The sequence below is a fragment of the Cricetulus griseus genome, chromosome 5 (assembly GCF_003668045.3).
Source record: "Cricetulus griseus strain 17A/GY chromosome 5, alternate assembly CriGri-PICRH-1.0, whole genome shotgun sequence".
In the NCBI taxonomy this organism is placed as follows: domain Eukaryota; kingdom Metazoa; phylum Chordata; class Mammalia; order Rodentia; family Cricetidae; genus Cricetulus; species Cricetulus griseus.
Window position 1 is genome coordinate 117,470,233 of NC_048598.1, and position 144,179 is coordinate 117,614,411.

Genomic DNA, 144,179 nt, shown 5'->3' on the forward strand with positions numbered 1-144,179 from the left:
ACTGGTAGAGGCTGAGCTCCTGGAAGTCTCGAAGGACATAATTTGGTCAGTGATTTGCATCTCACATTAAGTGGTTATGAAAGGCTGCGGGCAGGGATGGTGTGTGCAGGCACCGCTCATGCGCTTCGAAGCTCTTGAGCTTTCCCATCTGTGAGATTTCTGGACGGGGACTCTGGTGAATGAGGACAATCTCATGATCACATTTCCAAGTGTGTTCCAAAGCTGAGCGTTTGCCATCCCCATTGCGGCCCCTTCAGACCTGCTCTTCTCATCTTAGGAAGTGGGAATTCCATTCTTCCAGTTCCTGGGGCCCAAGCCCCCAGCCCATCTTTGACTCCCCTCTTTCCCCCACGTGATCCTTCTTGCTCAGCTATAGCTCTTATTTTACATCCCGGTCTTCCCACCTAGATGCCTTTTTGCCAGCTTATGAGTCTTGTTGCCCCTGTTGCTGTCCTCCTCTTTGTTTACCACTTAGAGACTCAGAATAAAAGTCACTCCTGGACCTTGCTCTCTAAAGACACCTCCCCCCCAAACTGCCCACTCTTCCTCCAACCCCATCCTCCTCTGCACGTATTATCATCTACCTGTTGCAGCCTCACTGGCCTCAGCACTGTCTGAGTCCCTGCTTGTGACTTTTGCTCTTACTGCCCCGTTTCCCTGGTACCCTCTGCCCCATATCCCTGCAAGACTGGCTCCCTGACTCCACGCCACACAGGTCTTTATACAGTATATGTCACCTTCCCATAAAATTACATAAAATTACAACTCATTCCCCAAAACATTTCTATTCACTTTCTTTTCCTTAATGATTTTCATTATGTAACACTCTCTATGCTATGCTTAACCTTTATTGATTGTCTATCTCTTCCAGTAAAATATAAGTAACCGTATGCAACCATTTTTGCTCATTGCCTGTTTCTGTGTTCCTGGCTCTGGAACAGTGCCTAAAACATATTCAGTTATGATATTCAGTTATAATTGTTCAGAAAATGTATGTTGTCCTGGGCCAGCACCGACATGATAGTTCTAGAGACTGAAAAAAGAGCCTGTCTGTGTCCCCCTTTCACTGGGCTTGTATCAGACTAATGTTCCCACTGAGAAGAAATAAGAATGCTGTATAAAATGCAAAACTTCAGGGCTTTGGAGATCTGCCAAAACAGATGAACACTGATGAGGGGCGAGGCTTGAAAACACCTCAAGCTTCCTGTTAGAAGCTTTGAAGAGCTATATCCAGAGTAAGGGATGTAATTTGTGTTGTCTTCAGCCACTAAATCTGTGGCAATTTGTTCCAGTGTTAACAAGAACCAAATACAGACATCATTAAGAAAATGAAAATTCAAGCCACAGACTGAGGAGAAATCAATCTCTCTCTCTCTCTCTCTCTCTCTCTCTCTCTCTCTCTCTCTCTCTCTCTGTGTGTGTGTGTGTGTGTGTGTGTGTATCAAGAATATATAAAGAAATCTTACAACCCAATAAGACAAACAATGTATCTGAAAATACACAAAAGACATGAACCGTGAAAGAAGATAAACAAATGACCCACGCGGACACAAATGAAGTGTGTTATCAATCATCAGGAAGACGCTAATTAAAGTCATGAAATACTATCCCTTGCCGCTAGAGTGGCTCACATTGAAAATATGGCCACCACTAAGTACTGATGACTGTCGAACACTGGAACTTGCATCCATTGTTGGGGCTACAGAGTGATCAGCCATCTTGGAAATTGTTGATCTAGTAAGTTAACACACACTTAGTACTGTGTAACTCCACAGTTCTTTTATTCACAGGAGAGAAACAAAAGCACACATTGGGCAAAGCCCTGTATATAAGCATTCGTAGTGACTTTGTTTTAGCTAAAAACCAGAAACCATCCCCAGTGCACACTAACTGCAGAGTGAATGGTGAAGCAAGTAAATTGTGACACACACCACTGAACAATAAAAAGGAATGAGTTACAGGCGCACACACAAGATGGATGAAGCTCCAAAACATGATGCTGAATGGATTAAGTCAAGCTCAGAAAGAGCGTGCTCTGAGTCTGCATTTTATGAAATTCCAGGAGAAGCATGGCTGAGCCAGAATGTCACAAGGCAGAGCGGTGGATGTTGGAACCAGGAGTGGAGCGGGCAGAGGGCAGGAAGGGGCGTTTTCAGGGTGATGGAATATTCCACTTCTGGATTGTGTTAGAGGAGCAAGCCCTTTTCTACGAAGAGCCAAACGGTAGCTATTTTAGGCATGGAGGACCATATGACATCAGTCACTAGTACCCAGCGCTGCCACTGTGGCATGGGAGCAACCATAAGCAACTGGCACACCAATGGCCAACGGCTGAGTTTAACCCAAGGACCGGAGTTTGCTAAACCTGGCTTACAGTCATTCAGCTGGACTCTTAGGATGGGTGTGCTTTTTTATATATAAATTAAACTTTAAATAAAGTTGATGAAAGAATACAGATTTAAAGTAACAGATAGTACTTTTAAGGTTTTTTTCTCCCCTAAATTTATGTATGGAAAAAATAAACAAAGAACAGCCAGAGTGCAATGAATGAGTCTCATCCCCTTTGGCTCAAACAGTTTTTATTGGACTATTTAATTTGTTGCTGATTTTTAGGACTTTTCTATATGTTCTAGATATAATACATTTGCGAATGTATAGTATGCTGATAATTTTCCTTTTTTGTTCTTTTTCTTTCCCTTTCTCTAGACACACACACACACAAAAAAAAAAAAAAAATGTATATAACAGGTTGTTGCTATGTAGCTCTGGCTGGCCTGGAATCTGGAATCTGAAATTCACAATCCTCAGCTTCCCAGGGCCCAGAAGGGTTTTTGTTTGTTTGTTTGTTTGTTTTTTGTTTTTTTAAGCCATTATCATTGTCTATGGTACTTTTAAAAATGATGATAAAATGAAGAAGATAGCTATGTGTATTGGTCACTTTTTTCCTGCTATGATAAAATAACTGACCAAAGGCAACTTAAGGAAGAGTTTCTGTAGGTTTATGGTTCCAGGGGGACCAGATGACCATAATGGCAGGGGGCTGTGGCATCAGACGCCTAGAGCAGGAAGCAGAAAGATCACATTTTTTTTTTTTTTTTTTAATTCCCAAGACAGGGTTTCTCTGTGTATCTCTGTAGACCAAGCTGGCCTCAAACCCAGAGAGATCCCTCTGCCTCTGCCACCCGAGTGCTGGGATTAAAGGCGTGCGCCACCACCGCCCAGTGAGAGAGCACATCTTAGGGACACAGGAAGCAGCCAGTGAAGTGGATGTGGGCCAGGCTATAACCCTTGGAGCACACCCCCAGAGACATACTTCCTCCAGCAAGGCCACACCTCCTACAGACTCCATGACCACACCAAGCACAGCCCACCCGAGGACAATGTGCTCATACACCTGAGCCTTTGGGGACACTTCTCATTCAGGCCACTACACCATGGTTCTTGAGGCCCAGTGCTGTGCTGGAAGCCTACCCGTACCTGTCACTCGGTGCCAGCACCCTGTGAGACAAGGGTTCTTACTCTGTTCCTAGCTTTACAGAGGAGCCCTCGGTGACTCTGAGAGAGTAAGTCTCCTGGGGTCAGTGTCAGTGAGGGGTGGAGCAGATTTACATCTGGAAGTTCCAGACTGGAATCCTTCCCTTTCCTAAAAAACAAAACAAAGCAACAACAAAAAAGCCACTATGGTTCCTTGCATTGGGTCCCACGGTCTCCTCCTGTCCTGATCTCACCTTGCATCCATCCTCTTTACTCTAATTGACATTTGCTAGACACCCACTGTGTGTTTGGCTCTGGGCTAGGTAACTTCTGTATGGGATTTCATCTCTTCTCTTAGTGAGGAAGACACACATCCATGTACATACGTGCGCACGCTTGTGCACACACGACACACCACACACACTTCTCAGTGGAAGTTCCCATGGTGGCTAGGTCAGAGTGTGCCCACCACCAAGCACTGCTGAAGGCAGGTGCAGCAAGGGGAGCCCCCAGGCCCTCCCACAGCTATAGCTCAGGCCTCTGAATCAGAGGCTCCTCGTTCTCTCAGCTTACCTGCTCAGCTGCTCTTGGAGGGGCTGCAAACGTCCATCTTGGGTGGATGCTCTGACCCTTTCCCCAGCCTCTCCATAGTGTTCAATCTGGCATAAAGAATCCCAGGATGTACGGCACAGGACCCATCCTTCACCATGGGAAAGTGGCGCTGCTATTTTTAGGTAACCCACTTGCTCTGCCATCCCACCGACTGTGCTCAGGCAGGGCTGCTCTGAGCAAGCAGGTTTTCGGGACACTGTTTCGTTCCCAGCTACTCTGGTGAATGGCATCCTTGGCATCAGCATCCCCGGAGCTCACACCTGGGCCTGGCTTCTAAAGTTCAGAGGTCATGGGATGGCACCATATACCCATCTCCAACTGCTGAAAGCAGCCCTTCCAGAATGTGGCCTCCACTCATTCTGTGTAGAGACAGAACCTGGACACACACACAGGGGTAATGACAGCTCTCAAGTGCTGTCACCTTTCCTTAGCATTCATCATTAGATATTTAGATACCCAGTATCAATGAGGCATTAGGTGGCAACATTAAATACCAAGAAGACATTTAGAAGCAGGCTGGACAAGATCAAGAGGTCTTACAAGTCAGTCATAGTGGTGCACGTACACTTTTAATCCCAGCACTCGGGAGGCAGAGACAGGAAGACCTGTGAATTTGAAGCCAGCCTGGTCTATAAAGTGAGTTCCAAGACAGTCAGGGCTACACAGAGAAACCCTGTGGTGTGTGTGTGTGTGTGTGTGTGTGTGTGTGTGTGTGTGTGTGTGTGTGTGTGTTTGTGTGTGTGTGTGTGTGTGTGTGTGTGTGTATGTGTGTAGTTCTTGTTTTTACTCTGATCTCGAAAACATCCATGGGACAGTCATTACCCAGAATCCTGGTGCAATGTAAGAGCAGGGGACACAAAACTATGACACACAGTTCTTGGCCGTAAGTGATGCATGACATTGCTTGGACCATAAGGGACCCTTATAACTGAAAGAAGGGTATTGCCAGAAAGAATTCTATGGGTAAGAAAAAAAAAAAAACACTAGATTAGGACTCCCTAAAAGGGATGCTTACCCTGGACAATGGTCACTCAGTGGCCTCTGTCCACAAAGAAAGCACAGAGAGGGAAGGGTGGAAAGTGAGAGAAGCAATGATGGAGACCCATTGCACACCACACCAGCTCAGTCACCTGCCGGGCCTCCCACCAAGACGGCATATAGGAGACCAACATCACCTGGCTGGATGAAGATGGCATGATGCTGTCAGCAGAAAGCCACGATACACCAGTTTCCTCTGTTGGGCCCTGAAGACAACAGTGTTGGTGAGCACACGCTATAGAACAGGGCTGGGCTTAGGCAGACCTTGGATTCAAAAGTCAAGATTTTTCTTGGCTGTGTAATCACAGGCAAGTCAATCAACCCTTCTGAGACCCAGTTTCTTTATCTATAAAAAAATGGCTAAACTGCTTTACCCATAGTTGGGAAAACAGGTGAGACCAACAGACACCAGTTTCCTGACCTTTCACATACTTGAGAGAACGAATGAACAAAGTGCTTCAGAAGATGGTTCCTCTTAAAACAAGGATTTCACTTTATTGTAAGTGTGCATGGCATGGGAGCATGTGGAGGCCAGAGGACAACTTGCCGGAGTTGGTTCTCTCCTGTCACGTGCGTCTGGGGGATCCAGCTCTGGTTATCAGGTTTGATGGCAAGCACCTTCACCTGCTGAGCCATCTTGCCAGCCCAGGAGGAGACAGTTCTCAACAGATGATCAGCACTGAATAAACCTGCTATTGTTATTAGCATCATCCAGATCCTAACCCCCATCAACACCTGTCCTCTCCAGTGATGGAGATTTGTGGAGAATGGCGAGGCACACTCAGGACAGCAGAACTCAGCCAGCTCCATCAGTCAGCACCGCACCCTGCCCCCTCCTCCTGGTGCCTTGGACCCATTTCTCTGTCGTCCCAGGCAACCAGTTTCTGAAAGGCATCAAGAAGACCCTGCTCTGCTCCTCTAGCTCTGCCTCAGCTCCTCTCCCCTCCTCCCCTTTTATTTTGGTCCAGGAGCATGTCCCCAGCATGTCAACAGCAGTGGGAAGTAACCTAATTAGTAGCTATTTGATAGACTGCCCACCCTCGAGTCCCACCGGCAATTCAGCAGCCTTTCTCTGCAGACAGGAAAATATTTCCTTGCTAATTAATCTGAGCACAGGGACTTGCGTTTGGGCCGAGGCAGGGAAACCCACCTCCAGGAGCCTCGCTCAATTGCATCTGTTTCTTCTCCAGCAATCATTTCCTTTCCGGCAGACTCCCCTTGCTTCAGCACAGCCTCCCCAGCTTGTCTGACTGTATTAAGGCTGGGCACCCCGGGAGCTCTCTGTGTACCCCACAGTTCCTCTTAGGAAGAGACCCTCTCACCTTATTTAGTGCTGATAGTCCTTTAGCACCCAGCACGGCTCCGGGGTGGGGAAATTCAGCTCCTCAGCTTGTGGTGGATGCCATGCAATGACTTCCCTGCTCTAGGCCCGATGGGGACAGCACGCATCTCATCCAGTGCCCCTTGCCCCTGAACAAAGTACTCGAAACAAATGCAGGGCTCTCTGCCATGCTTTAAATAAGGTTCAGGGTCTGTCCCTGGGCCCTGCCCTGGTGCTCTGTAGATGCACCCAGATGCGTGCAGAGGATTCCTGGGAAGGGGCAACTGTACACACTATTCCACAGCCATTTCCTCCTAAGGTCAGGTTTTCAGATTTAATTTTTTAACTTATTATTATTTTGTGCTTATGAGTGTTTTGTCTGCATGTATGGATGTATGCCACAAGAGGGCATTGTATCCCCCTGGAACTGGAGTTAGAGACAGTTGTGAGTCAGAGTGCTAGGACCCCAACTCAGGTCCCATGCTAGACCGGCAAGTGCTCTTAACTGCTGAGCTCTCTCCAGCACCAGATTTTTTCTTTTTTTTTTTTAATTGAGAGGTGAGGTGACTTTGAAACGAAATCACTACATAAGGGCAGAGAGTTAACATTCTTTCCTCATCATGTTCTTGTCTCTCCTTAGACTAGTACCAGAAACTCCCCCCACCCCCAATCAGAGCCACCCCAACACAGAAGAGCCCCTTCTCCCTGTCACTGACCTTACCATCCTCACAGAATGCTTCCCATCGGATCCACTCACTCTGGGGTAGTGGGCTCCTTGAGACCTGCCTCTAGGCCAAGCAAGTCTCCCTGGTCCATAATGGCCCCCTCAGGGCTGGAGGACCTTGTCAACCACTGAAGTATACTCCAGGGCTGCCATACTGCCCGGAAATGATAAGAGCTGACCCAGATTCACCCGTGTGCTCTTTAAATGGTGGGACCCTGCTCCTCAGGACATAAGGAGGGCACCAATGTGTTGTCAGGGTCTCGTTCCCTCTATTCTTCCCGTCAACTCCTCAGAGGGAGACTGTGGAACTTCAGAGCTTAGCAGAGGGGCTAAGTGAGTGACCCACTTGCTGTGGAAATGTATGATCCTGAGTTCAGATCCTCAGAACCCAGCAAAGCTAAGCATGGTGGACACTTCTATCATGCCACGCTTCTATAGTGGAAGGTAGAGTCCCCAGAAGCTCATGGGCCAGCTAGCCTGACATATGACGTGGAGAACAAGAGACCCTGACTAGGAAGGACAAGCTGAAAGATGAGGACCGACACCCCAGGATTCCTGTGACCTCCATCAGTGTGCTGTGGCATCTGTACATTCTCACCACACACACACACACACACACACACACACACACACACACACACACACACACACTTTGTTCCTTCCTCTGTCCTTCTGCCATATAAGAGCACACAACAAAGGCATCCATAGGAAGCCCACCATGCTGTCACCCTGAACTCCATCCTTGAATCTATGAGCAACAGACACTTCTGTCTACACTCCCAGCCTATTGCAATGCTCTGGCAGCCTGAGCTAATAAACTGGGGTTCTTCCAGGAGTCTGACTCCACTGTGGGTGTCATGGCTCACTCACTCCTTTAGATGTCCTACTGTTGTCACATTCTCCTGCCACGTGCTTTCCAAAGTCACTCTCCCTCTCCACCTTCACCTTAAGCCTCTTTCTTCTGATGATCCTCATCTGTCTTGTACTCTTAAACTGACCTCACTGACCCCCAATTCATCCAACAACACAGAGACCCTCTCTCTGTCAAGTGTCACTTCCAGTGCCAGGTCCTACACCTGCACACTGTCCCCAGAGACAGGTCCCCTGCCCTGAATTTACCCTGCTCCATCGCCAGCATAGAAGAGAAGGCCAAACACACAGAGAAGAGAAAGGAGAATGACAGAAATTGAGGTGCAGAAGCGAGGGGCGATGGCGGGCTCCAGGGGGCTATAAATTCCCCTCTAATTCCAAATAATTCCGATTACACGGATGAGTAGTTTTCAATCAGGAAGATAATCTCAGAGATAGATGGCGGGATAATTGTTCGTAGCGCCGACGTAAATATTGTGTCATTTCTATTAATCTCTGCGAATCGGCTGTCAGAGGTGCCACTCATTCATCACAACAAATTAAAAATAAAATTTTAAGAGAGAAAGTCATGCCTGGGGGTGGGGCAGAAGAGGCTGTGGGTGCTTCTCGGGAGCTGTGAATAAGAAGGAGAGGTGTCACCAGCAAGCTGTTACCCGAAATAAATTCAGCTTACCGATTTAATGTATTTATTTATGAAAGCAAAGGGGAATGAGGGCTGTAGATCTCTATTAACGTCCCCATGGGTGTGTGCACACGTGTGGGCATGTTCGTGCACATGCTCCCGTGCAGAATAACCTCAAGCACAGATGGCAAAGGCTGCACTGGTGCCACACGCCTATGAAACCAGCTTCAGGCCCATGTGGATCTAGATCAGTCACCCCAGACCCTGGTGACAGGGAGCAGGTCAGAACAGTAAGACCCTTGTAGCAGGGCTTGGTTGGCTACCAACAGAAGTCACGGCTGGCTCACTGGGACGTGTCTGAGATGAGCTGGAGGTGGTCTACCATGCTGTGGCCTTGCAGGTTCCACAGACACCATGGAGTTGAGGGGCAGAGTCAAGTCTCTTCAGAGATGCCTGTAGCTACGCAGCATGTGTGCCCAGGGTCTATAATGCCAGCATTCCAGAAACTACAGTTGAAGATTGAGAGTTTGAGGCCAGCATGTCTATGTAGCAAACACCTATACATCTGGAGAGGGAGGGGAGAGAGAGACAGAGACAGACAGACAGACAGACAGACAGACAGACAGACAGACAGAGAGAATACAAACTAGCACTTAGTGGTTGGTATAAAAGCTTACTCTTCTGTGTCTTGCTTCAGTCCCCTGGGGCAAGATTCATGCCCAGTCTCCAGTCCCTATATCCCAAGCCATTTCCCAGAATCCTTTCTTCCACCCAGTGCCGTAGAAGGGCCCATAGAGGCAGGTGCAACATATTTTCTAGCCACACAATGGGCAACCATGTCCATTTGCTCTCTTTACACAGTGATTTGTACATGTGCTCCTCCTCCAGGAATAAGTTGTATTCCTTTCAGTGGACACTTGAACCCTTGGCTTCCACTGTGGCTCTCAAGAAGAACAGAAGCTGAGGAGGAGTAACTGTTGTCTCTGGCACTCCAGAGACTACATTTCCCAGGCTCCCTTGCAGCTAGGCCAGAGCTGCCAGTGAATTCAGCTGGCACACTCTCCATCCACTCCAGTCTCATCTTCTAGGAGGGAGAGAAAAATTCAGTTGTACCCATTTTCCTGCTGGAAAAAAAATCCATCATGTACACATTTTTGTTACCCATTCCTCTGTTGTTGGACATCTAGCTTAGGCCCATAAGTCAGCTGTTATGAGTAGTTACAGCTGCTTTTTATAGCATACTTCGGTTAAAGCCAAGGACATTCTCCAAAGATAGGTAGGAAATGGGGTAAAAGCCACACAGCCAAGCACACTGCTCTTGGGCAGTCCCTCCTTGACCCTGAGGTGCACTGTGCAACAGCTAGAGGAACTATCCAACCGTAAATGCTCCCCATAGTCTTCCTTGAGAATTACTTTTAGAAATGCAAATGTTTATGAGTTGGCTGGGAAAGGCTCAGGGGTTATTTTCCTTAGTAGGAATTCGTAATGCAGATATTATATTGTGTTTCCATTAAGCGCGATACATACGCCTTGACAGTGGGCCAGGTGAGAAATGGGATTAACATTCTCTTAGCAAAATGAAGCTGCTAACCATTTCTCTGCTTGAATAGAAGGGCAATTTTGAGGGCTCTGGTCTATGGAATTGTGTCAAGCAGGGCCAAGGCATTCCATAACCACTGGTGAAATCTTCCATAGCTGGTACTAGAAGGGTAAAGGTCAAAAGACAAGATATAATCAGAATCTAAGGTGATGGCTTGCCTCAAAAGAATGAGTTCAATTCCCAGCACCTACTGGGGGGACGGGGGGTTGGGGGGGGGGGGTTGGGGGTAATCCCAGTCAGAGCTGGGAAACAGAAACGGGAGGATCCCGGAGCTTACTCATCAAGCAGCTTCCATGAGAGACCTTGTCTTCATGGAGGTGGACTGCCTTCCTGAAAATGACACCTGACATTGTCCTCTGGCCTCCACACACATGGGCACACGTGCGCACCTGCACACGTACCACACACACACACACACACACACACACACACACACACACACACACTTAAAAAAATGATTCATCGGTCTATCAAGTCAGCCATTCCCTAGTTTCCATCTGAAGATTTCTTTTCCTTCTCTTTCTATCAGTGTGAGTGAAGTGTGCCTGACCTATGCTTCCCCCGGACATGTGACCCATCGTTGACCAATCAGTACCCCGCATTCCTTAGACTGGAGTAACAGGTTCAATGGGAATAAAACAGGACTTTGGTGAACAACTGGAAAGAACTGTTTCCCCTAGAGTTAGGCTCTTGGCCCTAAGCCTAGGGATGCTCACCCACCGGGAGCACTTTCCTGGGAATTAAGTCCCCCACAGGGTTAGAACAGGAAGAAGAGGGAGCAACTTAGTGAGATCCTATCCCCAAATAACAACAACAAAAATACAAATACAAAAAGAGCTGCAGTGCAGAAGGGGGTACAGTATAGAAGGGGGTACAGTGCAGAAGAGGATATGGTAAGAAGGGGGTACAGAACAGAAGGGGATATGGTGCAGAAGGGGTACAGTGCGGAAGGTCCATGCCTTTGACTTTCATGCTAAATGTCAGTTTCTCAGTGGGGTTTTCCGAGCCCTCACTTCAGCTAAACTGGGTACCCTCCAACCGTTACTTCCCAGCACAACACAGACCCCAGTGGTCACTGTCCATTCACCTGGAACCTTTGAGCTCCTGTCACTCACAACTTAGGCCCTGGATCTCACCCCAGTGGAGAACAGGCACTGTTTCCCCCGCCACTTTCAACAAGCACGCGTCACACCACAAAGCAGGTCTGAGTGTTTAGCACATGTTGGCGATTGAACAAAATCAGTAAAAACAATTCCCAATTTCCAAATTTCTTCTCCCTCAGGCCTCAGGATCCAGACTGCACTACAGCCCAGTGGGGTGCTATGTTTCCACACAAAGGTTGGTTCACAGAGAGCCACTGAAATGACACTCTCAGGACTTTATTCTTGGTTGGGATCCAGCAATCAACTGGCATCTAACAAAAGCATGATTTTTCATTCAAATAATTTGTTTCTGTCGGTGGTGTATGTCCATATCAGAGTCTTTCTCCTTTAAGAAAAACTCAACAAATCATTCCCGACATCTTTAATGGAGATTAAATTAAATTAATATGATCAGCTTTTATTGTTATGCAGTTCACATTTTCAGCATTTGTTTTAAAAGTAGTTCAAATTCTGTAAAAACTCAGGGTCGTTGAAATGGTCTAGAGTTTCAGGGTTGATTTCCATATTAACTTAAGCTATAAGCATTATTAGGTAGTAAATCTCCACCACATATGTATTCTGAAACCAAAGGTCCATTTGGGATTACCAGTGGATATGGATTTCCACACGAAAGTAGCACTCAATTAATGTGGGCCAATATAAAATCGCTGTATTTTTGCTAGTTACTTTTTTTTTTTTTTTAACAAAGGTCAGCTTTTGAAGTTCCATGTACCTTGTTAATTAGCAGTTTCCCTTCCTTAAAACCGTCCCTGGTGACTCGCTTCTTTGTGGACGCTTTTTCTAACCCTCTTCAAGAAGTGCAAAGTCAGACACAACTCCTAACCTGCCTGTTCCACCAGTGCTCACCTTGGGATACCTGCTCCAAATCCAGTCTACTGGAGAACAGAAAAAGAAATAGGCTCACCTCTGCCCACCAGGGTCTTTGCTCAAGCTCAGCAGCACCATCCAGCCACACTTCTCAAGGCGGTGTCACAGGAACTTAGGTGCAGAGACAGGGAGAGATAGATTCTAGGGGACCAACTCGGTAAGAGGCATCCCTGGGGCTTCTCCCTGCAGAATGGAGAAAAGATGCCCCCCCCCGCCCCCCAGGATGGAAAGCCGGTCAAGGCCTTGGTTCTAGATCTCTGTGAGTAGCAGGAAGGCTGTGGAGGCTTTTGAAGTCAGATTAACAGATCCAATAAGCATCTGTTATATATGCTACTGTCTCTGTACCTTCTCAGAAGCCTCTATTTCTACTGGTTAGTCATTTTGTTTGCTTAGTCAACCTAACATAATCTAGGGTCATTTGAGAAGAGGGAACCTCAATTGAGGAAAATGCCTCCATTAAATTGGCCTGCAGGCCAGTCTATGGGGGCATTTTCTTGATTAATAATTAATGTGGGAGATCCCAGGCCACTGTGGATGGTGCCACTCCTGGGCAGGTGGGCCTGGGGTATATAAGAATTGAAAGTGAACAAACCATGGAGAGCAAGCCAGTAAGCATTCCTCCATGGTCTGTGTTCCAGGTCCTACCTCCAGGTTCCTGCCCTGACATCCCTCAGTGACGGACTGTGACATGGAAGCGTGTGACACATGAACCCACTCCCCCTTTCCAAGTTAGTTTTGGTCACAGCAACCAAGAAGCAAAGTAGGACACCACTGCTGTGAGGCACAGCTGGTGCACTGCCACTGCCAAGCATACCCAGCCAACCTATACCACGGTGGCTGTCTACCTCTAGCATCTTCTCTGTCACAGATTTCCAGGTCCACTAAGCCCCCCATAGTAGGAGGGGAGTGAAATCTCTCTCCTTCTACCCTCCCACAGCCTTCCGCAAAGCAAAAAGCTGGAAGCCAGCTTGAGAAACCCTTCCACCTGGGGCACATTCACTATTATGTATCAAGCTACTGAGAAGAAAGCAGGGCTATGACATGATCCATGTGGGACTTCCCCAGGGGATCGAAGTGTGATGCATGGTAAAGCACATGGACCAATGGAACAAAAGAGCCCAGAAGAGGGAACTGCATCCCCCCCCCCAAACACCCACAGGACCACTTGTTAGACCCCCGAAAACTCAAGTATCCGGGGTCCCAGGCCAGGTTCGCGGTCACCCCAATCACCAGGCGGATTCAAGAGCTTGCTGCAAACCGCACGAGGCTTTATTGTAATTTAACGAGCTAACCCCATGTTAGCTCGGGTCTTTCACCCACCCGCCCTGGCGGATAGCTAGAAAAGACGGCTTGAAGCCGCTGAGCATAGATCTTTATAGGGCAGCGTAAAGGGAGTGTCTAGGGGTACACACAGGCTCAGGATTGGTGTGCCTCCAGGCTTGGAGGGCTTGCCCTGTGTTGATTGGTCAACTGGTTGTTATGGCCCATAGGCCCTCCCAGGGTGGTTGCTATGCTCTCTACGTCATTGCTGTGCGCTTGTCTGTAAAGCACACCCAGAGCCGTAAAGCATAGCGCCACCAGCTAACTTCTAATTGGTTCCCTGTCACGAGACAGGAATCTGACTTTCTAGTGTCTAGGGCAAGGTCATAGAAACACGTGTTCGGCCATTATGGCTGCCAAAAGGGAAGCTGATTCCTTCACACTTGGCTTACAAAACCAAGTGAGCAACAGGCAAAGGTGGATTGGGATTGAGTGATGTGGGTTGAAGACAGTATCGATAAGGAAAAAGAGAGCAAGATGACCCTACGTGTCAACCACATGTGATGTTTGGTCTTGGTTGTCAACTTGATTGGATCTGAAATTAACTAAGAGACATGCAGGGGTGGGGAGTGGGAGGAGGGCCTGTGAAGGGATTTCCACGAAGGACTGAGGCAGGAAGACACCTTCCCCTGAACAGCGGGTGGCACCTCCCAGCTATTGCCCAGTTCTGAAGGAAGAGCCTGGCTGCTTTCCCTCGATTGCCTTCACTTCCTGCTGGTGAGTGTTACTGCGCCTGCTCCCACTGCTGCCATGATTCTTTGCTGTTGTAAGAACGCAGCTTCATCAGATTTCTGATGCGAGCGGAAGACATACTGCTCCCCAAGAATCCTCCTGGCCTTCAGCGCCAACCTGGGACTGCAGAAGTATCCAGTCTTGTGGACTGAGCTGATTATGGGGTTCTCAGCCTCTCTAGAGTGCAGTCAGCCATCGCTGGGCTACCTAGCCTATATCATGCAAGCCAATCTAATGGATCTCCCTTTGTGATGTGTATTCATCTTAGGGTTCTGGTCCTCTGGAGACCCTTGAATAATACAGCATATAAAACTTCCCCAAAGCACAAGAGAGAGAGAGAGAGAGAGAGAGAGAGAGAGAGAGAGAGAGAGAGAGAGAGGGCCAGAAAGCTTAAATGAGCACTCCTAAAAGGAAGATTCTAAAAAGTCACCAGAGATGAAACTCCTACCGGGAGTTTCTAGGATCTGCATGAAAACCTGTGGTCCCCAGTGTTAGTGAGGTGCCACACAGCAGGGACCCTCTTGCACTGCTGGTGGGAGGTACAAACCAAAGCACAACCCAGGAACATACTTTGGTCCAGAAACTTCACTCCTACATTCAAGACTAAGCAATGGGAACTGAGATAGAGGTCCAGCAAGTGCAGCAATGTATTCCAGACAATTCTCAGTGTCCATCAACAATAGAATTGCATGTTCCTACGGTGGTGCACGACTCTGATATGGAAACAAATGCTTATGGTCACACGCCCATGTGCCAGAAGCTCATAGACACCAGGTGGGATGCGAGAGGCCAGATGCAGGAGGCTCTCTCTCAGAAGCCTGTAGAGTTCCCACTCAGATCTGGTCAAAACCATGAAGAGGGGTGAGAATTGAAAGAGTGGTCTCAGAGGGTTTTCTGCAGTGGTGTCTGTGTCTAGGTGGTGAAGACACTGTGCTGTGTTGGTGTGTTGGTGATTCATTGTCCTTATACAGTTCTATGTGCTGTATTCTATAATATAAAACACCGACTCACAGTCAAGCGGAAGAGACAGCAAAGTAAATGTAGGTAGTGTGGTGAAAGTTATGTCACCACGAGCCAGGCTGCCTGGCTTCCCTTGCCATCTCCAGCCCAACCCAGCCATGTGACAGCCAATCATAACTGCTTCATGGGGATGGTTAGGAAAATGAAATTAACAGGAAGGGGAATACTACTTGTATATGTGAGCAACTGATGTTTTGTTTGTTTTTGTTTTGTTTTTGCTTGCTGTCATCTGGCTAGCTGCCTATCACTGCAAGTCCCCTTCTACTATACCCCATCCACTGCCCATGGAGGGGTACAATGTCCAGGAAAGAAACAGTAGAGGCTCCTATATCTTTTCAACCTTCTCCTTACACCTGCAGCCAGCTGGTGCATCCAGGAAGAAGGAAGCCATTGGGTTGTCATTCCCTTTCTTCTCCCAGGGTCCTAGAATCGGCTCTGGCCACCTGTTCTCAACATTTTGCTCAGAATCAGGCAGATGTAATGCTGGAGGAACTCCTAAGGCTCAAGTTCTCTGAAGGCTCCATTGGCCTACACGTAATATGTTTGTTAACGGACATAAAACAATGGTGTGAATAAATGAGAAAGACAGTGGTCGGCAGTCAGGAGGAAACTTTTACTGACAACTATAGAGAGAAAGCAAGGAGCAACAGCCTCCTCCCGGTCTCTTCATGGCCCACTGTTGGCTTTTCCCTATCCTGGTCCAGCTGAAATCTACCGGAGAGGTCACACTATGATTGGCTGAGCCTCCTAGGGCTCCTATGGCAATGGGAGGGAGTCGCTATTTATCTTTGTTACTGCCGAAAGTGTCCGAGAGAAAACAGCTTCAAAGAGCCAGCCTGTTGGGATAACCTATTGATTTGTGTCACATTTCTCCCAATCCCTGTTTTATTGTTGTTCGAGACAGGGTCAGGGGAGGTCAGAAATCACTCTCTCCACTGGAGGCAACAGACTGAGGGATTCTAGGAAGAATTCTAAATTCTGTGAGGGCTGGGAAAGTAATGGAGGACCACACTGTCCTGATTCCCAATTATAGAAGGGATGGGGCTCTGAATAAAGCCTGTGGTATACCAACTTAGGGAGGAAAAGAAAAAAATTTAAGAAAGCTAGAATGAATTTTCACTTATCATCAACACCCAGGATAAATTTTAGGAGAGTTTGGAAGTTACCTTTTCCATCCTGGCCAAATCTGTTGGCTAAATATGTCTAAGTATTTGTCAACTGTTCTATGATTGGTGTCAGAGTTGACAGATCTTGCAAAGATTTTGTTGTTGCTTTTGTGTTTTTGAGACATGGTCTCATTATGTAGCCCTGGCTGGCCTGAAACTTTCTGTGTAGACCAAGCTGTCCTCAAACTCACAGAGACCCATCTGCCTCTGCCTCGCAGGATCTGAGATTAAATGCATTTACCACCATGCCTAAAAATAATTTAATTACATTTAATTATTTGGGGAGAGGCCAAGCACATGGCATGCACATATGGAGAAGTCAGAGGACAGGTTGGGAGAGACGATTCTCTCCTTCCACCATGCAGGTCCCAGGGATTGAACTTGGGTTTTCAGCTTAAGAGCACCTCTTCCCACTGAGCCACTTCAATGATGGTAGCATTTCATATTCATGAATGGCAGATCACTTTCCAGAAAATTCATCTACAGAAGACTTTGGCACATTTCAACCACATCCATCCACTGCTGTTTTTAATCAATCAAGCTTCATTGGCACACACTGATGCCCAGTCACCAATGTGCTTGGCCATTGCTATTTTACTACAATGCCAGTCAAGTGTGGTAAGAGAGATGGTTTGGACTGGACATCCTCAGATGTATGTGATCAGTTTGTTACAGAAAACAGTTGCCCACCATGCCCTACAGAGCCTTAATTTTTATATCCCTACTTTAAGGAAGATTTAATTATAAGAGCTAATAACCTGCCCAGGGTCAGATTCAAAGATGTTTCGACCTGAATACAGTCTGCTACTGTAAAAATAAATACATTTTCAAGATGGTGCTATTTCCAGAGGAGACATTATGACCACTCTTACTAACAGTCTCTAAGCATCTACACAAATTCAGCCTCTATCTGCAAGTCAGATTTGATCTAAGCACTCTCAAATCTATTTCACTAAGATAATGATCCAGTTAAGTCTTTCTTTAAACAATTATTTTATGTGTATGATTGTTTAGTCTGCATGTACATCTGTTACCCACAGAGGTGCCCACAGAGGTCAGAAGAGAGTGCCAGCTCCCCTGGGAATAGAGTTATAGATAGCTGTGAGCCATTATGTAGATAATTGGCATCAAACCCAGGTCCCCCAGAAAAGCAGCCAGTGCTCTTAACCACTAAGCCATCACTCTAGCCCAGTTAGATAGTCAGTGGATTGTTTGTTTTGTTTAAGATTGGGTCCCTCTGTGTAGCCCTGGCTGGCCTGGAACTCTTTATGTTGTCCAGGTTGGCATCAAACTCAGAGATTCTCCTACTTTTGACTGCCAAGTGCTGGGATTAAAGGTGTGCACCACCATGCCTGGCCATTTAAGGAGTTTTTGAAGTTGAATGAGATATCCTACATTTTAGAAGCCTTTTACTTCTACTGAGACTTAAGATTCAAGTTATTTGTCTCAGAGTTAACTTGATTTCATTTCAGGTTGGTGGCATTGACTGCCTCCTTGGTCTTGACCACACCGTACTAACTGGTTGAGGGAGCCAATATGAATTTTCCTATACAGAATGGTAAGTAGAAGCGTGTGTTGTGGTCCCAGGTTCATGTGCTTGAACACTCTGTCCACATTTGGTGTTGCTGGTTTGGGAGGTTATGGAAGCTTTGGGACTTGGGACATAGGCTTAGCTGGAGGATATAGGCCACTAATAGTGGCCTAGCTATGCTTCCTGATCTTCCAAGATATGGGAAGCAATGCCCCACCTTCCGGAGGCCACAGATCTGCTCTACCAGTCCTTCTAACCATGATGGTCCCTACATTCATGAGTTAAAAACTTAACTGTCAAATTTACACCTTGGTAATATTAGGAAATAAGTAGGATTGGATAAGGTCATCAGGGGGCCTCTGTAACAAAACTGGTAGCTGTGTAAGCAGAGGAAGGGCATCAAAGCAAGCTGGCTCTGCCTTACCTTACAACAGGCCCTCCACCAGGCAGAGGATGCTGCCCTGTGCTCCAGCCCCCAGATCCTGTGACTAAGCCTCTATTCTTTGAATTATTTGGTCTCCAGTATTTTTTTATGAGCACAGAAAAAGACACCAGGTTATAATCTGTAGTGGTTTAGGAACAAAACCCAAGTGCTCTGTGCCCTCTTTCTTCTTCGCGTCCTTTCCTGGTGACAGAGTTCTCCCGGGGACACTGGGTATGGCTGATACAGTATTTAGGTGGATCGGGGGTATTTAGGAAGGTGGGAATTTTTGAAATACTGAGAATGCTGTGCTTTCCATACAGTCTGCTTCTCTCTGTAAGGCAGGAGGGGAAATTCACCATGGTCAGAATTATGGACATTTCTGGATTCTAAAATTAAACAGTGACTGGGTGGGATGTGGTTGGCCAGTACAGAGGGGCTTGGGAGAGCACAACCCATTAGTGTCTCAGTAGAGAGATTTTTAAGGGTAGTTAGGGAGATGATTCCCACAAATGTGAATGCTGGATAACTCCTAGTTCTCGAGGGCTCATGTAAGACCCGGTTTCCTGGAGCCTGGTGGCTCCATGACTTTGAAACAACATGCTGTGTTACAAGTGGGTTGGCAGGAGCACAGCCCTGAGGCCTGGGGAGGAAGTGGACAGAAACAGAGGAAAGCTCTCAGAAAGAGAGAAAGAACAGCTATATTAATTTGTTGGATACTGTGGGACAAAATCCACCCAAACAAGTGATGTCTTCCCAACTCTACCAATCCTAATTTCCAAATAAGACAATTTCAGGAACAAGATGGTTCAGTAAACCTGGGACCTCAGGAGGCATCATGAACTGTGTCTGCCTTTGGAACAGGATGCTCCAGGTAAAACCAGTTCTTTCAGAGATCCAAATTTGACCCAAATTTCCAGGTCTTCTTCTCACTATTTGATCCCTTCCCTTCAGTGACTCTGGAATCCAGGGCCCCATCCATCCCCTAAGCAGCCTGACCTGGTTACATGATCTGACCGTGCCCCAGCCTTCCAGCTGTCCTGCACAGATGCCCTGGCTACAGAGTGAAGGCCAGTCCTCAGACCACCCTGTCACTATGGAGACTCCAGGAAAGCTTGGTTACAGTGACAGAGACACGAGAAGGCCCAAACACAGACAAAGCACAGAAACTGATAAACACACACACACACAGAGAGAGAAGAGAGATGAAAGAGTAAAACTACCACTGCAGAAATAACCTCAATTTACTTTGTTTCTGCAACTTCTGACCTTACTACTAAAGGGGAACAGAGGTTGGGGAAGGCAAATAAACAATAGTAAAGATGGAAAATGATGTGTCCTGACCGTCACCCCTGACGCTGTTTTCCTCCCTCTTGGGGCAGCCCTTCTGTGGGTGGTTGGGTACCCAAGGAGCAGAGCTGGTCTCAGGTGAGGCGCATCAGGAGTTAAGCTGGTATTTATTCACAGGTTAAAGAGGCAAGCTCCAGAGTGAAGGCGGGGCTGAGCACAGCTAACAAGCGGCTCTCTCAGGCAGCATTCTGGGCGATTACTCCCGAGCACCCAGCCATACCAAAATCAATAAACAATTTCAGCGCAGCCCAGGAAACTTTGCCACACTTAATAAAAGTCTCCAGCTGCGGTTATGGCTTCATTTCACCTTAACGTCTTCTTTAACTGTCCCTTCTTTTCAAGATCAATTAGAGGAACATGCAAAGAGAATAAAGAAATACACATGCACTTTCAGGGGCACATGAGCCAACAAATGCCCCCTAAACAAACAAGGTCAAAACTAGTTACCTGTATGGAACACCCCCACTCCACCCCCCAATTCATGACTCTGCTTTAAATAGACCAATGGGAAGTAAGTCTGGGGACAGGGTTGCAAGACAGGAACTGAGCATTAGGGAGAAAGACCAGCAAGAAGGTAAGGGAGCCACCCCAGTTCTTAAATGTACATAAGGAATTCTGGTGTGAAATACACCCTTATTTTCTTCATGGGTTCCCTGGGGCCTCTTCCTGTCTGCAAACCATGCATATTTAAGAATGAATAGAAAGAGAAAAATGGAAGTCTGGAGAGATAGCTCACTTGGTGAAGTACTTACCATAGAAGTACTGAGGACCTGAGTTTGGATCCCCAGCACCCATGTAAAAACCTAGTGTGGAAACAATGCCTGTAATCCCAGTAATGGGGAGGTGGAGATAAGAGGAACCCTAGGAGCCGAGCAGGGCTGGCACATGCTTTTAATCTCAGCACTCGGGAGGCAGAGGCAGGCAGATCTCTGTGAGTTCAAGTCCAGTCTGGTCTACAGAGCAAGTTCCAGGACAGGCTCCAAAGCTCCACTGAGACACCCTGTCTTGAAAAACAAAAATAAAACAAGCAAACAAAAAGAGATAGAATTCCTAGGGCTTGCTGGCCAGCAAGTTTAGCCAGTCAGCGAGCTCTAGACTCAAAGAGGGGCCAGGGTGTCTGAAAAAATAAAGCAGCAAGGGGTTGAGGAAGGCATAAGACATTGACCTGTGACCATCACACACATGTGCACACACTTGCACAAACACACATGTATGTACACCTATGCTGCACATTTTTTAAAAAAGAAAAGAGAAAGAGAAAGAGAAATGTACAAAAGTTGGTGTTAAAGTCTTCGTCAAACAGTTGAGGGATGCTGCCTGCCCTGGTCAGGTCCTCCATCCATCAGCCAGCTTGGATGGTGTGTGCCGCTGGGTGATTCGTGTGTGTACTTATCGCTTACCATAATGTTGGTTCCAGAGCAGAGACAAGCACTTGCCAGCCCTGTTAGGATGCAACAGAACTAAATTAAAACCTGCTGAATTTTCTCAAAAATGGTTAAGCTCCATTCTATACATTTGCAAGTCCATGTCTCTGCAGGGCCAAACTCTTTCCTCCCATCGTTGAAAATTACCAGGCTGTGTGAGATGAACTGCTCACAGTTCAGGACGTCAATATCACTAACTAATTCATCATCTTCCCTGGCTTCTCAGACGCTCAAGTGCATGGGTAGGAAAACCCATCTGCGAAGAGCAGAGAGATGAAGATTTCCCATGAAAACACTTCATAGAAATAAAAGGAGTCTCTGAGATGGAGAGCATTCTGTGTGAGCATAAGAATGGTGATCCTGCTCTCCTTGTGATGGAAGCATCTCAGATGTAACCAAAAACTCCAAGAGAGAATCAAGCAGCCATCTTCCCTCCAATAATAATAATAATAATAATAATAATTCTTACTCAGGAGCTTAGGCTGGCCTTAAACTCACAGCAATCCTCCTGCCTCTGCCCCCTCCATAGCACTAAGACTGCAGGTCTGCGTCACCACAGTCATCTTGCTTCATTGTGTTGTTGTTGTTTGCTTTTATTGAGACATAATATTTATAGATTTTTATGGCGGACAGTTTGATAATTTGATGTGTGTGATTATCAAATCAGTGTAATAAGGGTTCCTCCTCTTCTATATCAATCATGTTTATGTGTTGGGGACATTCTTGGTGTTCTAGTTACTATGTCACAGATTGTCATGAGCAGTGTCTATCCTGCTGTGCTGTAGGAAGCCAGGGCTCACTGCTCTCTGGTCATGTTTAGCTGCCTCTTACCCTGAGGCTCTCTTCTGTTCACACTCAGGTCCCTGCCTTCCACCGCTTGCCTGCCTAACTGATGCTGTTAGTTAGTTAGTTTCCCTGGACTTAAAAAAAAAAAAAAATGCCCAGAGTCCCAGCATCCTCTCTGCCTCAGATTCACAGTTCTGCTTCAGCCTGCCCAGGGCTGGGCCCCATGCAACGCACCTCCCACCCTCTGTCTCTGGATCCTCTCTCCAGCTCCCCACCTGCCTTCACAGTCACCTGGAGTACCATTCACCTTTCAATCCAGTTTCAGGAAAACCCAAGGCATCTGGGAGGCAGAGGACCCGAAAGCAGTAATTATGGCAAAGTCTACCTTCTCCCTGTCCACTATAGAAAGTGACTCTGTTTAAAAGTTCTGTTTGTAAGAGGTAGAAAGATAAGGCAGCTGTTGACTTTCATACCATCATGACAGTCTGGAATGCAAAAAAATAAAATAAAATACATTTTTTTTTTGGTTTGTTGGGACAGAGTTTAACAGTTCAGAGTAAAGAACAAAGCCAGGTCAACAACAGCAATAAAGCGAGCTCTCTAAGTGGGTCCAGTTTTGTTCCAAAACTAAACCCAGTATGTCAACAAGCTACTCACACAGCTGCCCAGGCTCTAGGCTTTTCCACAGGTTCTGGTGGCCCTCTATTGCTTCCTAGGTGTGACTGGTTCATGACACCTAGTTAGCACATTAGGTAGGAAATCCTAGCCCTACTGGGAGCTAACACAGAGGAAGCCACAGGTCCACTTGCCTTTCTAAAACTGTCAATAAACACATTTGTAAAAATATTCCACAAAATGGAGACAGAGCCACAGGATCTGGTGGAAAAAGACAGCTACAAAGGCATGTGTTCCTGCGCCTTCCTCGTGCCTCCATCCTGTTTAATATTTTCATGGTGAGCACAGAGGGAGAAGTTCATGGCTAATTCTGTCTTTTGATATCCGGCAGGAGCTCAGGATGTACGGCCGTCTTTATAAGCAACCTTCACCAGCTGAGAAACACTCGCTTGGAAAAAAAAAAAGTCAACTGGGAATCTGGTTAGTGTAACGCTTAGCAAATGAGGACTACGAAAGACCAGGCAGAGATTAATGCAGGCTATATTGGGAGCCTGGGAATGAAAGGCAAGTGGCCATGTGGGTGTCTGAAGACCTCCTTTACTTTGGGAAATGTTTAAGACTTGTAGGATAATACACCATCAAGTGGCAATTCAAACGGTCTCATTCACCAAATCCACAAGTGGCAAGATCTGTTCTTTGTAGGCTGCCTCGTCTCTCTATGGCTCTGAACATCATGCAGAGCTTTGAAATATATATTTGGAGTGAAGTGACCTGGCTAGAAACTGACTTCAGTTATAAATCAACTCCTGGCTCACTGATTACTTTTTTCCATTCATTTTTTTACTAGTATGTATTAATATACAAAGTATATTATTACTGTAGGTGCATATGGGGTACTTTCATTATCTCCATCTTCTCTCACCCCCCCCCCACCTCCTTTCCTGCTGGTCCCCTCTCGTCACTGAAACAGCACTCCGATTTTTATATCTTTTTTTTCTTTCTATTTAAAAAATCCAGATTACTCACGAGAGAAAATGAGACACCCATATGTCTAGCTCCAGTTTATTTTCCTTGTCACAATGACCCCCAGGCCCATCTGTTTTCCTGAAAACGACACAACTTTATGGTCCTTTATGGCTAAATGAAACTCCACTGTACAAATACTCTTCACTTCCTTTGTCCTCTCAGCCATCAATGGGCACTTGGCTCTTGTGAGTATGACTTCAGTGACTATGGCTGTTCTGACGTCTCCAGCTTAGATTCCTTTGAGTGGCATAGCTGGGTCATAAGGTAGTTGTATTTCTGGGTTTTTGAGGAAATGCCATTCTGATTTCCATAGTTACTGAATTGATTTACATGTATTCCCAAGAATACTGTATAAGCTTTCCTTTTCTTCATGTCCTTTTTTGAACATGTTATTTTTTTCCTTAGGTGATTACCTTCAAACAACTGCATATACGACACGTGAGGTGACTAGGAAGGTTTGCTGTAGAGCGAAGATGACTAGAAATATACAAAAAATGTACTGCCCTGCCTTCTCTCAACGCAGGGCACCTTTAATACCCACCATCACTGCTTCTGTGACACACATAGTAATTGGTCACCCCAGTCTAGTCTCAACCAAATGCACTCATCTATGAGTATGCCATTCTGGGTACATCTATGGTTAGCATTTTATTCTTCTGTGGGCATCTGTCCAGGTTGTGCCCTTTGAACTCACCTTTTATATCCCAGGTCCTGCAGGAAGATTTAAACAAATCTGCACTTATAGATCATGTCTTAATTAGGGTTATTATTGTTACAATGGCTGGACCCTCCCATACCAAACACTAATTAAGAAAACACCCTACAGCCAGAGATGGTACTTACTTTGGAGGCAGAGGCAGGCAGATCTCTGTGAATTCGAGACCAGCCTGGTCTACAGAGTGAGCTTCAGGGCAGGACAGTCAAGGCTACACAGAGAAACCCTGTCTCAAAAAGCCAGAAAAAGAAGAAAAGAAAAAAGAAAATACCTACAGGCTTGCCTACATCCCGATCTTATGGAAACATTGTTTTTTGTTTTGTTTTGTTTTGTTTTGTTTTTCAATTGAGGCTCGCTCCTCTCCAGTGACTCTAGCTTGTGTCAAGTTGACATAAAACTAGCCAGCACAGCTTGTTAACTTGACATACAAATACATCACAGTTAACCCACATCCTCTCCTTTCTTGGTCATCCTTAAGATCACATATTAGCTGGGCGTTGGTGGCGCACGCCTTTAATCCCAGTCCCAGTACTCGGGAGACAGAGGCAGGCAGATCTCTGTGAGTTCTAGGCCAGCCTGGTCTACAGAGAGAGTTCCAGGACAGGTGCTAAGGCAATACAGAGAAACACTGTCTCCAAAAACAAAAACAAATCACATATTGATAAAGACATCATAAAATTTTACAAACTTAAAGACTATAAAAATTCAAAAACTTAAAAACTCAATCTCGACGGGCATTGGTGGCACACATCTTTAATCCCAGCACTCGGGAGGCAGAGGCAGGTGGATCTCTGTGAGTTGGAGGCCAGCCTGGTCTACAGATCAAGTGCCAGGATAGGCTCCAAAGCTACACAGAGAAACCCTGTCTTGGAAAAAAAAAAAACAAAAAAACAAAACAAACCCTCAATCTCTTTAAAATATCCAGTCTCTTAAAATCCAGTCTTTTAAAATCTAATGTCTCTCAACTATGGGCTCCTTTAAATAAAAAACAAGTGAAGTGTTTCCTTACTTCAAGATGGAAGAATCAGGGGTATAGTCACAATGTACCAACAGTGTAAATCACCCAATTTCCAGTGTCCAGGATCTACTCACGATCTTCTGGGCTCCTCCAAAGAGCTTGGGTCACTTCTCCGACTCTGCTCTCTGCAGCACACACAGCTTGTCTTTGAGCATCAGTCGAGCTGACTCCATTTCATTACTGCTACTATGCTTGGTGGTTAGCCCATGGTGCTGGCATCTCCAAATTGCTGAGGTCTTTGCTGCAACTGGGCTGTACTTTCATCAATAGCCTCTCACAGGCTCTCTTCATGGTCACACCTTTGCATGGCCCCTCAGTCCACGGCCTTCAATTGCTACGGAGGCTGCACCTTCACCAATGGCCTCTCTTGGCCTATCACAGTGCCAAGCCTCAGTTGCCCTTCATGACCCCTTCATGCCTTCAAATTCAGTTGCCAGTGCAAGGTACAACCTTGGCTGCCTCTGGAACACAGCTTCTCAGTTGACTCTTAGGAAACACTTCCCAGAAGATTTCACCACAAAGATACTTATTGTTTCTTAATCACTGCTAATTTCTCAGTTCCAGCCAACCAGCATAAATTGTTCCAATAACACAAAGGTTTCACTCAATAGTGCTGCTTTTTTGTTACTCATGACTAACTCTTTATGCCCACCTGACTAGAACCACAGATTCTTTTTTTCCCTCCATTTTTAATTTAAATTAGAAACAAGATTGTTTTATATGTCAATCCCAGTTACCTCTCCCTCCCCTCCTCCCATGCCCCCCACTAACACCCTACCTATCCCATACCCTGAACCACAGATTCTTAATTCAAACCATGCAATAGCCCTGACAGAGTCTTTAGCTGACTCTCAAAGTTCCCTCTGAAACTTCACAGCCAGGCCTCTATCATTTGCTATTCTCTCATCACTCTTCCAAGCTCCCACAGAACAGCTCATCAAGCCAAGACTCCATGGCTTTTCTAGCCCAAAGTTCCAAAGTCCTTCTACATTCTCCTCAGAAACACATGGTCAGGTCTGCCACAGTGATGCTCCACACCCCTGGTACCAACTTCTGCCTTAAGATTACTATGACCAAAACCAAGTTGGGGAGTAAAGGGTTTATTTGGCTTACACTTCCATATGATAGTCCATAATTGAAGGGACTCAGAACAGGAACTCAAACAGTGCCTGGAGGTGGGAGCTGATGCAGAGGCCATGGAGGAATGATGCTTACAGGCTTGCTTGTCAAGGCTTATTCAGCCTGTTTTCTTATAGAACCCAGGACCACCAGCCCAGGAGTGGCACCACACCCAATCGGCTGGGCTGGCCCTCCCCATCAATCAATCACTAATTAAGAAAATGCCCTTCAGGTTTGCCTGCAGCCTAATCTTATGGGGACATTTTCTCAGTTGAGGACCCCTTCTCTCAGATGAGTCTAGCTTGTGTCAAGTTGACACAAAACCAGCCAGCACAGACCTCTGCTCCTGTTTCACTCAGTTTGAGAGAGCTTGCTGTGTCCCACTGGTAAATTGAGCGGGGCCTCCTGTTGGGCAAGAAATACCATGCATCCTTTCTTGGTTCTCAAGAGCAAAGGACAGGGACCTACAAGGGTTTCCCCTTCTCCCCTTTATGATTAAGGAGTCTGTACTAATGACTTCCTTAAACAGTGGTTCTCAACCTGTGGATTGAGACCTTTTTGAAAGATTCACAGGGGTCGCCTATCAGATACCATGCATATCAGATATTCACATTATGGTTCATATCAGTAGCAAAATTATAGTTATGAAGTAGCAATGAAAATAATTTTATGGTTGGGGGGGTCACTACAACATGAAGAACTGTATTAAAGGGTCACAGCATTAGAAAGGTTGAGAACCACTGGACTAGAAGGTTCTTAAGGACTGGAGAATTCCATGTGTATCATAAGCTTCCAAGATTGAATTTCCAGCATTCACTGGGAATGTGTCCAGGCCAGAGTCTGTTAAGCCATCTAGTGCCTGGGTAGGCTCTGGGTAGGTGGAGCACCTGCTGAATTGTCTTGCACACATTCAGAGTTCCCATCTCTTTGGAATGGGATACTTTATTGTCAGTATTCCATTGGTTTCAGTATTGGTCACTCAGCATACTCAAGAGTTGTTATTCCTATACCTCAACATAATAAAAGCAATATACAGTAAGCCAACAGCCAACATCAAATTAAATGGAGAGAAACTCAATGCAATTCCTCTAAAATCAGGGACAAGACAAGGCTATCCACTCTCTCCATACCTCTTCAATATTGTCCTTGAAGTTCTAGCTAGAGCAATAAGACAACAAAAGGAGATCAAGGGAATACAAATCGGAAAGGAAGAAGTCAAACTCTCACTATTTGCAGATGATATGATAGTCTACATAAGTGACCCGAAAAACTCTACAGCTGATAAGCACCTTCAGCAAAGTGGCAGGATACATGATTAACTCAAAAAAATCTGTAGGCCTACTATATACTGATGGCACATTTGTGGAGAAAGAAATCAGAGAAACATCACCCTTTACAATTGCCACAAACAACATAAAATACCTTGGGGTAACACTAACCAAAAAAGTGAAAGACCGTACCATAAGAATTTTGAGTCTCTAAAGAAAGAAATTAAAGAAGATACCAGAAAATGGAAAGATCTCCCATGCTCTTGGATAGGTAGGATCAACATAGTAAAAATGGCAATCTTGCCAAAAGCAATCTACAGATTCAATGCAATCCCCATCAAAATCCAAACACAATTCTTCACAGACCTTGAAAGAACAATTCTCAACTTTATATGGAGAAACAAAAGACCCATGATAGCCAAAACAACCCTGTACAATAAAGGAACTTCTGGAGGTATCACCATCCCCAACTTCAAGCTCTACTACAGAGCTATAGTCCTGAAAACAGCTTGGTATTGGCACAAAAATAGACAGGTAGACCAATGGAATAGAGATGAAAACTCTGATATTAACCCACACACCTACGAACACCTGATTTTTGACAAACAATCCAAATTTATACAATGGAACAAAGAGAACATCTTCAACAAATGGTGCTGGCATAACTGGATTCGGACTTGTAGAAGACTGCAGATAGACCCAAGCCTATTGCCATGCACAAAACTTAAGTCAAAATGGATCAAATACCTCAACATAAATCAAGCCACACTGAACCTATTAGAAGACAAAGTGGGAAATACCCTTGAATTAATTGGTACAGGAGACCGCTTCCTGCACATTACACCAGTAGCACAGACACTGAGATTAACAATTGATAAATGGGACCTCCTGAAACTGAGAAGCTTCTGTAAGGCAAAGGACACAGTCATCAAGACAAAACAGCAACCCACAGACTGGGAAAAGATATTCACCAACCCCATATCCAACAGAGAGCTGATCTCCAAAATATATAAAGAACTCAAGAAGCTAGTCTCCAAAACACCAAACAATCCAATTAAAAAGTGGGGTACAGAACTAAATAGACAATTCTCAATAGAGGAATCTAAAATGGCTGAAAGACACATAAGAAAGTGTTCAACATCCTTAGCCATCAGGGAAATGCAAATCAAAACAACTCTGAGATACCATCTTACTCCTGTCAGAATGGCCAAAATCAAAAACACCAATGACAGTTTATGCTGGAGAGGATGTGGAGAAAGAGGAACACTTCTCCACTGCTGGTGGGAGTGCCAACTTGTACAGCCAGTTTGGAAATCAGTATGGCGACTCCTCAAGAAAATGGGAATCAGTCTACCACAAGATCCAGCAATTCCACTCTTAGACATATATGGAAAAGAAGCACATTCATACAAGGACATCTGTTCAGCACTATTTGTAATAGCCAGAAACTGGAAGCAGCCTAGATGCCCCTCAACTGAAAAATGGATAGAGAAAATGTGGTACATTTACACAATGGAGTACTACTCAGTGGAAAAAAAACAATGGAATCTTGAAATTTGCAGGAAAATGGATGGAACTAGAAGAAACCATTCCAAGCAAGGTAACTCAAACACAAAAAGAAAACATGGCATGTACTCACTCATATGAGGATTTTAGACAGAGTAAAGGATTACCAGCCTACAATCCACACTGCCAGAGAAACTAGTAAACAAGGAGGACCCTAAAAGAGACATACATGGTCCCCTGGAGAAGGGGAAAGGGTCAAGATCCCCTGAGAAAATTGGGAGCATGGGAAGAGGGGGGGAGGGAGCTAGAAGAATGAGAAGGGGAGAAGAGGAGGGATGCAGAGGACATGAGGGAGCAGAAAGGTTGAGTCAGGCGAAGAATAGATGATAAAGAGAATGGAGATATCATAATAGAGGGAGACATTTTAGGTTTACAGAAAAATCAGGCACTAGGGAAATGTCTGGAGATCTACAAAGATGACACCAGCTAACAATCTAAGCAACAGAGGAGAAGCTACCTTAAATGCCCTCCCCTGATAATGAGATGGATGACTGACTTATATGCCACCCCGAAAGCAAACAGCTGGTGGTGAAAGACCCAGGGCCCCAGGATCTCAGCCCAGGACCTCGGCCACCCCAATCACCATGCAGAGGCCAAAACTTGATGCAAACAGCAAGAGGCTTTATTATAGTTGTTTAACGAGCTAACGCCATGTTAGCTCAGGCCTTTCATCTACCCGCCATGGCAGATGGCTCAAAGCGTCTGCATAAAGATCTTATAGGGCAGCGTAAGGGGAGTGTCTAGGGGTACGCACAGGCTCAGGATTGGTGTGCCTCCAGGCTTGGAGGGTTTGCCCTGTGTTGATTGGTCAACTGGTTGTTATGGCCTATAGGCCCTCCCAGGGTGGTTGCTATGCTCTGCGAGTCATTGCTGTGCATTTATCTGTAAAGCACACCCAGAGGTGTAAAGCATAGCACCACCAGCTAACTTCTGATTGGTTCCTTGCCATGAGGCAGGCACCTAACCTCCTAGTGACCAAGGCAAGCCGGGGCAAGTACGCGTTTGGCTGTTATGGCTGCCGAAATTGGGAGCTGGTCCCTTCAGTGGAAGTAGAAGCAGACACCCACAACTAATCACTAAACTGAACTGGAATCCAGTTGCAGAGGAAGAGTGAAGAGCAAAGGGATACAGACCAGGCTGGTGAAACCCACAGAAACAGCTGACCTGAACATCGGGGAACCCTTGCTCCCCAGACTGATAGCTAGGATACCAGCATGGGACTGATCCAGACACCAGGAACGTGGGTTTCAGTGAGGAAACCTCTACAGGACCTCCTGTAGTAGTTCATTACTTATCCCTAGCACAGGTGCGGACTTTGGGAGCCCATTCCACATAGAGGAATACTCCCTGAGCCAAGACACACGGGGGTGGGTCTAGGCCCTATCTCAAAGGATACAATAGACTCTGATGACACCCTATGGAAGGTCTCACCATCCAGGGGGAACAGAAAGGATATGTGATAGGTAGGGTTTTATGGGAGGGGGGCAGGGGAGGACGGGAGGGAGAGGGACCTGGGATTGTCATGTAAAACAATCTTGTTTCTAATTCAAATAAAAAAATCTGCAAAAAAATAAGAGTTGTTATTCCTCCTTTAAATGAGCATTTCCTGGTAGTTCAACTTCAAATACATTGTCAATTTGTTACGAATCCTACAGTGTTTTCTGATGTGGCTGTGTGTTTCTACTTGAAGTTCTGTTTTCCCGAGCACTTAAGTTAAAGAAGAGTATGTTTGACATGTAAATGGCAGCCATCCACACCCTTCACTATGAGAGAAACACATTCATGGACTCATTCGGCCAGTCCTGTGCAATTTCCCTGAGACCCAAAATTCCAAGCACTGGCGGCAGAACTGAACCTGTAGTTCGGGGCTGTAATTCCAATGCTAGGAAGGCAGAGACAAAAGGATCACAAGTTCAGGGTCAGCCTGCAGGACACAGTGAGCTTCAGGGTATCCTGGACTATGTGGTAAGCCTCTTTCAAAAAGGAAAAGGAAAAAGAAGTTAGGTACAGTGAGATGCTTAGCTGAAGCCATGGGTTCTGGGCCTTTCCATGAGCTTGGATGTTGGTGGTTTAATATCAGAAATTTATCATTATGTGAGAAATTATATCTTTCTGAACAGCATTAAATTTTTCCCATGAGGCCAATCAAGATCAAAGCAAATAATATATATTTTAGCAACCTCCTGTGATTAAAAAAATCACCCAAACACCATAATGTTTTCTTTTATAGAAATTCTAAAGTTTGATCCTGATTTTGTGAGACAGTTCATAGAAGATCCATGTTAATATCACACCATAACCCAAGTTCTTCTAAAGGTTCAACAAGGAAGACATGCAGGAAAAGGTGGCTTGTTGAAAACAAAAATAATTCTAAGAAAATCAATACCACATCTGAGACCTTGGCCTGGCAGCTTTTACTAGACGGCTATCCCACCAAAAATTTTATTCTCTGCTCCAAATAGCCTAATGGGGGACATTTTCCCCCAATCCTGTGCTGGAGCAGAAAAGCCTCTTTGTTCTGCCTGCTTACAGCTTGTCAAATAGCCATAGAAGGACATTGTAGCAACTTCAGGACTCAAACCAAAGGCAACTGAAATATTTCTGGAGATGAACCCATGAATGAACTAACTCTCAGATGTCAGATGGGAATAGGTGTCCCCGGCCATTCTCTCTCTCTCTCTCTCTCTCTCTCTCTCTCTCTCTCTCTCTCTCTCTCTCTAAAACAGGGCTTTTCTGTGTAGCTCTAGCTATCCTGGAATTTGTTCTGTAGACCAGGATGGCCTCAAACTCAAGAGTTCCACATGCCTTTGCCTCCCCAGCGCTAGGATTAAAGGCATGTACCACCACGCCTGGCCATTCTAGTATCTTTGGAGACCCTGGTATTGTTGGCTTGCTTGATATTCTATCATGATGCATATTCTATATATTGTATGTCATATATATTTTATACATGTTTGTGCACATGTTAGTATATGCATGCCCATATATATACACACACGTGTGTGTGTACATGCAGTTATAGATATATACATATGATGGGTATATACTTTGTATGAAGTAAGTTCTTTGAAGGAACAGGAGAATATGTAAGGATACAAGGAGAAATAAGTATCTGAAAAATCACTGGAAATAGAAATAATGAGTGTGAACATGTGCCTGGTGCATAGCCCAACAACCCATCCCCAAGTGTGTGCACACACACCAAACCAACATGATCTGTAATAACTCCAAACTGGAATAGTCTTTCAATAGGCTATCTATAGTAAGTGTGGTATATTTATGCAATATTCCAGGTCCACAGCATGGAAAAATTACTGACACATACAACAAACTAGATAAAACCCACAGATGTAATAATGAGCAAAACAGCCAGGCCAAAAAGCATGTGTATTGAGGTTCCACTTCATGAGATTCGAATAGAGCTCACCCTGACTCACATGCTTAGAAGCAGAATAATAAAGTGGTGTGCGTGTGTGTGCGTGTGCGTGTGTGTGTGTGTGTGTGTGCGTGTGCGTGCGCGTGTGTGTGTGTGTGTGTGTGTGTGTGCGTGTGCGTGTGCATGTGCGTGTGTGTGTGTGTGCGTGTGTGCGTGTGGTGTGTGTGTGCGTGTGTGCGTGTGTGTGTGTGTGTGTGTGCGTGTGTGCGTGTGTGTGTGCATGTGCGTGTGTGTGTGTGCGTGTGCGTGTGGTGTGCGTGGTGTGTGCGTGCGTGTGCGTGTGCGTGTGCGTGTGTGTGTGCGTGTGCGCGTGCGCGTGCGTGTGCGTGTGCGTGTGCGTGTGCGTGTGCGTGTGCGGTCGCCGTGCGTGCGTGTGTGCGTGGCGTGTGCGTGTGCGTGTATTGCGCGTGTGTGTGTGTGTGTGTGCGTGTGCGTGTGCGTGTGCGTGTGCGTGTGCGTGTGCGTGTGCGTGTGTGTGTATGTGTGTTCGTGTATGTGTGTTCATGCTTGCATGATTTTTTTTTAAAGAATTGGGCAAAGTAGAATTCTATAGTATTCTGTTCACTAAGACCAATGGGAGTCAATGATTTGTGTTTGCTTGTTCCAGAAAATTCTAAAGCAAATTAGCAACTGACCATGAGTCAGCTCTACCTCTACCAAGTCAGCTTGGTCCTCCTCTCTTCCCTCTACTTTGCAATACTATGCCATAAGTGGATCCATTTTAAAGGGGGGAAGAAAGAGCCTCTTTGCTTTTTTCCTGGATGGAGAGAAAGGTTCCATAGATCAAAGCCCCCACACCCCTGATACACCCTGGGAGTCCCCTCGTGTGGGCACTGCAGCCAGGCTCAGCCTCCTGCACAGAGAGTCGAGAAGTTACTGGTGACAGAAAAGCTCTCTGCAAGCTTACTGCCTGAGTTGGGATCAAAAGGAGACTGAGAGAGAAAAAAAAAAAAAAAAAAAAAAACAAAAAAAAACAAAACTCTGGTCTAGCATCTGCTGTCTTGAGAAATGGTCACCTTTGAACTCCCCACTTTGACACTAGTCAGAATCCTCACAGTATCAACAAGCCTGCTGCAGCATCCCAGATCTAAGCTCATCTCCTCACTGGCATCATGCTCCTGCCTTGGCTCTAGCCCATCCTGCTTCTACCTTACCTTGCTTGGAATCCCTGGCAAGATGAGCCAGTAGCACTCAGCCAAGAAAGCAAAAGCTCCTAGGAGCAACTGCTTCAGTTTACTGCAAACCCCAACAACATGCATATTTGGCTTCCTGTCTACCTAGCGTGGAACAGGGTTGATTGTAACATTCATTCTCAGGTTCCTAGCATGAGTGGCCCCATTTCAGTGGCAGGGCAGTCTGCCTGGAAAGGAATGGGAGAGCAGCCACCAAGCAAGGCTGCTGGGAGCAGGGTGCTCCTCCAGTCAGCAGCACCTTCTAGGAATGTTTCTAAGATGGTTCTGTCAGGACTACAGAGCCAACCTTGACCAGTCACTCCGGAGCCTCCTCACTCTATAATGGCTCTTCACTGACCCTTGAGAGCATAGCAGATGAGGGGGCTCCATGGAACATGTTCCAGAGCAGTGATGGGACTCTGTCTCACATATCCCTGAATGGCTGTGAGGAATCCATTATTCAGACACAATTTTACCACCACTCTTTCCTTCCTCTTTATAAAATGAAAACAGATTAAATGGCATTTTCTGACTATTGTTTTCAAACACTCCAATGGGAGCAGGGAGAGTGGCAGAGGAAAGACTAGAAATAGAACAGAGGTCTACCTGTGGGAGCCCTGGACCATGAAAAGTGAGGGAACTGTCCTGCATGTGGAAGAGAGAGGAAGCTTCCCGGGATTCTTGATCACAAGGTGACCACACAGAGTCAGCTCAAGGATAGATGTTTCACTTCAAAAGCTTCATGGGAACAATTTACAGCCATTCAGAGATCAGATTGGGGAAGTGGTGTACGGGGGAGCAGGGACACCACACCAAAGGCAGAAACAGCCGCAGTGTGGAAGAAGTACAGACAGATGCCCAAGATCACCTGACCAGTGTTGCCCAGTGTCTGGAGAGAGACTGCCAGGTCTATTGAGCAGACAGGTAGGTGTACACTCTGGGTAGGCTCTCAGGATGATGGATGCCTACCTTGCCAGAACTTCACCCAAGGGTCCACAGAGACACCTGAAGAGGAGATGGTTATCGAAGAGAGGATAGAGAAGCAAGTGTTGCCTGCATACTTCCTGCAGGCAGGAAGGGGGTTGACCACATTCCACCCTGGTCAGTGATGATGTAACTCATTAGACCCGAGGGTGGAGTTTAATTTTCTAGTCAATGGCTAGAATACTCATTCAGCTGAAGAAAAACAAAACAAAAAGCATCGTGCCTGACCAATTCTTAACCAGTCTCTTGTTTGCTTGTGAAATCAATCCAACATGTTTTAGCGAGAGCTACAAACCACTTCAAACTTGGCAGCTGTAGACAGTGTACTTATCTCTAATTTCTGCAGGTCAGGCGGCTGCATACAGCTTGGCTGATTTAGCAGCTTCGGGTTCTCCTGGGGCTGCAGTCTCATCCAAGGCTCAACCAAAGAAAGATCTGTTTCCAAACTACTGAACGCTGTTGGCAGAATTGATCCCTTCATTGTCTTGCTGAATCTATCCTCAGCCTACAGAGACTGCTCGCCACATGGGCTTCTCCAACATGGCCAGGTCCCTCAGCACAATTTTCCCTTTCAAAGAAGAGAGCATGTAGAGAAAGGCAGCCAGCAAAAGGACTGCTATGTAACATAATTACAGGCACGCATCTCCTCACCTTTGCCATGTTCTCTTGGTTAGAAGCACATCTAACCATGGGGACAAGGGGGAAGGGACTACACAAAGATGTGAAGAAGGGACAGAGACCCAGGGATATCTTAGAGTCTCTCTGTTGCACCAGGACACGAGGGGGGCGGGGTGAATGAGTCATGTCTTCAAGGGAAGTAGCAAGGGGGAGAGGGAGGGAGGGAGGGAGGAAAGGAGGGAGGGAGGGAGGGAGGGGACAAATTATGGGAGGGTAGATTAGGTTAAAAAATATGCTGATCTAAAAAATATTACCTATAAATTGCCAAAAATCTCAAGATGTTTACCTTTGTTTTGGGGTTAAACATGAGACCCCTGTTATTTATGAGACAATCTGGAACTCTGAGCACCAACTGGATATGACATCAAGAAATTATCTTTATTTTTAATTTCTGAAAATTTTATTTTGAAAGTTTAATCTTTATTTTCGGAAACTCACACTGAAATACTAAAGATTAAAATGTGTCCTAGAGACTTTCCTTCAAAAGGAAGTGAGGGGACTGGGAGAAGGTAGACAGCAGAGAAGCAGGATCCCTGGGGCTGATGGTGGTAGACCTGGGTGTTGCTGGGACTCATGAAGCCATGATTAACTTTTGGGGATGACCAAGTTTTTAGCAACTAAATCTCTTGTAGTCCAAGCTAGCATCCTCACTATACTGAGGATGACCTTGAACTTCTGATCCTCCTGCCTTTATTTCCCAGGTGCTTGGAATCATAGATGTGTACCACCATACTTGGGTTATTTACAGTTCTGGGGAACACGCCTGATACCTTTTCATTCTGTAAGTTGGTTATCCCAGGCATTTGTCATAGTAACACAAAGCTTACTATCCTGGGTTTTAATAGCAACTGTGACATTTGTTTTAAGGGTGTCAGAAGGCTTAAGTAACGAGTGGAGATATCAAACAAGTCATCAATAGTAGATTTTTAGAGTTAAATTGAGGGCAAATAGAATAAAGATAGCACAGGCTATTGTTTAGGACAGTTGGGATTTTTTTTTTTTTATCAGAAAAGGGGCAGCTGCTCTATACCCCTAGCTTTCTTCCATCTTTACTGTCAAATACAATCTTTTCCCATGAAATGGGTAACAAAGACATTGATAAGAGAATTAGAGCTTAGAGTTTAGAGATTATAGAAAGGACCCCCTTTCTCTAGCTATGTAATGAATTAAAGTCACTTACCTCGATGAATTACTTCCCAGGATTCTGATAACCCTTGCAAATGGGATTGCTGCTCCGTCCAGAGCAACCAGTACAGCAAGTGCCAGAAGATGAGAGTTGGGAGTTTTTATACAACACACACACACACACACACACACACACAGAGAGGAGAGAGAGAGAGAGAGAGAGAGAGAGAGAGAGAGAGAGAGAACCATATAGACAGAGACAGATGTATTCTAGACACATTCCTCTATGTAGTCACACACATTCATGTTCGTGTGGACATATGAGAGAGTAACTATGACCATAAGTAGTAAAATTCATGTGCAGGCTTGCAGTTATGGTCAGTGGGAAAGCGGTAATCACTGTGTCCACCTTATAGCTGAAGAAGCTAGATTCATCCAGTTATTCCGATGGTTCATTTCCATCGGAAATGAACACTGCACCTCTCCCCTCCCTGGAAAATAACAAATCTATGACTTCTCTGTAGAGATGTGAATGAATGCCTGTTCATCCTAGCTAGGGCACCAGCAGCAGACCAAAGAAGGATTCCACCTGAGTGTAGCTGAGTGAAATGGAAAGTTTACTGGGGATGGCTACTGGAGGGTAGAAAAGGACTAGACAGTTCACCCCAGCATGGACAATGCCTCACAAAAGCTGCCTCCCTGGAGCTCCTGCCCAACTTCTAGGCAGCTCCAGCAGTCTCTTCTCCACAGTTATTTACTTTGGGGAAGGGGGCTTGTGGATGTTGGAGCTTTCTGAGTTTCTTGACCCTCACAAGTTTCCCTTTAAGACACTCTCCTCCCTCCAGGAGGAAATAGCCACCCAACAAAAAGCAAAGGGGCTTTAAACTGGAACTGCCTTCAAACAGGTTCAAAGAATATCATCTAAAACCTTCAGCCATGTGAACAGATGTTGAAAATGGAAGGGCTATTTGTTTCCTATGTTCCTCTGGCCTGAAGGGTTAAGGACTAGGCATGGCAGAGGCTATCCCAGGGGTTGACAGAAGAGTCCTGGCATGCTTCCAAGCCAGAGGTTTTGATAACAGAGACATGAGAACTCAACCTAAAAGAACTTCACAGGCTTGTAAGTGGGAGAAGCCAAGCAGGAACTGGGTCAGAGAGGTGGAAGGAAGAGTTACCTTGAAGCAATGCCCCATGGCCTTATACTGATACCCAGCCCAGTACCCAGCCCATGAGGGAACACCAGCCTATGATTAAACTCCCAAGGTAACGTTCATGAAAGCCCCTGCTAGGCTACCAAGTTTGTGAGTTAGCTGAGCTGCTAACAGAGAGTTCAGAGAAACTGAAGTCTTGATTTTCCTGGTGCCTACAGAGAGCCTGTGCTCCCCTGGCTGTGGGCTGCAGGCCTCTGGTGGGAAGCATGTCTCAGTCAGTGCCTCTGTCAAGAGACAGATGGAAGTGGCCACATGACCTCTGGTCTCACATCCATTCCACCAAATGGAGAGACATGACAAGCCTTTTATTTTCAGGACAGAGCACCATTGATTATTCCCCGTTAATGCTTCCCCATCGATGGCGGGCAGGCACTAGAGGGAAATGGAAGGATGTGATATCCGCCCCCCTCCCAGGAAAATCAATGTGATATGGTTTGATATTTCATCCTAGGATAACCTCTCTCCAAGTTCCAACCCACAGGCCTCTGCTTCTCCCTCCACCAACTCCACCAGGCATTGTCACACCTTTTCACACTTACGAAAGGGCAGGGAGGAGGGAGGAGATGGGGACCAGGAGTGAAGCCTCTGCTTACACTCTTTCCTAGGAATTCATAGCAATCAGACCATCTACAGGCCACACACACCCTGCCTTGCTCTGCAGCTTCCGGGTCCGAGGGACCCAGTTTCCCCTGAGCAAGCCGAGCAAGCCAGTGCTTCCTGCAGATACATCCAGCAGCCAGCCAGTCTCAAAGGATGACCTTGGGAAACTGACAGACTAGAAACAGCGAGCCCCCTGGCAGAAGTTGACAGTTGCAGGTTCAGAGAGGAGAGAAGACTTGTAAGGCAGGGAGGAGACAGGAGGAAGCAGCTGCTCTCTGTACCCACATGCAGGCATCACCACCAAAAGAAACCAGAAGTTCCTCTGTCCCCCCAAAGGGGGATGCCATTCAAAACAAGACCCTTGAGAATCTTGCATGTGACAAAGGGGAAGTGCTGCTCCTTTTGGGGTCTTGGGATGAAGAGGAAGTGAACCACTTACCCTTACCTGGGAACAAAAAACCAGCCAAATCTGCCAGAACAATATGCTGGTGGTCTGAGCAGGCTTCCTGAGCACTTGTGTCTGTGCCACAATTACACGGCTTTTGGAAAGCTTCAGGGATGCCCACCACCACACAGCCTCTGTGTGTGTGTGTGTGTGTGTGTGTGTGTGTGTGTGTGTGTGTGTGTGTGTGTGTGTGTGTGTGTGTGTGTGTGTGTGTGTGTGTTTGCGGCAGGTGGGGTGGGGGTGTTGCTCCAGGAGAAGAAAGTAGGTAGTTTTATTATTTTCCTTTTTTCTCAGAGGCTGGGAATCATGGAGTGAGCCTCTCCTGAGAGGCTGGAGCAGATGACTTCCTGTAGAGCAGTGCTTCTCAACCTTCCTAATGTTATAACCCCTTAATACATGCTGTGGTGACCCCCAACCATAAAATTACTTTCATTGCTACTTCAGAATTATAATCTTGCTATTATGAATTGTAAATATGTGATATGCAGATGGTCTTTGGTGACCACTGTGAAAGAGTTGTTTGATCCCAAAGGGGTCATGACCCACAGGCTGAGAACCACTGTTAAGAGAGGTTGGCCTGTCAAGCCATGTAGGCCTCCAGAGTTGCAGACCAGAATGTCTGAATCCACTAGTCTGTCTATTGCCTGGAAGGGGAATTAACCTATGTTTACATACCGATCTGCCTGCCTGCCAGGGTGTGGCTACAGTTTGGATATGGTTTCAATTTGTTCTTGAAGTTAATTACCTTTTCAGGTAACAGGAGAGGGTGAAAGCTGGTGTTTAGAGGTAAGGCCTTAGGAGGTGATTGGGGTTAGATAAGTTCATTAAGTGGGAGCCCCCAAAGTTGAGGCTTGGTGGTTATATAAGACGACAAAACAACACATAGACACTCCCTGGCTTGCCATGACCCACAGACCCACACTAGTCAGAACTCTCCCTTCCAGGAAGCCATCATTAAATGTGCATACCAGACCTTGTACCTCTAGAACAGTGAGCTGAAACAGGTTTTCTTTGTAAAGCTAGTCCACCTTGGGCATTTCATTATAGTAATGAAAGCTGACCTATGCCACTGCCCACTGTGGCATTAATTCTCCTGGAGTTCTTACAGGTAATGCTTTCTCTAATGCATTCCTGAATGTACAGGATATCTGTGTTATGAATGTGTGTTACTTTTTAAAAATATCTTGTGTCTTAGCAAGAACATGATTCAGTCCACAAATGACCTATGAGGATGCTGCCATGAGCTACAGAATGTGAACATCCTGTGTAGCCTTGATAATGTCCCTGCATGTTCCTGAATTTATCTTTTTCAGAGAGTCAGCCTCATGCACAGGTTCTACCCCACTGCTGGCATAGTCATTTCCGCCTGAGTCTGTCCCTTCTGCTCTGTAGCTCTTTTGGCTTCATGCCCCTTCTGTCAAACTCCTTCCTCTACTCCACATGATCAGGCAGGGGACACAGGTGCTCCAAGTATCAGGTGACAACAGCTGATCCCATTTAAAGGCTTTTGTGGGAAGAGGGTTATCCCAATCAAGGCAAGATGGTGGTATGATGACTCAAAGTCAGAATCTCAGCATGTCCTCTTCCCTTTTTATACACAGCCTAAAATTATACATGGTTGGCCGGTGGTGGTAGAGGGAGCTCTTGGCCCCCAGAACGATCATTAGGAAACCAGCATGGAGCTGATCCAGACCCCATAAATGTGGGTGTCAGTGAGGAGGCCTTGGAAATCTATGGGGCCTCTTGTAGTAGATCAGTACTTATCCCTAGCATAGGAATGGACTTTGGGATCCCATTTCACATAAAGGGATACTCTCTTAGCCTAGATACACAGGGGAGGGCCTAGGCCTTATCGCAAAGGATATGACAGACTCTGAAACCCCCCCCCCCATGGAAGGCCTCACTCTCCCTGGGGAGCGGAAATGGTATTGGATAGGTAGGGTGTTGGGGGTGGGCAGGGGAGGGGAGGGAGAGGGAACGGGGATTGACTTGTAAAACAATCTTGTTTCTAATTTAAGTAAAAAAAATAAAAAAATATAAAAGTTAATTATTTTATTCTAAACAGGAAGATACCTAAAAGACTTAATTTCTATCAGTAAAGTCCAATCGATGTGATGTTTTAGTCTAATTATTACTTCTTCAAAAAAATTATACATGGTTTCATGATCTATCATGAAAGGGAATGTCAGGGTCCCTCCAGGATCCCCAAACCATAACATGGGAGAATCCCTAGTCCAGGAGGAAAGGCCCCTGTGCTGTGCTTCCTAACCAGGATTTGGGCTGCACTGTAGATGCCATCTCCAGGCTCTCAGACATGCATGCCCCCATACTCAGAACATTTTGTGTCTTTATGTTGGTTTTTGTCTTGCCTTGTTTTTATGGGAAACAATACACTTCAAGAACAAGGCACACTCCCAAGTGTGGCTGCAATAGGATAATGCTGCCCATTTGGGCTGCTGCTAAGAGGACACCTCACTGGATAATAAAGAAGAGATATTTATTTCCTCACAGTTCTGAAAGTCCGAGATTGTGGTACCTCCATCTGGTGAAGGCACACGGTGGGAGGTAAAGGAGACAGGCTCACCCTACAATCCCTTTTTATAATGGCACTATTGGTTCAGGAGGGTTAAGTCCCATGGCCTAAATAACTCCATCAGGCCCAGCCTTCAATCCATTGCACTGAGGCTTAAGTTCCCAACGAATGAATTTAATGGGCATATTCAGACCATAGTGACAACACACTCTGGAGACAAAGCCAGAATTGATACCACCTTGACTTCCAGGGACCTTTCATCTCCCTCAGTTATTTCACACTTCTCCTGGCAGGCGGGGTCCTGATTTGCAACAGAAAAGTTGTTTTCCTGTTGTGTTAGTCAGCTTTCCATACCTGTGACAAAATGCCTGAGATGAACAATGAATAAGGAAGACCTTTCCTTTTGCTACACAGGGTCAGAAGTTTCAGCCCATGGCCATGTCACATTGTCTGAGGCAGCTCAGTGTATCACAGCAGAACACAAGGAGAAGCCTAGGAAAGTAGAGACTATTAGTAGTAGCCCCGTCTCTCTCCTCTCTGCTTTGTCATCTGCTGCCTGCCATGATATACCCAACACAACGTGCCAGATTAAGATTACATCACTGGGGATTCTGTCCACTGTGTACATTCCATTTCTAAAGTTTCTGGCCATTCCCCCCGCACCCCAAATCCTTGCTCAGTTTTTCATTCATGCTTTCTCTTTCATTTTGCTTATTTTTTTTCTCCTTACTTCATTGATCTACTTTCTATTTATTTCTTCTTTGAAGTCACTGTTTTTACAAGTAGACTTGTTTAACAAGTCAACTATTTCAGTATTTTTGGATTTGGCAATTGAGTTAGTGTCTTTTGGAGGTATCATCTTGCCTTGCTTTTTTGTTTCTTGTATTGTGTGATCTCATCCAGTTTTATTTTGTTCTTAGTGAGCAGCCTATTCCTTTAGGACTCAGTCACCATTACACCTCAGAGAATTCAAACCACTAGAATTATAATGCTGAACTGAATAAATGCACTTAAAATACACAAAAGCCCACTAAGATGCTACCAATAGCCAAAGAACAGAAAATGGTAGAGATGATGGAGACTCTGCTATTTTATTACTTTATGTGTATAGGTGTTTTGCCTACATGTGTGCTTGTACACTATGTGCATGCCTGGAACCCAGGGAGACTAGAAGAGGGTCTTGGATCCTCTGAAACTGGACCTGTAAACTGTTGTAAATTCGCATGTGGGTGCTGGGAATTGAACCCAGGTCCTCTGGAAGAACAAGTGCTCTTAACTGCTGAGCTGCTAGAAAAAAAAATCTATAAACTCGAGTCTAGAAACCTTCTCTAACTTCTGTGCTTTGGTTCATACTTAGGAAGGCCTTTCCACTCCCGAGTTCTAGAATTTTACCTAAGTTAACAAAGTGCTTACTGCACAAGCACAAGGATCTCAGGTCAATCCTCAGCACCCATGTAAAATACCTAGCACTCTCCAGGCCAATGGGAAGCTGCCCCAGGAAATAATGTGGATGGCCACAGAGGAATGGCACCCGAAGTTACCTCTGGCCTCCACATACAAATATACCAATAAAACTACTCTTATTTCACACTGGACTGCATGCAGACTGTCCTGGGGTGAGAAGTGAAGAATGGCTCTGCTCATTTTCCCAGAACACCATGGAAAGGTCCCAAGCCCAATGACTCTAAAGCCACCTTTATCATAGCTTCAGCTCCCATGTGGCCTATCTCTGAACCATTCTATTCTCCATTTATAAATTACTGAATACTATAACTGTTGTACATATGTTAATGTGTAGTCTGTCTTATCATCTTTATTTATTTGTTTTTTTGAGACAGGATTTTTCTGCATAGCCCTGGCTGTCCTGAAACTCACTTTATAGATCAGGCTGGCCTTGAACTCAGAAATCCACCTGCCTTTGCCTCCTGAACTCTGAAATTAGAGGTGTGCACCACCACACCCTGGTTCCATGTGAATTTTAAAATTAGCTTATATAAATCTTTTTATTTTAAAAAAGCCTACTAGTGTGCTTCTTAGATATATAAGTAAGATTTATTCTAATTTTGTGTTTATGTATATAGGCGCATATGCATGTGAATGCCTACAGAGGCCAGAAGCAGACCCTGGGTCCCTGTAAGTTGAGCTTACAGGTGGTTATGAGCTGCATGATGCAGGTGCTGGGAACCCAACCTGGATCCTCTGGAAGAACAGGAAGTGCTCTGAAGTGCTGGGCCATCTCTCCAACCCTGAGTATCACACTGAGTTGACACATTAAACATGGGGAAGTGATGGCTTCATGATGCTGAACATTCCTGTGAAAGAACATGGACATGGTAGTCTTTTCATTTGGTCTTAGTTTCATTGAATCTTGTTTGGTCCCTCACTGTTACTTAAATTTTTCCTGCAAATAAATTTATTCCTACCCTTTTTTTTTGTTTTCTGCTATTATAAAAATTATTTTCTCTTAGGCCATGAAATTGGGTACCTTGTATATAAAGATGATCATTTTCTGAAAATTAATTTTGTAAATTATTTTGTTTGTCTTTGGTTAGTCCTCTTTTGCCTCTAGGTAAACAATCTAATCATTTCATCCAGGACTTAGAACTTTATCTTCTCTTCCCTTCTAATTTCTGTCTTTAATTTCCTTCTCATGTCTAATTGTTTTGTCTACGTCCTGTGGAACAATTTTAAATAATAGTGACGATTAGTAGACATCTTTGTCTTGTTCCTGGCTTTAATGAAATTGCTTCTGGTATTCTCAATTAAGCACGACGCTGGCTTCAGATTGAGATAAATATATTTTATCATATGAAGGAGACACCCAGCTATTCCTAGTATTAAATGATCCTTGTATCCCTGAAATAAGCTTCACTTAGTCATGGTGAATTACTCTTATCTACAGCCATCTGGCTGGACTCAGTCCTAGATCCCCTGCTCACTGCTGGTGTTCAGCAGGCTACTTTACCTCCTTAGGACTCAGTTCCCATGCCCTTTAAAAGAAGGATGGGGGGGGTTACTTGCTCATTAAGTGGCTGTGCATATCAACTGGCTCTAGGAAATCTGAGCATCTCTTCAAATGTTTAAAAGCTATTTTCACACACACACACAAAAAACAAAAAACAACAAAAAAAACAAAACAAAACAACAACAAAAACCTGAGCAGGTTATTCCCCATTTTTTTCTGTGAAGTATCTTCTGTTTTTAAAAGTTCCTCATACATTGAGTTTAGCCATAATCATTGATGTAAATTACAAACATGCATCCCAGTTATTGCATTTTTTTGTTTGCTTTTGGTATAAGTGCAGACAGGCAAAAGCTTTAGTTGTTTTCTTTAGGAGGCAAAGGTTTCCAGTTGCACCTGGATTTCAAGAGGCAGGGAGGAGGATTCATGTCTCCAATTCTTCACTCCCCTGGCATCCCCACCCTTCGCCATATGAACTTACAATCCTCTCCAACCAAGGTGGTTTGTTTTCCTGCTGGTCCAAGGTGAGGAACAAAGAGCAGGCTGACCTAGCTGACCACCCCATCATAACCCTGCCGCTGACCAACACCCCCGGGTTACTGACAGGGCCAATTTCCTTATGAAAAGGCTTATTAGAATTTTAGGACTTGCAACCACAGAAACTATTTCTGAATTATTTATCTGCCCCACTGCTTATTCATGTGATCTACAACACTGTTTGGAGTTAGACATCATGTTAATACAGAATAGGACAGAGTCTCTCTTCCAAGTCATTTTTCATTTTTCTCAGGCTGGTTGTCTTCCTTTGATCTTCCAAGTCAATCTTACCATGAACATATCTAGTTCCAAGCAAAGAACTGACAGCATGGGGGTGGGGGGGACCACAGATCTTTCTACAAAGAAGACAATCCCAGATCTGCAGAATTTTGGTAAATTATTTCGGGAGGTTTTCAATTTTACTAGTTAAGGATGTTCATGGCATTGCCTTATCAACCTTCCTATCATGGCTCCATCTGTCACTTCCTACTTTGGTTTATGGCTTTAACTTGGGAGCTCAGTCTCACATCACCTTATCTGTAGAGTGCTTTAACACCTGGATGGAAGTTTACAAGTTTTGAGGTTGCTTCTGTTAATCATCTGGAATGAAGACAGATCCAGGTCCACTGAAAATTTTAGACCACAGAAACAGTACACATTGAACAGAAACCTATGCCAAGGACAACTTGTCAAACATTTTGAAGTGAAAAATGGCATTTCTTCCACTAGGGTCAAGATGGAGAAGGGCAAACTTGTCTGTATATAGTTCAGTGGTTTATCTAGTACTTACCCCACACTGGCAGACATCATGCTTGGAGGGAGCCGGCTTTGTGGAGATCTCAGCCGAGATCCCCTTCTATGAGCATTCCGTGCCCGACCTCAGGTACTCACCTCAGTCTTCATGCCAGAAGCTCATTGGGACTTGGTGAATACTTTTAGGATGAAAGATGGCATTGTCTCTCATTGGCCTTCCATGAAAGAAACCTCTGTCTGTCTGTCCGTCTGTCCCCCCACACACAATTTTAACCAGTGTAGACTCTTTGCTTTCTATTCAATCACCCGTACACTCAGGAAGGTTTTCTTTTTACTCCAGTGGATTAATGGTAAAATTAACTCCCACAAGTAGAACAAGTCAGTAGCAGAAAATAAAATTAGCATACAAAAATCAATACCTTTTATATATAGAATTCCTAGTTACAAGATACAATGGCAGAGAAAACATCTTCCTGGCAGCAGTGCTTTGATTGATTAGGTCACATAATCATTTACCACGTGTGTCCCTTCCTATAATCCATCTGGTTTTAATCATATGTAATCCCAATTATGCATAGGCATAAGACAGTAAATACAGGATGGGTTTGCCCTTAAGTTCTCTTGAAAACTGTTTTGCCTTTAATTAACAGAAAACCGTATTCTGCACATATGTGCCATGGCGTATCTGTATAGGACAGAGGACAGACACATTGCTAGGGCTGATTCTCTTTTACCATTTGAGTCCCAGGGACAGAACTCAAAGTCATCAGGCTTGGTGACAAAATGCCTTTTACCTGCTGAACCATATCTCTTTTAAAGTTCCTAGTTGATCCAAACGCCCCCAGGGTTAAAAACCCCCACTTCAATGAAAAACAGAATTCAAAGATAGAGGAGGGGGTGTACTTCCGTGGTCAGTAGGGATCCAGGGTTAAGAAAGTGTATTTTGTTTTTTTTTTTTTTGGGGGGGGGTTCTGAACATATTAAAATGCAAAAATGTCTATGACAAGAGGCTGTATATAGCTAGCCTGAACAATGCACAAATCATGAGGGCTAAGGGCAACAAACCTTGGCAAGACAGGTACTCTCAAGAGCAAGTGTGATTGGGAGGGAGGAAGACTCTCGGCTAAGTCGGGGTAGGAGGGTAAGACTAGTTGCTGAGAGGCTGAGGTTAATAGGGTTTGGAATGGCTGCTCTGCAAAAACTGCTAACAGAAGGGGCACTGGCAGAGATACTGGGCAGTAGGAACTGTTACCATGATTCTGGGGGGTGGTATCAGTTTGTAATTAAGTCTAAAAAAAAACTTTAGGAAGTGTTTCGAATTGTTAAAGACAAAATCTTGGTATGTAGCTCAGGTCAGCCTAGTATCCTCCTGTCTCTGCCTTGTGATTCTGGGATCACTGCTATGGAACACCATAACTTTTTTTTGGGTTTTTTTGTTTGTTTGTTTGTTTGTTTGAGATGGTTTTTCTGTGTAGCCCTGGCTCTCCTAAAACTCACAGGATATATTTTATATAACATTTTATACTGATAATTGTGAAAAGTGACTGTCATTCTTGTTATATTTGAACTATGTCAAGTCACTTTCATCCTCTACTCAGCCATGAGGACAGTTTTACCCTTTCCCAGGCATTTGGGAGGGAAAACCATGGGGAACAAAGCCATTTTTTAAGAGTTTATGCAAGAAATCATACACAAAATCTGTCTTTGCCAAGGAGACAGTCTCCTTTACTGGCAAGGCTTAAGTCTGTGCTGGGCTCCCCTGTAGGGTGTGTTAGGCTTGCTGGACCTCATCCTCAGGAACTGACCCATAGGTCAGCTGTTGCTAGTCTAAGAACTGCTCTGAGCAACCCCTTTCCCTTTGCCAGAGACTACTCCACACTGTGAGAATCTTCAGTATCTCCTCACTGCCAGTCTAAGGACCAGCCTAAGGCTCTGCTTAGAGCACCCCTTCCCTTCCCTCTGCCTAAGATACTCCCCTTTGTATCTTCAGCATCAGCCTCTTCCTCATACCATACTGGAAAACTGTCGTTCCAAAGCTGCCTATTTACCAAGAGGTCTCTCCACTTCCAGGAATATATTATTCTGCCCAAATTTGATCACTACCTTAAAAACCTTACAGTCCACACTCTTTAGTGTTATTGTTCCTTTTTTTCCCACACTGCTTTTTCCAGGCATGGGCCTTTCTATTTTTGAGATCATAACACAGGAGTGAACACCCTAGCCATTTGTGTTCAGTGCCTGTAGTAGAAATGACCAGTTTTGCTCCATGGCTTTGCTTCTCTTTCTGATGGGGTAGGGAAACATCCTTACTGTTGCTAGAAGCTGTTAACTCTCCTAACCACAGCAAGGGGAAATAGGACATAGTGATAAAAGCAAAACTAGCTTTAGCAAGGGGAGAGGCCAACAAGGGTGAAATGCTTCCACTTCCCCATTGTCTAAGCTATGCCCCTAACAAGACAACAGCCATGTCTGCTAGAGCCAGCCAGTCTGCTCTCAGTTCAAACAAAGTTCCTAAGACACTGAAACAGCTTCTGCTGTTGAGGTGTATCCAAGGCACTTTGCCCAGGAAGGGGAGAGATAAAAACACATTGCTCAGAACCACAGGCAAAATAGAGCAAAGACCTTAAATGAACCATGCATCCCATAACACTTTACCTAGAGCCGAAGAATCAACTGCACCAGACATGATCATGGTGGCCTGGGAGCTCTTCCTAGTACCTAACGTTCTCAGTGGCTTCTGTGTTAACTTAGGTTAACACAGAACTTCCTAGACCACGGAAGGAAATTGTAGATAGGTGGGCAGGTATGCACACATAAATAGATGATAGACTGATAAATGATAGATATGATAGAAGATACACAGATGATAGATCTAGATGGACGGATATGCTTAGTGTCTTCCGTCCCCAAATGCAAAGCTTAATCAACCTTTTTAGGACTGATAATTAAATTACTCACTATATACATTGAACTTTACTTAAAAAAAAATCTCATTCATAAGCACCACAGATTGAGATGCTTTATTTACTTTGGGTCATCTGCTGTGACAACTGCCTTGTTTAAGAGTCAACGTCATCTAAAATCTCTCATTGCAACTGATTTCTAAAGAATTTAGAAATTCTTTAGAAATTCTTCTTCTCATCAGTTCTGACCCAAGAGCTACTCCTTTAAATGCTGCACCTGAAACATAACCTCAAACTCCTCAGCAAAGTTAACAACCTGTGAATGGATGTCATGCAAGTAGGTAATGTGATTTTTGTTCATTACAGAAAAAAATACAACAGTGAAATTAAGAGAAACATCTGTAGTCCATAGAGATATTATCAGAACCTTGAAGTCAGAACTGTGGAACTTGGCTTCATTAACTCCTGGTATCCAATGCATGCGTGCAATCAATGGTCATCTTTAAGATCTGTCTGGTCATCTTCAACACTGACAACAAAACCTCATCTCTCCTTGAAAAGCAGATCTTAATTTATAACATTATCCACTGTGTCATAAAAAAATTTTAAATGTAAGGTTTAAAATACAGCTGATACTAAAGTTAGCCCCTGAAGCTGGTTGCCACAGAAATAGCAGAATAAGTGACTGCCCTAAGCATGCATTTATACCCTAAAATGAGCATAAATTTACAACCCTGTATTAGAAAGTATTTGTGCACTTAATACTGTATTTTCTCAGGTGAGTAACTTTATTCCCATTCATTATAAGAAGGTACTACAGTTTTGGGTGATCCCTGTCCAAAGTGTTCAGAAATGTGTAAAAATGGATGACCAAGAAAGATGATAAACATCCATGAAAAAGCTTCATACACATTGGTCTCAGATTGACTAGGGATACCAACGAGAAACAACAGATTATATAACCCATGGCAGAATAGCTTGAAAGTCTATAGTTTAGGCTGACTCATGTGCCTGAGTACATATGCAAGTCTGCCTTCACCTCTGAACATTGACATGGCTTCAGAGATATTTAAAGTGTAATAAATATGTATATATAAACTACTTGAAATCCCAGGTAGAAAGAGGACAACCTAGCAATATACCACAAAGGAGAGCTACAAGAATACCTTTGCACCTAACTGTGAGGTCTCTCAAGCCGTCATCAGGATCAGCGTCTTTATGAACCAGTTTGGAAACATTTTAAGTATCATCAGTCAGGCTCTCCCTTAACTCCACCCAGACTGTTATGTGTTCCATAGGTCACTGCAGGATCTAGGTGAGAATGCAAGACACAGCCTACTTCCATCACCGAGCCATTCAACAGTGCCACATTCCCTATTGTCTGTGGAGGCAGCTGTGACTCCCTACAGGACAGTTGGTCCTTATAAGAACCAGGGTGACTGGGGGACTGAGGGACTGGGGGGCTGGGGGCCTTGGTGTTGCCCTCCCATTACTTGGTCTCTATCTGTACCTCCCTCTACCACTCTCTCATGGTCAGCTCACACGTTCTCAGCCTTCCACAGAATCTACAAAACCCAGCTTCATGTTCCCCTTTCCAAACAGACTCACACTCTGCCCACCCCACATTAATCACACTGTGTGGGAGGGACAATTACACTTTGGGAAAAGGAGGCACTAGACTACTTGGCACCTGTCTAAGGGAGAGGTGTTCTGTCCCATTCGACCAGAGCAGTGAGCATTCTGCAAAGAGCTCCTGTGTATTTCAGAGTAAAAGCACTCGGTTGACACAAAGTAAGAGCACCCTGTCAAGCAGGCCTCTGAATGACAGGTGCTCTTGATAATACTTTTGGGAAATGTGGCTTTCCCCAGCAGCTCCAGGCAGTCACATATTCCTCACTTTGACAAAGTAGCATCCAGACTTCAGGCTCAACCGTATATACAACTCTACATGCAGCTGAGCAGTCATAAACACGCCACATAGAGGCATGTCAAAAAGACATTTTTCCTTCCCAAAGCATGGCCTCAAGCAGCCATTACTGTAACAGATAACAGAGCATGAGTTCCTGTTCATCACTGGCTACTGACCTATAAAACACTAACAGTGAAGTCCCATTCAGGATACAAGCCTTAGACCAGGATCAGAAATGCTAACCAAACATTATCCACTGACTATTTTGCTGTGCACTTAAACCACCACCCGCATTTGAGTGCACCAACCTACATGCTTAGACATGCCCTGTCAGCAGAACACAGACCATGAGGATAAGGTCAAGTACAATGCAGCTGCTAGTGATTCCCCCTCAGTCGAAGTGCAGGCCAACTGGAAGTCCCAACCCATCCTGCTGGTGTCTCTTCTGAGGCCCCAAACTGAGAACTTGTTTGGTGTATCTTACTGGCACTGAGTGAATAAAGGCTCAATGGCAAGCCGTACTGCATAGACACAATTCCACCCAGGAATGTGTTTGGAATTGGCTGTGAATTTGGGACTTCATCAGTGATATTAAAAGCTCTACACAGAAGGTACGCAAAAGCTGTTACTAGTTTTCCAGGAATAAAGACACAGCTGCCAAGGAGCAACAGCTCTAGGAAGGCAGCTGGAGGTAAACAGTGGGCTAACAACAAAGTAAGGAATACAGCAGAAGATGCCTCACCCCTTTAAAGAAAACTGCTGCCCTGATACTTGACAAAAAAAGATTCCCCAAATATCATTTGTTTTCCATAAGAAAGAGCTGCTGCTGATGTGAAGAGGAGGTGGTCCTGGTGGTACGAGGACCAGGAATGCCAATTAGGACACCAAGACTGTACAATGCAGTTCCAACACTCATCAGCTACTGGGCTCTAGCTGCATCCAGAGCTCTTTTCATGTGGCATTTTGAAAAACGTGGCAGGAGCGGAGGCAGTGGCTTTCTCTGCTGCAGCGGTCCTGTCCAACCACGTGGAGTGGGGAGGCTTCTGGGATGGGGTGGCTGGCTCCAGCACATCTGGGTGCACTGTGTTTCACAACAGAAGTAAAAAGGGGAGATGAGTTAGTGAAAGAAGTTAGGATAAGAGGCACTTAGAAATACTTTTTAATCTTTATATTTCATGCCCAATTCACCTAAGAGGCTTCATAAGGTTTACTATTTTTTTCATTAAAAAAGGTGAAATTTACAAACCATTTCTCCAGGAATAAATGCACTAGAACTAATAGATATAGGAAAAACTAAAACTTTACTCATTTGCTAGGCACTGTGTGACTAAATATTGAATACTTGGGATTCCCTTCCCCACCCTACCCCAGTGTGTGTGTGTGTGTGTGTGTGTGTGTGTGTTGTGTTCCTTTTTAAAAATAAGGTTTTAAAATGTAGCCCAAGGGGCTGGAGAGATGGCTCAGAGATTAAGAGCACCAACTGCTCTTCCAGAGGTTCTGAGTTCAATTCCCAGCAACCACATGGTGACTCACAACCATCCATAATAAGATCTGGTACCCTCTTCTAGTGTGCAGATATACATGGAAGCAGAATGTTGTATACATAATAAATAAATAAATAAAATCTTTCAAAAACAAACAAACAAAAAAAACGTAGCCCAAGATGGCTTCAAACTCATGGTCTTCTTGCCTTAGCCCCTGAGTGCTGGGATTATAGGTATGTGCCATTAAACCTGCATGATCATATTTCTTAATGACAACTCATCCCCATTTTATGGATCAGGAAACTAAACTTCAGAGATCAAAAGTAGCAATTCAAGCTCAAATACTGGGCTACACATGACGCTCAATATGGTGGTGTTATGAGTAAATACAATAAGGAAAACAGAAAATAAACAGCACCAAGCATGGTGTTTTAATGAAGCTTCTTAAGACACTGTGGACTGGATAGTCAATGAGTGCAGAGCTGTGCTGTGTCCTCAGAACACTCAGTATTCTGGTCCCTGGCCAAGAGCATCCTACCATGGGGCCATTAAACACTTCCTTCACCTTCCCAAATGCTCCTCACTGTCATTCACTCTGCCAAGGATAAAAATATACTGAGATATAGTAAAATACAGCACATTTTAGATTTTTCTTTTGCATCCAGTAATTCTACCCAGTAATATAGCCTTGGTATTTTTCCAGTAGTAACTGGGTCACAAAAACAAATTCAGCAGGCCATGACCAGTACTGCTTTTGCTCAGTAGTAAACAAACAAAAACTACCTCACAGGAATAGGAAGGTACTCTTAGCCTATTTTTTCTTATATCCACAAATATACTCAAACATCAGCTTCATACTTTAAGTTAACATTAAAACAAGCTTGAAAAACATGACTCTACCATGACTTAAATATACATATACGTTTCTTACAAACAGTAGCTTTCAAATGTCTGGCATCTGAACCACAGCAGCATGGCATGTATCTGACAAGACATGCACACACTCACACACATGTACTCAGCCATTTAAGTGTAACTGAAAGCACTTCACGGAACTATCCCTATCCTTACACTACACAGTCAGAAACCTCAGTAACAGAGTCTATCCTCGAAAAACTGTTTTGTTGCTGTTGTTGTTTCTATGATGATCAATGTCCATAAAATTTACAAGTGCACTGTTCAACAGCATGAAACAGTAGCAATATGGAAAACTTTCGTCATCTCCAGTGGAAGGTCTGTGAACTGTCAGCACTGATTCCCCATCCCTTCTCCTCCAAACACAGCCACCTCTCTACCTTCTGTTTTCATTAATTTACTATTCCAGGTAGCTCATTAAAATGGAATCACCCAGTATTTGTGTTTGTCTGTGTTTGTCTGGCTCACTCACTGTGTCTTCACCTGAGGTAGCAAATTTCTGAGTGCTGAAAGCTAAGACTGAGTGACACTCAGGTGTGAAAGAACCACATTTTGTTGCTCACTTGCCTGGTCATGGACATCTGGGTTGTTCTACTGTGACCAATGTTGCTGTGCACACCAGTACAGGAAAATGTCTGTTTTAGGGGCTGGAGAGATGCATCAGCAGTTAAGAGCACTGGCTGCTTTTGCAGAGAACTTGGGTTCAATTCCCAGACCCATGTGGAAGTACACAACCTTAAGTAACTCCAGTTCCAGAGTTGGAACACCTTCTAGCTCTTGTGGGCACTGTGTGCACATGGTAGATAGACATATGTGCAAACAAAACAGCTATACACATAAAATGATAATAACTTCAATTTTTTTGAAATTTCTGCTTTAATTCTTTAGGTGATAATAACCAGGAGCAGAGCTGGCAGATCTTATGACCTTTTTATGAGAGCTGTTTTGAGAAACTGCCATGGTTTTCTATAGGATGTATAATTTTACATTCCACCAGAAATGTTCAAGGGCTCCAATCATGTCTCTGCCAAGGCTTAATATTGTCTGGTCTCTGAGACCACCACTGAATGAGCAGCAAGTAACACAAAAGAATGTCTGCACCACCCTCTCCCAGAACAGTGTTTTTCACAATGGTATAAAACAATCCAATGCAATCAAGATCACTGACCTGTGGCACAGGCCTCCTCATACAATGGGATATTGTGTGTGGTAGTCAGAAACAAAGGGATTTTGCACAACGAAACATGCATGAATCTCAGAACAGAACGGGGCGAAACTTGTAAAATATGAATTCTTTGGTGCAAGGTTCAGAAACATTAAATATCCGACAACATATTCTTTAGAGATATATCTATTTGTTAAAACTACTTTAAAAAAAAAAAACAAAGTGATGATTAAAACAAAACAAAACAAAAAAAAGTAGGAAAACTAACACCACTGAGGAGAGGGAGAAGATTTTTCTTGCTAGCTGCATTGTTTTTCTTTATACCTATTGTATCAACTATCAATATTTACCTAGGTATTAGAATAATATGGAGAACACTGTTTCAACTTTAAGATATTAATTTAGATATATTGGAGCTAGGCACTCCACGGTCAGTCCTCTCATAGTCTGATCAGTTAGTTTGGCTAACTGTGATCGTCTCCATCTACTGAAGAAAAAAAAAAAAAGAGCTTCACTGGTAATGGGTGAGAGTCACACTCATCTGTGGGTGGAGGGTAAGTAGTAAGATGCAGTTAGAGGTCACACTGGTTTAAGAAAATGGCAGCAGGAGGCTCCTTCAGATCCCATGATCTCACCACCATGTGCAGTTGTCTAGGTTTAGAATACCAGGCATCAATTCCTTCCTATTGACTAGACCTTAAGACCAATCAGACAGCTCTTGGTTATTCCCAAGATATGAGCACACTGTTGGTGATATCTTGTGGTGGTCATTGTGTATAACACCACCCCTACATCCAAGGCTAAGAGACTATCAAGAAGGCAGAGGTGGGGAGGACTGCGAGAGCTAGAAGACCAGGACATCTGCTGTTGAGATTATGTCTTCTATATAAGAGAAGGAAGCTACATTCATAAAATATCAACAATATGGCTGCGTAAATATGGCTGAACGAATGTACCAACTGACATGCCAACATGGACAGAGGAAATCAGACAAAGGCCCACCCCTAGATGAAGAACTACAGAAAAGTAACGACTGCTGAGAGAGGGATAATCGGTCTTCCCCAGGAATGAAACCCTTAAGTGATTATCCAATACCAAGTGATCAGTCCTAAAAGCTCTACATATGAGTAACTCTAAACAGACTCAATAGGTTATATGTATTTGTATGTATTCTATATGTCACTATAATAACTAAGAAAACAACACCATATAAAAAGAAAAGGAGTGCTTAAAGGTAAAGGAGGGCAACAGTGGAAGGGGAGAGTAGTATAGGATAACAGGAAATTGAAGATGATCAAAGTATATTATCCATATGTTTGGGGTATCAGTAACAACCACTAGTTTCATAAATTCTAATAAAAATGAAAAAAGAAATAAGTCTGCTCTAGTGTTAGGTGTCTTTTTAGATATTGGGAGATAGCAGTGAACAAACAGATTAAGAATTCCTATCCTTCTGAACACATGGCTGGCTTGGTGCTCATAGTAACTAATTGACAGATCACCTGTGATACAGCTTCTGAATGAATGCAAGGTTGGGAAAAGGCTTTAGGAATAGCCCAAACTATCCAGGATCTGAACAGAATCTCCAGTGGCCCCAGCTCCCCTATTCTAAAAACCAGGGTTCACCTTCAGGGGGAGTTTGAATGCCAAGATGAAGAAAATCACTTCAAGGACACTGGTTCAATGTTAAGCCCAAGCACCTTATGTTTCTTAGAGCCACTTATTCTCAAGTTTCGAAGGAAACATCCATTCTCCCCCCACCCCAATACATTCTTTAAGAGCCGAGTACAGCTAGCTCACTTTAGCAAGTGGTATAGGCTTGCTGGCAAATTCCTGTCCTGGCGTACCAGTCTTAGAAAAGGTCTGCATACTCACTCCCTAGGATCCAGGAACAGCACTGTGCACTAACCCTCTGCATTCTATAAAGCCAGGGAGGGAAAGGGAGCGGAGACAGAAACAAGAAAATACAGTGCTGTAGTTCAAGAAGGAGCTAGTTAGTGATCCTGAAAGGTTCCTCGCCCCAGCCCTTTGTACAAACAAACAAACAAACAAACAAAACAAGGGAGGCATTTGTGTCTCTTCCTTTCTTCAGCCCTCTAGCCTTACTAACATCTTTAAATTCAGTCAATTTCAACTCAAACTTTGTACGGGTGGAGGAAGGGCAGAGATTTGTAGCTGCATGCTTAAGAAAGAAGCTGAATTCATCACAGTGACAGGGAGAGTGTTGGCAGAGATCTGAGCTATTTATTCTTTTAGGAAAATCCTATAAAGAATGACACAAGGAAGCCTCTATCTGCAGTCTTGTTCATCACACTGGTGAAGAGCTGATAACAGATGTATGCAGTTGTGTGATTTAGTGCCAGGAGCTGGCCCCTGATGTGTATTAATACAGCGGCAAAGCGGGACGCGCCTCTCTTCATCACTCATTTCTATAAAAGAGGTGGAATCGGAGATGGCCCGATGGTAGGCAGAGCAAGCCCATTTGTTCTCCTGACTGATGGCGCAGGCTCAGGCTGTGTCCTTCACCTCCATGGGGCACTCAGGTTGTGAGCAGAAAAAAGGAAGTGCTCAGTGAAGCAGGGCTTAGTCAACAAGTGAGAGGAGAGGAGTGGGCTCCCTTGGGAAACACAGCTAATGTCTTCTTCAATACACTAAATACATTTCCTGCTTTGAATGGGGAATCAACTCTTCCCAATGGTTCTGTTCTCACAATGCAGTAAAGCAGGGCTGGGGCTGGGGCTCAACAGCATTTGCCTATAGACACGAGGGCCTAGGTTTGATACCCAGAACTGGGGGAAAAATTAAGAGCAAAAATAGGACCAAAAGAGAAAAAAGGAATAAAAGCTAAGAGGAAAGGTTTTGTTTTAATTCTTTAAATAGCCCAGACTGGCTAAGAACCTAAGTTCTGAAGTCTGGAAAAATCAATCCTACTGTACATACGAAGGACACCTGGGAATTTAAAGGGCAGGTCCAGAGCATCAGGGAAACATCTGACCTGACCCTGTATTTCACTAACACCTGAATTCAGAAGGTGACTGACACCTCACTTTGCTCATTATCAGTGGGATAAAACTGTGCCTATCCAGGAAAGCTGAGGCAGAGGTTAAATGAAATCCTGTACACAAAGTGCCTAGCTCAGCGTCTATGCAGATGGAAACAACTACAAAATTCACAATAATCACTGGGTCTGTGATTAGGATTGTTTAGGATGAGCCACTGATTAGCAGTCACCACAGACCGAGCAGCTCAAAGGGGTAGGTATTTCAGAGTCGTTAAAAAGCCACTCAGGGAAGGCATAATGTGTATTAACACAGCGCCAAAGTGGGTGGTACAGAATTGTCTGTTGTCTATCTTCACTCAGCTAACAACTGATCTGAAATATGTAACACGTGCATAACACAGGATAAGTAAGCTTTATCCAAGGTCCAGAAGTGCTTTGGGTCTAGATCTGTTGGTCTCACCAATTTCTCATACTCAAAGCTGAAAGGTCATGTATATGCTATTTTTCTGTGCTTGCTTCTGACTGCAACTCACCATACAAAGTCAGGCAGAGAATCCTACTTACAAGTGCATGTCAGTGCTCAAAAGCTTTGCACTTTTTTTTAAAGTTTTGTATTTCAAACCGCTTCAGATTTTTGGGATTTTAAATTAGAGATGTTCAATCTATAGTTTATCTAAGGGAAACAATTTACAATAGGCTTGATATATAATATCTTTGATAACATGTGTAATAAAATACATGTATCTTAAGCATACAGCTTGAAGACTTTAAAATACATAAACACCCATGTTACTCTGCCTGGTTTGTAATATAGAACATTTCCAGAGCCCCAGATCATTCTGCATCTTCTCTTGGTCACTCTCCCAAAGATAGCCACTATTTTAGCTTCTCCCAAATGGCATAAATTTTATGCAGAAACTAAAAAAGTTTAACCTGAAAATGTGTTCTTTTTTTGTTTTAAAGACTTTATTTATTTATTATGTATACAACATTCTGCTTCCATGTATATCTGCACGCCAGAAGAGGGCACCAGATCTTATAACGGATGGTTGTGATCCACCATGTGGTTGCTGGGAATTGAACTCAGGACCTCTGAAAGAGCAGTCAGTGCTCTTAACCTCTGAGCCATCTCTCCAGCCCCTGAAAATGTTTTTAATTAGACATCTTATGATGAGTAAAAATGGACATACTATTATACATAACCAGTGAGAATACACTGTGCTGTATAAACCAATTAAGAAAGTAAACAGAGTTAGGTGTGGTAGCACAAGCCTTTAATCCCAGCACTGCAGAGGCAGAGAGAGGCAGAGAGAAGCAGAGAGGCAGAGAGGCAGATGGATTTCTGTGTTGACAGCCTGCCTGGTCTATAGTCTACATAGTGAGTTGCAGAACAGCTAGAGCTATATACTGAGACCCTATCTCAAAATAACCAAGGGAGGGAAAGAAGGAGGGAGGGAAAGAGGGAATAAGCAGGGGCTGGAGAGATGGATCAGTGATTAAGAGGACTGGCTACTACTCTTCCAGACGACCAGGGTTCCATTTCCAGCACCCACATGATTTATAATCATTAATAGCTATAGTCCTAGGAAATTCAATACCATTTTCTAGCTTCCATGGGCACCAGGCACACCATGGTATATGGATATAGATGCAGGCAAAACACTCATATATGTAAAATAAAATTTTTTTTATTTTTATTTATATTTATTTATTTATTTATTTATTTATTTATTTATTTATTTATTCTTTGATTTTCAAGACAGGGTTTCTGTGTAGCTCTGACTGGCCTTGAACTGACGGAGACCCACCTGGCTCTGCCTCCTGAGTGCTGGGATTAAAGGTGTGCACCACCACTGCCTGGCTATAAAAATTATTTTTTAGAGCAGAAAGCAAATGAGCCCAGGTAACCATTGACCAAGCTATTATCCAGCTGGAGGTACATCAGCATGGGCCTCCCCTCCTGTCTGTGCTACAACAAAGGTTCAAATGACTGGGAATACAAAAAGCCAAGGGACAGAATGAAAAAGCAGACTCCACTGTAAGAGAGAACTGGAAAAATTACTTCTCAGCATCTCAATTTTCTTATGTAAAATAGGAATAAAGATTCCTTATCACAAAGATTCCATGGGAAGGTATATAAAACACATCATTTAGTGTTTAGTACACAACAGGTGCTCTATGAATGACAACTGTATATAATCACCTGTACTAGAGCTAGATAAAGATGCTGAGGCCACAGGTTTCCGTTTCCTCTTAATGTCACGTGAACACGGTGGTCCCCAGTGTACCTTTGCCTGCCTGCAGAAATGAAAGGAGAAAGAAGATGTTTACTTTGTAGTACTTGTTGTAAAGCACTGTACTGTCCAGATGAAATCTTTGACCCATTATAGATAAATGCTAACAAAACAGGCATCATCTTCTGCCACTAATCATTGCAGCCTCTGGACATACTCAGAATTATGCATAACCCACAATACATGGCACTCTTTACTTTTTACCAGATTTCAGGGAAACAGACATTCAAATTTCAGTAAATATGTGCTTCATTATGTGATTTTTATACAATGCTTTCACATGAAAACTCTAACTGCAACTGAGCTAAATTCACTAATGAAATACCTAGCCCGACATGATAATACATCAAAAGGGTTAATGCCCTGTGAACAGGGACATTTACATAGAATTATAGTAAGTTTAACTCTGCTGCCACTGGATAATCTGTTTAAATTTATTTTATATGTATAAGTGTTTTGTCTAAAAGAGTGTGTGTGTGTGTGTGCGCGCGCGCGCCCACACACCCTATCTGTGTCTGATGTTGATGCCTATAGAGACTGGAGAAGAGATTCAGATCCCCAGGAACTGGAGTTACAGACAATTGTGAACCACTCTGTGGGTACTGGGGATGGATTGAAGCTGGGTTCTCTTCAAAAATACCAAGTGTTCTTTACCTTTGAGCTAACTCTCTAGCCCTGATAATCTGGATTTTTTAATATGTGTTTATATCACAAGTTAAATATTTGGTTTCTGTGACTTTCAAAAATATAAATTATGTCAATTAACAAGTTCCATTGTTAGGATATTCAGCTCATTTCACAAATAATACATCTAAATACTATAACCTAGAAAAACAAAATTCTCTGGAAAACTACAAACTTAACACTGAAATAGCTGACATAGTATCATAGTTCCCCAGTCCCTGACTTCATCCTTTTCTGCAGTCTGGACAGACTGCCCCAATAAAGGTGATTGTCACTTTTACACAAAGCTTTCCTTGAACACTGCAGGGCTTATGTGCCACGAATCATTATCTGGCTGGTGAACATACATCATGCTTCCCTAATGAGGCTTAATCCCCTTGAGATTAGAAACAGGGGTCCTGAGAGCAGAGGCCATATTTACATTTCCTTCATAATTATCCAATGATCTAGCAACCTCAGCACAGGGCAAGAGATGATCCTCACTAAGTATATGGTAGCCAGAACTTAGAGGAATAAGAATTTTAAAAATCAACTGGTAGAATGAATGAACCCTGAAAAGTAGCTAAAAATAGTAAATTCTATGTTATTTATATTTTGTCACAAAAAAATAAACAGCTATAGCCCATTAAAAAAAAAAAAAAAAAAAAAAAAGCCTAGTGTGTGGAGCTGGAGAGGGAGATCAGGAGTTAAGAGCACTTGCTGTTCTTGCAAAGAATCACAGTTCCGTTCCCAGCACCTACATCAGGTGGCTCATAGCTGCTGCCTGTACTTCCATTTCCAGGGAGTCTAGTGCCCCCTTCTGACCTCCATGGACACCCACATGTGTGTGTGTACATGCGCCTGCACACACACCTGGTGTGACAGAGCACCAAAGGTACATAGCTGTCTGTCTGGATGGGCGAACACAGAAAAGGAAGGGGCACTGCAGTGTTGTGTTCCTGACCCAGAGACATGTACAGATCAGACTTTTCCACAGGTAAAAGTCCTGATCACATGCTTTCTCCTAACTCAGACATGCTCTGCCACAGGGACTTCGGGTATGCACTGGCCATCTTTTCTCTTCACTGTAAGCTTATTTAAAAACAAACAGGATAGTACTCATAAGTGACCCCAAAAATTCTATGAGGCAACTTCTACAGCAGATAAACACCTTCAGTGAAGTGGCTGGATACAAAATAAACTCAAAAAAAAAAAAAAAAAGTAGCCCTCCTATATACAATAGCCACAAATTATATGAAATACCTTGCCGTAACTCAAACCAAGCAAGTGAAAGACATGTTTGGCAAACATTTCAAGTCTTTGAAGAAAATATCAGAAGATGAAAATATCCCCCATGCAGGCTGGAGAGATGGCTCAGAGGTTAAGAGCACTGACAGCTCTTCCAGGGGTCCTGAGTTCAATTCCCAGCAATCACATGGTGGCTCACAACCACCTTGAATGAGATCTGGTGCCCTCTACTAGCATGCAGGCAGGGCACATGCAGACATTAGACTGTATACTTAATAAAGAAAATCTTAAAAAGAAAAGAAAATATCCCCCATGCTCATGGATTGGCAGGATTAACATAGAAAAAAGGCCATTTTACCAAAAGCAATCTAGATTCAACGAAATCCCCATCAAAATTCCAACACAATTTCTTACAGAACTTGAATAATAATACTCAACTTCATATGGAAAAACAAAACAAAACAGTATAGCTAAGACAATCCTGAAAAATAGAAGAACTTCTGGAGGTATCACCATCCCTGATTTCAGCTGTACTACAGAACAATAGTAATAAAATCCCGATAGTATTGGCATAAAAACAAACAGGTTGACTAATGGAACTGAATCGAAGACCCAGACAGAGATAAATCCTGGGTATAAATAAATAGATATACCTATGAACACCTGATTTTTGATAAAGAAGCCGTAAATATATAATAGGAAAAAAAAGTATCTTCAACAAATGATGCCGGCATAACTAAATGTCAGCATGTAGAAGAATGCAAATAGATCCATATCTATCACCCTGCACAAAACTCAAGTCCAAGTGGATCAAAGACCTCAACATAAAGCCAGATACAATGAACCTAATAGAAGAAAAAATGGAGCATTTTTTCTTGAATGCATTGGCACAGGAAAAAACAAAAAAACAAAAAACTTCCTAAACAGAACACCAACAGTGCAGGCACTAAGATCAATAATTAATAAATGGGACCCACATGTGCTGGGGAAAGGTTCATCCCAGCTACTCAGGAACAAAGGAGGCTATTCAGAAGTTAGGCCTGTGTGTTCACCATGTTAAAGCATCACTCTTGACTGGTATGACAAATGGTTACCGGAATCATGTACAGAGTTTTCATAAAATACACATGTCCAGCTAAGATCTTTAGTATACAGAATTGGCAAAAGTTCTATCTTGAAATGTGCTCCTAGATAATTCTGGTACTACCTGATTACTGTGATAACCTAGTCAATAACAGAGGTTTAAATACTTAGGCTAAATGCTAATTAAATAAATCTAAGTTTAAATAATAAAAATATAGTTCCCAGTATAGAAGCCAAGAATCCATGAGAGAGACTGATGCTTGCATTATCTGGCTGGGTCTCAGGACTATCTGCCCACAGGCCAGTGAGATCTCAGGGTAGGCAGGTCTTTCACAGTATGAAATGTTGGAATCTGGATTTCTCCTAGTGGTGTCATAGTCTCCTACTGTGAACTGTGGCGGCATTTGCCAAAGATGGGTTGGGGAGTGTTAGGAGCTGGGGATATGGCTCAGCTGGTAAAGTACATGCTGCATATTAATGAAGACATGAGCTTGGGTCCCCAACACTCTCATAAAGACCAGGCACAACAGCATGTACTTGTAATACCAGCACTAGGAGGTAGAGACAAGTGAATTCCTAGAGTTCACTGGAGGGTTGGTGAGACAGCTCAATGCTATCAAGCCTGATGACCTGGATTTGATCCCTAGGACCCACATGGTGAAAAGAAAGAACTCCCACAAATTGCCCTCTGACCTCAACATGAGTGCTGTGTGGCACACGTGCGCCGCCGCCCACTCCCACCCCCCCCACCCGCAACAAATAAATGCAAAAAATAAAAATAAAAAAATAAGGTGGAGAACAGCTAAGGAAGACATCAACAGTGATTTCTGGACTTAATGTTCAAACAGGTAAACACACACCCATGAACAAACATGCACACACACTATACAAACATGTACACACACACACACTCTGAAAGATGGGAAGTGGTAGCAGGGAAGGGGAATAATTATTAATAAATAATAGACTTTAAAAATATATCCCTTTATAAGCATCCAGTGAATTCTTCTCCTGTGAAGGTGAATGGTGAAGATTAACAATTAATGAAAAGAGAACTCTTTATATCCTCATGTAAACACAACATTTCTACTTTATTTTTCCTGCGGAGAATGAAGGATCAGGTGAGCTGCCCAAACTGCAGTGTTACTTAGGAAACTGGGCAGATTACTATGTCCCAGGGGCAGGAATGTACTTTTAGGGGGAAAAATACTTTGAGAGAAATGCATGCATGTTTAATAGAACCAGTGCTGGCAAAAATAATAACTCAAGTGACTGCTTCTGGTTTAGAACAAAGATATTGAAAGTCACTCAGAGGGAGCAAAAGCAGTCTTTGTCTGCCAATGGCAAGCTAATCTAAGGAATAGTTCACCTTCAAAACTACTTGTTTTTAAAAGCTATGAAAAAGTTCGTTTTTGCTGTCTGAAACAACAACAAAAAAGAGATATTTGCTATATTTTCTCCTTAGGTAACACTTGAGGGGAAAATAAATGTTAATAAGAACCAAAGGTCATACATAGCATATATTCTAATTATTCTCCTTAATTACAAATCTATTCGCTTCATTTTTTTTCAACAAAAATTTATGGGGGCTTGCCCTGTGTAACCCTATGCTTGAGGCATATAGGGTAGATCCACGGTGACTGTCCCATGAGTCTGTCCCCAGCAGCTCACAATAAGGTGGGAAACATAAACAGAGATTCATAAACAGAGAATGAATACATTGAGACAATGCATCATAATCAAGGAGCAAGTCAAGTCCTGGGTAAAAGAGGGAGAAGAGGATTACATGTGGGGAACAGAAAGACCCCTGCCTCACCTGTGATCATCTCTTCAGGGTCCTGGCATTTATTAAACACCCAGTGGAGGAAAGATCTTCCTTCACTGACCTGTACAGGTCAGTGACAAGAAGAGGGGAAATCCACTTCACAATAATGCAAGGGATAAGCTCTCAACTAGCAAGAAAAGACTCTAACAACTCCCTCATGACCTCCCCCTTAAACCTAACCTTTAGCAGCCTGTGGCAAAGGGCTCACAGCATTTAAAACTGCCTTTAAATTCTTCCTTTGGTGTGGTCAAGGCAGGATGTCAGCCACAGGAGCAGAATCACTTGGCATCCACTGGGAAGATGTGCATTACAATGGAAGGACAGACAGAAAGTGCTTTCATCACTCCACACAGGCAGTAAGATGGCAGCCATCCAAGAGCCTTCAAGAGAAGTAGAAGATTCAAGAACTGTGTGCTATACAGCAGGAGGTTCTAACAGGCTCAGACAGCCTATGGGTATATATGGACACCATTACAGCAAAACCCTTCCTCACACAGGGTTGAAACCAAGGCACTAAAGAGTTTAGTGGGGCTGCTATGTGTCACAGCAGCCCAAACAGACATAGGACTAATAAAAGGTTCCTTCCCCCAAGCCCTGGGGTAAAACCTGAGGCTGTTTATTATGGCTCCAAAGGTCAAAATTAATAGCATGAATTGAGTCTTCTTCTTGCTCTTTGAAACTCCTTGTCAAGTGGCACAGCCAGCTGGGCACACAACTCTGATATGCAGATTGTAATGCTTGTGAACAGATAAAATGAATTACAATGAGTTAGGCCCATCATATTTCAACTCTCTAATGGGCAGGAAGGTCTCTCTCTTTCTACCAAGCACTGTCCAAATGCCTCTTCTTAGAGTCAATTGAGGCCATTTAAGGCCCTCAAGAATCTATATTGCATCTCATTAGCAAATAAGTCTGGAGCCAGCTCAAAGGTCTTAAAATTGAAATCACCCCAAGGACAGGATAGGGAAGCAACCCAAAAATAATGCTGGTCGCCAAACTGCTGAATATTTACATACATTATTTCATTTCAATCCCTGCTAGTCCAGTAAAAAAAAAAAAGTTTTCCACTTTTAACATGTGGAAACAGAGGAACAAGGAGATTAAGTGTTTGTCCAGGTAAACCCAAGTTTCTGACTGGAGTCTACCATACAATAATCCCCACGCCTTTAATGCTGGTTCTCCCCAACATCACATGAGCAATGATAACAACAGGAGATACTGAGACTTTTTGTTCTCTGAGTAAAATCCATGTTTATTATAGGAATACATGCTTGGGAATCTGCCATCCTTACTCAGCTGAAAATAAGATTTCACAAATGAAAAGTTTATTTACAAGGAAACTGGCATACTTAGGAGTTGGGGAAAGATACTAGAACAGTGTTTTCCTATTTCAGAACTTAGAGAATAACTGGTAATAGAAGCATTTCCAAATCAGGGGGACCAAGAGAAAACTAAAAACTGCCTTAAAGCACTCAAATATGTCAGCCAGTAACATGTGTCAGATGTAGCAACTGGTAGTCTCTACTTGTCTTCTGAAGGTAGTATGCTAAGGATAAGATTCTTCACAGTCAATCCCATTTTAGGGAAAAATGACGACAGCTCTGTCTCATTGCAAATTTGTCTGCAATACCACTGCCTCTACCAGAACACCAACCACCCCATCTGCTGTTTGTGTAGCGGCAACTCTTAGCACTACACATTACTACTTCAACAGCAAATGCCAATGCAGGCATGCTAGCAAACAAAACTACAGCTGTATGGATTGTACCCAGGTATCAGCCAAATGTTCATGTACCGCTCCACACCAATAAAACTCTGTCTTCATTCGTCAACTATGTGCTGCATACCATGCTAGGTAACAACTCTTCTTCACCTGGAACAGCTTCTCTGGAGCTAAAGGAATCCTAGTGGTTTGTTTCAATGAAGAATGATGCTCACAATACCAAAGCATTGAACCTGTACCCATTGCACAATAGGTGCCCTGTTAAGGACCAGTCATGAAACCACCAGGACTCAGGGCAACAGTTCTTAACCCTGGTTGCCTAGCAGTCATCTCAGAAGCTCTAAAATCATGTCAACGCTTGGGCCTTTCCCCAGACCAACAACATTTGATCTGCAAAGGCCAGGCTCAGCATGGATGGTTGTTGCTGTTTTTAATCTGAGTGCATGTATGTGTTCACATATGTGCTTTTGTGTGTACATTTGGATCAGGTGCACATATATGAACATGAAGACTGGAGGCTGGTATTACGCATGTTCCTCAATTGTATTTCAACTTTTGAGATAGAGTCTGGGGTTCCCTGATTTGCTAGAGTGTCTGGCCAGCAAATTCCAGGGACCCTCTTGTCTCTGCCTCCCCAGTGCTGAAATTATAGATACATACTGAGGTGTCTAGCTTGAGAGAGAGAGAGAGAGAGAGAGAGAGAGAGAGAGAGAGAGAGAGAGAGAGAGAGAGAGAGGAGAGAGAGAGAGAGGGGAAAGAGAGAGAGAGAGAAAGAGAGAGAATATAAGTGCTAGGGATCAAACTCAGGTCCCAGTGCTTGTACAGAGTACTTTATCAATGAAGCCCTCTCCCTTAGTGCTTATGAATGCGTTTTTTTTAAGGCTTCTCCAGATGACTCTCAAATAGAGTAAAGGTTGAAAACTACCACCAAACTGAAGTATTTTTAGAGAGAACCTATAAATTCATTGAATGGTACAATAACCACAAAAGTCTCCCTTCACAAGTCGCCACCTGCCAAATGACACATTCATACAGTGTTACCTTAAATTAGGTCTCATTATTTATTTGCATATATTGAAATGCTAACCTACAGTACTTGAGGTCACTCACCATACCCCAGTGGCCTCAGCTTACTCTGAAGTCCCAAGCTGTATGTGGTTTTTGAGGTGGCCATGTTCAGATGCTGAAGTCGAGCAGAGTGCAGACAGCAGTGTCCAGCAAGGAAGTAGCTCCGCTCAGATCCCTGACAGGAGGGAACCTTCAGAGCCCAGGCATGATTATTAGACTCTTTGTGCTCTTAAAGGAGAGTAATTATAGGCATGTGAAAAAAGGGAAGCACTCCCTGAGGAACTCTTCCTCACATGCTTCCCAGGAGGCACGAGGGCCATTAAAAATTCCATGATGAAGAGGAAAAACAGCCTGGGAACAGCCAGGAGGCAATACAGCAAATTAATACAGCAGCCCTCCTCAGGGAAAGCTGTGATAAAACAGGAAACACTTCTCTCTTTGCAAAATAAAATTATACCACTAATGATAACACAGTCACCACACACGCGCACAAATCGTTCTAATGATGGGTGTAAAATTCCCAGTGCTGCCCAGATGCTTTGAACAGAATTTCTTCTTACTACAAATAAAATGGGACAAGAAAAAGATAAAATCTCCATTGGAAACACTTTGTAATGCTGTCATTCAGCTACCTCTTCTCCAGCACTCTGCTCCTTTACACCCTCTCCTTGATGCAAGGCTTCTGCTAAATGGTCCACTCTTCTTAAAAGACTCTGCATGGTTCCAAATCCCATCATACAAGTCCCCCAACTAGAGTTAGATAGGTCCTGCTCCAATGACACCTTGCTGCATGGAGACCCATCACTATAAATGGTTGAGAGCTATCCCTAAGAACTCAGTGACTCTCACTCGTATTTTCTGAAACCTGCACCAAAGACACCTGCTCTAATCATTCTACAGAACAGCACCTTTCAAATCTTCCTGTGTCCTTCATTAAGTGAAAACTGCAAGGAAGCAGAAGATACTATACATACAATGCACACACATGTGGTATAAGCCAAACAGAGTTATATAACTTAAAACAGAGAAACTTAAGGATAAGACAATAACTGTTAACTCAAACTACCCCCGCCCCGACTTCAAAGAACCTGCACCCAGCCTACTAATCTGGGACTGCTACCTAAAGACAAGACAAAGACAACTGGTAATGGCCTCTATTCTCTCTCCTTTGCTTCTAGCAAGAGCTCAAAGCAACGGTAACACAGCTGCACACACTAGAAGTTTGGCTGAGAATTTTTAATGTTTCTAAGGCCACCCACAAATGCCACCAGTCAAGAGAGGAACCATAATGACAGAGTAACAAGATGCACAAAGTATCATGAATCTAGCTCTGGGTACTGGCCACAGAAGAGTCGGGGAGAGGCTTCTAATGAAGAAGAGAGAAATGCCAATGCTATTATCCTAAGTGTAGCCCAGGTAGCAGACATGGAAGGAGGAGGATGGAGTAATCCACTCTGTATGCTGGACTTATGTGGTACTGCTCATCTGGTCTTCCCAAAGAGCACAAACAGCTACTACAAATAGTATACAAAACACAGAGGTGTTCTTCTATGGACTGAAATCTAGACCCCCGATGGGTCTGCATTAGGAACTCCATCTCTGTGTGTTACGGCTTTCAGGCGCAAGTTTTTATCATAGCTATCAGTTTCTATATCTGATTTTCTCATGAGCGCTTCAGTTCTAAACAAAAACAAAGGTCTTTGCACATAGTAGAGAGTCAGCAAATGCTGAATGAATGGATAGATGAATGATAAACAGTATGATACAGGAGTAAAGGCCTACAATGGAAGTTTGTATAAGCCCCAATTCCACATCTTGGCAACACTATTTACAATGGCCTCTCCTTTTCAAAAGACTTAAAATACTTCTTCAGCAGAAAGATCTAGCAGTAGGTTATGCAACAGGGCTCATTATCCTAACTCTTAGTAACTATGCCCAAAGAACAGCTACTTCTTTGTGCAGCTAAAGCACAAGTCTATGAGCACATTTACTTATGAGGTGACTAATAAAAAAGCATCAGAAGCTGGGTGTAGTGTAACCCCCCTTCACTCCCACCACTTCTGAGGCAGAGGCAGGCAGATCTGTGAGTTTGGGGCCAGCCTAGTCTACATAGTTCCAGGACAGTCAGAGCTACATAGCAAAAGTGAGAGCTTGTCTCAAAAAACCAAAACAAAAACCAACCAAACAAAAAGCATCAGAACCTTGGAGAAGAAATTCTTCATGCTACCAAAACTAACAAGAGTTCTTTGGTCCAGACTGTTAGCTGTTCTGTGCACAATAACACTGCTAAGAAGTGCCATCATCACACCATACCTGAATTAAGGGAATCCATAATGACAAATGTGACATATACATACAGAATGCCTAACAAGTGCCAGATGCACATGCTGAGATTTATTAGGGAATCAGACAAGGTCTCTGCACTCTAGAGAAAGACAATAGGGTAGAGGTGGAATTTTAAATAAACTAGTACACATATTCACTACAGACAATGGTAAGACCTATGGAGGAAACAGATGGTGCTGTAGATGACCCCTTATCCAGGGGTGCAAAGAGGTTTCCAGACAACAAGAATGAGAGCAAAGGTCTGCCATTTTCAAAGAAGAAAAAAGAAAATGGAGCTCCCTGGTACTGCTAGATCTTTCCGCTCAGAGAAGAGACAGGACTGTAGGAAAGGAAGTTGGCCATGTTGGCGGAAATCAGATTATGCAGGGCTTTGCAGGTCATGGCAAGGGACATTAATACTGTTCTTTGAAGATGGGCTTTTAGCCGCAGAAATAATACAAAATATGAGCCAGAAGACACGACCATGTGATCACAGGAAAAATTCCTCCACTCTTAGCCTGTTACCACATCTGTGAAACATGGACTTACTTCTAAAGGTTGTTCTAAGGATCAAATCAGATCCTGTGCACATAATACCACACAATCTCAAGTGTTATGATAAGGAACACAGCACTTTCCAAAAGAACATAATCACCGCTGGGAGCCAATTACCTGGCAGAGCAGTGTGCAGGGGAACACCTTCGATGAGAAGCATCAGCAAGAACATCCAGGGAGTAAAGAGGAGAGAGAGGATTAAACTGTGGGGATAAATCAGATTATTTCAGTATAGCTTAAATGAAAGAGACCTGATTCCAAAGAGCAGCCTACATGCTCTCTTTGACTATGTCCAACCCTTCTGCCATAAACATCAATATCATTCAATAAAGTTGTGCATGTCTAACTTTATGTCCATAATTTCCCAGCACATAGCAAACAAAACTATTCCTTGTCAAGCAAAATTTTCATGCAATAATCACTTAAATGGCCAAATACAGTATTTCTTAATGGACAGTCTGAGAACCTACACTTAGTGATTATCCACTATGTATCAGTCTTTTCCCAAGAGGACTAGCATGAAATTACCTTTTCAAGGACAACTGCACAGCACATCCCAGGACACACTATAAGCACAGTGTAAACAGAAGGTGCCTAGAGTTAGAATGCCTAATTGAATGCACCACTGAGTTGCTTACATTTAAAAGTTGCATCACCTCTGACCTTCACTAGATTCCTCTCCAGGGTGTATCACTGGCCATCCTACTAGTCTTACAACAGGGTTACTGGCAGGGCTAACTCAAATACTGCTTTTCAGGTCCTAAAGTGATTTCAGTTTCTCACTTATTGACCCTAAAAGGTGACTAAGATGGTGAGAGGGCAGTGCATCCTAGAACCAAACAGGAACTGAGGATCAAACGGGGTAGTGTGTACAAAGCACCTCACTTTATGGTTGCTAGCCTTCTTTGTACTTTCCCACAATAAACAGTCCTTTGAAAAATGGTTAACTTTATGAATTAAGACTGAAAGAACTTGAGTGGTAACTTCAAACGTACTTAAAAGAACAGAAACTTAGCTAATACACATAGCTCAGCAACTTCAGGAAAATAGTTAAAACCCATGATGCGTTGTTCCTCACTTGTACATAGCAGAAGTAGCGCAAAAGATGGCCATAAATCCTGCCTTTGCATGCTCTGAAGCAAATACAATCCACACTCTAGCTTAACAGTTCCCAAATCTCTCGCATGCGACCTTCATGACCCTTTCTTTATCTGCCAACTATATGAACTGTTCATCCAGAATTTTCTTTACACCAATTACTTACACTCAGTTTTGTCCTATTTCCACCAGGTAAGTCTGACATAGTAATTACATTTTTCTAACATACATTATAATATATAACTTCAAATACGTAATCTAAAATCATCTCATAAACACACACTGGTTTTATCTTCCACTGTTCTAATTATTGTGAAACAGCAACTTCCCAGTGAACTTTGCAAATATAAACTGTGTAACATAATAAAATGCTAAGTAGTCCCCAAAATAAACAACCAGTCAACCATGGAGCAAAAGGAAGCCTGAGAAGGTTTGCCCATCAGTCTCTATGAACTTCACAGCTCAGAACTAAGGTTAGGCAACCCTTACCTCTAAACTGAAAGAATTTCAAACATCTATAAACCTAACAACAACCACTGTGAGTTACTTTTAAATCATGGATCCTCCTCAAAGCCAAAATGTATTAAGGCATCCCTAAAGGGGAGTCAAGGAAAAGATTAAGAGAAAAAAGCTCCAAAGTCTTGATCATTTCCCCAAAAGGAGCTCAGCCTTCTGCCTCCTATGCTCAGACAGTCACAGCACAGGATTCGAATGGCAAACTAACCCAGAGACATGAGACTCACTTTACATTTTTAATCAATTGAAACAATAAGACAATGGGTTCAATGGTTAAGAGCAAATACTGCTCTTCCAGACGACTCAAGTTCAGTTCTCATCAGCATGTCAGGCAGCTCCCAAATGTCTGTATCCCCAGCTCCAGCACATATGATACCCTATGGCCTCTGCAGGCATCTGAGCTCACATGCACCTATGTACATGGACACATAAGTAAAAATAAACCTTAGGGGGGAAAAGCTAAAATAAAACCAGGCTTCCCTTGAAATGTGTTACAAATAAGAAGCTGACAACTGCAGCTGAACCTAAGGAGGGAATTGGCTACAGTTCTTTCAGATGAGCACAGAGCAGTCTTGGAACTCAGCTCTCAAAAAAGTCAAGAGTGATGGAGAGTGATCTTAGTCACCTCATGTGCACAAGCAAAAATGTGAGGAAAATCAGAAGCCAATGTTTTATTCTTTCTAAAGAAAAGGAAACTGAATGATAAAAGATGACCCCCCAAAATTATCTTACCTGCTTTCGTTCTCTTTTCCCAGCTGATGGTAAGCAGAAACTGAAGAGAGAATAACAGGAAAGAAAACAATAAAAGAAGTGATAGGAAAAGTAAGAGGGAAGACGATCACAGGTGGGATACTGAGTGAAGACAAAGAAGGAACTGGGAGCGATGCAGCTGAAGGAGAAGGACGCCAGCTGTGTGTGAACAACAGTCTCCCTGAAGTAACTGCAGTGGAGAAGGCAAAAGTGGAAAGCAGAAAACTAGACAAGGAAGAGCCAACTAAGACACAGCCTTATCTCAGCTGTGCATCGAGAAAAGGACTCAAACTCCAAAATCAGACTAGGTTTATGTATAGGACTGCTCTTGGGTACTGACCATAATGATTAAGGAATAAACTATACAATTTCTTTAGCATATACAAATGTGGGCTGCTTTTTTTTTTTTAACATACATAGTTGATATGTATGCATGTATGTGTGTGAATGGAGGAATGTAAGGTCACAGGTACACACGTGTGTGGAGGTCAGAGGTCATTGTGATGTCTTCCAAGCTCACTCTCCACTTCATTTATTGAGGCAAGGTCTCTCACTGAACCTAGAGCTCCCTGCTGGTCAGCTTGCCCTGGGATCTACTTGTCAAGGGCTGATATTACAGGCAGGCCTACCATACCACCTGCTTCTTTATGTGGGTGCTGGGGATCCAAACTCTAATCCTTATGCTTGATCCACTGAACCATCTCCCTAGTCCCAATATATATGTATTTATTCAGCAGATATTCAAATTTTAGCCATGGAAGACCCATAAGAAGACAAAGCACACAGCAAAGCCAACTGTTTAGGAAATGAAGCTGTTATGAGAAAGGCAGCTCCATTCATGATTCCTACTGCATTCACCATGGTAACAGGGACAAAAAGATTTCTCCTTAAAGAGGCCTGAAGGAGAACAGAAGCATTTGGAACAACCATTTTAAAAAAATTAAGAGAGAAAAATGCATTTAAAATATAGTCTCTTAGTGGTGGATATTAATATAACACCTAGAAACATAACAGGCAACAACAACAACAAAAAACTACTCTAGAAAGAAAAAGAAAAATCACTGTCATGATTTAAGACTTTAGCCATCTTAAAATTTTACTTTTTTATTATTGTGTATGTCATAGCATACTTGTGAGGGTCAGAGGACAACTCTATGGAGTTGGTTCTTTCCTTCTGGCTCTGGGATTAAACTCTGGTCATCAAACATGCAACAACAGGTGGCAAGCACTTTTAGCCATGAGCCATCTTGCCAGCCTGATTTTACCCATCTTAACTGTTAGCAAGCACCAATCTCTAAAATGCCCTCTTTCGGTTCTCAAGTCTAATAGAAAGATTGCTTTATAGAAACCCTCTCTACCTCCTTCTCCAAGGACCAGGCTAGGACAGCAGTAGGCACTTAGGTACTTACTCTTTCTGCCGGGGGTCACTGATGATATGGCTTATCCTCTCGGTTCCTAGACTGCTTATGCTGGTTTCCTAAAAAGATAAGAAAAAGAGTGTCATCAAACCACAGAAGCAAATATATACAATTTAAGCTGTTACCAAGCTAAATTTTTCTCTAACCATACCAAGCAATCTTAAGGTTGTATCAATCTTAAAATCCAACAGCAACTATTTTTTTTTTAATAGGAGTACATCTTAGAAGTATCATCTATTACCTAGCTATTCTCTGCTGACTTAAAAGGCTTTTAAAAAGCCGTTATAAATACTGTTTGTTGGGCTTGGGATATTTTTCTATTCTAAATTTAGTTTTGTATAAGTGTGTGTGCGCAGGTACACGTGTGTGGGCACTCATAAGTGTGTGCATGAGTAGAAGCCAGAAGACTATCTCAGGTGTCATTCTTCAGGCACTGTCCACATTTTTTGAGACAGAGTCTCTCCTGGCCTGAGCTTAGCTATCTTCCTCCTCCCCAGCGCTGGAATTACAAGCATGCCATTGCACCCGAGGTGTTTCTCCCATATTGTTCTGGGGAACAATCTCAAGTCCTCCACAAGCACTTTGCCAACTTGAGCAATAAACTCCAGCTCTGTTTATTTTTTAATTGACACATAAGTGAAATATAAAACTAATACCAAATACTGTTTCTTTTTCTTTTTAAAGATTTTATTTATTTATTATGTATACAACATTCTGCTTCCATGTATATCTGCACACCAGAAGAGGACACCATATCTCATAACGGATGGTTGTGAGCCACCATGTGGTTGCCAGGAATTGAACTCAGAACCCTTGGAAGAGCAGTCAGTGCTCTCAACCTCTGAGCCATCTCTCCAGCCCTCAAATACTGTTTCAACATGTATATAGTTGTTAGTTGTTTAGATGTATATGTAACACTTCCTAGAGTATAAAGAAGCAGAAAAACTTTTTGGAAGATTCAACACTTTTTTGGGGGGAGAAATGATTTCATTGTGTAGCTAGCTAATGCTGGCCTCAAACTCCTGCTCCAGCTTCCCGAGTGTTGAGATTAGAGGTGTATGTCACCATACTCAGGGACAGGAAGACGTTTTCAGCAGAAGAGCACACTAAGCTCCATGAACTATCTGACTGAGGCTCAACAAGTGCCACAAACACTGAATGAACATCACTGAGGATCTGCTGACTACATGTCTATGCATTAAAGAACTTATGCTAATTACACAACTAAGCAGCCAGGCTAGATCCATACAGTTCAGTGGTACACAAGGCCCTGAGACAACAAAGCACACCACAGTCACAAATCACAAAGATTATCACTGTGTTCTGTTCCTTGAACATTATTTCAAAGTAAAAGCAGAAGGCTGTATGAACTGATTCTAAAATTCAGGGCTCTCAGCCTGTCACCTCCACTGGAGAGTGGCAGAAGGCACTAGAAGGCACTCACCCTCCCCTAACGAGCACATTTACAATGACAGCTGCCACAGCAACCTGCCCAGAAACAAAAGTCACACACAAGAGGAAGTGCTAAGGCAAGGGGGCACAAGACACAGGCATGAATGTCAGTGCTCCTCAAAAACATCTGTGTCTTGGCATTTGTACTCAACTCTGTGTATGAGTTAGCCTGAAGAATAGGAAACACACTTTAACAGAACCACCAGTTCTAGAAAAATTAATTTGAGGTCAGATTCTAAACAGGGGTGGGGGTAAGCAGAGGGTTCTCTCGTTACATTCTTCATGTTTTTCATCCCTCTGGCTATGCCTCCAGTTCAGAGATACAGAATGTAGAGAGGCCAAGGGAAGAGATGGGTGAATAATGAGCTATTTGTTACAGTAGAAAAATTATTAACTTAAAATGCCGTAATATTTAAATTTACAGTTTATTACTGTGTAAATTACAAGCAGTACTTTGTGTAATTAGCAGCTCGCTGGCAGGGAGCTGTGAATGAAACTCATTATTTATGATTACAGTTTAGAAAGAGAAGAGAGGGATAAGGAGAGAAGCAGGGAGAGCAGAGCGGTGACCTCTTCTAGAAATGACAGATCTCCCTTTAAGGTGATGAAGATGAATTTAGAAGCACATCTCACCCTATTTGCTTGAGGTCGTTAGCTGCATGTCCAATAAAGCCTAGATTCCTCTCAAGCACACTGAAGAGAGCCTTCAAAATGAACTAACCCATGTCCATGGAAGCAGACAGCTCTTAATTTGTTGAGCTTAAAGAAAGGCAACAGATGGGAGGAGACCATTACTCTACCTAATCAACAGAAGGCAGAGTAAAACCTCAGTCCTCTACCCTCAAACTTCTGCCTTCCTTAACCCCACCCACACAGAAGGACTACCTCTCAAGGAGTGAGCTCCTAAAACCAACAAGGGTGTTCAGGTCCATGGTCTGTACATGGAGTAAGCCAAAAGGAACATAGTGTGATTCTTCCAATGTTCAAATGCCTCTCTAGTTAAAGAGTGGAACTGGAATTTAAAGGTAAGAAAAAAGAATCTGGCTGGAAAAATAGCTAAGTAGGTAAAGGCACTTGCTGCCAAATCTGATGACCTGAGTTCAATCCCAGGATCCCCATGATTGAAGGAAGAGAAGTGACTCCTGCAAATTGTTTTCTGAGATAAACACACACACAAATTAATTAGCCAGACCTCTTATTTCTTTCTTTCCCCCCAATGCTCCAAAGTCCAGAAAATAGGTCTCTGGGTAGACTACAATACAAAGCAGTAGCCAGATGAATGTGACCACCAACCATTCACATGACTTGGCAAACATGGTAAATGCCTGACAAACTCTTCCTCACTACCATCTTCCCTGTCCGGCTATGGAACCTTTGTCTTAGCCTATTTCTCAATCTCAAAGCTGGAATACAATTTAAATCAAGAGCTTGGCACATGCCTATAATCCTAGGATTCAGGAAGTTAGACAGAACAATTTCAAGTTGAAGGCCAGCCTAGGACACAAAGCAAGTATCAGGCCAGTCCGGATTTCATTGAGGCCCTGTCTCCAAAGGGTAAAACATAAAAATAAATTTAGTTTTAAAAGAATAAAGTTACCCTAGGTTCAAGTCTCTATTCTGCTACGTGGATGGAGGGAATACCACACATTTCTTACTTCTTTGAACCTAAGTTCTCCTTGTGGGCTAAAGCAACAGTTGGGAAGAATCAATGGCCCAGTGCCCAGCACAGGCCCTGGCAAGAAGTAGGTGTCCCTAGGGGCCAGGGAAGAGCTCCTGGACTACTACTGTGAAGCAGGCTTAGTGCTACTTTATGTGTCGGGGAGAAGGTATTGCTCATTTGGTTCTGTTTGTTGTTGTTTAGCTTTCTCCTTTTAAATCAATTCTAGGATAAAAAATCATTAGGATAAAAACACATTCCTGAATTCAGGAGTTGTAAAGAATCCAAAAGAGACTTTAAACTTGGGGCTGGAGAGATGGCTCAGCGGTTAAGAGCACTGCCTGCTCTTCAAAGGTCCAGAGTTCAATTCCCAGCAACCACATGGTGGCTCACAACCATCTGTAATGAGACTTGGTGCCCTCTTCTGGTCTGCAGGCATACACACAGACAGAATACTGTACACATAATAGATAAATACATAAATAAATCTTATCTTTCACATTTGTATCCATTCAAATCCCACATAATGTTCATTCACCCTTAACTCCCAGAATATCTCAGTTGTTTTCATTAACTCCAGAGAGTCCTGTGATGCCTTCAATTGTCAGTAGGGCACGCAAATCCCATGGGGACTACCACCTTCCCACAGCACTGGAGAAACCATGACATCTGTCACCTTCCCAGCCAGCCTTCTCCGCCCCTTCCTAAGGCACCGAGCTGCAGCTCCTGGCAACCGATTCAGACGAGCATGGTATCCTGTGGAAAGAAGGCAGCGTCAGTTACTGAACATACAAGATCCATAAGCACAGATATCCTAGCACAGTGGAGCCCTTACCCCAGCATCTCCACAAGGCTATCTGCCAAAGACTTACTGTGCCCCTATCTTTGTCCTGAGCAGTATCATCACAGGTGTGCCACTCTGAGCACCAAACATCAACAATACCAGGAAACTGGCCAAATGGTTGATTGCAACTTCCTATAAAACAGTCCTGCTCATTGTCACACATCTTAGGCAATGGCCCAGACATTCCAAAAATTGAAATGACCTTGTCACAATATGGAGCTAACTAAAAAAGAAGTCGCTGGGCGTTGGTGGGCACACGCCTTTAATCCCAGCACTCGGGAGGCAGAGGCAGGCGGATCTCTGTGAGTTCGAGGCCAGTCTGGTCTACAGAGCGAGTGCCAGGATAGGCTCCAAAGCTACACGGAGAAACCCTGTCTTGAAAAAACAAAACAAAACAAAAAAAAAAAAAAACAACAAAAAAACAAACAAACAAAAATAAAATAAAATAAAATGAAAAAGAAGTGTCACCACATTTCTGTCTCCTGTTATGGGCCCTTTCCACCCCATCCTTCTCCTTTAGAACTGACATAAAGCAAAGGAACATATATGTATTTGTGTCGAGTACACAATAATAGGATCATTAAAACAAATACATTTAAAAAGTATTTCAAAACCATTCACTTAAAAAAACCAAAAAAATCCACTTAAAAATGCCCTATTTTCTTGTTTGTGAATGTTCTTTGTAAGAGCCAATCTTTCAAGCTCCCAACGAGCATTCAGAAAGCATTGCATCAGCTTTGCAACGGCGTATGTCACTGTGCCATGACTGATGCCAGGCTTCCTAAAGTGTCCCAAGAGCCTAACGAGTCAACTTAGGGATGGGAGACCATGAGCTTTGTGATTCACCTATGACTAACTCCACAATTCAGAGAGTAATGGATGGTCAGAGACATTCAGAGACATTCGAGTGATAGAGCAGAGCACACTAAGTCTTCCCAAAGAGAACCATAAAGCCATGACCCTGACTTTGGTCTTCTCTAAACTCACCTCTTTGAGCTGGCCGGGAAGGTAAAAGGAATGTGGGATCTGACAGTTTATCCAGTCCGGAGTCCATTCTTTCTGCTTCAGTGCAGTGATCAGGAGCCCACTTGGGTAGAAGGTTATGGACAGTGAATCCGGGGACACATTCTCCTTCATAAAACCAATCACTTTGCTCATCGTCCCCTAAAGCAAACAGATCGTGTCCTGAGCTGTCATGTTAAAATCCAAATGCTAGGAAGGTTTCTTAATGCTATAGTTAGATACTGTCAAATAAACCAAAGTACAAAAGAACTGTCCAGTTCCTCTTGGTACACTAAGATGAAAACTAAGATATCAATATAGTTCCACATGAATGTTGGATTGTTTTTTTCACCACTTCAAAAGTAAAATCTAAATCTAGTCTTACAGCCCTCCAGAATTCACATGGAAAACCCGAAAATATGTTATCTCTTCCAAAACACACAATAGCTCCAACTAACAGTGAGGCAACTAATGCCTAGAAGTCAGGGTTAAGCTAGTAAATGAAGTCAGAATTTGAACCTACAACCTGACAAAGCCCAAGTGTTTCCCATAAAAACAAACTGCCTTCCTTACCATTACCCATTGTGAAGATAAATACAGTTCAAAGTCATAAATAAATGTTCTTCAATTCAAAAATTAGCTTTTATTGCTGGGGGATTTTTTACATATTTGCATTTTATCACAATAGATGAGTAAAGAATTTATGCCCACGCTTTGTTTTGGTTGGTATCTCATTGACGAGGCAGAAAATCACTTTGAACTAGAAATCCAAGCTACCAGGAAAAAAATAACCACAGAAACAACCAATAAAACTCCCTAAGCTTTTCAAGGATCTAGGACATTTGCCAGAGGCCATATTGTTCATTAATGGTTAAGGTCTCAACAAACCCATACATCCAACCTCTTGGTTTGAACTTTCAATCAGCTACCATACAACAGTTCAGTTTCTACCACTAGAGTGTATTCCTGCTAACAAGACAGGTAAGAAAAAGGCACCAAACTGCAAAAATAAATAAACCATTACAACAACATCTAAAGTTCATGAGACCTTCATCTCCCAACACACATGTACCAAGCCCCATCTGCCAAATACATGAAGCCACTACCCACGAGGATAATAATGACTCTTAAAACTGATGTTGAATCTCCAAGGAGGACAATAAAGCCTGTATTCTGCAAATAATAGCTATTACCACCAAGCACTAAAGAAGATGCTCTTTTCTGTCTTGAAAACAGAGGTTCTCATACTTCAGCAAGCATCAGATGCACTAGAAGGGCTTGTCAAAACCAGGATGTGGAGAAAGTGAGATGATGACGACACATGTCAGGTGACAAACAGATTGCTGGGCCCTATCTACCAAAGTTTCTGATTTGAACAAAACACTAGCAAGTTCTGTCATGAAGCTGAGCAGATCTGGGGAGCACCATTAGAGAGCACCACTGTGCATGCGCCTCAGCAGTCAGTGTCTCAGGTGGACTCAGGACAGACACTGGTAAACACAGCCAGTTTCTATGCACTGTGACTGTGCTCATTCCATTCTCATCCAGAGCCTTTCTCGGGACATGCACTGCACCAGGTAAACGCACCAGATCATGTTTTCTGACAATGAATTATTGCAGAATGGGAATCTGGGTTGTCACAATTCACTCATGATCCAATAATAAAAATCTTTAAAAAGGACTTGTAGTAGGGCATGGTGCCACAGTGCTCAGGAGGCAGAAGCAGGATGATCTTTGTGAGTTTGAGGACAGCCTAGTCTACATAATGAGTTCCAGGGCAGCCAGGGCTATGCAGAGAGACCCTGCCTCAAAACCAAAATAATAAACAAACAAACAAATAAGAAGAAAAGGACTGGCTGAAGTAGCAGAAACTGTGAGACTGTCAGATAAAATCCTGCCATTTTGCTTCTCTCTGCCACCCTCTCCTAGAAACAGCCTTAGCAATTTGATCCCCAGTAAACCTTTTTTCTACGCACGGAATAGTCTAGTTTGGAGGCTTACTGAACCCTTGCTTATACTTACCTGGGTTTATCAACTCAATAGGGGCTCTTGCATTACGGGCAATGTATAAGGGGCCATGCTTATAGGGCTGGAGAGATGGCTCGGTGTTAGGATCGTTCACTGTTCTCACACAGTACCTGGGTTCGGTTCCAAGCACCTACAACAGTAGCTCACAACTGTCTACAATTCTAGTTGCAGGGGATTTGATGCCTTTTCTGATCTCTTCAGGTTCATGTACCCTCATGATGCACATACATACAATCAGGCACACACATACACAAAAAATAAAATGAGTATTTTAAAATAGTAATTCCTAGCTGTGGAATGCTTCAATGGAAAGCACATAACACAAGAGGTATTTTTTTTAAAAAAAGCAGAGGTTGGAGAGATGGCTTAGAAGTTAGGAGCCTGGGGTCAGTTGCCAGCACCCACACAGGGACTCATGAGCATCCACAACTCCAGTTCCAAGGATCCAATGCCTTCTTCTGACCTATGAGGTTACCAGGCATACACATGGTACACATTACTTACATGCAGGCAAAACACTCATATACATAAATTTTAAAAACATCTAAAAACAAACAAAACCAAAAGGCAGCAGGTACAAGGAACAAAAACAAAAGGCAACAGGTGCGTGCGCGCGCGCGCGCTGGCCGCGCGCGCGCACACACACACACACACACACACACACACACACACACACACACACACACGGCTCCTTCAGGAAAAAAATACACATTTAAGTGGGATACTTGGTGACTTTTTAAGACACTTATTAAATATTCACTCAGGACATTACAGGGCTTATTCATATGACTCTGTCATAATCTTGAGGCATTTAAACTTAAATAAGGTAAAAGTTATTCCTCAGTAAAAGTAAGAACATATCAACCCTCTCCAAAAGAATTATGTACGAGACTATTACTGGTTTTAATTAAAAGAAACTTTCACAAGCTCCAGCCTTGACACTCTGACCCCATGGACTAATGATTCTCAAACTATAAGCTACTATATAAGAACTATGTAAGAACTACTATATAAGAACTTTGGGGGTTTGTAAAAACTACAGATTTCAGGGACCAACTCCAAATCTATTTGATTTCTAGCAGCTCAGAAAATCTGGAATTTTCACAGTTCCCCAAGTGGTTCTCCTATGCCTTCAGTAAGTCACTCCAGTCATTGAAATCAATCACTGAGACAAAGTCCCAAAGCTGGAATCAAGACTACTTTGCCAGGGAGCCAGAGAGCAGCAAAGTATGTACTGCTCTTCCAAAGGACCAGAGTTTGGTTTACAGCACCTTTATCAGACAGCCCACAAAGCCTGTTTAACTCCAGCTCCCAGGGAATCTAACGTCCTCTTCTGGGCTCCTGGGTGACTGCACTCACCATGCACGTACCACACTCAGACAGACACACATGTATACACATAACTTAAAATTTAAAAAGTAAGAGTCTTTTTAAAAAAGCTTCCGAATGTTTAAAAAGATTACCTTGCCGTCCTTCGTCATTGGTGAAGAGCCCCGCATCACTGCTGCTGCACACACTGCTAGTTTCGCTGGAAAAAAAAAGACACAAGAGAGCTCAGCAACTCCAATCAGAAACCATTTTCAAATGGACATCTCAATCATCTAACTTCACTTCAGCCAATCTGGTCTATAAATTTCACACAGAAGACACAGGTAAAATTTATTCATCCTTCCCTCAAAAGGTAAGAGAATTCTAAAACTCTAACACATTAAACTAGTTTCAAAATACTTAAAGTCACTGTCATAAAAGGCCACAGGAAGCAGCAACCAACAGCTTATTCTTCTTTTTCTTTCTCCTTTGGTATGACCTATGAGGACTCTGTGAGCTGTCCATTCTTTGTTACAACAGCTTACCTTTGCAGATGAGTGCAGAATCCCCCAAATGGTTTCTAAAGTTTTAAGTGGCTGGAAGAAAAACTTCAAAAATGAGTACTTTCTGACATGTAGAAATCACATAAAATTCCAATCTTAGTGTACATAAATAAAGTTTATTGAAACACAGCCATGTTCATTCATTTATGTACCACCAGGGGCTTACTATCTGCAAAGGTAAGCAGTTACAACAGAGAATGGACAGCCTACAGTCCTCAGAACTGGCTGTGAAATTACAGAGAAATTACAGAGAAAGTGTTATAAGTTCTACTCTAAGATAACTATGTTCCCATTGTCTTAATGTTAAAAGAAATTAGGAGGTGTTTTATCATAAAGTCCATAAAGACTCTTTCCATTAATTTCAAGGCACCAGCAACATTACAACATTACAACACCCTCTGATTATTTTCATATGGAATCTATTCTCTCCTTATATTCTAAATTAAAAGGATAGGCTCAAAAAATATCTGTTGATCAAAAAAGAGGATAAACATTTTTTTCCTACTGTGTCAACAGCATTTCAGGAGAATATTCTTGGAAGAACTTGGACTGAACTTATCCAAGAGTTTCCTACATGGAGTTTGTAATGACAATGATGTTATGAAACCATCATTATAACCAACATCATGTCTACAGAATACTTATTCCATAAAAGTATCATTATTCTACCAATGTGGAAATGAGTGTATTATCTGAAGACATTTTCTAATTCTGTGTATTCCCTCAGAGTAACTTGCACTGTGTAAGTACATGTTTAAAAAATCTTGTTAACTGGGTGGTGGTGGCACACGTCTTTAATCCCAGCACTTGGGAGGCAGAGGCAGGCGGATCTCAGTGACTTCAAGGTCAGCCAGGCTACACAGAGAAAACCTGTCTCAAAAACCAATAGGAAGCAAAAGAAACTTGTTAGTACAATTTGATAAGAAGGAAAAAAGTGGGAGCTGCAAATCATGCTTACACACAAGAACTAAGAAGCAAGTTGCAAGAATGAAGTCTTTGCTAGAAAGGCAAACATGTCCCTTTCAAACTAGGACCAAAGGTGTCCAGTCCTACAGCCCTCCTCACTCATTTATTTCTTGCTCAGTGATTATGATTCTTAAAAATAAATGTATTATTTTATGTGTGTGTTTTGCCTACATGTATGTGCCTGGTACCCTCAGAGATCAGAAGAGGACAGCAGGTTCTCTGGAACTGCAGCTATGGATGGTTGTAAGTCACCATGTGGGTGCTGGGAACTAAACCCTAATCCTCTTGCAAGAGAAACAAAGCGCTCTTAACTGTTGAGCCATCTCTCCAGTCCTGAGATTATGTTTGTAACAAATCACACGTATAAGATCTCTGAATAATTTAATCAACTATAAGATGTTAAATTAATATTCTATTGGAAACTAACTCCTAAGAAGCTAGAGATGTAGCTCAATGGGGAGAACGCTTGCCTAGCATATGTGAAACCCTGGGTTCAATCCCCAGCCCTGCACAGATCAGGTGCAGGTATGTACATGAACAATCTCAGCACTAGGAAGTACAGGTAGAAGCATCAGAAATTCAAAGTCATCCTCCTAGACAGTTGTGTTCAAGGCAAGTCTATATACAAGACACCCTGTCTGAAACAAACAAGAAAACAATTAGAAATAAGAGGTGAGGGAGGGAAGGAGCAGGTAGACAAATGGATAGACAGACAGGCTGGCTGGCTACATAACCCTGGCTGTCCTAAACTTACTCTGTAGACCAGGCTGTCCTGGAACTCACAGAGATCTGCCTGCCTATGCTTCCCGAGTGCTGGGTTAAAGGTGTGCACAACCATACCGGGCTAAAGCTGACACCTTTTATTAGTAACAATTTTCTTTTAGAACCTGTGTAGACAAGTCCAAGAATTCACAATATCAGGCTCTTTTGGATTTCTTCCCACCCCTAAGCCTTCATATTTTTCTACCTTTGTCAGGAGCCTTTGACTGGACAAGGAAAAAAAATCTCTGTTCCTCCTTTGTGCGCAGAGAAACTGATCCACCTCTGTAGCATCCATTCCACATGTGGCCCCCTGAAGCTCAACAGGAAGACAGAACCTAGCCTCTGAATCTTCAGATAAAAAGGAAAATGAGTCTACAAAGAGCAGATAATGCAATGAGAACCTCTTAAAGTGACAGCAGCAAATAACTCTGTGCCTCCTGTTTTGGCTCAGGAGTTGTCCTGTCCACCCCATTCTCCTGGGCTTACGAGATCCAAGCCTACCGATGGTGCATGTACAAACTCCTCTCAGACTACTCTAAAATAATGGAGAGCACTACAGTACTTTGCACATAAATCCCCCAATCCATTACTAAAGTGGGAGAATGAAACGTTCTAACAGAAGAGTGAAAAGACCCTCTCTCGGTTAGCCCAGAGCTTCAGAGTTACATGTTTACCAACACTGCAAGTACCCTCACCAAGACCAGCAAGAGTCTTCTCAAGGGCAATTTAAATGATGCACTTGATATCTCAGGGTCAAGATAACGGGGGAGAAATATGAAGAATTAGGAGTGCTTTCCAAAGGCAAATGTCTTTCAGTTAATAAGGGATAGGACACATCTGGAGGTTAGCCTTACAACAATAGGAAAATCATTCCCATTCAACAGCTGGAAAGTGTCAAAAAGATTCACAGGAGGGTAAAAAAAAAAAAAAGAGAGAGAGAAAAAAAAAAGAAAGAAAAGAAAAGAAAATAGCAGAGGTCTGAGAACAACTTGGAGAAGGTGAGTTCTCTGATTTACTTATTTTTGTATGTGTGTGTACATTTAGGTGGTGGAATTGGTTCTTGTCTTCCACCATGTGGGTCCCAGAAACTAACCTCAGGTCATTGCAGCAAGGACCCCTACACACTGAACCATATCACTGGCCCTATGGGTTTTCACCTTTCACCAAGTGTGATCCAAGGATCCAACTCAGATCACCAGGCTTAGCAGCAAGCACCTTCACCCACTGAGCCATCTAACTGACTTCTCTACAATGCTTTCAGCTTAAAAAATGTTTCCATATTTCACTGAGCAGCATGATCACCATTTTAAATGAGACACAAAATTAGAGCCTGGATTTTGGACCACCAACTGTATTATCTAATTACTATAGTATTATTGGAAAAGCAACTGAAGCACATCCAAAAGAAATAACAGAAGTGTAAAGAAAGCCACCTTAGCCAGCACCTCTAAAGATTGATCCTCCCACCAACATTCTATTAGAATTAAAAGAAGGTGATTGGCACACACACATCACTTACACTCTGTAAATAGTGCTTTGCTTTATCACACAGCCACCCAACCTACACATCTGGCCTTCCCACCAGAGCATCATTTTAATTAGAGGCTCTCTCAGTGGAGCAGATGATTAGACACAGTACCCACATCCACATAAGCATGGATCACAGCAATGAACCCAATAAACTGCCCCTCACACCTCATCTACTGCAACCTCTCAGTCAATCACTTAACAGCCCTCAGTTGTGACTCAACTGCTTTTGTCTCTAAAATGTTCTTTCCCAAATTCGGAAAATGAACTGTATGTACTTTTAGTATATTAAAGGTTTGAATTTCAAATGAGCACAAGGCCTCAATTTTAAAACTATGGTATCTTTATTCTAAAGGAAAAATCAATTGTTTGGTTTTATTTCATTTTCTCAATTTGAAATTCATGCCTATTATAGAAAGCTGAGCCAATGAAGTGAGAACCCAATCTCAGTAGAGAAAAATCTTCAGCAGGCATCCTCAACTAGGGGCAATTTTGCATCCCTCTCAGGGTCATTTAGCAACGACTTCAATCTTCTCCCTCCTATACTAGGAGGGATTGAAGCCTGGGCCTCAGCATTGACTGTACATACCACCACAGTCCTTGGAAGCATTTTTCATAATTATGGCATACAGGGTGAAGAAAGACAAAAGTAACTGAAAATCAGTGTCAGTGAGAAACCAAAGGACTAAAGTGGAGTGTGATAGAGGATGACACCCACGTCCTCCTCTGGCCTCCACACAAAGGTATGCATATCTGAGTGCACACATTCATACAACACACACACACACACACAGAGAGAGAGAGAGAGAGAGAGAGAGAGAGAGAGAGAGAGAGAGAGAGAGAGAGAGCACTGAACTACAAAGTTACCATGCACGTTTGTTGTTCCCATTTATTAGCCAACAAGCCTGTTACATATAATTTTTATACATTTAAACTAAACAAATTTATGGCTCTTCTGATTATTTTAGGTTTTCAAACTAAATAATACTGTATTTAACCAAAACTTTAAAAAATATTTTAGAATCCAGGAGAAGAAAAGGAACTGTCACTTGTACATGCATTGACCAAGGATCAATGCTCTTCCTATCTATTTTCTGTCATGCTTCTGGGTAGAAGTGGAGGTTCTGCAACTGCATGCTATCATGAACCTGTATTCCACACAATGGAACATAAGGTCACTCAGAGACAGCTCGGCGGGGCAGTGAGTTAATGTTCAGTTTCATCTAGATGGCACCATGAATGCAGCCAGCAGCCTACCCAGTTCATGTGAACAGAAAGGTTCCAGGACAATTATGTAGTTTGCTGGGTATACTAGGCTGGTGGCTGAGCTCAAAGGAGCCCACCCATCCTCTACACATTGTCTACCTATTTGTTACATTAATAACAATTCACCTTTAGGTGGGAAAGGGTTCATTTTTAAGGGGCCTACATTTCTGAAACTTTTTAAAAAAAATCTTATTTTTTTGTGTGCATGAGTGTTTTGCCTGTATGTATGTCTGTGTACTATGTACATACTAGTACCTGTAGTGGGTGCAGGATATCCTGACATGGGAGTTACAGGCGGTTGTGGACTATCATGTGAGTGCTGAAAATCAAACCTAGCTCCTCTGAAAGAGCAGCCAGTGCTTTTAACCATGGAGCCAACTCTCCAGCCCCTATTCTGAGCCTTTGTGTTGCCTTTCCATATGAAATTTTCTTTTCTATATGCAAGAAGAAAACAATGTTTATCTCCTCAAAATTCTGGCAGCAAATACACTGCCATCCTCACTCTTATCACTGAGGATGAATGCCATGGTATTTCCATCCCTTTTAGGCTCTGTCTTCATACCTGTTCCACCCAGACTGCCAATGCAGAACATAAAAACATTGCCAGGACATGTATGGGGAAAGAATTCTTTTCATTAGTTCTCCATTTTAAACTTGGGTTAATTTTTTTTTCAATCCAGGAAATTTTTTTCCCCATCAGTTGTAGCTCTTAAACCCTTCTTTTCCAGTGCCTTGGTTTCTTCACTGGGAGAATATATGCACTGACTGAGCCTCTGATCTCTTGTCCTCCAGATCTGATGGCCTCTCTCACCAGTATCTCCTTCATCTGCATTCTGGGAAGACTCTAAAGTTTTCTGTATCATCAATTTCTATCCTTTACCTTATAATTACAATTACACCTTAAATTTCCTTGTACATGTCCCTCCCAAATACTAGTTGTCTGAATAGTCACCTTCCAATTCTCTGTTTCCTATCTCAAAATGAATTCTATCTTCTTGTATCCTGGTACATATTTCCTAAAATATTCTTCTGATTTCCACTGCAATCTTCAAAGGTTTATTCTTCCTCTGAACTTTGAGAACAATGTTCCCCTTTCCCTTATTCTACAGAATGTGTCAAAAGGCCTCTTTTTTTTCTTTTAGTGAACATGTCCCAATTTATTTGTTATAGTTCTCTTTTAAATAAATGAAACTGGACATTTCCTCCGACTTCATGATCTAGTATGTTTTTAGTTATAGATCACTGTGCAAAACAGGTTTCATTACGGTGTCTTCATAACTGTATACCACATACCCAGCTCCTATTTACTTACCCTCCCCACGGCCTTTTCCTCCCAGGCTGGGCCCCTGCCTCTTCCTCTTCCCAAATGGCTGCCTCACTGCTTTCAAGTCTTTTTTTTTTTTTTTTTTTTTAATGTCTAGATTCTATACAAGAGAGAACACATGTGATACTTGTCTTTCTGAGCCTGGCTGACTTCATTTAACATTATCTCTGATACCAGCCATTTTCCTGCAAATGATATGATTTCATTATACTTAATAGCTAAATAAAATTCCATTATTTCTATAAGCAGTATTTTCTTTATCAGCTAGGCTGAGTCTGTAACTTGACTATCGTGAATAGTCACAACAAATATGGGCATATAAGTATCTCTGTCCTGTGTTGGCATGAATTCCTTCAGGTATAACCAGGAATGGCATAGCTGGATCATTAATTTTCTTAGGAGCCTCCATACTGATTTCCATTGTGGTTGCATTAATTTGTATTCCAAGACTGCATAAGTGCCCCCAACCCCATCCTTGCAAGCATTTGCTACTGTTTGATTTCATGTTGACAGCCATTCTGACTGAGGTAAAACTGAATGAATGTCAATGTAGTTTTGATTTGCATTTGCCTGACGGGTAAGGATAATGAACATTTTTCACATATTTATTGGGATTTTGTACTTCTTTTGAGAACTGTCTGCTCAAATAGTATGCCCACTTACTAACTGGGTTATTTATTTTGGTGTTAATTTTCTGAGTTCTCTGTAGACTCTGGATATTAATCAGATGAATAGCTGGCAGATTTCCTTCCATCCTGGAGGCTCTCTTTATTCTGGTAATTATTTCTTTTGTTGTGCAGCAGCTTAATTTCATGTAATCTATTTGTCAAGTTTGGGGATTATTTCCAGTTATCCAAAGGCCACTGGTTTCTATCTGTCCCCAAGTATATATGTATATGCCTCAGACCCGTTCTCCTGTGCCAGACCACACCTGACCAATACGCATGAGGAGGCCTTGACAAAATCCCCAGGGCTACCGGGGTTTTTAATTCGAACAGGTCTACTAGACTGACACTGGACCACCTACCTACCCTCACTACCTGACTCCCACCCCACCCCACCAATCTGTTAACAAACTGAGGCATAGGAAACACGACAATCTCTAAAATGCACTACAAAGAAGGATTTTTTTCTTTTTTTCTGGCCATGCAATACTAAACTGTACGCTTGAAGACTCAACTTCCCATGACTGCCTCTTAATCACAAACACAAAACAGAGAGAGATCCAGACTTTCCTATCAAAGTATACTCCAAACAGAAAACTGGAAGTTACAGGTTGGAAGTGAAGGAGGGGGCAACATTCTGCCTGAGAGGTTCCAGCCACATTTGCATTTCTGAACCCAGGGCTGCCTGAGGAGAATGCCCACAGGGTCTTCCATTTTCGGGGCATCCTGACAAGATTACATTCCTCAGTATACCAGCCTGCAGCAGAGGAAACCTTGCTGATAGGCCAACTCTCCAATCCTGGTTACTGGTAATGTGAGTGTGCAAAGGTTTCATTTTTTTCCTATTGTTTTAAGCTTTCATTGCATTCGGTTGATTGACTGATGGGGGGGTGGAAGGGTTCTTTCCTTCCACCACATGGGCCCTGGAGATCAAACTCACATGGGTCAGGCTTGATGGCAAGCAGCTTCACATATTGAGGCATCTCGCTGGCCCAAATGTCTAATTTTTTCTAAGTATTCTAGTAGGTAGTTGAAGCTGCATATTAGATGCCTTTTAAACTCACAAAATTTACGAAAGCAGATAGACTAAGAAGCACAGGACCGCATCTGTCAGGGTCCTTATAAGTGTTCCAGCTTATTTCTCTCAGCTGTATGATGATGATAACGGGCATCAGGCCCTGCTGGAATTCCTAACCGTTGTAGTAACCTAGAACTCAGGACTCAGTGAAGCAATCCACTTCATTCTCAGAGTACTGCTCTGTAATATTATATACTTACTGTTTAGCTCTGTATTTCTAGAAAATATCTTTCCAGGAAGGAGACTCTAAGAGACAGACCTTCAAATACAGTCTTATCACAAGTGCCTCCCAGTGTCTTCTGGCTGTTTCTAAGAATGCACTATCAGAACTAGACTAAGCCTATACATAAGCAGTCTGTCTGTGCTAGTCTTCAGTACCTTTTGGTGAACGCTGCCAACTGCAGAAAAGGTAAGCATGTACTTGGTCAGCATCTCTGTTTGCAGAAAAGAAAAGCAGAACATTCCAACGCTACATATAGTCTTTCCACTGCCCCAGCAACCCCTGATTAATGACCTCCACTTGCAAAGGAGACTACTTACCTTAACCATGAAATAATGAATGCTATTGATCCAACAAGCTACTGCTATAGAATGTTATTGATCACCCAATCTTTGGTTAAAATGGTCCTCATTTAGCAATTTCACTGTCACAAACACCTGGAGCAAAGCACACTCATAATTAAAGAGTTTGGGGCAGTTCAAGTGAGAGGTGATGGACAGAGATCTCAGCATCCTCCCATTTATTCTTGCTTCTGAGCTATTGTTTGTGTCAGAAGGGATATTGATTTTCTATAAAAATAAGAAAACAAGAGGCACCAAGGGGCTGCAGAAGGTCAGCTTGGGCTGGGGAAGGAGAGGACAGGTCTAGCACTCCATCTCTGTCACTTGCCTTCCAAGACAAGGGACTATTTTCTTTCCTGTGAGATCGTCCTCTAATCCATCACCTGAGGAAGGCTCCTGATGTGACTTTAGGCCATCACCCTACCACTCTGCTCATAAAAGGACTGAACCATATTCAAGAGGAGCACAATGTGCTGCTGCAGAGCAGAGAAAACCAGGCTAAGCTCCATCACTGATGAGTAAGTGATATTCAGAAAATCTGAATGAAGATTGCAAGGAAGAAATTTTACAGGATTTGTAAAATCTCAGAGTATTCAGTCCCGTAAATACACAGAAAACATTACAGTAATAATTTGAACTTACACCAAATAAATAAAACTATAATATCACACCCATTTCTAAATCCTCACAATCTTGGCTGAAACACAACTGAATGAGGAACAGAGAAGGAAAAGCAGAAACAGCAGCAACGCTTAAAATTGTTAGCAATTTTAAGTTGTGAGTAATAAGCAAATTTAAGTAAACTAGAAATAAAGCCAATTAACATATATAATCAAATCCAAAACACTACCCACAGACTAGGCTAAGGTTAATAATCAACTAATCTCAGTAATTTTACAAGGTGGGTCAAGGTCAGTAAGTCTGCACAGCTGATGGTGAGAACCTCAACATGACTGACAGGAAGTAAAGTTCAACACTGTGATCTCTGTGTGACTGAACCATGGCACAGCCAAGCAGCTTCATTAAATAATAGCCACAGGGATTCTTGAAAGGACTTCTTTTAAAACAGGAGATAGAAAAATTTTTGACATAATCAACTTGCCAACAGGGAGTAAAATACAAATTATAACTATTTTCTATTTGTAGTCTAATGTTAGCCATGTTCATAAGACATGCTTAATACCTGAGGGTGGGGTTGGGGTGAGGCTGAGTACCTGCCCCACTATGTACAAAGCTCTGAGTTCAATCCCCAACACCCCAGCAAAACAAATTACAAGCCACAAGCTTGTAATTCCAACATTAGGAAGCTGAGGCAGGAGGATTGCCAAGTTGAAGGTCATCCTGAGGTAAAGACCCTATCCTAAATAATAATATAGTAGTAATGAGTAAAAATAAGTAACAATTAAGAGCAGCTTGAAACTGGTTATTGGGTTATTGAGGAAAGTTTGGACAGACTCTGATAAGAGAATAGAAAGCTCACTTCTCGACACAATGTATATAGGGAAAAAAAATCCAAGGCATTTCTATTTGTAACTACAGATAAATGGAGACCAGTCAAGGAGTGATTTAACATTACTTTAAAATTTTGATTCTACTTATTTATTTTTAAAAAAACAGAGTATTGTATGGCCCAGGCTGGTCTCAAACTCAGTAAGTAGCTGAGACTGATCTTGAACTTCTGATCTTCCTCCTCCATTTCCCAACTGCTGGGACTACAAGAATGTCCACCATGCCTAGTGATTCAATTAGAACATTTCAAAGACTCTTTCTCAGTGCATGTCTATTACCATAACCATAAATTCACCACCTAGCTTTCCCTGATAAATAAACTGATAAATAAAAATGGAATTATTTACAGTTTGGCCAAAAATCAGGGAGAGAAAAACTCCAAGGGTCTCAACTCCCTTCCCTTTACCATCTAGGATAAAATAACCCTGGAAATATACCCGTTGTTAACTGTGAGGTAAGCTGTCCAGACCTTGTGACATCCTGCCCCAGCATGGGACTCCTGGGGAAATTTCAATTCTTTGGGGTCCATTGTTTCAATAATCTTAACAGTGGGCAGGGAGGGCACAAGAGTCTCTCTTTTTTTAAGGGGGGTGTGTGTCCAGAAGAGTACTGAATGTGTGTCTGGAATTAGAGCTGGAATTACAGGTATAAATCACCCAACGTGGGTGCTGAGAACGGACCTCAAGTCTTTTTGAGAACAAGTGCTCTTGACTGCTGAGTCCTTTATCCAGCCTCCACGAGGGTCTCCTTTTAAAATACCTCCTCCCCAGCCACAACACAGGATTGATGTCACACTGTGACTTCACCCATTATTTCTTCAGTGACAAGGACTTCGGCATCCCTATTGCCGCAAAGGGGAAGTCCACTAGGGAGAGTCAGGTCTCCTCAATGTGAAAACAAGAAGAATTTCACAAGAAATCCTGTCGACTTCAGTTTCTCCTGGATTAGAACTTGGAGCCTGACAGTCTGGAGTAGAAAGGGACAGAAGACAGAAGCACCATTGCTGGACCACAGGCCCAGTGTCAGGCTCTAGCACACACAATACCTTCAGTTTAACAAGAAATTCTGGGGAAGAAAAAGACAAAGCAACATTCAAAAGGGTCATTTTAATTCTCCATCCTCAACTGTAGGAGTCTAAGATGTAAATGCCTGATCTTACAGCTAACTTGAATACCTCAACACAAGGGTTCAATATTATAAAAGGCTACAAGTTGGCAAAGCAATTCTTTTTTGATTAAAAATAGTGTGAGTATGGAGAAGAGTACCTTTATAACCCAAAACTTCATATAAATTGGATAAATAAGTCTTAGAGAGAATCAAACTTAGAAGAAAATTACTAGAGTCAAACTGTGAGCCTGCATCAACACAGCTGAACGTGCTGGCAAAATATAAAGGTAGTGAGACAATGTTTGAAAGTCAAATTAAAATCCATTCAGAGAAGGAGGAAGCACATCTACATAGCTTGTCCTGTTACCAACACAGCCTTGCTTGGTGGACCATAGCTTTGAGGGTGAAAGCTTCAGAAGAACAAGGCCCTAAGAAAGGTTACCTGTGCTACAGCTGTAAAACATAACAGGCAGCCAAACGTGGTGAAATATGAGCTTGGAAATCAGGTTTGACTCTCCGTCTAGACACTAGGGGACTCTGGCAAATTACTCAAATTCTAAACCTAGTTTTCTCTTCTAAAAATACAAACAATGAGGTTCTATCGACAGCAGAATTGTAAGGAATAAATAATATCTAGCAGGTGTGCAGTACTGTGCCTACACAGAGTACTTAACAAACCTGCAGCACTCAACCCACCTAACAGCCACCACTGACAGCATCTGAGAGGACACAGGAAGAGGGGGAGGAACACGGCAGAGCTGCTAAACATCCTGCAGAGTGCCACAAAGAACTGCCCCAGACACCCCAGGCACCCTCATGGAGAGGTCATATCTCTACTCTAGTAATAATATGAAAGCATCGAGATGCCAAGTATCCATGTTTTCAGGGTGAGTTACCACAACTACACTGACATCTTAAACATACAGCCATCAGAGTACTTTATCATATATGATAAAGATGAAAGGGTTCAAGTTTTTATTTTCAAACGCCACTATATATGTATACAACTTAAATGTCTGCCATCAGAAACACTCAAGGACTGACTAAGATTGCTCAGTGAGTAGATGAAAGCACCTGCTGCCAAGCTGATGACCTGAGTTTGAGCACGTGCACGCTCTCTCTTTCTCCCTCCCCGACCCCTCTAAGCAGGCAGGCAGGCAGGCAGGCAGGCACTGAAGAAGCTGATGGAATGACTCGGTGGGTAAAGTGCTCACTGAGCAAGCATGGGGACTTGAATCTAGACTCCTGACACCCACATAAAAGCTAGGCACAGCAGTGCACGGCTGCAATCTTACTGAGAAAGCTGAGACAGGTGGATTCCCAGGGCCTGCTGGGCACCAAGTCAAGCCAATTGATGAGCTCTGGGTTCAGTCAGTGACAGACAATTCCCCAAAACAAGGAGAAAAGTAATAGAGAAAAACACACACCATCCACCTTGGGCCTCCACATGGACACACACATGCAGTCAATACAGTCAAATTATAACTGGCAGGAAACATAATTATAGTCCCAAAGTGTATGATGTGATTTTGTTGTTTTTGTTTTGAGACAGGGTTTCTCCATGTAACAGTCCTGTAACTTGCTCTGTAGACCAGGCTGGCCTGGAATCACAGAGATCTGCCTGCCTCTGCCTCCCCAGCACTGGAATTAAAGGTGTGTGACACTGTACCTGGCTCAAAGCCACGATTCATTCATTCTTTCTTTCCTTCCTTCCTTCCTTCCTTCCTTCCTTCCTTCCTTCCTTCCTTCCTTTTGGTTTTTTGAGAGAGGGTCTCTGTGTAACAGCCCTGGCTATCCTAGAACTTGCTCAGTAGACCAGGCTGGCCTTGAACTCCCAGAGATCTGCCTGCCTCTGCTTCCCAAGTGCTGGGAATAAAGGCATGCACCACCACTGCAATTCTTAAATAGCAAACATAGCTTGCATTTATTTAAAAACCGCTTAGACCTGGCACCTGCATGCCTTCTCTGTCACAACTGTCAACACTAGCCCTTGCTGATACCTTGGTTCTAAGTAACAGAAGCTTTGTATGAAGTGAACGGGATAAAAAAACAGCAGCAAATTACTTCTTAAGACAAATTCTTGGTTATGCATTTAAAGCACATGTTTGAGATTATTTTAGTATAAAATTATTCTATTACACACAGCCTTCTTGACAGAGTTAAACAGATTCATGAATGACACCTTGTAAACCAGAGATCAACTACCAGCTGACTACAGGAAGACTACAAAGGCAACACTAGCACAGAAGAGAGTGGAACTCATTGCACTTCAGGTATAGTTAACCAGGGAAAGCTTTGCCCTAGGAAGGGAGACCTTACCATTCTGACATGTTCTCATCAGAGCCCTGCTTCTGTTCCTCGGCTTCACACTCCATCCTTTCCTTCCTTCCTGTTTTGCTTAGGAAAGTCCTATTTTCTGCTGCTTCACACAGCCCATTGCCTGAGGAGGTCCAGGGCGTGTTCTCCTTCCAGCGGGACAAACGCTGCTTCTTGGCAGACTTGAACCTGCAGCCTCTCTCATAGCTCCAGTCGGACACTTTCAGCTTCTGCTGAAGGCTGGCAGCCACCTCTGACGTCACTCTCTTCACCTTCCGGCGGCGCCTGAGCGGTCGGCAAGGTGCATTTTCCGTGAAGGAGTCAGATTCATGCCAAGAATGTTGCTTACTCCTAATGATGGCACTGAGAGCTGGGTGCCGTTTGGTCACCATTGTGTCATCAGAGTCACTGAAATTGGTTAGCGGAGCCACTTCTCGGCAGTCCTTGGTGGCCTCATCCAGACTTGACTCTGAGGCTTCGCTGAAGCAGCAGGCATGCTCAGCCAGGTGAGAGAAGTCAGACCTTCGCTTTCGGCCTCTGCGCTTCCGAAGCTGCCGCCTCTGCTGCCTGGGGCTCAGGGCCATCTCCTCCCACAGCTCACCAAGCTTATTCTGCTCAGATGTCTGCTCCAAGGCTGAGGCTAAGTCATGTACCAGCTCATCCATGAGGCCACATCTGCCAAAAAAAAAAAAGGAAAGAAAAAAAAAAAAAAAAAAGGAAGAAGAAGAAGAAAAGCTTGAACAGATAGACCAACCTGCTGATTTCCAATAATTTTATTGAGCACATAATGGCATTGTGGCTCCCAGCCTGGCTACAGAAAATAGACTCCTTTTATTCAGCTGCACTTACCACTCTGTTTCTAACATCCATGCACCCTTAAGTCACAAATATAAGGTGTCTGACCCTTGTCAAATACCTGAAATCAACATATTCAATGGCTCACCAAATGACAACTGGGAAATTAGCAAAAACAAACCTTCCTCTTTTCTACAATTAAATGTGTCCCTGGACTGCTTGCTCATGAGAAAGTGTCTCCCTAGAAAGGAACAGCACACCACAATTTCAACTCTATGGTAGAGGAAGGGAGCACCGGACAAGGTCCAGTCACAATAGAGGGCTAGCCAGTGGTGTGGGATACCTGCTAAAAATGCTTGTGGTAGGGAGGAGATCTGAGTGGCAGCTATTGGGAAGGCTTTTCAGTATTCATAGTCAGAGAATCTGTGGTTACCCAAGTGGGTACTCAGAATGAGGGGAAAAAAGAAAGCCCACATCTGGCACTACCAGGTACCAAATGCCACCTGGACGTTACTAGACACAGACTACTGTAGAATATGACAGTCGTTTACTATAATTATTATTGTAGTATAGGACTTTGAGACTACTCATCCCAATTATGTGCTTTAGTGCCAACAGCACTAAAGCAGGACACGAATGAAACTTAAATGGATATGCAGGATAAGCGTCTCCAAAATTTCTGGCTAGCAGAAGAAACCCTTTCAAGGTATGAGTAGCAGAGGCAATTTTTGAATTTTCCTTTTCAAAAGAATGTCTAATACCATCTGTACAACACCTAAACTTTGTATACTAAAATAGCACTTTCTCCCCAGCTCTAGGTAATCGAAAAGTACATCTCACCCATAATTAGCGCTTAAAGCTGAGCTCAGGCCAACTTCCCTTCATGCAATTTACATTTTGCAAAGGGCTTTCTAAAGATTGTTCTCACGGGGAGGGGGAGGTGTCCCTATGTCAACAAATCCAAAGGCAGGAAAAGTATTCTGGATTATGTGTCACAGCCGTGAGAGCAATGGGGCCACCTAGCTCCAAAAACTACCACCCAAACAAACTTCCTCGGAATGTCAAAAGCCTTACACATAAAAAGACCATTTCCCTTTAGCAACAGGTAGCAGTTTCAAATGCCAGGACTGGGGTTTGGAAGACAACTGTCCGTAAGCCTAAAGCAGATAAACAAGAGAGAACAGCAAATCTAGTCTCTAACAAAGAACTACAGCTTTGACACTCAGGCAGAACTGCAGAAACTTTAACGTGGGACAAGTGTACCAAAAAGTGTCCTCAGATGCTGGCGCGGAACCCTAGCGTCTCAAAGGGGACAGAGAGAGAACCCTGGTACACACCCACACCTCCAGTCTCTCTCTCTCGGGAGCATACCCTGGATACCCTGGTCTGAGTCACTCACGGGACGCTGGTGGGCCGCAAAGCAGCGAGCCAGTCTTCCGATCACTGACGAGAGGAGGGGAGGCAAGAGACAACTTCTCATCTGGATTCACCCGAGACAGGGGGTCAGTTGTCTAGGGCTGTCTCAAATCTCGTCCTAGTGACGATGCGGGGGAGGGAGGGTGTCACGGCACCGCCACCGCGGTGAGAAAAGCCGCCTTTCCGAGGACTCCCCACCACGCTCAGCCAGTCCTCAAGGGCCAGGGAGACCCCTGCTCGGGACACCAAGCCTGAGCTCTCGCTGTCGCAGAGGCCGCCCGACCCTCAGCGCCCAGGCTGGGGAGACGCGTCTAGAGCAACAAGGCCCCGCCACCCTCGGTCACACGCCGCAGCCCCGCAGTGTCCCGGGCCACCCCGCCGCAACCCGGAGCCCGGAACCCGGAGCCCGGAACCCGGAGCCCGCCCGGCGTGGGCCCAGCCTTACAGACATCCTTCCCCTCACCGGCTGCCGCAGCCGCTCGCACCCGGCGCCGCCTTCGGGGCCGAAGCTCCTAGCCCGGGTTTCCCTCTCTGACCTCATTTCCGGTCTGGGCCGGAGAGGTGGGGCTGCAACGCTAAGGGAGGGGCGGGCTATAAGGGAGGACACACGCCCGCCCTGCACTTCCGCCCTACGGTGCGCCCACTTCCGCTTCGCGGTGGGCGGGCCACCGGAAAACTAGGAAGTGGGGCTGGAGGCAAAGAAGGACAGTGTGGGTTAGTTTGGGGCGAGAAGCCCGTTAGGCCTGAGGCAAGACCTCTCTCCCTTAGGGTTGCTGACGTTAAGGGAAGTGGGTCACCTGCCTTCGCATTAAGTTACTCAAGATATATGAAAATGTAGGTGGCTTGAGCAGAAAAGCAAGTCATACTGCTTTATAGCTCAAAGCATAAAAGAAATATTAATAATCCCAATTCTAAGTGAATGAAAACGGCAGTAAGTGGAGAAGAGATAAATTCCCTGTGGAAGACATACGCTCTCCTGAAGCATAACCCGCTTCTCCTCGAGCTGTACATAGCAGCTTCCTTCTGAATAATGGGGTACTGAAAGGGACCTAAAAAGGAGTCACTTTATGGTGAAGAACCTAGCGAGCATTACCCTGGCTAGGATCACAATTAACATCAACAATTATGTTGATAGCACGACACTGATGTATAATGTAAATGACACTTGATGGTGCTTTCCTTCCAAAGCCCATAACCCCAGTCTAATCTCAAGAAAGAAAGGAAGGAAGGGAGAGGAGAGAGAGAGGAAATCGGTGAAAGCAAAAGTATTGGCCCAAGACCAAGCTCTCAGCACAGAGGAGATTCATTTGCCCCTGGGAGACAGAGAGCCAGGAATAAGAGACAAAGCAAGGAGATAGAGGATGAGGGAGATGGGGAAGGGGACAGGGATATTTGTCCTGGAGGGAAAAAGGACTGTCTCTGGATAGAGAGGAGACAGATGTGGCCCATAGGCAAATGGTGGTTTGTAAAAGTAAAACGGGAAGCCCCGTGTTTAATTTTAATTGGGCATATTAATTAGCTGAGCCAGAGGGGCTTTTGATTGCTGGACTTCAATACTTTGACAGCTGGATCTTGGTACTCAGTCTAAAGAGGTGGAAGTAGGCAAATAAGGGAATAGACCTTGGGGGCTAGCTTTAGGAATGTAATCTAAGGATTTTTTAGCAAGGCAGAGGGAATGGGGGAGAAGGGCAAGGCCTTCCAGAGCCATGCTTGCCACGCTCCAGCTGGCCAGAGTTCTTTCAATCAGACCAGCTATGGTTGAAAACTAGCCGGCAGAATGCCTCAGCAGAATTCCTCAAAACTGTTAAGGACATCAAAGATAAGAAACTGCCAAAGTTTAGAAGAGACTAAAGTGAAACACGACATCTACTAAATGCCATGTTTTATACTGGAAGGATACTGGAATAGAAAAAAAAAAGTATTATATGAAAAATAAATCTCGATAAAGGATAGATTTTAGGTAACAATAATAACGTAGTAAAAGTTGATTGATTACCTGGGTGTTCTAGTTTTATGTAAGCTTGACACAAGCTCAGGTCATATGAGATAGGGAAGGGGGAACCTCAATTAGGAAAACGCCTCCAGGGGGTTGGAGAGATGGCTCAGAGGTTAAGAGCACTCACTGCTCTTCCAGAGGTCCTGAGTTCAATTCCCAGCAACCACATGGTGGCTCACAACCATCCATTGTGAGATCTGGTGCCCTCTTCTTTCTGGTGTGCAGATATACATGGAAGCAGAATGTTGTATACATAGTAAATAAATAAAATCTATAAAAAGAAAAAGACCTGGCTATGGCCAAGCCTGTAGGGCATTTTCTTAATTAGTGATTGAGGGGGAGGATCCAGCCAATTGTGAGTGGTACCATCCCTGGGCAGGTAGCGCTGGGTTCTATGAGAAAGCAGGCTGCCATGAGGAGTAAGTCAGTAAGCAGCACCCACCCCACCCCACCCATGGCCTCTGCTCCTGTCTCCAGGTTTCTGACCTGTAAAGTTCCTGTCCTGATTTCCTTCAGTGATGAATAGTGCTGTGGAAGTGTAGGCCAAATAAAACCTTTCCTCCCCAAGTTGATTTGGTCAGGGTGTTTTGTCATAGAAATGGAAACTTTAGCTAAGACATTGGATATGGTGGAACATGCCTATTTGCCCAGCACTTGGAAGGTCAAGGAAGAAGAATTGCCAGTTTGGGGCCATTCTGAACTACATAGCAAGTTCCAGCCAGCATAGCAAGACCTGTGTAAAAAAATGTATTAATTATGATAAATGTACTATATAAGATGTAGACAAAGGAAACTGTAGCATCTTCATTATTTTTCTATAACCTAAAATTATTCCAAAATTAAAAGGTTTTTAAAAGCCGGGTGGTGGTTGCGCACACCTTTGATCCCAGCACTCGGGAGGCAGAGGCAGGCAGATCTCTGTGAGGCCAGCCTGGTCTAAAGAGTGAGTTTCATGACAGGCTCCAAATCTACAGAGAAATCCTGTCTCAACCCCACCGCCAAAAAGAGTCTTCTAAGACTTATTTTAAGGAAAAATTGAAATAAACTTTTTAAAATGTTAAATATGTAAGTTAATTTCTGCAGCATTCATTGAAGAAGACAGACAATGCTACTGCCTAAAAATAGAAGTACATGACAGGGATTTGTTAATGAAATCCTGGTACATCGATGAAACAGAATTCCTTGCAGCCTCTCAGAATTGAAATCATGACACTGGGTTACACTCAGTGGTACAGCATGTGCTTAGCAGGCACAAGGCCCTCAGTTCCATCCAAGCAATATAAATAAAAATTGATGTTGCAGGAGATTATTTGATGTCATGAAAAATTACTGAATTAAGCCAGGCATGGTGATGAATGCCTTTAATCCCAGCGCTGGGGAGTCAGAGGTAGGCAGATCTCTGTGCATTCGAGGCCAGCCCAGTCTGCATCAAAAATTCCAGGATTGTCAGAACTACGTAAAAAGAACCAAACTCAAAAACAAAGTTACTGATTTATGATTATATATATATATATATATATATATATATATATATGCATATTATGGTATTACATTTCAATAAAAAATGACCCTTAAAAAGGCAGAATTTGACTTTTCATATATAAAATAAATCAGTACTACAATTACATAAAAATAGGACCAGAATGTTATACTATATAACATTCCAAATGCTGGGTGCCATAGCACAGACTTTTAATCCCAGTATTCATTACACAGAGGCAGGCAGATCTCTGTGAGTTTGATATCAGCCTGGTCTACATAGAAAGTTCCTATGTAGACTAGCCAAGGCTACAAGGTGAAACCCTGTCTCAAAAAAAAAAATAGTTTTGTATAAATACCTGTATATCTCCAGTCTGTTGCTTTGTGGCTTTCCAGAACTGTCTGTCTGTAAACTGCTTGTGTAAAGAATTAGGAGAATGTGAGCTGGAGAAATGGCTGTGTGGTTAAAATCTTGCTGCACAAGTATGAGTTCAGATCTTTAGTCTTCACATAGTGGCCTGTTCTTGTATTTTCAATGCAAATTACAAGTATCTCAGGACTTGCTTAACAGCTGAAGTCACCCTCTGTACATACACACACATACACACACAGACATACAGACACACAGACACACACACAGACATACACACACACACACACACACACACACACACACACACACACACACACAAGATTGCCCACCAAGAGTTAGGGGAGATGACAAAGATAACAAATTTGGAGCCAGAGTGACACAGAGACTGATTAGCAAGAGAAGTCAAAAAAAGAAATGGGCCGGTGTGAAAATGGTTCATTCTGTTTTGGACTTGATGAATTTGTGGCTCTCACAGGGCAGGAGATATGGAAATATTCACCAGGTATGCACAGCCATCAGATCTCTGTTCTGCTCAAGTGAAAATCCTCTCCCACGGGTCTCATCTGTTCCTGAAGTGTCAGTTTCCTCCATCTACACTGAAAGCTCCCAAATGTCTTAAATTCAGCTTTAGTGTCTGCTTTCTGCTAGATGCTGTGTGTACACACTCCACCAGCACCTATAATTGAAGATGTCAAAATATAGTTTCTCCCATAGTTCCTATCAAATCTGTCCTTCTTTGGGGAAATGTCACTGCCACCAAGGCCCAAGGTCCAAAGCCTCTAAGTATTTCCAGTTCTTGCTTCTTCTTCCTCCTTCCTTTTCCTTCTATGTAGCCTGTTATTCAGTTAAAGCTGAGCCTCAGGTTGCCATTCTTACAGTGTTCTGCCATCCCAGTCATCCTTTTTGTTTGTTCTCTGCCATTGACAGGTAGTCACTCTGCTGAATGACACAACCGCCTTACTGGTCCTAGCACTTGTCACCCCTCCAGAAAAGCCATCTTTTGCTTGCACCACAGTGAACTTCCTAAAACATAATTTGGATCATGTCACTTCATCCATGGTCTACTGCCTCCTGGGTCATGCTTGAGCACGGCAAACCACTTGCGGCTTCCAGAACACCCTGGGGATTTGGGGGTGATTTAAAGGCTCAGAGCCAAAGTCACCTCCATGAGGACTTCTCCTTGCTTGCCCCCTTCTCTGCCCAACTCTCAGCATTTCCCAGAATCTTTATTACAGGGCTTTCTTCATTCAACTTCAAATTAGAGGCAATTATGAGCAAGTTCGCCTCCTGCAATTAAATCACTCAGCAAGCAAATATTTAGTGAGCCCCTTCATCCTCCCTGGCTCCTGGCTAAGCCCTGGAGATGTAAACAAAACAAAGCCTACTCCACCTCCTTTTTCATCATACTGGTGAGGCTCAGAGCTGTGTACACCATGCAGGTGCTTGATAGATTCATAAATCAAATAAGTATTTATTTACTAAATGCTAAACCAGGAAATTAGAAGCACTTGCCACAACCCTAAGAGAAATTGTTAATGAAAACTCCATCTTTGTGAAAAGATGGAAGCCATGAGCAGAGATTCAGGATGAAAGAGCTAAGGAGGATGCTCATTTGCTACAGTTGTTGTCTAGCACGAATGAAGTCCCAGATCCCATCTCTAGAACCGCACCAAACTGGTGTAGCAGCACATGACTGAAGCCCCCAGGCTCAGGAGGTAGAGGCAGGAGGATTAGAAGTTCACAGTCATCCTTGGCTACATAGAAGCAAGCCTGGGATATTTGAGACTCTGTCTGTAGGAAGAGAAGAAAGAGAAGACCAAGTGGAGAGAGAAGGGGAACAGAAGTAGGGAGGAGGAAGGGGGAGAAGAGAGCAGAGACTGTCTCGCTGCCTCCCCAGCCTAGTCACAGTCACAGCTCTCGGCTGTGTCTGCATGCAGCTGGCTCTGTAAACATTGGACGACTGAATGCTTCATCCTTTCTTTGCCACCATTCTTTTTTCTTTTCCCACATTTCCAGCTCAGATCTCTAAACTAATCCCAGACACCCACGAAATTTTCCAGAAGTTTATTGTTATTCTCGTTTGCAGCAACCAAAGAGGGCAAGAGTGTCAGTGTTTACTTAGAAAACAAGTGATTCCCAGCAATGCATCCTCCTCCCCTGCCCTCAAAACTTCCATATCCTCTCTCTGTACATGAAACCTCCCTGGAGGCAGGGACTTAGAGACAGAGGGCGTTGATCAGTTCTTGGCAGCAGTGATGACGGACGCACAACTGCCTTAAAGCATGCTAAGAGAGGTCTGTGTTGCGGTCCAAGATGACAGGCATTCACCAAATCCTCCTACGACACAGCACTCATTATATCTCCCTCTCTTCAACTCTGTTGGATTTTGTGGTTTTGTTAAAGTAGTATTTACTAATGGCTTCCAATAGGCAGGCATCATATGAAGGCTTTGAAGTTATTATTTTCTTCAACCCTCTTGTGTAGCTATTTGAAACATCCCCTCTCTGCAAAAGAAAGGGGGCTCCTTAATACTCAGGAAGTAGAGGAAACTTGTAAGGTTAAGGAAGTAGACAAACTTTACAAGTGTCAGCAAGAGTCAGGAGGCTCCTTCCTGAGCTTATGTAAGCAATGATATAAATGCTAGAGAGAAGAGACTTCCCCCAATGACATGAAAGACCTTCAAGGACTTTTAAGAATACAGATTTGCCTATGCAGGCATAGGTTTTTAAATTTTTATTTGTTTGTTTGTTTGTTTGTTTGTTTTGACAAAGCTGCTGCCTTTGAGTCATCCATGTTCCAGTAAGTAGCCATAATACTCACTGGTTCACTAAGCTGGACTTGGGTGGGATCATTTCTTTGGTCTGTCATCTGTGCCCTATCTGAAGTAAACAGACATAGACATTTGTCCACACCTCCCCAAGTGGAAAAGTATTCCCACCATACCTCTCAATAACCATTTGATATCAGTGGTTTTCCATTTCCTATGGACACGGTAATGAGTCACCACATATTGAATGGCTTAAATACCAGTTTATGTCCTTACATTTCTGTATGAAGTTGGATTCAGGCCCTTTAGACTGAACTTCAAGCATATGATAAACTATGTCCCATTCTAGAGGCTCTGAAGAAGAGTTCATATCCTAAACTTCAACATTGTCACACCTAGCCCATGAGGCACCATGAGGAAGGAGAGAGACAACACTTACAGTGTAAAGATTTTAATTCACCACATAAGCAGGTCACTGATCCATCAGGGCTGCAGGACAAGGACTCTGCAGCCTTGTTTCACCTGACAGCCCCGAGCAGGGCAGAAGTGGAGTTTGTAAGCATAAAAATCACAAACATTTGTTGCCAAGTTACAGTTACAATATTCACCAATCAGAAATCAAAGATTAGGGACTTTTCTTGTGTGTTCCATCATTATCATACAATGCAAGCCTTTTTGGTCCAACCAATCATATTCATTTGTTTTTTCTGTGGTTAGGAACAGCCATAATGTTTCTAGAGAACTAAAGATACATAACAACTATTTCTATGGTGTAAGGAGAATGTTGGTCAGCCATTGGAAAGTTCTCAGCTCCCCCAGGGCCTATGAACCTGAACTTTATTTCACAATACAGGTAAAATGGAGTCTGAAGTCAAAATGGCAATGCTCAGGCCAAGGTGCTTTTCGCCTGCTCCCTTCAATCACCGTCTAAAGGCCACCTACCATCTTTGACCAACTTCAAGGGCAAGGACATAGAAACACTTTGGCCTGTGTTCTGTCATACTTTTTTGTTTGGTTGGTTTTTTTTTGTTTTTTCGATACAGGGTTTCTCTGTGGCTTTGGAGCCTATCCTGGAACTAGCTCTTGCAAAAGCAGTGATTCTTTTATTGCAGTTGTTTAATGAGCTAACCCCAAGTTATCTCGGGCCTTTCATCCATCCACCATGGCAGATGGCTAGGAAAAGACTGTGGAGAAGCCACCAGATAGAGATCTTATAGGGCAGCTTAAGGGGAGTGTCTAGGGGTACGAACAGGCTCAGGATTGGTGTGCCTCCAGTCTTGGAGGACTTGCCCTGTGTTGATTGGTCAACTGGTTGTTATGGCCCATAGGCCCTCCCAGGGTGGTTGCTATGCTCTGCACATCATTGCTGTGTACTTGTCTGTGTACCCAGAGCCATAAAGCATAGCACCACCAGCTAACTTCTGATTGGTTCCTTGCCACAAGGCAGACATCTGACCTCCTAGTGACCAAGGCAAGGTCAGGCAAGCACGTGTTATGCTGTTATGGCTGCCGAAATGGGGAGCTGGTCCCTTCAATGTTACTACAGCCAGCTCAAGGTCCTTAACTTTGATGACATTAGTAAAAAAAATTCCTTCTGTCACAGATTCTTCCTAATACACTGTTTGATATAGATGTTACAGATGAAAAACAAAACAAAAAAAACTAGATCTATGAAGAAGCTAAATTTGCCTGAATCCAGACAGCTGGCTAATGATGGAGCCAGGATAGAAATCTAGATCCATCTGATTCCCCAAGGTTATATAAACTACATTCATGTATTCCTACTCCACCCTCCTCATCACAGCTGCTCTCAAGAACAACTGTGGTTCCCTTCAAAAAAGCTCCCTTCCTTAATATCAATGGCATTCCCTCATGTTGCTTAGCTAATGCTGTTGTGATAAATACCGGGCAGTTTACCCAATGCAAATTTGTTTTCTCCATTTCTAGAGACCAGAAATCACAGGATTCATTTCCATGGAGGCCTTTCTTCCTGTTTGCTTGTTACTGTTTTTGCTTTCAGTGGTACTAAGCATCACGAGTTGGCAAGCAAGCTGCCTCTGAGCTAAGTCCTGAGTTCAGACAGCCCTCCTTAGCTTGAAAACGGCTATCTTCTGCTGCCTCTTCAGGAGGGCATCCTTCTGGGCGTGTACTCTCCTGGTGTCTGTGTGTGCCAGTTTCTTTTTTACCAAGTCACCAGTAAAATTGAATTAAGGTCCATCCTCACAGCTTCATCCGAAGTTAGTCACTTCTTTAAGGGCCTATTTCCCCCAAGCACAGTTACATTCTGAGGTATTTGAGGGATCCAATGCATCCCATAATATTTGAAGAGCCCATGTGCTCAAAGATTGACGGTTTTCACCATTTTCAGAGGTTTGCCAGTCCCAGTCTCTATGAGATTGTTTCAATATTGGGTACACAACTCAACAACTAGTAATGGGGTGTGAGGGTCATAGGAGCTCATAGAAGCTGAAGCGGCAATCACAGAGCCTGCATGGGTCTACACCATGTCCTCTGAATACAAGCTGTGGTTGTTTAGCGTGGAGTTTTTATGGGACTCCCAACGGTGGGATTGGGGGCATCTCTGACTCTTTTGCCTGCACTTGGGACCCTTTTCCTCCTACTGGGTTGCCTTGTCCAGTCTTGATACGAGGGTTTATGCCTAGTCTTTTTTTTTTTTTTTTTTTTTTTTTTTTTTAAGATTTTGTTCATTTATTGTGTATACAGCATTCTGCTTCCATGTATATCTGCACACCAGAAGAGGGCACCAGATCTCATAATGGATGGTTGTGAGCCACCATGTGTTTGCTGGGAATTGAACTCAGGATCTCTGGAAGAGCAGTCAGTGCTCTTAACTTTTGGGCCATCTCTCCAGCCCCGATGCTTAGTCTTATTGCATCTTGTTATGCTGTGCTTGGTTGATATCCTTGGGAGGTCTGATCTTTTCTAAAGGGAAATGAGGAGCAGTGGGTCTGGGGGAAGAGGGGAGGTGGGAGGTGAGAACCGGGAGGAGCGGAGGGAGGGAGGCTGCAGTTGGGATGTATTGTATGAGAGAAGAGTGAAGAAAAAGAAAAAAGAAAAGAACACAGTAGGAGAACATCTCCCCTCTTTTCTCTGGGAATTCAACTGAGTTTGACATCTGGAAATGCCATAGCATCTTGCCAACCTCGAGGGAAGCAGAATAGAGGGACAACCTAGATCTCTCTTGAGATCCCTGAACACTGTATCAACCAACTGACAGATCCTTTCCAGAATTTTCAGTTCTGTCACATACTAACAGTCCTATTTAAGCAACTCTGAGTTGTCAGTTTCTGTTACTTGCAGCCCAAGGTCCCTAGCTTTCCTACCTGCTCGTCATTCAGGCCGTTCTCTCATATCTACCACTATCCTCTTTCTTACCCATCCTAAGGACTGAAAAACAATGCTGCCACTTACTTGGACAAAACCCACAACCACTCTCCTCATGTTCCTCTCTCAATGTCTTTACAGAAATGGCAGTAAAATGTATACCTGCCTTTCTACTCTTGGAGACATACAAGTTGTTCTGCCATCAAAGCTTGGCATGGAAATAAAACCCTGAAGCTCTGTTCAGAAGTACTCTGTCACTCTGCTGGAGTCATCTGGGAAGGTAATGAGGAGCTAAAGAACCAAGCACAGATGATTCAACTTTGTTTGCTGGGCTTGTTCTCAAACAGCCCAAAACCAGACATAAGAGCAGAAAGCAGGCATCCTCAGAGGTATGGGCCAGGCTGTTTAAGATGGAGCTCAGTGGGTGCTTGGACAAAGTGATGAAAGGCTAGCTCGACGTGGCTTTTTAGATGGGCCAGAAGGGGATGAGGGGAGACTAGCATTCAAGGAGCTCTAGTGTGTCAAGAACTGCCTCAGAAATACATGGACTAAGTTAGACGATTAAAAACCACAGTCACTCATCACTTAGCAGCAAGGATGTGTTCTGAGAAATGGGTCCTGAATCAGTTTCATCCAGTGCAAATATTGTAGAGCATGCTTACACAAACCTGGCCAGTGTAGTGCAATCACTTGTGGTGGCCTCCTTACACAATCGAGATATGTAGTAAACACGAGCTATAGGAAGCTGCTGCTGGTGTAACACTAAACACTGTTTTACAACAACCTGTTCTTATAAGAGTAAAAAACATGTGCTCTAAGACAACAAGAAGAGGTAATGCATAGCTGGGTGGTGGTGGAGCACATCATATATATATATATATGTATATAATTTAAAATAAATTTATTTAACTTTATTTTATGTGCATTGGTATAAAGGTGTCAGATCCCTTGGAACTGGAGTTACAGACAGTTGTGAGCTGCAATGTGGATGCTGGGAATTGAACCCTGGTCCTTTGGAAGAGCAGCCAGCGCTCCCAATCGCTGAGCCATCTCTCCAGCTCCGTGGAGTGCATCTTTAATCCCAACACTTGAGAGGCAGAGGCAGGTGGATCTCTGTGAGCTTGAGGCCAGCCTGGTCTACAAAGTGAGTTCCAGGACAAGCTGGGCTATCATACAGAGACACCCTGTCTTGAGGTGATTCATATCATTATCAAGTATTACTATATATAATTATTTGACTATTTTATATTTATTATATGTTTGAGTGTGTGTGTTTATGTGTGTGTGCAGCTACATGTGTATAAGTGTGCATGGAGAGGCCAGAGGACAACTTTGCATGTCATCTTCAGAAACACTGGCCACTTCTTTGAGACACTGTCTGTTATTGGCCCAGAGCTCACCAATTGCGGGCTACTGTTATGAATTGTAATTTAAATACCTGATATGTAGGATATCTGATATGTGACCCTGTGGAAGGGCCATTTGATCTCCAAAAGGGCCTTGAAATCCACAAATCTAAATGATCCTTACACAAATATGGAACCTGGGAGTTAGAGCTTCAACATACTAATTTGGGGGGGACAGGAAAGACACTCTAGCCCATTACAGTTAGATTTAGACTTTGTTAGCTTACTATGTATATTTCCACTTTTATATGTTCAGTGGTTGCTTTAAGATTAAAATACACATGCTAACTTAGCCTGCCTTCAAGTAATATCCCTCTTGGTGCTTAGTGTAAGAAGCTTGTCACAGTATCCCAACACTCCCCGCTGTGATGGAGGCATTATGATTTGGAAATGAAATGCCCCTACAGGCTCCTGAGTTAAAAGTCTGTTCCCAGCTGGTAATGTGATTTTGAGAGGTTCTGCAAACTCTAAGAGGTAGGACTTTGGGGGAGGATGCAGGTCACTACAGATGGGCTCTGACGATATCTTGTCTCTGGTGCCCTCATCCTCTGTTTCCTGTTCAGCCAAAGGTAAACATCTGTCACATGCTCCCACCACCATGGCATCCTGTGTCATCACAGGCCCAGAAATAACAGAGCTGACCATGATGGATAAAACCTACTGAAACCATGAGCCAAAATAAATGATCTGCCCCTTAAGTTATTCTGTCAGCTTCCTAAAAGTAACCAGCACAGGGAATAACTAGAGAAAAACAAGAGGAGTTATTTAAAATCAGTTTGACATGGCCTAGAGCCTACATAAATGACAATTTAACAGAACAGAGAAGGGACTAGAGAGATGGCTGTGTGGTTAAGAGCACTGGCTGCTCTTGCAGAGGACCCAGGTTCAATTCCCAGTATCCACATGGTGGCAGGTCACAGCCATCTGTAACTCTAGTCCCAGGGGGTTCAATGGCCCCTTCTGACCTCCTTGGGCACCTCATGCATGTGATGCACAGACATGCCTATGGGCAGAACACCCATGTAAAGTTAAATTAAATTTTAGAAAAAGAAACAGGGAACTTTGTGTTTATGGGCCGACATGTGGCAGTACCATAAGAGCTTAAAGAATATAATCAAATGGTGACAAACATCAGTAACTCAACAAGAGCTATTTGTCCAGCTTCTTCTTGTCAACCTTGTATGTCAAGGACATCCTTTTCCTTGGTATGGGGTAAGAAGCAGACCCCTCTGGAATGGGAGGAAGTCTTTGGGTCTATTTTCAGAAGAATATCAGCACATTATACATCCCATTTCAGGGAAGAAGAGGTGAGAGAACTTTGTAGCTACTATAGCTTCTGCTGCTGTTGTTCCCCCTATGGACATAGTGCCACATTTTAAGTGGCATGCCCTGGATCCATCAGTTGACAGACATTTTATTTCTTCATAAGACAGAATTCCCACAGTATATTGCTATTTTTTTGCCTTTAGTCACTCTATGTTTTTGCCAAATAATTTAAATAAAATATTTTAAAGTCACACAATTATTACCATCTTCAGTGATTTTTATTCCCTTATGTAGGTTTAAATCTGAATCTATAATGTTGTTTCTGTCTGTAATATTTTCTTGAGTATTTTCTGTTATTCTGGATTACCAGTGATGATTCGTTCAGATCTGATTTCTCTGAAAAAGTCTATATTTTCATTTCTGGAAAATGGTCTTTGATTGGTGGAGAATCCTGGGTCAATGTTTATTATTATTATTATTGGTTTTTGTTTTTGTTGTTGTTGTTGTTGTTGTTGTTTGGAGACAGGGATTCTCTGTGTAGCCCTAGCTGTCCTGGAATTCACTTTGTAGATGAAGCTGGCCTGGAACTCAGATATCCTGCCTCTGCCACCCGAGTTCTAGGACCAAAGGCATGTGCCACCACCACCCAGCTTATTTATTCTTTTTTAAAGTGTTGCTTCACTGTCTGTTGGCTTACATCATTCAAAGACTCAGTCTGCCATCCTTTCTTTGTCTGTGCATTGTGTGTCTTTGTATTCATGTGAAAGACCCCCCCCCAGGCTCAGGCCCCCAGGATCTCAGCCCAGGACTGCAGTCACCCCAATCACCAGGCAGAGTCGAAAGCTTGATGCAAACTGCAAGAGGCTTTATTGTAGTTGTTTAACGAGCTAACCCCATTAGCTCAGGCCTTCATCCACCCACCATGGTGGATGGCTAGGAAAAGGGAAGTGTAAGAGGAGTGTCTAGGGGTACGCACAGGCTCAGGATTGGTGTGCCTCCAGGCTTGGAGGGTTTGCCCTGTGTTGATTGGTCAACTGGTTGTTATGGCCCATAGGCCCTCCCAGGGTGGTTGCTATGCTCTGCGCGTCATTGCTGTGCACTTGTCCGTAAAGCACACCCAGAGCCATAATGCATAGCACCACCAGCTAACTTCTGATTGGTTCCTTGCCATGAGGCAGGCATCTGACCTCCTAGTGACCAAGACAAGGTCAGACAAGCATGTGTTTGGCTGTTATGGCTGCGGAAATGCGGAGCTGGTCCCTTCACATGTTGCTGTTAAGATTGCTTATAACTGGCTTCCAAACAGGGTGTTTTTAGATTTATGTTATGTGTATGAGTGGCTTTGCTGCACAAATATATGGACCTGGTGCCCATGAGCTCAAAAGTGGGTATTGGTGTACCAGGTTTTTTCTTTTAGGCAACCAACCTAATCCCAAAGCAAAACACAGAGACTTCTTATTAGTTTTGAATGCCCAGTCTAGCTTAGGCATGTTTCTGGCCAGCTCTTTTAACTTAACCTGTTTCTTTTTACCTACCTTTTGCCTTGGGGCTTATTCCCCTTTTTACTTCTGTATATATTACTTTCACTGTTTCTCTATGTGTGGCTGGCTGATGTCTGCCTGGCTTTTTGCCCAGGCATTTCTCCTTCTCTCTCCTTCTCTCATTCTTCTTCCTTTCCTTTTCAAGCCTAGAGTTCTCCTCCTATTTTTTCTCTCTGCCTGGCAGCCCTGCCTATCCTTTCTCTTAGCTATCCTGTCTAGCTATTGGCTGTTCAGCTCTTTATTAGACCAATCAAGTGCCTTAGTCACGCAAGGTGAAACAGATGCAGTGTATCTTTACATAATTAAACACACATCCTTACATCTTGAAACAAATATTGCAGAAACAAAACACCTTTACACAGTAATATTCTGCAGCATAAACAAATGTAACGCATCTTTGCCTAGTTAAAATAATATTCCACAACATATTGGTTCCCTGGAACTGGAGACACAGGCAATTGTGAACCACCATGTAGGCACTGGGAACTGAACCAGGTCCTTATTCTCTGCAAGAGTAACAAGTGCTCTTACCTGCTGAGCCATCTCTCCAGTCTTTATCTCTGGCTTTTAAAAATCCTGATGCCTTAGTGTCATTTTTATCATGTTGCTTATCTTTGAAGTGATAGGGCTCCTTACACGTCTGGATTTTTAATTTTTATTAACTTTAGTGTCAGGAGCCATGAAAATTCCATTAGGAAATTTCCAGCGGTTCCAGTAACCGGGAGCTTGGGTCTGCATTGAATAGTGGATGCTGGCTGATTTGCTATTGAATAGCATGGCCTCCATGGAGAATGTCCCCTAGTTTGCATCTTTACAGAACTAAGCATTTGAATAGGCCTGCACCTGGGTGGAGGGCTAGGTGTGTAAGTAACTGAAGGGACCAGCTTCCCTTTTGCAGCCATAACAGCCAAACACGTGCTTGTCTGACCTTGTCCCAGACACTAGAAAGTCAGATGCCTGTCTCGTGACAAGGAGCCAATCAGAAGTTAGCTGGTGGCGCTATGCTTTACAACCCTGGGTGTGCTTTACGGACAAGCACACAGCAATGACGCACAAAGTATAGCAACCACCCTGGGAGGGCCTATGGGCCATAACAACCAGTTGACCAATCAACACAGGGCAAGCCCTCCAAGGCTGGAGGCACACCAATCGTGAGCCTGTGCATACCCCTAGACACTCCCCTTACGCTGCCCTATAAGATCTTTCGGGAGACCCTAGGAGCAGTCTTTTCTAGCCATCCGCCATGGCGGGTGGGTAAAAGACCCGAGCTAACATGGGGTTAGGTCGTTAAATTACAATAAAGCCTCGTGCAGTTTGCAGCAAGCTCTCGAATCTGCCTGGTGATTGGCGTGACTGCAAACGTGGCCTGGGACCCCGGATACTTGAGGTTTTGGGGGTCTAACATAACAAGTGAGGACACAGATAGAGTGAGGGGCAACCTGGCAGAGGGGTTGAGTGGAGGGGAGAGAAATGGCTTCAGGGTTAGGGAAGCATGGTTAGGAAACAGCCAAGAAGATGCCAAATAAAAAAGAGACTCCAATTTTGCAGCATGGAGCTGAGAGCTCTCTAAAGATGACAAGATGCCTGTGTTTGGTTTTATCGCCGTTGGGTTGCTAGGAATTTCCAAGTCCACACTCCCCCACTCAGGCTGAACCTCATGGCTACCGTGGCTTGGGGCTGAGACATGCTGGGCCATGACACTTTAGAAAACTTTTTGTTGTTGCTTTGGTTTTTTGAGGCAGGGTTTTTCTGTAGCTTTGGAGACCAGGCTGGCCTCGAACTCACAGAGATCTGCCTGTCTCTGCTTCCTAAGTGCTGGGATTAAGGGCATGCACCATCACTGCCCAGCTGACTTTAGAAAACTTTTAGTGGTGATTTTTGTTTCTCAAGACAGGGTTTCTCCAGCGGGGGTTGGTGGCGCACGCCTTTAATCCCAGCACTTGGGAGGCAGAGGCAGGTGAATCTCTGTGATTTCGAGGCCAGACTGGTCTTCAGAGCGAGTGCCAGGATAGGCTCTAAAGCTACTCAGAGAAACACTGTCTCAAAAAACCAAAAAAAAAAAAAAAAAAAAAAAAAAAAAAAAAAAAAAAAAAAAGACAGGGTTTCTCTGTGGCTTTGGAGGCTGTCCTGGAACTTGCTCTTGTAGACCAGGCTGGTCTCAAACCCACAGAGATCCACCTGCCTCTGCTTCCTGAGTACTGGGATTAAAGGTGTGCACCACCAACGCTCCACCCAACTTCTTTTATTTTGCAATGGCGTTTTAAAGTATCCATATAACTGTTCTGGTTATATGTTAAGTACAGTGGTCAGTAAATAACATGAGATAGTCCATACTTTACTACACAGTGGACTTTGTGTCGGATGCTTTTCCTGGACTGCAGGGTCAGGTAAGTATTCTGAGCATGTTTGGATAGGTTTGTTAGAACCCAGGAAAACTCAGGCCTCCAGGGTCCCAGCCCAGGACCTCGGTCACCCCAATCACCAGGCAGATTCGAAAATTTGCTGCAAACTGCATGAGGCTTTATTGTTTAATGAGCTAACCCATGTTAGCTCGGGTCTTTCACCCACCCGCCATGGCGGATGGCTAGCAAAGACAGCTTGAACTGGCTGCATAGAGATCTTGTAGGGCAGCATAAGGGGAGTGTCTAGGGGTATGCACAGGCTCACGATTGGTGTGCCTCCAGCCTTGGAGGGCTTGCCCTGTGTTGATTGGCCAACTGGTTGTTATGGCCCATAGGCCCTCCCAGGGTGGTTGCTATACTTTGTGCATCATTGCTGTGCGCTTGTCAGTAAAGCACACCCAGAGCCATAAAGCATACCACCGCCAGCTAACTTCTGATTGGTTCCTTGCCATGAGGCAGGCACCTAACCTCTAGTGACTAAGGCAAGGTCAGACAAGCACGTGTTACTGTCATGGCTGCTGAAATGGGAAGATGGTCCCTTCAGGTTAAGCTCTGGCATTTAGCAGGTTAGGGACGTTAATTGTATTTTAACTCGTATTTTCAAATTATTATGGGTTTATTGGGATGTAAGTTCACCCGAAGAAAAATCTGCACACATATTTGAAGTTATTTTAAGTTCTTCTTTTTCAATCTTTCTTTTCATTTTTTGATTTTTTTTTTGTTGGTGGAGGAGGAGATTGAAACAGGGTCTCTTTATGTAGACTTGGCTGTCTTGTAACTATGTAGACCATAGACCAGGCTGGCCTTGAACTCACAGAAATCCACCTGCCTTTGCCTTCTAAGTGCTGGAATTACATGTGTGCACTGCTTTGCCAAGTTCTTCCAATTTTTAAAAATATTTATTTTATTATTTTTGTGTGCATGTGTATGGGCCTGAAAGCATGCATGTGTTTGTCATTTGTGCAAGAGCCCACAGACTCCAGAAGAGAATGACAGATGCCCTGGAGCCAGAGTTACAAGCAGTCATGGACCAACTGATGTGATTCTGGGAACCAAACCCAGGTCCTCTGCAGGAGGAACAAGTGCTCTTAACCCCCCTCCAGCTCCTCTTTTTCTTCTCTGTCTTTCTTTTCCTTCCTCCATTCTACTCTGTGTTCTTTATTTCTTCTCCTTTCCCTTTTATTTTTGGCCTTTTATTGTAGGTAACTCATGTTGCTGTTTTCAAAGTCAGTCATCTTTTTCATCCTCAAGATCAAACAGGCTATTTATCCCATCCAATGTAGTTTTTCATCTCAGATGTTGTGTTTACACTGAAGCTAGATTTGAATCTTTTTTTCTTCTTTTTTTTTTTCTGTTACTGTTGTGGTACCTGGCACCATTTTTTTCTATCAACTTCTCAACTGCAGTTCTTCCTTAATATATTCAATGTCTCTCCTTAATGTGCTCAAGTTTTTCTTACCTTGTTAAACATATGAAATATTGTAACAGGATTTTTTTGTTTGTTTCCCTCATTTTCACAATTTCTAATTTTATTCAAGTCAACTTCCTACTAGTCTACTAATAGACCATTATTCTTGCTCACTAATTCTGTCCTTTAGCAATGTTGGGTTCTGTTTTTGTTGATTAATTTCCTTTATACTATAATCACAATTTTTATTTTCCCTAACACTGCTGGATGCTGAAAACATTTGCGTTCGTCTAATTGAGATGGGGAAAGTGGCCTTTTTTGCTAGTCCATTAACATCCCTGTTGGCCAGCTTTCACAGCTGAAGGACAGGTTGGAGATCTGGAGAGATGGCTCAGCTGTAAAGGCACCAGCTGCTCTTTCAGCACCCACATGGAGGCTCACAACTGTCTGTAACTCCAGTTCTAGAAGTTCTGATGCCCTCTTCTGACTTCTCTGGTACATACATGGTGCATAGACATACATACAGGTTAAAGACATAAAACATACACTTAATTTTTTTTTAAAGAAGGAAGAAGCTTGGATCACACACAAGCCTGACAACCTGGATTTGGATGCCCAGGACCCACATAAAAGCTGCATGCTGCAACAGAAACATCTGTAATTACAGCAGAGAGGAGAGAATCTCCAGATGCTCTCAGAGAGGCCAGCCTGGTTTGTACAGCATCAAAGAGACAGGAAGGTGAGGACCAGCACCTAAAGGTTGTCCTTTGAGCTTCACACATGTGCTGAGGTGCACATACCCTGATTCATATTCATGAGTACCCTCAAATACATTCACACATCTAACAAGCATATACGTAGTAACTTGTCTGTTTTATTGTTGTTGCCTTTTTGTTTGTTTTGGGGGAGGGGTTTCAAGACAGAGTTTCTCTGTGTAGCCCTTGACCATCCTGGAACTCACTCTAAAGACCTCAAACTCAAACAGCTGCCTGCCTTTGCCTCCCAAGTGCTGTGATTAAAGGCATTCACACACCACCTGTCTAAAAAGAAGGAAGCTTTATGTTGGCTCCCAGCTTCCTTGATTTGCTTGGCTCTGCTGTTCGAAGGGTTGAGGGGAGGCAGAGCATCATTCAAAGGGAGTATGGTGGCACCGGGCTTGTCACCTCATTGCAACCAGGAAGCAGAGAGAAAGAGAGGAAGGGGTTGGGAATAAGACAGTCACCAAGACACACCACTGAGGGCCAAGTCCGTTAACAAAAGCCCCCATCTCCTAAGTTTCCATCCTTTTCCAATGGCCCGTAAGAATGTGAGCTCATGATTGGATCAACCCATTCATGAATCCATGAAGTCAACGTCCTCATGATCCAGTCATTCTCCAAAGTCCCCTCCTCAGAACATTTCTTCACTGGGAACTAAACCTTCAACACCTGAATGAGTGTTTGGGGGTACAGGACTGCCAAAGCTGAAGGTAGACATCTCACACCCTGTGTTGCATTTAGTATCTTTTACAGCTCAGGCAGCTGTAGATAAGACATACTCTCCTCTCTCTCTCTCTGTCTCTCTTCCTCCCTCTCTCTCTCTCTCTCTCTCTCTCTCTCTCTCTCTCTGTCTCTCTTCCTCCCTCTCTCCCTCTCTCTCTCTCTGTCTCTCTGTCTCTCTCTGTCTCTGTCTCTCTGTCTCTCTCTGTCTCTGTCTCTTCCTCTCTCTCCCTCCCCCCTCTCTCCTGCTATCTGGCCATTCCCTTCTCTAGCTCATCTCCTTTTCACGATATCTGATCAAATTCAGCAGCCCAGAGCATCTGACCCTTTCAGAATTCTCCCTGAGATTCTCATCACTCACACCGGTAAGTTCATTATGTACTTCCATCTCCACATCACCGCAGGCAACAGTTCTACCAGTTATTTCACCTGACATAGGACAGGTCACTCTCTTTCCCATCCAGCATGGCAGTTCCTTCCCATCCTTTCCAGCCCTTGCCTTCCAAAGCCAATGTTCTGGTGTTCAGTTCCACTTGGGTCTGGCTTATGCCACACTGGATCTCTCAGCATCTATTTGTACATTAAGTATCTGTCATCACATTGATGCTGCTTATCATGTCACCTCAAAACATAATTTCTGGGCAGGTGATATGATTCAGTGGGTAAACATACTTGCCACTGGTCCTGGCGATCTTAATTTCATCACAGGGAGACACATGGTGGAAGTAGAGAACTGGCTTTTGCAAGTTGTTATCTGGCCTACACACACAGGCCATGACACCCCTATGCACTCACACACAAACAAACAAAAATGTAAAGGAAAATCAATGTAGTATCTTAGGAGAGGGAAATGAGTGAGAACAATGTATGATGGATGATACATTTGCATGAAGAGGTCACAATGAAACTCATTGCTTTGTGTGTGCTAATGTCTGAAAAGAAAAAAAAAAGTTTTTAAATTTAGTGACTGAGCTGTTAAGTTAGCCAAGATAGCTCTGCAGATAGAGGCACTTGCTGCCAATCCTGGAAATGTAAGTTCGATTCCTGAGACCCACAGAGTAGGAGAGAGTTGACTCCCCCAGGTGATTTCTCTGAATTCCCCTGTGTTCACTCTAGCACCCATGCCCTCTCTCTGTCTCTCTGTCTCTCTGTCTCTCTCTCTCTCTCTCTCTCTCTCTCTCTCTCTCCTCTGTTTCTCTTTTTCTCTCTCTCTCACACACACTTTCTCTCACACACATTCACACACACTCTCTCTCACACACATACACACATGCACGATAAACAAATGTAAAAACAATAGTTCTTAGTTACTCAAAACAGCATTCATTCAGCAGCTCTCACAGATCCCCATGTTTGCTGGGATGTTCTGCCCGTCTGGGCCGGTCTGATCATGGTTGGGCTTACCCAAATGTATCTACAGTTAGGTGAAGGCTGTATATTATCTTAGGATATCACTGTACAGGATGACTTGACTCTCCCTCTGTGTCTTACCACATGTCTCCAGCAAGCTGATATAGCCGCATTCTCCTGACCAGAGGCCAGCCCTTACACGTCCTTCCTACCAAAGGACTCTAAGACAGGAGGCAGACATGCTCTGCGCTTAACGCGTTTTCAAGTCCTGCTTGAATTAAGGTTGTAAGAGACACCTTGGCCAAAACAGGTAGGTCATGGAACCAAGCCGGAACTCACCAGGGAAAGGCTACAAACAGGGAGACAGTAAAGAAAATAACAACATCCAAACAAAACTCTTGGGGATAGGGTGGGTACTGAGATCAATTTCCCAACCCACAAAGTGGCCTTCAGAATGGTACTATTATAACGTCATGCCTGTTTCACAGATAGGAAAGTAAAGTATACACAAATTAAGGGCCCCTGCCAAGGTTATGTTCGGAGGCCTTGGGACTTGAGCCTGGGTAAATTGGCCTTGGAGTCCTGTAATTCAGCTTAGTGCCAAGTTACCTACTATGGATAAGCCCAAGGAAGATCCTGCTGTGGGCTCTGCTTTTCTGGCCTCTCTGAGCCTTCCACAGCCTAAGCTCAACCACTGCCTTCTGAAAACGAAGCCACAGACCTCCAGGGGTCTGGCTGCCTGTGGCCAATGGAGAATGCCCCTCTGTTTCGGCACCACAAGTACCCATGGCCACACCACACGGAGAAGCCATTTAGGGGTTAAAAGCAAGGAAGAGAGAAACAAAGGAAGGAATAAAGTCAAGAAATGTGCCATGAAGCTTCTTGCAGCGCAAAGCAGAGAAAGTCATTTCCAACTTCTTTCATCTCCAAGATGAAGCCACTAAATAAAGGGGCAAAGCGGCGAACACAAGGGCTTTTAATCTGTCTCATCTCCTTCATAATAACTGCAAATTTTCCCTGGGCCCCTGGGAGGGAGCTCTTCCCTGAGCTCGGCCTTATCTCCCCCTCCACATTGCTCGCACGCTGCCCGGGCCGTCCCGGCGAGGCCTGGGGGAGCCGGCTCTCCCCGCCACATTGTTCCGCGGCCCGGGGCTGGAGGAGGGCTGCGGGCCGTCAAAGGGAAGCGGGCTCTGCGCCTTCATTAACGCGGCCTTTCAGCCGCGCGCATATCAGAGCCAGGCCTTTTCAGAGGCGCTAATTAGCAATTTGGAGCCTTGCCCCCTCTGGAGAGGCGCCTTCAATGTAACAAGTGGGAACCGCGATGCTCCCTTTCTTCTTGCACTTAATATTTATTGTTTTCCATTTTCTCCCTCTCCTGGTCTGTCCCCTCCTCAATCGCCCCATTGTCCAGCTCACTGCCAGCAGATAAGACCTGGGGGGGGGGGTGCATCATTAATCACTCTTTTAATTCTTTGCTAATGATAACTTTCTTCTCCAACTGAGAGAAGTTAATCTTTCTTGGATGTGGAGAGAAAGGAGGGAGTCAGGCAGAGTTGGGAGGTGGGGGATTAGACACAGATGGAGACCACTAAAGGGACTCTACCCACCCATTCCTCCAACTTTCCTGGTGACCTGTAGGCTATTTACAACGAGACCCCTCAGTTTCCTGCCCCTTTCACCCAGCATCAGCCCTCATCAGCCTTTATTACAAAAACTTAACATGTTCCTCAAGATTCCTCTGATGAAGCTGTGCAGGTGGTTCAGCCATTAAGAGCACTTCCAAATTGGATTCTCAGCACCCACGTGGTGGCTCACAACCATCTTAATCCCAGTTCCCGGGACATAACGCCTTCTTCTGGCCCGCGCGCGCAGAGTGTATTTACATACATGCAAACAAAACACTCATATACATAGAATTCAAATAAATAAATCTTTATAAAAGAAAGAAGTCCGGCTGAGAGGCTACCTCCTCTGTAAAGCCAGTCTTGATCGTCCTGATTGAATTTCTACTTTCTCCCATGGCGATCCCATAGCACTTTTCATAAGGTGTGAACTCCATTCGTCTTAAAGACTGTTTATAACTCCAAGCATACAGACACCAGATCTTGGAAGTAGCCACATCCTTCACAGGACCAAGGTCTGGAGACTGTTAAGTGAACTTGTCCACAGACTCCTGACTGAGGAGACCTTTTCCACACCAAACAAACAATTAGGTAGTACTTGCCATGTTCCACATGACATTCTAAGTATTCACCAACTGTACTGGCTTGTGTATTAAATGTCTTCCAACAGTTCATGTATAGGAAGGAGGCTTGCTCCTGAGGGCCGTACTATTGACTTTTTAGAAGGCAAGGCCTAACGGGACATACTTAGATCGTTAGGGGTGGAACCTTGAAAGAATAAATCCTGATGTTCTCTCTCTCTCTCTCTCTCTCTCTCTCTCTCTCTCTCTCTCTCTCTCTCTTCCTCCTCTTCCTCCTCCTCCTCCTCTGCCTCCTCCCTCCTCTTCCTTCTCCTCCTTCTCCCCTCCATTTCCTTCTCTGTCTCCCCTTCCTGTTACCCCTCTTTTTCACTGGCTTGTAATGTGTACTCACTGAAACATACCTTCCTGTCATAATGTGCTGCCCTGTCCAGAGGTCCAAACCAATGTGGCTGAGTGACCTTGGCCTTGAACCACCACCACTTGAACCAAAATAAAACTTGGATCTCAGACAGTTCATGACAGCAATACAAAGCTGACTGACACACACCATTCCATTTATTTAATCTTTATCACAACACAAGGAAGCAGTTTTGTCCCCATGCTACCGGTGACAAAATAAAGCCACAGAGAAAGTAAGGGACTTTATGCTCTCAGAGCTGCTATGCACTGGTGCCGGGATTCGAACCCAGGTTCTTCAGCTGTAGTGTATTGATTCTTAAAGACATTTCGAGAGGATGTGAACATCACATTAGACCTCTGCCACTTTACCTGGTCAGAGACCTGGCTGGAAGGGAGTACACCAAGCATACAGGCAGGTTCAGGAGGGGTGGTGCAGATGGCAGATAGACAGTCATTCACCTAGAGACCCACACAACAGTTAGGCCAAATAAGCACTAGCAGTGGAGGCTTATCCTGGGCCCTTGGTCCATGGTCAGGACCCTGGGTAACTTGATCTCACTTCTCAACCTGGGCCACTCCCTCACTGAGGCGGCAGGAACCACTTCCCAGCAAACCCCGGGTTCTGCCAAGCAGAAGTGAGTGGCGCAGCATGCCCGGGAGAGGGAGGGAGGGCAGGAGGCCCCCTGAAAATCCCCTCCGAATTATAAACATATCCTCTTTAAGTACATTTCTAAGGATAACATTTGTATTACTCTGTCCTGTGCCTGCAGATAGGGCCTGCTTATCGCCCGCATCTCCCTTCCTTTCTCTGCACTCTGCTGGGAGCGGTCCCTATCTGAGGCCACGCTGGCAATCCGCTTCTTGGCAATTGTTTCGATCGAGGGGAAAAATTAATTTCTGCCTATCGTTAATTGAGAGAATTGTGTGGAGGGCGAGGGAAAGGGAGGGGGAAGAGAGGAAGGAAGGAGGTGGAGGGGAGCAATCGTGTTATTAACCGTGTCCCTTTCATAAGCAAATATCCCGATTGCCATCAGTGAGATGAGAGGCTCATTAATGCGGGAAGCAGAGGTGATTAGAGAAGTCCTCAAGAGCCACTGAGCTAAGCTGGAGGGAGGGTTGCAGGGATCTGCCAGCCCAGGGAATCAGGAGGGACTGGGCTGGGGAAAGCCATTGGCCTCTAAGAGGAGCTTTTAGCTCTTGACCACTTCTCCACTCTGTCACTGGTTTCACAGCCCAATGTCCCCCCCCCCCCAAATCAACTAGTGTTGTGAGGAAAGGAAGCAAGTGAATGAAGCTTCACAGAAGTCGTGTCCCCTCTAGAAATCCCACCCTGACACTGAACTGGAAGTCTACAGGGCAAATTGTCTGCCCTGCTGCCACAATGTGCTCTGTTGACAGAATGTGTTTTTAAATGATGCAGTTGTCTCTGTGCTGTGATTTGATAGTTCTCATCAGTTCCTGCTTTCTACTTCCATCCTGCCTCCATTGTTCATGGTTTCTCCTGGCCTGGGAATTCTGTCCCTGGTCAGGTTAGGGCTGCAAAGCTGAGACCTGACAGAGGCGATGGGTGCTGGAGACTGGAGAGGAGAGGTAGACAGATGGGGGGGGGGTGATGCAAGGATGGATGCTGTCCGTCTGGACCACCTGTGATTTTACCATGTGAACCCACCCTAACCAATAATGCTTTGATCAGGGGAGTTACCTTTCTAGTTTGGCCCTGAGACCTTCCCCAAGGGAATTGTGCTTGGCAGTAGCACCCCCTATACACATACACATGCACACATGTATACACACATACACAGCTCACGGAAGAACTACGTGAGAGTTTACATCCCACCCACCCCCAGCTAATGGGAGGTGGACAGGAATTTATGGATAAATACCTCAGTCCCCAGAAGGAGTGAGAATATAATTCTTGCTCAGTGCAGAGAGCCTATTGGGAGTCAAACTCCACAGTCTACAAAGGCTCACACATTCTCATTCCCCCCCTTCTTAGCCTCACTCTCTCCACCCTGCACTACTATCCATACCAAGGTCTGCCTCAAAGGGACATAAATGAAGGCAGAGGCCTTATGTATCTCCCAGTTCAAAGGGTAGAGAAGGCCATGAGGGAGCATGGCTTCCTATGACTCCATTCAGCAGCTGGCACTACACACATGGCCTCTGCAAGGGCAGAAGACCAGGAACGAAGGAGGACAGTGCAAGCTTCAAATTGAGCTCAGGTGCTGAGACAAAGTTATATGGGGAGCCAACAATAGGAACTAGAGACAGACACTGCTGTGCCCTGGTTTGCACATAGCCCATAGCAGCATGGCCCATGGTCAACTCTCCAGGACAATTGCAGCCTTTGCACCTGGGCCCAGTGTATTCAAACCCAGCATGGCCATTTCTAGGTGCTTCTGTATACTTCCCATCCTTGCATGCTATGCTCCCTGTGGGAAACAGAAAGCTCACCCAGACTTTCTCACTACAAGCTCCTTTAGTCCTCAGGATCCATTCCAAGCTTGATTTTAAAGTAGGTGCTTTGGCGAAGGCACAAAAAGGGGCCAGGCAGAAGCATCTGAAGGAGAGATACTGATATATGGCTCAAGGGATGGGGCTATGACTTTCATATTCCCCAATTCCTACACCCAAAAGACAACTCCGTTCCTATCTGGAAACCCCAAGTCCCCTCCCCACACATTCTGACTCTAAAAACAAGACAAGAATCCAGACGGAGAAAGAGCCCAAGGAAAGAACAAGAAAGGAAGAAAAGAAGAAAAGAAGAAAGGGGGGGGAGAGGAAAAGAGAGGGAGGGGTGCTTGGAGATTTTTAGAACAATCTCCATTCTCTATGGTGCTTCTGTTTAAAAAAATGAAAGGAATGATGGAGAAGGGGAGAGAGTCAGACAAGTTTAATGATGTGTGTTCAAAGCTCAGATTGGAAAAATGACAGAGAAAAGCAGCCTGTTTCGGCGCTAATAAATTGTTCTCTGCCGTAAGAGGCGCCTGTCGCAGCATTAATACAGGCCCCTAATACACGGGTCAGGGTTAAGTAATTCTCTCCGGCAACTTAAGCGAATAATGAAGCTGGCAGCGGCTGGTGGTGCGGAGGGGAGATGGTCTCTGCCGCCGGCACTTTGTCTTCATTTATTATGCCAGCGGCGGCCCGGACTGGAAGCCTCCACGAGGAGATATCGCTTCATTTCGGCAAGGTAATGAAAGCCGGGTTGGGGGGAGGATAAACCAATTTGCCCGCTGACACTGGAAGGAGTGATTTGCGGACTCCAGAAGGGGAGAGGAGGACCCAAGCACAAGGAGGCACAGGCTGAGCCAAAATTGGACCAAGGCCCTTCCCCGAGGTCTGGTTTGGCACGGAGTGGGCACTGGAGCCAAAGCAGGTAGGGAACATGGACAGACATGAAGATGTAAGTGAGAGGGGAGGGACCCACGAGAGTGAGGGGGGAGGGCAGAGGGCAGGGCAAGAAAGGGGCAGGTCACAGAGACTAAGATCAGAGAAAGGAGTGCTGCAGGGAAGAAAACAAACCAAGACAGAAGCCAGACATACAACAAAGGCCAAGGTTAGTGGAGCAGAAAGAGTTGGATAGGAAGTAGAGTGTTTGTTGGCTGGCTGGCTGGCTGATAGCAAGAGTCAAATATACAGAGTTGATCTGCTTTGAAATGGAGAGTCTTCAGCTCCCCATGAACATCCTGGTCATATGATTACTTCCACTCTGGGTGGCTGGCCCTAGGCAGGGGTCAGGACTGTCCTTGCTCCAATCCTGTAGTAATGTTCTCAGGTGTCAACCTGGATTTGGGGGTGGGGAATAAGCTGCTGCTTTCCTAGGAAGCTCTCCCTTCTGGGCCTGGCTGGATCAGTTACCTTCTCTTGGGCCTTGCACTTAGGTGAATCTCTCCCAGAGTTGAGTACCTCCTTCCAGCAGTCTGACTGTGAGATAGTAACCCAAAGCAGGATAGGGGTATTAACTTTTTAGAATCCTGGTCACTGTGTGCTACAGAGCCATCTCTGAATCAGGTGGCACATTCGCTAGGGCAGCTTTAATGCCACAGGTATCACCAGGAATATGTAATTGCACACTTTTCCTGAGCACAATCAACCAGAGTCGTCGCTTTATTCAGCACCAGGAGCGGTGGACAGCTCCAGTCAGAGGTCTTGCCAAGTGATCAGTCTTTCTTCTCTTTGAAGTTTTTAAGTTCCTTAAGACTCACTATTATAGTCTCAGAAGTTAATTAGAGAAGAATCTTCACTTCCTCACTGCCCCCAACCAACATACACTTCACTTCCTCTTACACTTTGCCAAATCCTGCACACATGTGGTCACAGGCCGGCACGTCCGCATGCGTGAGTACACACACACACACACACACACACACACACACACACACACGTGCGCGCGCGCGCGCGCGCCTCCCAAGTAACACAGCCACTTTTCTCCCTTGATGTGGGTTAAGGATTTTCAATAAGGACCAAATATTTGAAGCTTAACACTGCAGTCTCCAGAGAAGCCAGGCCAATTTCACACTAATCTAACCCATGAAGGGAGAGAGCATCGGAAGCAAAAATTACATCAAAGAGAAGTTAATGCGGAGAAGCAGGCAACATAAAAAGAGCTACTTTCAGTTCCAAATGACTACACCAATCTGGATTAAGAGATCAGCCTGCCCAATGCCGGTATCACCATGTCTGTGCTGGGCACCAGGCGGAATGAAGCCTGGTCCTCAGGGACCAGTGTGAATGGGGGTTAGAGGACAGAATGAAGTTCCCACCCTAGTGCCACATCCGTCGGCACAGCGCACACTCTCAGCCAAGGGGTTCTGAGAAATCATATGTAAAAGATATAGCAAAAAGACACAGGCACAGAGGCGCACATCTGTAATTCCAATTCTTGGAAGACTAAGGCAGGAGATCATGAATTCAGAGCCAGCCTGAATTACATAGTGAGAACCTGTCTTAAAATGAAACAAAACAACAACAAAGATTTTATTTTTTTTTTTTTTGAGAAGAGAGAGAAGACCACAGGGGAACCAATCAAAATGCTAATGTTGTATGTAGGTGACTTTCTCTCTCTGCGTTGCTCCAGACTTTCTGTGATGAAGTTTTACTGCTTTCATGGTGACAAAAAAGAAAGAAAGAAAGAAAGAAAGAAAGAAAGAAAGAAAGAAAGAGAGAGAGAGAATCAAGGAAGGACTCTTGATGGCTTTCTCTCTACCTGCCATTTAAATGTCTAGGTACTTACCCTGGCATGACAGTTATCAGTTATATTTATAGGTAGGTGAGAACTCCTTTCTTTTATAAATGTGAGGGATTATAGCTGGTGTGACCAGCCATGGGATGGGGGCTGGCTACGGAGTCCCTCAAAGGCTGTAGTAGCCCCTAACTTGAGATGGTTTGACACTATTTTTAGGTAGTTTCACTATGTAGTCCTGGATGACCTTGAACTTCAAAAGTGCTAGGAACTGAACCCAGGGTTGCACGCTAGGCAATTACTCTACCAACCAAGCGACACCCCCGGCCCCTTTAACACATTTAGTCCTCCTCCTTTTCAGAAAGTGGAAGCTCTGTGCTGCTGAATCTTCAGCCCACCAGAGTGCAACTGGGTCGAATTTGTTCAACAAGCAGAAAAGTAAATGGAAGGAAGTCTGTTTTTTTGCGTATCACTTCACCACAGACAAAATTAGCTCCAAAGAGGTCCATATAAATCCATTCATCTTTCCCACCAGGCCTCACTGCTCCGTCCCAACAACATGACCTGTTGCCCTGGATAGAATATTTTTGAACTCATAGTTGCCAAACACGTGGAAGGCTGCGGGATGCAGCCGGCTGTTTGGGCATCCTACATGGCTTACCCTGAGCCTGCCAATCCTTCCCCATCCAGACTAAGGGGACCCAGCCTGTGAGGGCCCTGGGGGAAAGCCGCCAGTCATCTCATTTTAAGTGGAGCTGAAGTGAGACCAGCCTCCTGCCCACCCCTCCTCCAGCCCACCCCCAGGCGGCTACTTGACAAGTGTAAATCCCAGAATGAATGAAGGCGCCCGGCCTGGTGGAGCCTGTCTCCAAGCGCGCATCTCCGTGCTGATTGACTTGTCGCCTCTGCGAGGCTGACTCTATCAGCTCCTCGGTGGCTCCAATTCCAGGTGTGATTTAGTTTGGAGATGAGAGGTGACAGTTAACATTGGTACTCGTCACTGTAGATCAGACACAGTCACGCTGTCTTCCCCTCCTCCCCAGCTCTCCGCCCCGCCTCCTCCCAGTGTCTGGTCAGCACAGGCTGCAGCCTCACCCACCCACCAAGCTCCAGCCGGGCTCCCCAGGAACCCATGGACAGACCTTCCTCAATGCCCAACATCTTCTTCCCGCTAAAGCGTCCTTGTCCTCCTCTGGAAGCCTCAGATCATTTCCCTTCTCCATCTCTTCCATTTGTCCTTTCTTTTGTTTTACAAGCCTCGGAGCACCCTCATTTCCCATCAGCCCCTGACACCGGTGCTTGCACCAGCCAAAAGCAGACGCACTGGCAGATGGCTCCGCTTTTGTTTCTTTGACTGTTTCTTTGCAATGCACAGCTCTTAGGGGTGCAGATCATGACATTTTACATATGCATCCAAGGTATCAAAGGATCAAGACTAGGACATATCCCAGCAGCCTCTTGACACTTCCTGGCAAGGAGATGTTTATATATAAACACTCTGGCTGAAAGAAAACCTGGATTTTCCATAAGCAAAATCCCTCCAGCCTGGAAGACTCAGAAGAATCTAGAAAATCAGGTATGAGGAACAAGTGCCTCTGTGGAGATTACAAGCAAGGAGCAGCCAGACTGACTGAGTGGCTCCTGACTTGGGCCCAGGATTTGAGACTGTCTCCTCTCCTTTAGATTAGTAGGATGTAGAATTGGGAAGGGTTGATCCAGCTATCTGGTGGAGCCTCCGTTTTACACCTCTTGGGCCTCTCTGAATTTACCCTAGATTTGTCAGTGTGGTACTTATCAGTGGGGCATTTTACTCTTCCTCTGTACCCTCTCCCTCTAGCTATTCTCACGATGGCTGAAAGTACAGTCTCATCCACACAGAGATGGATGGATCATGGTCCTTCCTAAGCAGCCCCTGATCCTCCTGGGGAAGTGACCATGGCTAAGCGCACAGCAGAGAGACAGTCAGAGGGGAAACAGTAGTTGGTCTATCTCAGGGAGGGAGGAGTGTAAAAGGATCTTAACTAGTGTTTCCCAAGGGATGAGCAGCTATGCTATCTTTACAATTCTAGGATGCAGAGGCACCAAGGGTGGGTGCCATCATGAGCATAAACTTAGACCAGTCATGGAATGCTACACACTTAGGTTGGTACCAAAGAAACTCTCTTATTCTATGCAAGTACTAATTCCTGGGTAGTGAACAAGATGGAAGATGGATGAGGATCTTGCTTTACAAAATTTAGTGGGGAAAGACAGATAAATCTCCTCTCTCTCTCTCTCTCTCTCTCTCTCTCTCTCTCTCTCTCTCTCTCTCTTCCTCCCTCTCTCCCCTCTCTCTCTCTCCCTTTCTTTCTCTCTCTCAGAAATGTATGCAAAATATGTACTCACCCTTAAGTAGGTACTACACATAAAGCCAAGGACAACCAGACTGCAGGCCACAACCCCCAGAGAACCTAGGTAACAAAGAGGACCCTAAGAGACACACACATGGATCCGCCTAGGAAGGGGAAAAAAGACAAGATCTCCTGAGTAAATTGGGAGCCTGTGGGGGGGGCAGGTGGAAAGGAGGAAGGGGAGAGGGGAGGAGGGAAGGGAAGTGGAGAAAATGTATAGCTGTATAGCTCAATTTTTAAAAACAGCAAAAAGAGAGTGTATGTTAGGCAGGGTTAAACTGGCTCTTCACAGGGCATGCAGGAAGCCCCAAGTATAACATTTGCCCATTTCTATGGTATGAATTCTCCCACCATGGCTATTTCCTGGTACCAACATGCTATTACTGACCATAGAGTTGGGAAAAGATGAGAGTTGCCCCTCTTGTAAGCTGATAGGCGCAACTGTGAGCCATTTTCAGTACCTGTCCTTTTGTGCTCTGTAGACTATAACATGCACAAGCACACACTGTCAAGTGGAGGCTTTTGAGAGAGATTTTACCTGGAGACCCACTCAAGATATGAGCAAATCTCAGAGAGCCACAGAAGGGAGTAGTGGGGTAGTGAGTGAATGTCTTAATGGAAAACGGCTTTTTCCTAGACTTCTAGAAAGTGAAATGTTGAGTGAGAATTGGAGTTTGGGCCATGTGACCTGCAGTAGCCATCTCACCTGACTCATTTTCAACAGCTCTAGTCAAGTCACTGTTATGTGCCAGGCTTCTAAGCAGGTTCCCATTGAGGAAAAGTTCTGCAGTGAAAGATGGCGCCTAACTTCCCTGTTGTTCTAGATGCCTCCACAGCGCTAATGTGCACTGATTCCATGGCCATCATCTCTCCAAGGGAACTCTCTTCACTGCCTCCCACCTTGACTTAGCTTCACACTGTGCTGAGAACAGGACCTCTATTCTGTCAACAAGGGAAAATTCTCTTTTTCCCTCCAACTGCCAAACACCCACCACCTCTGACTTGGCCCATCTGCAGGGTGCACAGATCCCTGCCTTTTGAGTATTCTGCTGCCCCGAAGTGTTGGTGGTGGGACTTGGTAGAGCAGAGAAGGAAGGACAGGAAGCTACTTTGGCTACTGTCATCTAACCTGAACCAGAAGAGAATAATTCTTTTCTTGTCATTGACTGAGGCCTTACAAATGCCTGGTTTGGTTTCAGAGAAGTTCATATATGAGGAAGAAAAGGTTCGTCTGGCATTGGCACTGGCCTGGCACTCGAAGAGACTTCCTGGTGCTTTCCTGGGGGTTGTGAATAATTTCACAAGGATCAGACAAAGCCACTTCATGACCATGACAAATCAAGTATCATCAAGATCACAAAAATATTGCCCTTAGCACAACTAGCTAATAGGATAATGGCTGCCTCTTCAATTACAGCTTTAACTTAAGTCAATCTATTCTTAAAATTGATTATATACATCCTAACAACACAGCGTAGGGCAAAGCTTCCTTAAACCCTTCCCCAAATCACCTAAGACAAACCCAAATCCTAAATAAGTGTAACTGGAGGTGTACTCGGGGGTCTTTGGAGGACATGACATCCATACTATTGTTTGCCCTGTCACAGTAATCTGAGGCTCAAGTACAGAGAGTCATGTGCATGAATTAAGAGAAAGAGAAGATGAGGTTCATTAGGAACTCAGAGCAGGGTTTTAATTGCCAGGGAATTGGGACTCACATTTGTACGTTTTTAAAAACTCACCATAGTTCTCTGAAGTGAGGGTTGTGAGCCCCATTTTTATAATTGAGTAAACAGGGTCAGAGAGAGAATGATAACATGCTAAAGTCATGCAGTAATGGCTGGAATGTGTTTACATACATGTTTAAATCCTGATGCCCAAGGTGATAGGATTTGATGGTGTGTTCTTGAGGAACTTAGGGTTAAATGAGGTCCTGTGGGTAGGGTCCTTGAGGCAATTAGTGTCCTTAAGAAAAGAAGAAGGTATCCCTTAATCAAGACCACAGAAAGAAAGAAGTCATTTGCGGTCCCCAAAGAGGGCCCTTGTCTAAACTATGTTGGAGCCTTGACCTTGGACCACTCAGCCTTCAAAACTTGGTAAAGTGTAAGCTGTCTACGCTTTACCATACAGCAATTTGCTCTGGCAGCCTATATAGACTACCACATCATGTTTGTCTAATCTCAAGGTTTGTAACACAAAAAGGATATTCTCTGATTCACTGTTTTGTCTTCATATTAAAATTTATTTATAAAGCTGGGGATACAGTTCAGCAAATAAGAGCTGTGTATGCATGAGAACCTGAATTCACATTCCCAGCACTCACATAAAAAAGTGAGTCTGGAACCTAAGAGATGGTTCATCAAGTAAAGGAGTTTGACAATAAGCCTGGTGACCTGAGTTGGATCCCAGTACCCACATGGTAGACAAAAGAAGCAACTCCTGCAAGTTGTTCTCTGATCTGCACACCTGAATACACACATAAATAAATAAATAAATAAATAAATAAATAAATAAATAACAAATAGATGTAAAACACTAAAAAGCCGAGCTGGCATCTCATACCTATAACCCCAGTGCTGCAAGGGTGTAGCAGAGAAAAGAGGATCCAGCAGCCTCACTAAAAAGCAGTAAGCTACAGGTTCAGTGAGAGACCCTGTCCCCAGGGAATAAAGCAGAGAACTATTAAGGAAGATACTGACATCTTCCCATAGCTTCCACACATATGCACAGGCACACACCCCCAACATGTGCATAACACACACACACACACACACACACACACACACACACACACACTTTGTCTATAAAGAGTATATGAAAACAAACTCTTCCTGATTATGTATCAATTATGCTTGAGTAATCTTCAGGTCTCCCTTACTCTGCCACTAGCAAAAACTTGGTTCATAACCTTTCATTTCTTTTTCTGTGCACCTACCTTCACGCCTGTGTGCCCCTAGAGAATATACCCCCAAGAACACAGCCTGAGGCACCAGCCTTGAAGCACAGAGCAAGCCTCCCCAGATGCTGCACCAGCCAGTGCCTCAATCTCAGATGTCTCAGCTTCTAGAACCATGGAGAATAAGTCTCTGTCATTCACAGAAAAGAAAAAGAAAATATGCATTACTGTGGGCTGGCTCATTGGGTAAAGGCACTCGATGCCTAGCCTGACGACTTCAGTCTGATCATAGAAACTACAAGATGGGAGGCGAGAACTAACTCCTACAAGTTGTCTGACCTGTGTGCTATGACACAGACATGTACACACACTAAATAAATAAATAAAATGTAACAAAATTGTAAATAAAATATATTATCATTTTGGGGTGTGGTTTTACTTTTACATAAATGGCTTTTTATGCGTCTCATTATACCTTTTTTCCTCGGTAATAGTTACAAGCCCCACAAGAACAGGAATATGTTTTTGGTTTTTTTTTTTTTTGGTTTTTTTTTTTTTTTTTTTTGAGACGTGGTCTTACTATAACTCACTGTGTAGAACAGGCTAGCCTAGAACCCACGGAGATCTTGCTGCCTCTGTCTCCCAAGTGCTACGATTAAAGATGTCCACTACCACACCTGGCTTTCTTTTATTTTTGACATGTGCTATGGGTGGGTGGGTATGTATATATTAATGCAGGAATCCACTGAGGCCAGAAAAGTCAGATTCACTGGAGCAGGAGTTCTAGGTAGTCGTGAGTGACCTAACATGGGTGTTGGGAACCAAACTCAGGTCCTCTGCAAGAGCAGTGCATGCTCTTATCCTACGAGCCATCTCTCCAGCCCTTATGTTATTTATATAAACCGAATTATTTGACCCTCACACTTGCTTTAAAGTGGCAAATGCTGTAGTTAATCTCATCTGATGCAGCAGAAAACTGGGACAAAGTGATTGAGACACCTATCCAAGGTCACACAGCCATTCTGGGAAGACCTAGGATGTGAATTCAGATTGTGCAGCCCGTCTTCCCACAGCCCTCTACACTGGTAATGTGAAAGGGACAGAAAGGGCAGGTGTCCACCTCTTGGAGTCACTGTGAATAGTGGCGAAAACTGCCAGCGGTGCCTCTGAAGACACTGGAAAGAGACTGGCCTGGCCTCGGTCAGCAACAACTACAGCCTTATTCAAGATACCCAGCTTTGGAGGCCAGGATCACCATTCTCCCAACTTCATTGCCCTTCTGGTTCAAAACCCAAATGTCTTGTATCCATACCCTGGCCACACCACTAGTTTGTTCTGTGAACTCATGGGCTTCCTGTCCTGGATACCCTTCTTCTCAGGCAGTATTTTGAGGGCCTACACAGCTAATCCCAGCACTAGGGAGGCAAAGACTGGCAGATCCCTGGGCCTTGCTGGCAGTGAGCCTAGCCTCATCTGGGAGCTATGGGCCAGCAGGATATCCTGTCTCAAAAAAAATTGTTACCTAAGGTTGAGGTTGGCCTCTAACCTCCATATAGGAAAATACATCCATGTACGCACGTGTACACACACACACACACACACACACACACACACACACACACACACACACACTGGAAGAGCATGGGAGAGGACCCTAAAGATAGAGACAATAGCATTTATAAAAACCCCGACTGCCTCAGAGGCCCTCTCCTCCCGAAATCTTCCTGTCCTGAGTTCAAGTTTGGCTGCTTCCCATCTCATTTTTCCCGAAGTTCATATTGCCCTGAGGAAGAACAAGGGCATGGCATTTCAAGTGCAGTTGTGGACAGCTGATAAAATTAAGTTAAATTAAAAACGGAGTCATCTGTTCCTGCACAAGAATCTAAGGTAGTATCTTTCCTGCTTATACCACCAGTTTCTTTAACTCTTGCGGATGCTGCGTGTGCAAACTTCCCATCTATAACCATTCAAAAGACTGCAATAGTATGATGGTTAGTTTTATGTCAGCTTGATACAAGCTAGAGTGAGAACCACAATTGAGAAAATGCTCCAATCAGATTGGCCTGTATACCAATCTGTAGGGCATTTTCCTAATTGATGGTTGATGTGGGTGGGCCCAGCTCATGACCTGTGCAGGTGGTCCTGGGATGTATAAGAAATCAGACTGAGCAAAGCATGGGAGCAAGGCAGTATCAGTGTTCCTCATGGCCTCACTACAGTTCCTGCCTCCAGGTTCCTGTCCTGCTTGAGTTCCTACCCTGACTTCCCTCCATGATAAGACTGTTACCTTGAAGTGTAAGGTGAAATAAACCCCTTTATCCCCATGTTTCTTTTGGTCATAGTGTTTATCATGACAACAGAAGCCCCAGTGCAGACAGTGAACGCCTCACTATGCAAGCTTTCTTCCAGAGCAGCCCAGAGACCGTCCTGTGTGTGTCCTCTCATGCTTGGACACAGAAGCCCAAACATAGCTTTCCTTCAGATGCTGCTCCTGCCTCTTCAGGGTTTCTGTCTCAAAGTGAGCAAAAGAACCCAGGGAGGAGATAGGTTGATGAGTAACAGAATTGTTGTAAAAATGTGTGGTTAAAAACAGCCACCATGTTATTGCTTATGACTTTATAATCCTAGAGTCAGCAGGGCAGAGCTCAGCTGGGATGGCTCATCCCTGTTCTGAGTCTACATGAAATTTGGGTTGAAGAATCCAAAATGACACTTTTCTCTTGCTTGGACATCAAGCAGAGAGGCTGGAGCCCTCAGATATCTGAGTCTCCCTCCCTTTTTCCCTCCCTCCCTTCCTCCCTCCCTGACTCCTCCCTCCCCTTCCCTCCTCCCTCCCTCCTCCCTCCCTCCCTTCCTCCCTCTCTCCCTCTCTCCCTCTCTCCCTCTCTCCCTCCCCCCCCACTTGAGGTCTCTGATAGAATAACACAGACTTTCTTACATGGTGGTTCCGAACCCTCAGGCAATGAAAGTGGACCCTTTAGGGCCTGTCACATCCAGACTCAGCACTCACACAACTCCATTTTGACTGTAAGTCATGTCCAGTCCAGGTACACTGTGGGAATGGGAACTGAGAAAGACGAGTGTGACTATGTAAGCCATCCAGCCCATCTAACTAACCTATGAGCTTGCCCCATCAATATCTTCCCTGATAGATTCCTTTGAGATAATGACAATAATGGCAGCAATTAGAGTTTTCCCTGTCCCAAGGCTCCAGAGAGAATCCCTGGGTATGGAGGGTGCGCTGCCTCATGAGCTAAAGATGTTGTTTGGTGCTTGATACTCCACACTCACTTGGGAGGCCCATTATACAAAGCCCCTTCCCACAGGTCCTTCAGGCCAGCTCCTTCCCTCTGAGAGCTGTACCCAAGTGTGTGTATATCTATTATGAGAAGGGGGGAACAACCAAGCAGTATGTCACAGGGGTGATAATTACATTCCAAACTCCCATCATGCCGTCTGCTGCTGACCTCTCACCCTTCCTCTCTTTTAATCACCCCCTGGCATCATTCACTCTGACAGAGCAGCAGCACAGGCCCTGTGACCTGTCAGCCTGGGGACATGACTTATAGGCCCTTGCAGGTGGACAAAGGGAAGGGAGATAGGCTACATAAATCTCTTGGGTGAATAAAAGAGAGTAATGGAGTGTGTTCCCCAGGCCTGCTCAGGCAGATTTCGGTGGTCTTGTTATTTGGCGTAGAGTTACGGTGATGAGGAAGTGGCCCCAGATGACATGTGGGTCCCAATCAACCTTGCCAAAGCTGGCAGTCTCCACACAAGACCCAGTGTCACATCCACCCTGTGTCCCAAGAGAGGGCAGAAGAGGAACAGCAACAGGATACATGTGCTGGTTTGTCAAATTACCAGGAAGAGGAAGACCCACCTCAAGCAAAGAAACCCTGACTGAGTTCCTCCTCCCTGGAGCTCTCTGAGAAGATTTTTAAAGGCGAGATTCAGGCAGGACCATCACCATACCTGGAGCTTTACTCTCTCTAGAGAGAACCTGGTGTGGTGCTTCCTACATGGTAACAGGCCACCTGGACCGAGGGCACTGCTGGGATGATGTCATAGGGGTGTGTGTGTGTGTGTGTGTGTGTGTGTGTGTGTGTGTGTGTGTGTTACACATAGCCAGACCTTTTCTAAGCCTCTCCTATTAGATAAAGATCTTGTGCCATCTGAGAAGGAATGGAAACTCTGACCTGGGCAGCCATATCCCCTGAGTTGTGACAGGCCACACCAGGTGGCTTCCTAGTCCTTCTTATCTATTCCCTAAGTGTCCCTCAGTGGTGACTAGTGGGGACTTATAACTCATGACATCACATTTGTTGTTCTGCATCTTTTATTTGGTCGAATGGAGATCATTAGATTCAGATTTTCAAGTCTTCAGACAGGGTAGGTTTTCTATAATCCATGTTCCGTGGTCTTGCTCCATCTTAGACCCCACTGGGTCTGTCATTCATATCACCTCCCTTCTCCACAGGGAGCATGACTCTTGAAGAAGCCCTGCAAGTGACCCCTTGCATTTCCTTTTTCTTTTTCTTTTTCTTTTTTCTTTTTTTTTGCAAACTGCATTAGGCTTTATTATAGTTGTTTAATGAGCTAAACCCATGTTAGCTCGGGCCTTTCATCCATCCACCCTGGCGGATGGCTAGGAAAGACCGCTAGAAGCTCTGCATAGAGATCTTATAGGGCAGCATAAAGGGAGTGTCTAGGGGTACGCGCAGGCTCAGGATTGGTGTGGCTCCAGGCTTGGAGGGTTTGCCCTATCTTGATTGGTCAACTGGTTGTTATGGCCCATAGGCCCTCCCAGGGTGGTTGCTATGTTCTGCGCATCATTGCTGTGTACTTGTCTGAAAAGCACACGAGAGCCATAAAGCATAGTAGTACCACCAGCTAACTTCTGATTGGTTCCTTGCCACGAGACAGTCATCTAACCTCCTAGTGACTAAGACAAGGTCAGACAAGCACGTGTTTGGCTGTTATGGCTGCCAAAATGGGGAGCTGGTCCCTTCATTCCCCCATTTTTTTTTTGGAAATTCCAATAATGGAATTGCTGTCTCTCTAGCATCCCCATCAGGGAGTGAGAGATATTGGCATCCCCATGCAAGGGAGTTCCTTCCGACTTAGTATTTCAATCAGGGAAAATGGGAGATGTATTCATTCCTATGCTACTTCCTGCTGACTTTGGGATGAAGTTAGGGACCCAATAAGGCTGAAATGCTAGTCAAAAGCAAAAAAAAAAAAAAAAAAAAAAAAAAAAAGGAATTTAGGCAATGACCCCTTGCATTTCTTGCAACTCATCTCCACCTTACTATCTAGATGGAGCATCTGGCTGTTGATAACCTCAGCAGACAGTGGAAGACAGGAACCTAAGAGGTACCTGGCTTGCTCTGGTCCACAGAGCTTTGTGCATGCATGCACATGTGCACACACACACACACACACACACACACACACACACACACACACACGAACCTTTCAGACCTGTCTCCCTACCAGGCCATTCTGTTGAATCTTTGCCTCAACCAATTATAAATTTCAGGTAGAAAGACTATGTATCACAATCAAGGCCTTTTTGGTCCAATTATCTATTTTATGAACAAAGTCCAGGATCGATGAAATGCCACAGCCCCTTGCCCATCAGGACACTCTCATATTCAGGGAGACCACCTCCGTGAGTTCCCTCACCACTATCATCAGCCTTTCTGCTACCAGGATCTGTATGGGGGACTCTCAATCTCATGCAGCAGACGGTGGAAGACAGGAACCTGAGAGGTACCTGGCTTGCTCTGGTCCACAGAGCTTCTTATACTCCAAGAATCTGGGACCCTTTTATCAGTTGCTGTGCTGGCTGAGTCATAAAAAAAAAAAAAAACCCTAAGACTCAATTCAAGTGTGTGTATTTCCTCATGAAACTGAAATTCCAAATTTAGGGACCATGGCTTCCAAGTGTTCAAACAGTATTTTTGGGAAACCTGTTCCCATTTCTTGGCTCTTGTACATGGATCCTGTTATCAATCAACACATCCACTGTAGACCTAGTCTAAATCCCACCAACTCAACAAGAGTAGTAAGATGAGAGCCATCAGAATGGCTCAGTGAATAAAAGCCTTATATCTGAAAATGCAAGCCTGATAACCTGAATTTAATCCCTAGAACCCACGAAAGAGAAAACTGGTCCCACAAACTTGTCCTCTAGCCTCCACATGTGAGCCATGCATGCAGGAATGGTCCCTGTTACTCACCACACTCACACACACACTCACACTGATAATAATAAATGTAAAGTATAATAATAATGATAATGATGATATAGTTTAAAGTAGTAAGATGATTGTTCCCTTTGTCCAGTACAAACACAATAGCAGACCTCTCTCTGACCTACTTTGGGTCATGTGTACACTTCTGAACCAGTTCCTGTGGCTAGGAAGATGAAGTCTCTCAATGGCCAGCCTGCTTCATACACCCACCTGTGAGGATTGGACATTCCTCATGATCACATCTTCCCATGGGAAGAAGGGTAGAGTGGCTTTCCAAGGAATATGTAGAACTGTTTCCAACACAAAGAAGAGTGGAAGCTGGATCCAAATAACCATTGCCATTGCAATTGCCTGGCCTGGAGGCCCAGCCCATCCTGGCTTTCTTGCCAACCTCTAGCGTGAGGTCGGGTTTAGGGGGTGTCTCATCAACGGAGAAGAATGAGCTCCTGATCCACCCAGCCCAGGGTACCCAGGTCCTCACAGAAACAAAGTTCTCTTGGTATTGTGTAGCTCCGGCTCTCTGAGGCTACCAGCAACCACATATCCATAACTCCCCCAACATGTACAGCAGTCAGTTACCCATGTTCCTTTTGGGGCCACCCTGTATCCCAAGATAGACTTAAAAATTCTCATCAATCATCCTGCCTCTGCCGTTTAAGTGCTAGGATTAAAGGTTTGATCCACCACACACCAGGAATCTAACACTCAGGAAGCAGTGATGGGAAGATTAAGAATCTAATGTCAGCCGGGCATTGGTGGCTCACCCCTTTAATCCCAGCACTAAGGAGGCAGAAGCAGGAAGATCTCTGTGAGTTCGAGGCCAGCCTGGTCTACAGAGCAAGTTCCAGGGCAACCTCCAAAGCAATACAGAGAAACCCTGTATGGGAAAAAAACAAACAAACAAAAGAATTTAAGGTCATCCTTAGCTACATAGTGAGGTTGAAAGCAGTTTGCACTGTATGTTGTGTGTTTCCTATTCAGGTTCTGGTTATTAAAAAAAAAAAAAGTTGACCAGGGTGGAGTTAAGAGCAGTGTCTTGTGGTCATCCAGTAAACACTTCATGCAGGATTATGGCAATCTAATGATGAGCCCTCCTTAGTGAGAAGAATAGCCACTGTCTTGTAAGATCGTTAGGATGATTAAAGTCCATATTGATAAAGTCCTTAGAGCAGGGCCTGGCATGGAACTGATGACAAGAAAGGATTTGTTCAACCAACAATCTAGGACTCATACAAGAGATGTCAATTTCAAACATGGTATTTATTCACCAACATTACTCTATCTGGCTCCAAATGCACTATGATAGGCTTGATTAAGGAGCAGGGGTATAAGAATTCAGGGTCCCAGGCTTCCTTCTCCTAGGTCAGAGGGTAGGAATAGTGTGAACAGTGTGGACCTGGGGCCCTAGCTACCTTTCTGTGGGCTGCAAAGCCACACACTGGATAAAGCTAGCAACAGTCTCGTTGATCATCAATGTGAGGCATTGCCTATTGAAAAAAAAACATGCATTCGTCCCTCTGTTTAGAGTCAAAGTCACAAATTCAGTTTCCTTGAGACACAAATCAATAGCCCTCAAAGCCAGGGTCTATCCCTAGGTCACTTGTCCAGCCAAAGCTTGGTTTCTAGTAGTAGATAGGAACATCTGTGGGCTGGGGTGTAGCTCAGTTGGTAGAGTAGCTGCTTGGCGTGTGTGAAACACTGAACTGGAAACTCAGCACCACATAAATCAGGTTAAGCATACATGCCTGTAATCCTACCACTGGAGGGGATGGGCTATGGAAGCAGGATGATGAGAAGTTCAAGGTTATCCTTAGCTACATAGGAATTAGGGGCCTGCCTGGGCTAGAGACCCAGTCAAGACAGACCACTCCACAGCAATAGCTTAACTATCAGGATGCAGATAGTCTGCATACTAAGCCAGAGGTCAAAGGGCTATTTTGGACATTTAGTCATACATCAAGGTACAGGCTCTCCCTGTTTCTGTCCTGCCATCTTTAACTCATGGCTTGTGTCTCATAGACTCAGGGTTGCTGCTGCAGCTCCTGCTATCATGGTCTTCTTTGAGACACAGAAGGGGAAAAGGTCAGTCCCGAAGAATCTGTCTCGATATTATCATAAAGATCTCTAAAAAGACATCATTAGGCAGAGGATGTCCACATGGTTACCCCAACTACAGGGAAGATGGGAACAGGGGAATCAATGCTGTCTGGTAAGCGGCAGTGAAGAAGTGGATTAGCAACGGCTGCTGAGTGACCACCAAATCAAGCCCTCTATAGAATCCTTGATAGATTAGTTACCTTTCCATCACTGTGATAAAACCCCCAAGAAGAGAAGCTGAAAGGCAGGTTGTGATAAGAAGAACACCGTGATGGGAAGCAGGGGATTGAGCAAGGCTGCTCACCTCATGATGGTTAGGAAGGTGAGAGAGGTGGGGGCAGGGAACAAGTTATTACCTTCAAGGGCACACCTAGAGTGACCCACTTCCTCCAGATACATCCCTTCTCCTAGACTCTAGGATTCTAGGGGGTAGAAGCCAGGATTCCGTTAAATGGCCCTCAATGTACAAGATTGCACCCATGAGAAGGAAGGATTGTGCCCTCGACATTAATGGTGAGGTATCAGTGCTGGGAGTAACTTTGAGTTCAGATTGCTGAATGCCTGCATTTGGTTAAGACAAAATAGAAGGCCAGAGAGAAAAATACTTGCCTAAAGCCTTAGAGCTAGTTAGTAGTTAAGCAGTTTTTTAGTCAAACACAAGCAATAGTTGACATTCATTGGACAGCATGGGAGCTCTTAGCTCAAAGTGGATTAGAAGGGCTTTTTGTTGTTTTGGTTTCTTTTGGTTGGTTGTTTTATTTTTATTTCTTGATACAGGATTTCTCTGTGAAGTGCTGACTGTCCTAGAACTCACTTAGTAGACCAAGCTGGCCTCAAACTCGCAGAGATCCATGTACTTCTGCCTCCAGAATGCTGGGATTAAAGGCGTGCACCACCACTGCTTAGCAGATTAGAGGGTTTTAAAAAATCATATTGGGTTTTTTTTGATAATTTCATAGTGTATAGAATGCATTCTGATTGCTCTTCCTCCCACTGTCTCTCATCTCCCTCCTTCTCTGTCCACCTCACCTCTCCTGTACTAACTTCTTTACCATACTCATGGATTTTTTTCTATTTGTTTATTTTTCTGGGTTTTTGTTTGTTGGTTTGGTTTGTGTGTCTCTCTGTATTTGACCATGTCTATGTGGCCATGGGAATGTAAATATCCATTGGAGCTTAGCGTGTTCACCATTGGGTACATAACTGGAGAGCGGCTGCCCATCTCCCTGAGTCTATCAGTTGCTAATAATTCAGCAGTAATAGACAGATAGATCCTCAGAGCTCCTCTCCTGTTGATGACTGATTGTTGAGGGCCTATCTTCTGCAGGTCTACCGACTATGTTGTGTCTGGAGGATGAGATGTCACTGCCCTTCTGGCTCTTACATTCTTTCTATTCCCTTCCCTGCAATGCTCCCTGAACCCTAAAGGAAGTAGTATAAAAGACTTGGTTAGAGTTGAGTCCCCATCTGTCATTTATTCTCAATATCTTAAATAGGCACACTTTTGCATTGATCAACATTTACTGCAAATGGAAGCCCCTCTGACTAGGGTTGAGCATAGCCTTTGTCTAAGGGTATAAATGTAGATATTTAGAAGGCAATTATTCTTGATATCTACTTATGTGAGTAACAACAGTAATCTCCCTCATTGGACTTATGACTCTCCAAAGCATAGGGGTTTTTGACCAGGCTCCTAGTTCCAGGTGTAGAATCACCCCAATTTATGGGATCAGTCTCAGATCCAACCAGAGGTTAGTTATTATAACAGCCATACTGATACTGTAGGTGTGGGTTCCTGGCAGGTTGGTGTTGTGGTTCACAGTATTCACAACACTGGTTCACATTGCTGGTTAAGAGCACTCGTGCCTTTTCTCCTCCAGAGACCTGCACAGTACCTCCCAGGACTTTGAATGCTATCCAGCAGGTATGAGGTTTTTTTAGCTCAACTCTTGCTCGACTTCTTTGTTATCTGCAATCATGATTGCAGTGTCTTTAGTAATAGGATCTTTTGCATCTAGGAACGATGGGCAGCTGAACATACAGGTAAGAGCCTGAGTTACTTTAGGTGCCTCTGGGGTCTCCTTGACCAACAGCAAGCATTCTACATCTGGTCTAAGGATTCTTGGTTTCTGTCTTGCTGCCCCTAAGAGCAGCATTATCTAGCCATATATCCCTATTCAACCTCTTTTTGTATGTTTTTCAATTATGCTAGAAGAAGGTAGTTTAGGCTTCGAGTTTTAATGAGAGATCTTACTACATCCTTTTCAGTGATGCCATGTCTCTGGTTTCCCTTAGTTGGTGACTTAAAAACAAAACACCTTGATATGGAACTGGAAATGACAGTTTTGGAGTCTTCTGTGGTTTCAATCTGACATCTCTCCTCAAGGTCATGTGCTGAAGGCTTGATAGACCACCTCTGGAGAACCCTGCCCCAGCCACCTACATGGTACTGTGAGTGTGTTTCCAAAGGCCATTCCATCTTTCCATCAGGCCAGCTGCTTCAGGATGATTGGAACATGGTAAGACCAGTGGATCCCATGATTGTGGGCCCACTGTCACACTTCTCTGGCTGTGAAGGGAGTTCCTTGGTTAAAAGCAATACTGTGTAGAATGCCATGACAGTATGTAAGCCCTACCTTTGTGAGGCCCTGTGTAGATTCAGAAACCAAACCAGAGTCCTCTGTAAGAGCAACTGGTGCTCTTAACTGCCGAGACATCTCTCCAGCCCCTACACCAAGTTTTTTTTTTTTTTAATGTATATATATTGGCGTGTGTGTGTGTGTTGTGTGTGTTGTGTGTGTTGTGTGTGTGTGTGTGGTTTCGTGTTATGTTGGTGCTGCGCATGTGTGTATAGGCCAGAAAACAATTTGGTGTTTTGGCCTTTTTTTTTGTTTTTCTTGTTTCATCTGCTTCCACTTTTTTTTTTTTTTTTTTTTTGAGACAGTGTCTCTCACTGGCCCACCACCCACCAAGTAGGCTAGGCTGGCTGGTGAGCCAGGGATCTACCATCTCTATATCCTCAGCAGCTCTGGGATTGAAATTGCTCATGCCACACCTGGCTTTTTTATATGAGTTATAGAGATTAAACACAGGTCTTCATGCTTGGGCAGGGGGCTCTTCACAGACTGCATTATCTCCCCCAAAATGGCTAATTAGGTGTTCGAGAGAGCACTCTTATGTTGTTTTGGGATAGATCCATGAAAAGATAACAGGGGATGGGGGCATCATGAGAAAAATTATAAGACTCTACAAAGTCGGAAGCCTGAGCTCCTCTGTTCTTTAGTCTACTGGGCTTCCTGCTATTACACAGAGTCCTTATCCCTACCCAATGTCCAGACAGACAGAAGGACAAAGAGTGAGGCCCTGCTTCATCTACTCCATGACTGACTACGCATCTGTGGATGCCTTCTGGTGCAGGTTCTGTTCTTAGTAATGTATATTGAGCAGTGAACAAGACTGGAGAGGCCTTCCCCTTGGAGCTTCCACCATTGGACAGAGAGGGCTGTGGGCCTTCACCGAGGATGGCAGGGAGTGCGTAGGAGCAGGCTAGGGTGGGTGTGAGGCCACTTTCAACTCAGTTGAAGTTGTAGGATTCTGAGGAACAAGCAGACAGTTCCTGGGGTGGAGCATTTCCAGTGGAGCAGCTGAGTGTGGCCTTCCCCTGGTGAACCCAGGAAGCATCAGGCAGGTGGGCCACTGGGTCACCCCCCATCAACCCTGAGGAAGCAAGCTCTAATCCAGAGCCCTCCCTCACACCCTGGACCATTGGGTGGATTTTCATCCCCCTCTAGCCGCTGTTGTCTCCTGGTCCCCAACCTTACAAGCAGGGTCCAGGCTCCAAAAATTCTGTTCCTGCTTAGAAATAGGTTACCAAGTAGTCCCAGGGTAAGAGAAGGAAGAGGGGACCCTTCCTCTTGAACCTCACCAGCTGGGCCTGCACTCCTGAAAAGCTGCAGTGCGCAGCCCCCCTGCCCTCCCCCCATCTGCCGTTTAACGATGATGGAAGTTGCTGTCAGTGCGTGGCGACAGTAATAAACACTCTTCTTAA

At 44.1% G+C, this 144,179-nt stretch overlaps 1 protein-coding gene across 18 annotated transcripts; it reads right to left on the minus strand.

The window, feature by feature from the left end:
- Positions 1-46,122: 46,122 nt before the first annotated feature.
- On the minus strand, positions 46,123-98,460 carry Gpatch2l (G-patch domain containing 2 like). Of its 18 annotated transcripts, XM_035444976.1 has the most exons (12): positions 98,357-98,371; positions 97,877-98,011; positions 95,686-96,357; positions 82,194-82,258; positions 78,688-78,864; positions 77,533-77,612; positions 73,739-73,806; positions 72,312-72,351; positions 70,494-70,531; positions 70,083-70,168; positions 59,385-59,479; positions 46,123-51,697 (listed from the first exon to the last, which is right to left on the minus strand). In XM_035444976.1, the coding sequence occupies exons 3-12, from the start codon at positions 96,345-96,347 to the stop codon at positions 51,536-51,538; spliced, it is 1,473 nt and encodes a 490-aa protein (XP_035300867.1). In that variant the 5' UTR covers positions 96,348-96,357; positions 97,877-98,011; positions 98,357-98,371; the 3' UTR covers positions 46,123-51,535. The 18 variants fall into 18 exon arrangements, 12 of the variants coding, with proteins under 12 accessions (XP_035300867.1, XP_035300864.1, XP_035300865.1 ...); XM_035444973.1 differs by lacking the exon at positions 97,877-98,011 and having other exon boundaries at positions 98,357-98,460; XM_035444974.1 differs by lacking the exon at positions 97,877-98,011 and having other exon boundaries at positions 98,339-98,433.
- Positions 98,461-144,179: the final 45,719 nt, after the last annotated feature.

Coding starts and splice junctions, on each gene's coding strand:
- Gpatch2l (XM_035444973.1), bottom strand. CDS start 96,347: ATGGATGAGCTGGTACATGACTTAGCCTCAGCCTTGGAGCAGACATCT. Junction 82,259..95,685: donor GATGAGAACATGTCAGAATG/GTAAGGTCTCCC, acceptor TTTTTTTTCCAG/CGAAACTAGCAGTGTGTGCA. Junction 70,169..70,493: donor GTGCAGTTGTCCTTGAAAAG/GTAATTTCATGC, acceptor TTATCCCCACAG/TTTAATCCTCTCTCTCCTCT.